At 50.2% G+C, this 123,264-nt stretch overlaps 3 protein-coding genes across 3 annotated transcripts; 1 reads left to right on the top strand and 2 right to left on the bottom strand.

The window, feature by feature from the left end:
* Positions 1–2,791: 2,791 nt before the first annotated feature.
* EPG5 (ectopic P-granules 5 autophagy tethering factor) lies at positions 2,792–95,632 on the top strand. Its single transcript, XM_055126474.1, has 44 exons — positions 2,792–2,920; positions 14,170–15,114; positions 16,703–16,946; positions 18,116–18,252; positions 19,601–19,708; positions 21,118–21,191; positions 23,299–23,404; positions 24,962–25,076; positions 25,492–25,642; positions 27,408–27,566; positions 28,480–28,637; positions 29,113–29,267; positions 31,236–31,376; positions 32,374–32,538; positions 33,218–33,337; positions 35,296–35,555; positions 38,073–38,213; positions 39,292–39,436; positions 39,772–39,969; positions 40,340–40,450; positions 41,914–42,036; positions 43,137–43,303; positions 44,299–44,520; positions 46,706–46,829; positions 47,975–48,119; positions 49,548–49,719; positions 51,657–51,819; positions 59,143–59,285; positions 62,254–62,410; positions 65,622–65,816; positions 67,592–67,805; positions 69,765–69,913; positions 71,142–71,343; positions 71,984–72,056; positions 72,723–72,826; positions 74,950–75,125; positions 77,758–77,943; positions 78,412–78,621; positions 80,609–80,753; positions 87,052–87,294; positions 88,786–89,002; positions 89,476–89,691; positions 91,664–91,778; positions 93,840–95,632. The coding sequence occupies exons 1-44, from the start codon at positions 2,858–2,860 to the stop codon at positions 94,020–94,022; spliced, it is 7,740 nt and encodes a 2,579-aa protein (XP_054982449.1). The 5' UTR covers positions 2,792–2,857; the 3' UTR covers positions 94,023–95,632.
* On the bottom strand, positions 34,006–34,417 carry LOC129402045 (40S ribosomal protein S24-like). Its single transcript, XM_055126475.1, has one exon. The coding sequence runs from the start codon at positions 34,408–34,410 to the stop codon at positions 34,012–34,014; it is 399 nt and encodes a 132-aa protein (XP_054982450.1). The 5' UTR covers positions 34,411–34,417; the 3' UTR covers positions 34,006–34,011.
* Positions 95,633–103,152: 7,520 nt separating the features above from the next.
* Positions 103,153–114,047, bottom strand: SIGLEC15 (sialic acid binding Ig like lectin 15). Its single transcript, XM_004606139.2, has 6 exons — positions 113,993–114,047; positions 108,855–108,914; positions 107,853–108,251; positions 105,986–106,366; positions 105,049–105,079; positions 103,153–103,228 (listed from the first exon to the last, which is right to left on the bottom strand). The coding sequence occupies exons 1-6, from the start codon at positions 114,045–114,047 to the stop codon at positions 103,153–103,155; spliced, it is 1,002 nt and encodes a 333-aa protein (XP_004606196.2).
* Between the last annotated feature and the right edge of the window lie 9,217 nt (positions 114,048–123,264).

The raw sequence follows: 123,264 nt of genomic DNA, 5'->3' as shown, positions 1-123,264 counted from the left end.
CCACTCTGGCTCTCTAACCACTTCCCCCCCACCCCCCAACCCCCAATTCCTTTTCTCTCCTCTCTGCTACCCCAGGGGGGTTAGGAACTTCTATCTGACCAGGAGAGATAGTTCAAAGGGCTGAAACACACCCTGGGGAATGACCCTTGACCATTGCCTGAGACCTCTTTTCTTTCTAACAAGCCCCTAGAACAAAACTCTCTAGGGCTCATTAAAAGTTCCACAGCTTTCACCAAAACCATGTTATGACAGGCACTGCTCCAGACAATGGCAATGGCTGCATTAGGAATTGCAACTATTTAAAATTTGGGAATGCCACCTAAAAGGTGAGTTATGGGGGCCAGAGAAATAATACAGTGAGTAGGACTCTTGCTTTGAATGTGACTGACCTGTATTTGATCCCTGAAACCCCAGAAGGTCCTCCCAGTCCATCAAGAGTGATCCCTGAGCACAGAGCTAGGAATAAGCCCTGCATACAGCTGGGTGTGACCTCCAAAATGGAAACAAAATGTGAAGTATGAGCTCTCTTCTCTATGTCCTGTATGTTCTGTTTACAGTTGAGGTGATTTTTCCCCCCTCTCTCATAAGATTTAAATTAATTTCAGTGCTGGGAAGAGAGCTCAAAGGATAGAGTTCACGCTCTGCTCAAAGGAGCTTGGATTCAATCCCTCCCACCTCAACCATCTTACTCCTCTGTCAGGTAGCACATCTATTTCACCCTACTTGGCTACTTATTGACTTACACACTTAAAAAACTTCAGTTTTTGGGCTATAACTAGCTGTGCTCAGGACTTACTCATGGTTTTGTGCTCAGATATCACCTCTGGTGGTGCTAGGGGACCATATGGGGTGCCAGGGATTGAACCCAGGTTGACTGTACACAAAGCAAGTACCTTACATGCTGTACTATCTCTCCTGTTCCTTTCTGATTTTTTGTTTGTTTTTTTGAGCTACTCCAAGCGGTGCTCAGGGGCTACTCCAGACATGCACTCAGGACTAACGTGGTGTTGGGGGGAGAACCTGGGCCCCTGAATACAAAGCACGTGCTCAGCTCGTTGAGCTATTTCTCTGGCCCCTCAACTATTTAGCAAACTTTTACTATGTGCTGGCCAGTATTCTAGCGTCCCTGGGATGCCTCAGGGAATGAAACAAAGACCCTTTTCGGCAGGTGAGAAAGTACAAGGGCTGGTGCACGTATCTTGCATGCACCTAACTTTGGTTCCATCCCTGGCTCCACATGACACCCCACCCCCCACAAGCACCTCCTGTTTGACCTGTACCACAGTGTCCTTGCTTGAAACACCACATTCCTGGGCCTTTACATTGAATCGTTGGTCTGGTTGGCTGAGAATCACGGGGCTCCCTAAGAACTGCTTGGGAGAACCCCACTGCTCCCTGCCGACCAACAAAACCAAGGACCTCTGTCCTTGCAGATCTTTTACCGAGGGAGAAAGATCTGGACAGACGAAAGAACACAATCTTGCATCTGAAACTTCATCGTAACTAAACTTTCAACTTTTAAGAACTTACTGGGCTGCAGAAAGGACAGTTTAAAGAACAGAAGTTCATGGTTTACATGTGGGAACCCTAGATTTGATTGCAGCACTACTGGTTCCTCTCTCCCTGCCAAATGCCAGTGGGTATGGCCCCCAAACAAAATACATAAAAACTATTTACTGAGTGGTAAGAACCAGGTTCTAGGTAGGTAAGACCCCCCAAGGATTGGACAAAGATATCTTTCTTTCTCTCCTCTTCATAGTTAAGCAAGGTTATGCTGACCAAAAGTCAATAAATTTTAGGGATTATGTAAAACCAACCCCAATTCTTGATAAACAACTTCTGCAATCCCATCCTCCTTCCCTTTCTTCTCCATCCACCCCGCCCCCTTCTTTTTGTCTCTAAAAAGTTCCATTCACAAAGACCCCAGTGAACACACAACATAGGATGTTTCTTGAAATTGTACTCCTTGATTTACAGATCCAGGACCCCTAATCAATGCTATTGTTTCACTTTAGGCGATTTGTGTTTTATCCGTGGACACAGCCTAGCCAGATGGACAGAAACAGAAGCAAGCAAATGAAAAAGGATTTTAGGAGCTATGAGTGCTTGAAGAGAAATTGTAGAGCTAGGAAAGCGATAAAGAACCACGTCGTTCACACCTTCAATTTCCAAATGAAACAAGGAATGTAAAAACAAAGCAGCAAACAAACTCCCCCTTCCCCCACCCCAAGACACTGAGGCGCCTTATCTGTTGCTGTTTTGGTTTTGCGCGTTTCAGCCGGGATTATGTAACGAGAAAGAGACTTTACTTTGCGGCTACCCGGCCGCTTTCATTCGTCCGTTTTCATCTTCGAGCATCTTCACCCTTTCTACAAAGGAGGAAACAAAAGTGCCCCTCTCGATAGACACTCTTTGAGCTCGGAGGAGACATTTAGGTTCCTTGGACGCGATTATCTAAGACTGACAAGCATCTCTCCCCCGACTCCTGGGAGCCAACGTGGGTTAAGGGTGCGAACGCACTCAAAAGGGGGAAGGGCCCAGACTGTGTGAGTCAGGAGAATGGGGAGCCAGGCGCAACCTGCTAACCCACAAATTCGCAGTCCGGGAGGACTCAGAGCCAGGCGGAGCTTGGAGCCCCGCGTCTGGGTCAAGGGGTGGAACCTGAACCGTATCAGCCAATGAAAAGGCCTGTTGCGGTAGTTTGTCCCCCACCGCGGCCCGTAGCAGCCGGGGAGGCCGCCCCTCGTCGGGGAGTGGTCAGATTCGCTCACGTGACAGCCGAGGCCGGAACTCGGCAGGCGCCGGGACGCGCAGGGTTTTGACAAAAACAAACGGCGACCGCGCCGTCGGCGGCTCTATGGCCGAGGCGGTGAGACCCCAGCGCCGGACCAAGGGCAAGGGCAGCCGGACCAAAGTCAAGGTGAGGATGTCTCCGGGCGCGCGGACCCCGCGACGGGCGCGCGCCCCCGGCTCCCTACGTCTCGTTCCCCGCTCTCGGCATCTCTGTCCCGTGACCCCAGCCCGGTGCCTCCGATCCCCCCTCACGCAGCCCGGGCCCGTTCGCGCAGCCGGCCCGGTTTTTTTTTTTTTTGTTTTGTTTTGTTTTGTCCCCCCTTCCCCCTTCTCCCTCTTTGGTTTCTCTTGCCGGCCGCGTTCTGGACTCTTCGGGGTCGCCGGTCACACTTGAGGGGAACCCCTCCTGCGCCCGGGAACCGTGTCGGGTTCATCTTGAGGGAGACCTGCGTGTGTGTGTGTGTGGAACTCGGGGGGAGCGGAGGGCAGAGCCCCTCCCCCAGCCCCTCTTCTTTCTTCCAGGCCCGCCTCTGAATTGGAATATAGGTTGAGAGGGGTGAAGCAAACCCCACCCCAGCGATAATGACTTGGGTTACTCTGGTCTCCGTACGAGAGACCCAGTGACATTGAGTAACTTGCTGAAATGCCAGTTTTTAGGCATTTTATCCCCTTTATACCAGCAGCTGTCGGAAAAAAAAAAAAGCTGACTAAAGGAGTTGGGAATGAGGGGGGAAGGGGTCATTTCTAGGAAATTTCCAGGGAAGGGGTAAATGAGTGCGTGGCTGTTACACAGTATTTCGTTGCTATTCTTTTTAAATTTTATTATATTGAATTTCCGTGAGATACAGTTACAAACTTTCATGTTTGAGTTACTATCATGATGATCAAACACCCACTCCACCAGTGCACATTCCCCACCACCAGTATCCCCAGTATACCAAACCCCCCTTTTAGTTACTGTTCTTTCCTTTAATAACAGTTAAAGGGATCTCGTATTCCAGGTAACAAGTGGAAAAAAATAAAGATTTTGTTTTCCTGGTTTAGCGTGGAAGATGCCCCTACATACACTTGTACAGGTACTCTTGATCCTTATAGGGGCCGGTGTTATTTCCTCCTTCCTCTTTTTTTGACTGTTTTTTTTATTTGTTTGTGTTTTGGGCCACACCCGGTGATATTTAGGGCTTACTCCTGGCTCTGCTCAGGGATCACTCCTAGCAGGGCTTAGGTAACCGTATGGGGTATCCGAGTGCTCTAGCCCCTACTTACAACTATTGGCTTGCCACAACTTCATCATCTGCTGTTGACAGATAACAGTTGATTAGCGTACCTTTGTATGTTAACTGCTTCATATCCTGAATTCTTAAGCTAGAGAAAATGGATTGTGGTGGACAGATCATAAGGATGAGAAAAATATTTTTATGGTACTGTACTATATTTATTGATATTGTAGTCTGTGTCATCCGTTTACAAGAAAATCCATGGATGGCTCCTCACAGTTCAGGATCAAATCCTTGTTGTTGGGGGGGTCAGCTGGAAATATCCCCTAGAAAAGGACAGCCTCTGTCTGGCTTACACCCCTCCTGTGAAGTAGAATTCTTCTTCTTTTTCTCTCTCTCTTTTTTTTTTTTTTGCTTTTTTGGGTCACACCCAGCAATGCACAGGGGTTACTCCTGGTACTCCTGGTTCATGCACTCAGGAATTACTCCTGGCGGTTCTCAGGGGATCATATTGGATGCTGGGAATCGAACCCGGGTCAGCTGCGTGCAAGGCAAACACCCTCCCTGAGGTGCTATTGCTGCAGCCCCTAGAATTCTTATTCTAATGACACATTTGGGGGTGTCAAGCTTTATTCCCTTCAGCTGGAACGTAAGACTGTAGGGCTAGGTCATTCACGGGACTCACAGTGCTGCCACTATTTATTTCTTATTATTCTGGTCATTTATGATGGGACATGAATGTTCAAAAATTAAACTTGTTGGGGTTTATACTATAGACAGAATGGATTTTCTCTGTTTCCTTTGTTGTTGTTGGTTTTGGTTTTTGGTTCTAAAGTTACATCCAATGATGCTCAGGGCTGATTTCTGGCTCTGCACTCAGGAATCACACCTAGTGATGCTTAGGGGACCATGTGGGTTGGTGGGGATCAAACCTGGATCAGCCTTTTGCAAGGCAAGAGCCTTACCCACTGTGCTGTCTTTCCAGCCCCCCCTGCTTTATTTCCTACGTATGATTTGGTTATTTTGTTTCTATACATTTTCTGAAGTGATATTTGTTTTATGTGAACAGATTCAGCGCTACCTTAGGATGACTGGACCTAGATCATTTTGGCTTGACTGAAGCAGAAATGTACTTTCAGGAGATAATGCGGTATGACAAGCACAGAAAATGCCCTGCCCTTTAAGTGGGTAGTGTCCCAAAGCAGATGTAGCTTAAAAAAAGGATACTAAAATGTGATTTTCTCTTGGGAACAAGGTTGAAATGGGAGCCTCAGGTTCAAAGACACTGTGCTTAATGAGCTGCTTTGACTCTATGCGGCTCTCTTTCATTATGATGCGTTTAAAAGAAGTCCGAGGGAGTGTACTGGGGCAGGGAGGGCACACTCTTTGGGGCACAAAGTCCTTTGCAACAACCATCAGGGAGGAGGGAACATTTTCCCCAAGCCTTCTTGTTTTTCAGGCTCCTTGGATAATTGTATTAGAGCAGGTAGATTAGTGGGAGATGAAACCCAATTTAATTCATTTCTCTGTATAGGGAGCCATGGGGGGGGGGCATGAGAAAGAAAAGGTAAAATGAGGTACATGAGCCATTCTGAGTTGAAGAGTGGAACAGGGTGGGCATGGAGCTTCACAGGAGGATGATTTACATGATTAATGGTTGGTTATTGGTTATTTTTAGTAATAGCACTCTCACCTGCTCCTCAGTTCTTGGCCAGTGATTTTCAACTGACTGAAAATCAGTTGAAAGATTTCACTGACATAAAAATGTTGAAAACAGGGGCAAAAGAGATAGTACAATAGATAGGGTGTTTGCATTGCTGTCAGCTGACCCTTGCTTGGTCCCTGGCTCCACGTACGTTTCCTGAGCATCACCAGATTGACCGCTGAGCAAGGAGCCAGGACTAAGACCTGAACACCACCGGGCGTGGCAACAACAACAAAGTGTTGGAAACCCCTGTTCTCCATAGTTACACTGTGGTAAAGTTTCCCCTGAGGCTGCCGAGCCTCCATTGCCTTCAGTTCAAAAGACTGTGATGTGCAAAAGTGGCATACTTTGGGGAGGACACACCAGAACCTCCTCACTATCTAATTTCAGTATTTTAATTATTATTATTATTTTTGGTCACACTGTGTGCTGCTTGGGGTGACATATGGTGCCTCCCATGTGCAATACATTTACTCAGCCAGGTGACTATTGCTCTAATTCCCAGATTTTTTTTTTTCTCTTTTTTTTGGGCTACATGTGGCAGTACTCAGGCAACTCCTGGCTCTGCAATCAGGAATCACTCCTGGAGGGCCAGAGATTGAACCCAGGTCAACTGTGTGCAAGGCAAGAACTTTACTTGCTGTCCTATCTTTCTGGCTCTCCCAGAAATTTTTTTCTTTTTTTTTTTTTTAAGAGAAAAAAGTTTGCATTGTGGAGTGGAGAGATAGTGCAGAGGTTAAGAGTTTGCCTTGCACATAGCCAACCCCAGTTTGATTCCCTAAGCACCACCAGGAGTGATTCATACATGAAATCAAGAGTAAAACCCTGAGCACCGTTGGGTGCAGCCTACCTCCTCCCCCCAAAAAAGCTTGCATTATATTGGGTTAGTAAAGGGCTACTTAGAGGAAGAAGAAAAGAGCTATTGGTCAGGCATGCTCAGAGGCCTTCAACTTGACTATAGTAGTTACATTATTTGCTGCAAGGAGCTGAACCTTTTTTTTGTGTGTGTGGGGAGGGGATGGCGGTGCTCATGGGTCTCTCTAGACAATGCTCAGAGGAACTTATATGTGCTTGAGATCCACCTGGCACTTTACTGGCTCTATAATCTTTTGGGTCCATAGAGACGAACCTTAATTCTTTAATCTCCAGGACATTTTGTTTTATTTCAATGAAAGGTGAAATTAAGTCCAGAGAAATTAAATGATAAGCTGAAAGTCATTTAGTTAGTGAGAGAATTCAGATTAAAGCTCCAGATTTCAGTTCTCAATTCAGTTCTCAATATATAAAATTTTTCTAAGATAGATTATTATATAGTACTTTATTTCTTTGTTAGTCCTCGGGGCCATACCCAGTGGTCCTGGGGTGCTCAAACATGGAAAGCATGTGTTCCACATTTGAGGCACTTTCTCGTCCCTAAACATAATAGTACTGTAGCACTGTCTTCCCATTGTTCATCGATTTGCTCAAGAAGGCACCAGTAACGTCTCCACTGTGAGACTTGTTGTTACTGTTTTTTGGCATATCGAATATGCCACAGGGAGCTTGCCAGGCTATCCCACCTGAATATAATATTTAAAAGAAATGGTCAGGGAGCCTAGAGATGGATGGCTGAGAGGGCTGGAGAATGTGATTTACGTGAGGGAGCCCTGGGATTGATCCCCACACTCTGGCACTTCCAGGTATGACCCAAAAGATCAATTCATCCAGGGATGTGATTCCACGGAAGAGCACTTGCCTTGCATGTGTCAGGTCTGGGGCTTCATTTCCCAGTGACACCAAAAAGAAATAAAACTTCAAACAACTGGTTAAGAAATGCTGTTATTTTGTTTAGAACGGGGTTTCTAACATTCAGAGTCGTGACTTTCAAACCTATCATCAAAAAATCACTTGCTCATTTTATTGGCATATCCTTGACTATTTTTCTACACAAATATAAATATATGCTAATCTTTTTTTTCTGCCTTAACTGCTGCAACTTAGGGAGGAGCCTTCATCCCAGAGGTATTTGTGGCCAAACCAGGAGCCTGTCTTGACACAGGCTTTTCCTCACCCTCCACGTCTGATCCGCCCCCAACTCTTCCCTGTTGAGTAGTCTGGCTTCTGTCTCCTTCCACCTGAGTACCATCGCCATCCTTATTGAAAGAGTTCTTGGGGTTCTGCGTAAAGAACTGTTTTTGTGAGCAGAAAGTGGGTCCTCTCCTCTTTGAGACCTTTCAGAGGTTTCCTGTTGGCTGGAGGCTGCAGTGCACAGCCCTTTTCTTGGCAATGGACTGACCCGGCTCCTCTCTCTCGCCTCAGATCTGCCCGTGTGGCTGTTTTGGTTTGCCTCCTTATCTGTCCTTTTCTGCTTCAGGGCCCCTGTCCCAGCTCCTCCTCCTGTCCTGACCTCCTGTGCTGTGGCCCTTCACCTACTGCTGCTCATTCAGGATGACTCTGAGTACACAGGTGTTCCTCGGGGAGGGAGGTTGTCTTCATCCTCATCATTTCCCGCCTTGCCACTTGGCTGTTTCCTTAGACTGGGAGGACCGTGTCTTGTTCCAGCATCAAAACGGCTTGGACAGTGCCTGTCGAATGAAATATTGAGTGTGGTATTGCAGGCCACGTCTAAGTTTTGTAAGCCCCCAAACAGATTCTAATAAATTTCCCTGATTCCGACCAGGAAACCAGGGGAAGAAGCTTTTGATCACAGCAAGTCAAGTCTGCTGTCAGTCTAGACAATGAACTCCTCTTTCGAAGCTGGGGTCTGGGCTGGCTCATGGAAGGCTGCATTAATGAGAGCTTTTATCCCACGGGATGTAACTTGCCAGCTATTTACAGAGCCATAAAGTGGTTCCAAGGCCCAGTTCAGGAAGTGAGTCGTGTCACGGGCTTGTGGATAGTCAGATGCTTTTGGTTTCCTGCAGCCGACCTACATTCCCTGGACTGCCTCTTGCTATAGATGACCTCACATTGTTACATTGTGGTTGTCACCTGATGCATAAGAGACAGTCCTAACAACATTTTCTTTTAGAGTCACCTACTAGAATATCCTCCACCCTACCAGGCTCTGGTTCCTTGATTATTGAAGGTCATGTCTGGGTGGAGAGCAGCAGATTGGGGTGTGGAGGGGTGTACTGGTGCTCCTCAGGGACCACAGGCTCTTTTATTCAGGGGCCACACCTGGTGGTGCTCCAGGGATTCATTTGAACCAGGTTTGCAGGATAGCCACATGCAAGACAAACACCTTACCCGTACTGTCTCTCCTCGTGAAAAGGGTCTTTCTGGTGAATGTTCCATTTGGAATGCCCACGGCTCCGTAGTAGCTAGAGCTACCTAACTGCTGAGGGCAGACAGAGGTGTGTTCCAGAGAGGCGATAAAAGAAACAGGAAAAAGGCCCTTTAAATCCCCTTCCCTTGCTCCTCACCCTAGATCAGAGGCTCCCAAAACAATGGGCCTGTCACCCCTTTTCATAAAGAGAGAAAGAAAAAAACCTGCACCTAGCACCCTCCAGGAAATGATCTTCCTTCAAGTAAACAAACGGAAAGCCTCCACTCAATTCTTCCAGCATTTGGAAGAGGTGGTATCACCTAATCCAAGAAAGCTTTATGGTGCTCACAAGTCAGAGGGTGCTTCCCCACGTTATCTAGCTACCCCATCCTTTTTGTCTCCTAAGATCCATTCGTTTGTTACACTAATTGGACATACACAATGTCCCAGAAACAAATAGGACTTGGCATAAATAGAAGGGGGAAAAAAAGTATTACTGGAGCTCACATCTAGAGAGAAAAGACAAAACAAAAAACTCATTCAAAAATGTCCTTGTTAGAACAGTTGGGGAGTATTGTGAGAGATGAAGAGTTATAGCAACTGTACAAGTATTATTATTATTATTATTATTATTTGTGTGTGTGTATGTGTGTGTGTGGGGGGAGGTTGTCCAGGGATGTGACGTTAATGGCCGCGCTGAGCCACATACTTGCTCCCAGTATTGCAAAGTTATATAGGTACTCACCATTTGAAACAGCTTACACAGATGGAGACTGTTGAACCAGGCAGGCATCCACTAATGGTTTCTCCTAATAAATAAGCAGCCCTTCTCTTACCTGGAGATTTCTAGGGCATTGAAGACAGCAGCAGTCCTGCGTCTCGTCAGCACAATGGTAGCTGGTAGGATGCTCAGGGAGAGAAGGGGAGATGAACTTTAAATATGAGTAAATTTTCTTAAAACATTGCGAAAGGTAAAAGGTGGCGTTTAGGTAGTGGTTACTGAATTAAATTAAATTGAATTAAATTAAAGCCCTTCAGGTTATGAAGGGCATTGGCCAGGGGCGTGTTGGAGATGTGTTGCTGGCCAGAGGGGATAGCTGGCCAGACACCTGGGGCAGAATCTGCCTGTGTCTGCCTGTCTAGCCCTGTCCTTTGAGGAAGCTGTATTGTTAGGGTCGTGTAGGAGCGGGTGAGTAATTGCAAACCAGAAGGTCAGGCGAGGTCAGATCAGCAGGCTGGTAGACCTTTATTATAAGGACTTTTACTCAGTGAAAGAGGGAGTCAGAGTTTCAAACAGAGAGTAATATGAGTGGGTTATGCCTTAAAGCTAGGCCTGTGTGCAGTTTAAGTCTGGGAAATCACAGGGTCTACTGGTGCTTGATAGGACAGGCATGATCTTCCTTGCTGGCTGCCCCACCCATCTCCCTGTATGGTATGGCCCGCGAGTGAAGTTACAGATATTGGGCCAGAGAGAGATGATTACCCCACCGCCAGTACCACTGGCAGTGATCCTGAGCACTGAGCTAGGAATAAGTCTGGAGCACAGGTGAGGCCCACCCCTTCAATCCCCGCACAGAAATATACCCATGACCCTGGGCAGAAGAAAGACTTCCCTTCCCTGCATGAAAGGATAATATAGGGCGGTTATGTGTAAGCCTTGAATTTGAGCACTGGCTCTGAGTGGTCCTCTGAGCACCCGTGGGTGTCACCCTGGTTCCTCTCTTTCCCTTCTTCCCTCCCCTCCCTCTGGGCCAGGCAGCAACAGGGCCCTCGAACTCCCCAGCACTGCTGGGTGTGGTTCCTTAGCGTTCTTTTTCTTGAAGGCCCGGTGTGCCAACTTTGCTAGACATAAAGGGGCAACTAAGAGCCTGTCCAGGAGACTGGTGCAGTGATCCACACATGAGGGCTACTGTGCCTTGGCCAGGCTGGTAGAGCGGGGGTGGTGGGAAGTGATTAGAGTCCGGGGAGCTGCTGGTGTGATTTGGATGTGAAGTGTGAGGGCCAGCAGTCACGGACCAGGGATGGCAGGGCCGCAGGTTTCCCAAGGACAGGTTGGGAGTTCAGGCGTGGACATTGGAGATTCAACCGGAAATGTTGCGTCTGGTGTCATGTACGAGTCTCGAGTTTGGAGAGGGTGTGAGGCTGAAGATGGAGTTGGGGGGGAGTCATCAGCACACAGTAGTTATTCAAAGCCAGGGACCTGCTTAGGTTTCTCTGGACATGAATGTCCTTTAAACCGGTGGTGTATTGTGGGGATGATTCAGCAACATTTACAAACATTGAATCACTGTGTTCTAGAGCTGGTACTGATATAGTGGTGCATATTACTCATAGCTCAAAAATTGTTGCCAGGAGTGGTACCCTTGGAGAGAAACAGGAAGGTATGCGAGGATTGGTCTGCGTGGTATGTGTGCTCTCAGGGCTTTAATCGGGTCTGGGTTTAGGTGTGAGCGAAGGACAGCAGAGAGATGAAACCTGTGAATTGCCGCTGAGGGGGAAGCCAGGTAAGCACAACACCAAAGTGGCAGCGACCAAGAGATGAGGGGCCGAGAGATAAAAAAGCTGGTAGGATGCTCTTCTTGCACTCGACCAACCCAGCACCCTGTATGGTCCCCCTCAGCATCACCCGGAGTGATCCCTGAGTGCAGGGCTAGTGGCGAGCCTGAGCCGCACCTGTGTGGCCCGAGTGTGCTGTGAACGGTGTGTACAGGTGGTGTATGCCTTGCCGTGAAGTCTTCCTCTTGTATTGCGTTCTTGGCTGCCCACGTCGGCCCAGTGGAATGGCCCTGAGAGGATGGTTGGACTCCTATCTGGGTCTTTTATTTACTGAGAGTCAGGCATTGTGCTGAGTGCTGAGGCTGATATTAATGGGAAACCTCGCCTGCCTTTAAAAATAATCCCTTAAGGAGTCAGAGAGGTAGTCCAAGGGTAAGGCACTTGCCTTGCATATGGCTTACCCGGGCTCAATCTTGTCCCCACAGTTGGTCCCCCAATCATGACATGAGTGGTCTCTTGAGCACAGAGTCAGGAGTAAGCCCTGAGCACTGCCAGGTGAAACCATACCCACAAAACGAGCGAGCAAGTAAATGAAAATAGAAACTTCCTTGTGTACTCATTTCTTTTTCTTTCTTTTTTGGCTTTTTGGGTCATACCCAGCGATGCTCAGGGTTTACTCCTGGCTTTGTGCTCAGGATTGCTCCTAGTGGTGCTTGGACGATATGGGATGCGGGGGATTGAACCCGGGTAGGTCACATGCAAGGCAAACACCGTCCCTGTTGTACTATCACTCTGACGCCTCCTTGTATAGTCTTGAAGAGGAAGTTGACTAGAATATATGCGGAAGGATCAGTGTGGTCATTGAGGATTTTGTTCTGGAACCCGATTATAACCAAGCCATCAAGGCCACCGAGGTTTACCTCCATCCCGAGGACAGGGCAGTGTTTCAGGGAGACCAGTCTTGTGATGGTATTTGGGACCACATGATAGTGGGGCGGAGACTGGAGACTCTGGGCCTACATACTTCCTACATTCCGGAAGTAAGGCAGAGAACTCCGCCCTGCCGCTGCCAGGGATTAGTGTGGGCCCAGGCCAGGCCTACCTTCCCTGGTGTGACTCCATTGTTTTTGTGTTATTGTTGGGTCAGACCCAGTAGTTCTCAGGGGGCCTTTTTGGGCTGCACCCTTTGGGGCTCCGGGCTTACACTGAAGGATCACTCCTGGCAGGGCTCATGAGATCCTGTAGGGTGCTAGGGATCAAACCTGGGTTGGCCACATGCATGTAAAGCAAGCTCCTTGACTGCTGTACTCATTCTGTGACCGCTCTGTGTAAACAATCACCCTCTCCTTTCACCTCCTTCCCTGGGGGCAACTTCAAGTTAAGCCTCACTTGTCCTCACTGGTCCTTACTGGCTGGAACTTCCTTCTTTTCTCCTAATTCAGGAGAAGTTTTGGTTCCTGGGGAAATGTGAGCCTGGGCAGTGGCTTCACCCTGGAGGTGCTAGGAAGGTCTTTGCAATCTTCCTTGATTGTCTCACTCCTCCTTTACCCCTTCTGTTGCTTCTCTTGCTGCTGCTATGGTTAAGCTCTTTCCTGGACATTAGCATGCTAGTTTGGGAGTAGCTGGACTAGTGTTTTAGTGGAGGGGGAAACTAGAAATTGCTAGGGCAGCTTACAGTGGATGTGCGTAGTATAGTGGCACATAGGGAGGGTAAAGCCTGCCCGAGGGCCAGGCTGCAGAGGAGGCTTGGTGGCCTGTGGCTTGGAGTTGGTGTGGCTGCTGAGCCTTTGATCTTATCGCCTGGCTTGTTGGTTCCAGCCCCCTGTGGTCTTCTAGTGAACATGTAAACACCCGCTCGAAGCACCCTCCTCCAGATTAAGGGAGTAAGTAAAAGTCATCTTCCATATTTCAGCCTCTACGTTCTTAAGTTCCATTTACTTCTCTGCCAACTCACTAATTTTTCGACCCAGGGCCTCCAGCATGCAGGGAACGTTCTCTTGCCACTGCCCTCTGGCCACGTGGTCTTCTTACGGTGATTTTAAAGTGTTTCATGTTGTAGTGACCATTATTAATCAGAATTCTTCCGTAAGGAAGACTGGGCTTCTTTCTGACTTTTATTCATTCCTTTGGCTCTTTATCCAGTTGTGTTACCATGGGCAATTATTTGATTCTGTGGACTATCATGGAATGCTATAGTAACCTTATTGCTCAAGCGATTTGAACTTTTTCTGCCCGATCTTTGTGTTTGTGACAATGAAGACCAACCTGTTGGACCTGAGCTCCTTGGACACATCTGCCTTCTTTGGAATGGAGGATGCCCTAATTAATGCCTTCTCTATTCCTGAATCAGCCCTTTGCTGTTACTGGGATATCCGTGTCCGTTGAGGTCAAATAAGTGAGTCCTTTTAGGTAGAAAATTTAGATTCCTTTTATTAAATGAAAAGAATTTAGGGGTTGGAGAGAGTATAGGCATTAATATGCCTGCCCTGCACACACGGCTGATCCTGGTTCTATCCCTGGCATCACATACGCTTTTCCGAACCCCTCCAAGAGTGATCCCTGAGCACAGAGCCAGAGCCAGGAGTAAGTCCTGAGCACCACTAGGTGTGGTCTCAAAACAAAACAAATCTCAGAGTTTTAGCTACAGTTTAATAATTTCTCATCTCCAACGCATCGGTTACATTATTGTTCTCTATACATCTTATTTTCAGGAAAAGAAGAAATGTGAAACTCTTCAGAGAGAAGAGTCTGATGACGTGGCCCTTCCCTCAGCCCCTGGGGAGCGGCAGAGCCCAGCTCCAGTGTGGGAATGCACGGGCGCCCCTCTGCAGGCTGTGCCTGATTCCCTGCTCCAGCCTGATGCCCAGGCACAGGGCGAGCTTGCTTTGGTCGATGTGCCACTCACCTCCCTGACCCTCAGCGATGAAGGGTCCCTAGTATGTACAAGGGACACCCCACAGAAAGAGGAGGAGGCCAGAGGCTTTGTTGGGGACGATGCAGCCCAGCCACAGGTCAGTTCCGGACTCGCTGTTGGAACCCAAGGAGAGACCCTCAAGGACTTCAGTGCGATGGAGAAAGAGAGCTTGGCGCAGAGTGGGCTTCCTGGAGGCCCCGTACTGTCTGGTCTTCCATCTGCTCAGCAGGAGGTGGAAAAGGTACAAGGCAGAGAAACTCTGCCCCGGGGAGAAGAGAAAGCGGGCCCGAGTCTTCCTTCAGAGGTGCCGTGCCATGTGGGCCTGCAGAGCTCTTTCGAAGCCAAAGATGTTTTCCGGACCCCTAAGGTGAAAACTCTGTACCCCCCACTGCCTGTCGGAGTAGCAGAGGTGCCAGCCTTGGTGGTGGCGGGGAAGCCCTCGCTTCGTCACGAGCGACTCTACCCGGAGCTCCCGGAGGAGCCAGACCTTGTCCCGTTTACCAAAGAGCAGCTGAAAATCTTCGAGCCTGGCTCGTGGCTGGAGAACGTGGAGGCCTACGTGGAGGAGTTCGACGGCCTGGCCCACCAGGACCGGCACGAGTTTTACGAGCTGCTGTTGAACTACTCGCGCTGTCGGAAGCAGCTTCTCCTGGCGGAAACGGAGCTGCTCACGCTCACCGCTGACTGCCAGAGTGCCCGGAGCCGGCTGTGGCACTTCAAGGAGGAGCAAGTGTCTGTGCAGGTATTTTTTTTTTCTTTTTTTTTTTTGGGTCTCACCCAGCGATGCACAGGAGTTACTCCTGGCTTTGCACTCAGGAGTTACTCCTGGCGGTGCTCAGGGGACCATATGGGATGCTGGGGATCGAACCCGGGTCGGCCGCGTGCAAGGCAAACGCCCTACCCGCTGTGCTATCGCTCCAGCCCCTGTGCAGGTATTTTGACTCATGGCCCCAAATGCCGTCCGGATCCCGGGGGAGTGGGGTGGGGAGAGTGTGTGTGTGTGTGTGTGTGTGTGTGTGTGTGTGTGTGTGTGTGTGTGTGTGTGTGTGTGTGTGTGTGTGTGTGTGTGTGTGTGTGTGTGTGTGTGTGTGTGTGTGTGTGTGTGTCTGGATCTGGGTGGGGTGGGCAGTGTGTGTGTGTGTGTGTGTGTGTGTGTGTGTGTGTGTCCGGGTGTCCGATCCCGGTGTGTGTGTGCGGAAACGGAGCTGCTCACGCTCACCGCTGACTGCCAGAGTGCCCGGAGCCGGCTGTGGCACTTTAAGGAGGAACAAGTGTCTGTGCAGGTATTTTGACTCATGGCCCCAAAATGTCCTCCGGATCTCTCGGGGTCTGTCTAGGAGTTACTATGTGCACGGGGCCACCCCAGTTGGAGGGTGGCCGCTGGGTACAGTCCTGCCTGGGCCAGTGGAGGAGCGGCTGCTCCTGAGTTCTCGAGGATGCTGTGGGGTTGTGTCAGTTCAGCATCGCCACGTCTCACAGTTCTCCAAGAGAAGGTAAAAGGGTCGATTTCATGTATTTCTTTTGTACGTGTGGCACCCTGGTTTGTAATGTTGGCAGGTGAGCTCTGACACTCAGGTGCACTGGGTAGAGCCTGGAGACCGTGTCTCCAGGTCTCATTCAGCCATTGGATGACGGTTCGGTTTAGGACACAGGAGTGGTGAATAGGTGGGTGTGTCCGGAGTGGCTGATGCAATTCTAGGGGAGGCCATTCGAGGGGACCTTGAGAGTGAAGAGGGAGGCCATGGGGAAGCCACGTCACCATGGCTTGGGGGAGCTTGTGAGGAGGGCAAGACCAGCTCTGACGAGTTAGACGTTGGGGTCACCATCGGGAGAAATTCACGGGGAGGCCCGCACTTCTCTTGATGGGAAGGAATCTGGGGGACGGGGAACAGTTGGCAGTATTAGAGGGTAGAAGAAAAACACAGAAAAGCACAGACGGAGGTGTCAGTGTGGGAAAGGAGAGGGGTGTCATCAGGAATGCTGAGCATGGGTACAAAGAGAAGTCATAGTCCTTGGAAGCTGGGGCCCCGGGTCATGGACGGCACCCGAGAGTGGAAGGTCAGATCATGGTTCCGAGAGTCTTATGGAAAAGAAGTGTTTCCTCACACCTTTCCTCGACTCCTCGCGGTGTCTCTTCACCTGTGCTGCGTTTGTGAATGGCGTTGGACTCCTCAGCGCTGACTGGCTCGCTCACTCACTTTATTGATCTTGTAGTGGTGTCTTTCCACCGTAGTTTATGAGTGCTTAGAAGATGGTACATTCGGCCGGCCTAATTAGTTTGGGTTCAAAGAGGAAGTGATTTCACCTTCGACTCCTCTGTCCCCCTCCAGGGCATCTGTGCGGATCAAGTGAAAGTTTCGGGCTACCATCGCTACCAGAGAGTGGAGATGAATGAGAGCGCGCTGGCGGAGCTGCGGAGGCTGTTTGATGCCAAGTCGGAGCACCTGCACCAGACGCTGGCCCTGCACTCCTACACTTCCGTGCTCTCGAGGCTGCAGGTGGAATCCTACGTCTACTCGCTGCTCAGTAGTCCGCCTGTCCTGCGGGCTCTAGCTGTGCACCAGCAAGGCCAAGGTGTGTGAGTAACGGAGGCGCCTGTCTCTCTGAGTCAGCAGGGGGGCGCAGTCCAGCTGGTGTGCCTCAGTGTGCTCGTTGGTGTTACAGGGGATTGCTTCTGTTTGTTGTCTTGCCCTGCTCCCCATTCAGAGCTGCATCTCCCTGCCCCAGGGCTTCTGTCGGAAGCCCTAAAGCGGACTCTATCACTAACATCCCTTACAGCCTTACAGCCCTGATTTACTTGCTTGACTCCAGTCTCTCTCTCTCTTTTTTTTTTTTGCTTTTTGGGTCACACCCAGCGATGCTCAGGGGTTACTCCTGGCTTTGCACTCAGGAATTACTCCTGGCGGTGCTTGGGGGACCATATGGGATGCCGGGGATCGAACCCATGTCGGCCGAGTGCAAGGCAAACACCTTACCCGCTGTGCTATCGCTCCGGCCCCAGTCTCTTTTTTAAATCCCCAAACTTGTGACCAAAGGACTTTTTCATCCTCTATCTCTTGCACTTGACTTTAGCTTGTCCAGCTATTTAATTTTATTAGACTTTTATCAGAGGTTCTGTGTGGTATTCCAATTTTTTTCATTTTATTTTGTGTCAGCCTTTATTGTGTGATATATTAAATATCATCTATGATATTTAAGTCATGGTTTTTATTTCTGGGAGAGAGAATAATAAAATTATTATTATTATTATTATTACCACCATATTAAAAAATTCTTCAAGATTTGGGGCTAGGCTGAACGACTGAGTTTTGAAGTAAAAATAAATTAATTTTCTCTTGCTTTGAAATACTTTGCAAAGTTAAAAAGCACTTTCTTGATTTACATATTTAGTCAAAATTCATATTTTAATTATTGACTTTTTGTTTGGCGGGTCATGCCTGGCAGTGCTCAGGGCTTACTCCTGGCCCTGTGCTTAGTCAGACATCATGCATTGTGGAGCTTGGAGCACCATCTCTGATGCCAGGGACTCAGGTTGGGCATGTGAAAGAAAAGATATCTCCCTACCATACTTTCTCTCTTTGACCTTGATATACAGGTGTTTTGGTGCACCATTTTTCTTTAGAATTTTATCTGAATTAAATATTTGAAAGAGATTTTATTGTTGTTTTTAAGTGGAGCCACTAAAATTTCTCCCCTAAAACACCATTTTTATGTGACTTGCTTAATTTTGTCTTTCTCTCTAGCTTCCAAGCAGACGGAAAGCATTCCCTCTGATCTTTATCAGTTAAAGGAGTGCATCAGTGTCTTATTCATGTTCACCAGGAGAGTTAATGAAGATGCTCAGTTCCATGAGGATATTCTTCTCTGGCTGCAGAAACTGGTAAGGGAACAGGAGTGGGTACTATAGTCTTCCTTGCGTCTCCTGAATACAGGAGTCTTACCACTTGTTTTCTTTTCTTTTCTTTTTTTTTTTTTTGCTTTTTTGGGTCATACCTGGCAATGCACAGGGGTTACTCCTGGCTCTGCACTCAGGAATTGCCCCTGGTGGTGCTCAGGGGACCATATGGGATGCTGGAAATCGAACCTGGGTTGGCCGCGTGCAAGGCAAATGCCTTACCCTCTGTGCTATTGCTCCAGCCCCGCCACTTGTTTTCTTAGAATTTTTCTTTGGCAGTTTCTTCATCTGATTCATTTAATGATTTCTTTTGTAACATTTGCTTACATCATAACATACAGAATTAAGTTACACTGACCACAGTTATGCCCAGAGTGTTTTTCTCTTCGCTAGACCATAGGCTGAATGGTCTCAGCCTGACAGCTTAAGAAGAAGGAATTGAAATGTGGAAAGTGTTCTAAATTTAAGACTGTGTATTCAGACTACATATATATATATGCATGTATATATATTTGTATTCAGACTATATATATTGCAACCTAGCTAAATATTCTCATGGTTTTTTTTCCTTGTTTTTGTTCTGAGACCACACTTGGTGGTTGCTCTGGGGTCATTCCTGTTGAGGGGGGTGGTGTGTGTGTGTGTGTGTGTGTGTGTGTGTGTGTGTGTGTGTGTGTGTGTATGTATATATGTGTGTTTTTTTTTTGTGTGTGTGTGTATGGGTGGGGGAGTGTGTGTGTGTGTGTGTGTGTGTGTATGGATGGGGGAGTCATCCCAACATCTTTCTGACTTTTTTAAAGCCAGAAAGAAAGATGCTAGGATTTGGGAAAAGATGTTATGCATATACCAGTGTGTGGGGGACAGTATTTGTTCATTGTTTATATTCGCTTTTATTTTGGGGGGGTCAGTCTCAGGCTTGAGTCCGGGTTTCACACAGGCAAGGTGGGGACTGAACTGCTGAGCCTTGTCCCTGACTACATTTCTCAGGGGGCTGTGCTCTCAGGGGGCTGTGTTTTGGATTCATATGAGGGTTCTTGATTATGCCTTAGGCTCCACAGATACTTCATTGGATCTGAGCAGCCGTGGCAAACTGAGAATAGACTAGACTCCAGCGGTCCAAATACGTGATATCTGACTTGCCTGATAATATGTTAGGTTTGCAGAGAAATGGCATAGTAGATGCAGGCCTCTGTAATGGATACTGTCTTTATTTACAGTAAACTCACACCTGATTACTTTTTGCGAAGATGCTTTGTATCTAAACATCAGCTAAGTGACTTCTTTCCATGTGTTCTTCTTTTTATATGGTGAAATGCGTGGCCCTTGCCGCCAGGTGTCAGTGTTACAGAAAGTCGGCTCTCCCGGAGACCACCTCTTCCTTCTGAACCATATTCTTCGATGCCCGGCTGGTGTCAGCAAATGGGCTGTCCCTTTCATCCAGGTATGACGAGGGAGAGTCCCGCTGATATTGACGAGTGTAGGGGGGAGATTTTGATAAACACTTTCTCCTGAAGAAACCACCTTTTTTTGGGAGTTGGGGAGGGGGTTGCAGTAGGAGGAGGGCTGTTTTGAAAATGTTGATATCTAAAGTTTATCCAGATATAGACTTTGGGGTTTTTAATGCCTGAGCTTCATAGGCCCCTTACTTTGTCACTGTCGTCCCGTTGCTCATTGATTTGCTCAAGCGGGCACCAGTAACATCTCCATTCGTCCCTGTCGCGTGCTAGTGTAGCCAATGGCATCTGCTTGCTCCAGGAACATGAAGAGCATTAGCAGCCTCTGCTACTCATCCTTCCCAATGCTGCCTTATTGGGGGCTTTTTTTAGGGTCAGGGCACTGAGGCTCATTATTGTTACTGTTTTTGGCATATCGAATACACCATGGGCAGCTTGCCAGGCTCTGCCATTTGGGTGTAATTTCCAGGAGATTCTGCCCCTTACACTTGATGCAATTAAGATGCAGTTGTAAGAGTACAGTTGTTAATCTGGCTTTTGTGGAGTCAACAGAATTTAATTGTATATCATCTTTCTCTTGGAAGACTTGCTTGGAGTTTTTCCTAAGCCCCAGCACAGCTTCCTAAACTGACGCACCACAACACTGTAATGGCACAGGCAGTCTAGAAACCGTCAGAGGGCCACGTCTCTGATAATGGGATCATGTCATCTGTTATAGGTTGTGTGGTATAGAGGCTTGTTTCTTAAACATGGGATCGCGATCCCATCTGGGGTTGCATTAAGGGGAACTTGGAAGAATTGGCAACAGTAACAGTTTTCTGAACGTGCAGCGTCCAAAAATAAATTTAAAATAAAATGCATCATGAACCTGAGACGTTTTGGGGGTTATTCAACTGTACTGTATTTCTCTGACCAAAAGGTGTCACGGGTGGAGAAAGTTTTAGGGGCCCTGGCTTGGAGCCTGTCTCCTGCTCTTGGTGTGGTGTCACTGCTCATGGCCACCACACAGATGCAAGGAGCCAGTGTCAGCCCAGGGAACCTTCTCCACATTGCCCTTGCCTTGGTATTTCCCGTGGGGAGAGTTTTGACTCTTTTTTTGGTAGGAGAAGTTTGGTTTTTTTTTTTCAATTTAGTTTATCTATGGATTAAAAGAGCAATATTTCCCCTTCGCCCCATATTGTTACAGTTAACTGACTGCTCAGCTGCCTCTAATTCTGAGCACAGTGGGATCAGTCCGTGGTGGCCCATGCCCGAGCTGTGAGCCACTTTTGTGGATTAGGTGCCACTTCTTGCTCCGCTCTCAGAACGGCGCCCCATTTCTGAGTGGCGGGGAACTGAGATGTGGCTTCCCGGGTTGTTGGTTGGCTACAGCAAGCTTTTCCTTTTCTGATTTCAGATCAAAGTGTTGAATAGCCCATCTGGGGTGTTTCATTTTATGCAGTCCCTTGCCCTGCTAATGTCTCCTGTCAAGTAAGTGTGGAAGAGTTTTGCAAAGTAGACATAAAGATGCTTCTAACACATGATTGGCTTCCTGAACTCCCCAGTGTTCTGGACTTGCTTCAGGGATTGTCAGCATTTCACACTCCATTGTTTCTTTGTTTTGTTTTGGGCCCCACCTAACGGTGCTCAGGATTTACTCCTGGCTCTGCGCTCAGAGATCACGTCTGGAGGGGTTCAGGGGACCATATGGAGTGCTGGGAACTGAACCTGGTCTGCCTTGTGTAAGGCAAGCACCCTACCTGCCATACTAGCTCTCTGGCCCCAGCATTCCGTCGTTCAACACGGCATATTTTATTGGGCTTTCTTCCCTCTGCCCCCAAGTGACCCTGTGAAGTTCTGACACCTTAAGCAATTATCCCCTTTTTAGTGGGGTTGCATCTTCTCCTATATGTGCCCTTGTGAATGGTGCCGTGGGGAGGCAGATGATCCTCTGTTCCATAGAAGGAAGAGATTTTCTTAGCAGTGGAGGTAGGAGCATCTTGAACATTTAAGGTTTAAAGGACTCACTTGTGCAGCTGTGTCTGCTGCTATAGAATGAAGAGACACTAGAGTAGAGTGGAATCATCAGGCAGGGTCCCAGTGCTGAGCTGGCCTTGAAGAATGGAACCGATTTCAGTAGGAGACAAAAAGGGTGAGCCCCCTGTGGGAGAAGAGTGATGCTCCAAAGTAAAGGCCAAGACAGTCAAGACGAGAGGGTTTGGCCTGAGTGAGGCCGTAGTGTGATATTGACACTGAGACAGAAATCAGCAGGATGCTGTGGTTTTTAGCAACAGTGGGTTTTTAAATGAGGCTCAGAGTTGTATTTGAGGATGCTGAGGAAAATGAACGGCGTTGGCAGCCCTCAGCTCTCTGGGCTATGTCCCTCACGCCACTTCAGGAGGGCACGTCCTGCACCCAGGAGAGAGGCAGAGGCTTGCATCTGAGTTACCTTGATGACAATGTCCCGGCCACATACTCTTGGACCTGAAAGCCTGCTGTGAGCCTGGAATGGGGGCATGGGATAGGAACAGAAAGGGGGCCCTTAAAGGTTCCTTCCTGGGTAGGGTAAAACGGCTGGCTGGGACAGGCATTGTGGGAAAGTTTAGAGTTTGGCATCTTCAACTCTGGGTCCTCACCCCACGTGGGGTCATGGAACTGAATGTGGTCACAAAAAGAAATGTGTGATTTATCAGTGAATGGTTTTTATACCTATTTTGTATACCGAGGGTCCCGTAAAAATTTCTTGGGCAAAACGGGGTTATGAGTGGAAAAAGTTTGAAAGGCTCTAGATTTGACATAAATTCTGATTCACAGTGGCTGAGAGGATGTGGGTAGCCCCAAGAGATAGGATAAAATGAGAGCTGTTCAGTAAGGAGACAATTTGAGGGTCTTATAGGCACATGGTGAGTCTAGACAGGTGATCGAGGCCAGTGGGCAGCATGCCCCTTAGGACTGGAACTTCTTAGGCTGGCCGGTAGCACCAGAGCTGCAGAGCCTGAAGTGGTGGGAGAGTTCTGGTGGAAGGAAGGCATGGGCCCATTCTCAGGATCAGACCGGAAAGGAAGGGGCAGAGCACTGTGCCTTGGGTTGGGGTCTAACAGCACAACCTCTTCAGACCCAGCCAGACCCAGTGGGACTGCTCCTCTGTGTGGCAGACAGGATCTGAGTTAAAAATGTTTCACACTTAGATTTCTTCATTTTTTGCCCCCAGTTGGCCTCTGTGTTCTCTGCCTGGTTTTTGAGTTAGCGTATGGACTGTGGTGGTTCAGCAAGCAGTACTCCATAGTCTTTGGAGTGACAAGCGACAAGCTTGGAGTGATAGCGGTCACTGCTTTTGAGGCCCCACTGTGTGCCCAGAATCTGCACCCATAATTGGTGCCTTCCTGCAGTGACTCGTTATGTTCCTGCACTTAACGAGTGGCCCTGGGCTCGGCACCCGAACGTGGGAGCTATGTGGTCTCTCTGAGTTCGGGAGCCCATACTTGTTCCTTGTGGACAGACGTCAGGTTGGGGTTTGGCTCAGAAGCGGCCTGGGTGGAGACCCTGGGGCCCCTGTTGCCTCTCAGTGCCCGTGTGACTGGTTCCCTTTGTCCTTCAGAAACCGAGCGGAGTTCCTGTGCCACATGAGACCCTGCGACGGGAAGCCATCATCCTCGGGGCCTGCCTCTGGGACCTGGACGCTCGTCGATGAGGGAGGAGAAGAGGTAACTTGTGCTGTCAGAGTTGTTTTCTCGAATTGTTTCTGAGCTCTTGGTTTGGGTCGGGTGTCGTTGGAGCACTTATTGTATCTGTGTGTGTGTGAGAGAGACACAGACAGCAGTGCTCAGGGGCTCAGTGCTGGGAATTGTTCCTGGTGGTCCATTTAGTGTTGGGAGCCAGCCCCAAGCCTCCCGTGTGTGCCAAGTGGGAATTCCAGTCCTTTGCTCTGTCTCCCTAGCGCACTTTTCACATCTTACCTTGTTGGGTTTCCCAACAGCCCCAGGAGGCAAGTGCCTTTATGATCCTCATTTTAGAGGTAAAGCATGAGGCACAAATTTGTCCTGGTCCTGCAGCGATTTAGTATTAGAGGGATTGGAGGGGGATTGGGGCTCCCCCCAGGATGCTGTGCTTGGGCTGGTAGCCAGGCAATTAGGGGGCACTTTCTGTTTGTTGGCTTGAAGGTGTTAGATTTCCAGAGGGTGCTTTCTAGTTTTCTGTGTGCAAAGTGGGAAGGGCCGATACCTTTGGGCTCTTGGTTCTAGTGCGTTAACTCTTCTGGCTGCCTCTCAAAGACCTTCCTGTTCAGCCAGGGAGTTTGGAGCCTGGGGCAGTGCTCAGAGGAGCACGTGGTCCTAGGATCCAGTGTGGGGCTCCAGCTGGGAGCCATCTCTTGCCTTGAGGATTTTCATTCAGTGACATTCCTGGGTTTGAGAGCTTACCTGTAGCTGTCTTCGTTATTAAGAACTAGAACCTACCAAGGTTTTGCCTTAATTCTCAGAATTTTTTTACCCAGATTAAAAAAAAATGTAGTCACTGTAAAATATACAGTTTCAAAGTTATTCATGACTGGGTTTCAGTCATACAATGTTCCAGCACCCATCCCTTCACCAGTGTAAGTTTCCACCACCAATGTCTCTAGTATCCCTCCCAACACACACTTCCTCTCAGCCTATGGCAGACACTTTTTTTTTTCCTTCTTTTTCTTTCAGTTCTCTCTCTGTCCCCATTTTGTGCACTTGGTTTGCAGTGTTAGTGAAAGGTTATCATGTATATCACTTTAGATTTTCTTTTTTGAAAGGTTGAAGGTGGTTCTCTTTGGCAAGAATACAAAGGTTGAAGGTGGTTCTCTTTGGCAAGAATACAAAGGTTGAAGGTGGTTCTCTTTGGCAAGAATACAAGGATCAGAATTTATTTATTTATTTATTTATTTATTTATTTATTTATTTATTTATTTCCTTTTTGAGTCACACCCGGCGATGCTCAAGGGTTACTCCTGGCTCTGCATTCAGGAATTACTCCTGGCGGTGCTCTGGGGACCATATGGGATGCTGGGAATTGAACCGGTGTCAACTGTGCATAAGGCAAACGCCCCACTTGCTGTGCTATCATTCCAGCCCCCAGAATTCAGTTTCTTAAGACACTTGGTGGTCCTGGAGGAGAAGCCCTTGAAGATGCGTGACAGTACCACAGAGGCACCAGTGAGGCCTGTGATGTTGTGACTCCAAAACTGTCACATCACGGTAAACCATCATCTGACTGTGTTTTTGCATCTTTTCCCTTAGGATGAAGACCCTGAAGCCAGTTGGATCCTCCTGAATGAGGATGACCTCGTTACCCTCTTGTCCCAGTTCCCATTCCAAGAACTCTTCCAGCATCTTCTTGGGTTTGAAGCCAAAGGTAACTCATTTTTATGGTGGAAGGCGCTAGTGTCCACTTCTCTATAAGGTCTTGCAGCTCCAGCCATGTTCAGCTACCCTCATGCCCACACGACAGCTGCTGCCTCACCTCACTGATGTTTCCTTCCTTTCTGCTTCACTGACTGACATTTCCTGTTTAGTGCGTAAAGGCACTAAAAGACAAGCTCACTTATGTGACTGTGCTTGAATAAATTGTAATTTTGTGCTGACTTTCATGCACATTGTCATAGGAACTAGAGTTATGGGGTGGTTGTTTCTCTATTTCTTCATCTTGAGTCGATTTCCTCCCTGGAGTCTGTCTCTTGCTCTCACCCATCAGGATTTTTCCCATAATAATCTCATCCTTTTGTGTTTTTTTTTTTCTCTTTTTCTTTTTTTCTTGGATTCACGTCTAGGTGATTATTTACCTGAGACGACAAGACCTCAGGAGATGATGAAAATGTTTGCCTTTGCCAACTCGTTAGTGGAACTTCTGGCTGTGGGCTTGGAAACCTTTAATAGAGCTCGCTACCGACAGTTTGTGAAGCGCATCGGGTATATGATCAGGTAATGCTGCTGGTGTACGCCTTTTTCTCTGTGCTGTGGTCAGACACTCTTGCCACATAATGGATGTGACAGGCATTTTGGTATTGACCTCAGGTCTTATTTTTCATAAAAGTGAGACATTTCTTCCCCCCTACTATCTGCCAGGTAGGGATTTTATGAGCTCTTCCAGCCAGGGTATTTAGGTAATTATCTCACCACTCTTTACGTGGGTTATTCGGTAACTGAACTTAGAGCCAGGATCCTCAAAGCCACACCTGCTTTGAATCTGACCTGAGAAAAGGGGGTTATGGAAATGTGGCTCTTTCCCCTTCTCTCTCTGAGCTTCTGCCTGGGATTTGTCACAGAAACTGGCAGTAGCTCTTTTGCCTCCTCTTTTGCTTTTGCTCTTATTTGTTCTTTATTTTCTGGTTTTGGGGCCATCCCTGGCAGTGCTCAGGAGTGACCCTTGGTGGTGTTCAAGGGACCTTATGTGGTGTTGGAGACTCAACTAGGGTTACAGCTACTCTAGCCACGTGCAAGGCCAGTGCCTCACCTGCTGCTCTTACCTGCTATACTCTCTGCCCTGCTCCCCTGCCTCTCTCTCTCTCTCCCTCTCTCTCTCTGTTTCTGTCTCTCTCTCTCTTCCCCCCCTCCCCCCACCTTCACTTCAGTTTTGCTGAGTTTTGTTTTTTTGTTTGTGTGTGTGATTTTTGATTGTGACTCAGGGTTTACTCCTGACTCTGAGCTCAGGGATCACTCCAGACACTCAGAGAACCTCCTGTGGGGCCAGAGATTGAACCTGACTCAGCTGCTTGTAAGGCAAGCGCCTCAGCCCTGGACTCTCTCTGACCCGCATTCTTCTCTCTTTATCAAATAAACATGATCATAGTTCTGAGACCTTAATTCTCTCAGATGCTGTGTATCCAGCTGCCACTTCTCTATCTCCTCCTCAGGAGTTTTAAATCTCTCTTGCCGTCTCCCACCTGTGCCCTCTGCGTTTCTGCATTTCCCTGCATTGCCATTGTGTTCTCAGGCCATGGCCCCTTGTCTCCCCTTGACATTTCTCTTTGGCAGCCCTCATCTAGTCTGACCACCAGCTCTGTCATCCCTCCTTTCAAAATAGCTTCTCTCATCAAACCAAAGAAGCTCTGGCTTCTGAAGACATTTGCTGTGTGTCACTAAGACAGGCGAGTCCATTGCTGTGACACTGTGTCCTCCATTTGAGACTCACTGTGGAAGCTCGTCTTAGTCGCCTCTCACCTACTGCCTGCCTCTTTGGTGGTACCTATGTGTGCCTGTGTCCTGTCCCTCCTGCACGGTCTCACGCAGCTGGTGTCCCTCTCAGCTGGGAGTTGGCTCTGGCCACTCCTCTGTCCAGGACACTGTGTTCTGTCACTCTAGGTGAAAACAGGGATCCTTCTGGAGGGGCCGCAGGCATCTCCTCTGGGAGGCCTTGCTTGCACATGACCAGTCCTCTGCTTCCTCCCCACCCACCTGGGACGTACCAGTGAAGTGCTCCCCTCTCCTGCTGCTGCTGTGTATTTCTCCAGGTCCCTTCACCCCGGGACAGGCTGCATTGTAACTGAATTTGCATCTTGTCCAGTATAATGGAGGTTCCAGGAGGGGAGAGTTGACTCCCAATCCTGCTGGATTCCCTTCCCACCCCGGGCGGGAGGAGGTGCTCCGTAAGCACATGCTGAGTGGATGCTCATGCGTCAGATGCGCTGCAAAGGTGCTGGGATGCAGTGCAGGGACGAAAAGTCCTCTTGCCTTTCCTTATGCCCAGGATGACCCTCGGCTATGTGAGTGACCATTGGGCACAGTATGCGAGCCGCAGCCACAGCCTGGGATCGGCTGCACAACCCCCCTTCTCCATGGCCAAACTGCAGCTGGAGTTTGATGAGCTATTCCTGAGAGCTGTCCTGCACGTGCTGAAAGCCAAACGGTAAGCGGGGCGGCGCTCCCGGGGCAGCAGCGTCCCAGCTGATGGGGACAGCCCGTGTGGGAAGGCACTGACCACCGAGATGCTCGGGCTCATCTTCCCGGCCCGGGCGCATGCGTGGCCTTTTCTTCTCTGGGGACAGAAATGACCTCCCTTTGTTTGTCTTTGAGTCTTTAATAACCCACTTCTGATGCCTCCTTTTTGCTACCCCTGAACTTTCCATGGAAGGGCACAGAAATGACAGGACCCAGTGCACATGACTGTTGGTTGAACGGTCTGCCCGTGAGGCTCGTGAGCCCTGGCCCTGGCTCCACGCTCTAACTGCCGTGTGCCGCTCACAGTCTGTGCTGCTGCCCAGTCTAGAGTGTGCTGAGCTGCGTGTCCGCTCTACCTCCCCTGGCCGGCCGGTGGAGCACAGCTGGCCGTGCCTACAGGTCACTGGCAGTACTGGGTTCAAACGTGAGCCGCCCATGTGTGAAGCATCTGCTCTGTCCTTGAACCTATTTTCCTGAGCCAATACTATTATTGTTGTGTTTGTGAAGGTTTTTCTCTCTTTCTTTTTTTTTTTAATTGGTGGTCTTTCCAGATAACACAAGCTTCTGTGCCTCAGACTTTTTCTTGAATTGTTTTTTTTAATTGAGATAAAATTCTCTTAAAATGTTAAGAAACGTTTGATTGATTGATTTTGAGAAGCCTGTTTGGGTATCGGGTAACAAGTACAAGAGTCAAGGTTATACACTGGTTTATTATAGAAAGATGATTTACTCTCAGATCGCTGTGGCAAGTTGGTGTAGACAAGTGACTTTTCCCAGCAAGATTAAAAAGCAGCTGTCCTAGTGGGAAGCAAGCTGTTACTTCTCCTGTTTGGGCAGGAGGCCTGTCTGCTTCCTCACCCTGTTCTCTTTACGACTTGCAGACTTGGCATCTGGCTGTTCATGTCTGAAATGCCCTTCGGGACGCTGTCGGGGCAGATGCTCTGGAAGCTCTTCTACCTCATGCACCAGGTGGAGAGCGGGAACCTGGAGCGGCTCAGCGCCACTCTGCAGCCTGCCGAGTGCAAGAAGCACCTGCAAGGTACATTACACACAGAATTGAAATTTTGCTTCACTCATCTTTCTTGTGCCCATAGAAATAGCATGATAGCACTCTTGTCCCTTGTCCCGTTGTTCATTGATTCGCTCGAGTGGGCACCAGTAATGTCTCCATTGTGAGAGACTTGTTACTGTTTTTGGCATATCGAATACGCCATGGGTAGCTTGCCAGGCTATGCCGTGTGGGCAGGATACTCTTGGTAGCTTCCCAGACTCTCCGAGAGGGACAGAGGAATCGAACCTGGGTCAGCTGTGTGCAAGACAAACGAACGCCCTACCCCCTGTGCTATCGCTCCAGTCCGCCCATAGAAATATGTTCTGAAATAAAGAAAGACCATTTTTGTTTTTGAATATTTCTCTGTGTCTTCTCATTCTCAGTCATCTTTGTCTCAGGAAGATCATTCAAGTGATGATTATCTACACTTCTCTCTTTCAATTTTTTTTACTTGACTTTGCAGACCCAGAACATTTCGTGAACTTTGAGAAGTGTCTGTCATCCATGAATAGCTCAGAAGAGATTTGCCTTCTCACGACTTTTGCTCAGATGGCTCAGGCCAAAAGAACCAATGTGGATGAAGACTTCATCAAAATCATCGTTCTGGAGATATATGAGGTGAGGGCATTAAACTGACAATCTGCTAAGAATGCTTTCTTTTATATTGTCCATTTACCATTTGGGAGGGATTTTTTTTTTTTAAATATGACCATCTTGTATTGTTTGCATCGTTGTGGGGAGATAAGAGCGTCTAAAGCACATGGTTTGATTATAAAGAACATTGAATCTTGACTTTATGTCCATCCCATTTACCCTGCATCTCTTCCTGTAATAATCTAGCCCTTCACCAAAACTCCTCTTTTGTCATGACCTGTGCCCCCAGCCCCAGGCCCCCTCCTCTGACACTGCCTGTTTCCAAGTCATTTTAACTGAGTTGGAAAGACTGCTGAAGCTCAAGTTGTACCTGGGCTGCTTTTATGTTCATAATCTGCCCATCTCATGTCAGAACAGATACTGTGTGCTATTGTGGGCTTGAGTTGCATTATAACATGACAGGTTGGGGCGGGGGTGAAACACTTAAAAAAAGAAAAACAAACTTTTTTCACCTTGAGGTCCAGTTAAAGACTTACAACTTTTCATGCTTGTATTTCAGTCTTACAATGCTCGAGTACCCATCCCTCCACCACCAATGATCCCAGTATCTCTCCCACCTCCCTATCCTACCCCCTCCACCCCACCCTGCATCTGTGGCAGGGCATTCCCTTTTGCTCTCTCTCTCCTTTTGGGTGTTGTGGTTTGCAATAGAGATATTGAGTGGCCATCATGTTTGATCCCATAGTCCCACTTTCAGTGTGCATCTCCCATCCCCAGTGGGTCCTCGAACCATACTGTACCTGGTGTTCCCTTTTCTATTTGAGCTGCCTAAAAAAAAACTTTTAATTGCACTGTCCTGACTCTCCAGTAGCTCTAGTTTGAGAATAACAGAATTGGATCATCTAAAGTTTCTTTTTCAGGAGCAAATACTCTTTTTTTTTGTTTGTTTGTTTTTTTCTGGACCCTATCCATTGGATGCTCAGGGCTTCCTCTGGGCTCTGTGCTCAGGTATCTCTCCTGGGGTGCTTGGAGGGACCATATGTAGTGCTGTGGATAAGCCAGTGGTCCACTGAGTGTGAGGCAAGTGCTTTCAGACCTCAGGGTCACATATTCTATTGAGGACGTCCTCTGCTTGTACTTAGTACTGTGTGTGAGGTTGAGGTCTAAGGAATGTGGAATACCAGCTATACTCATGAGGGGAGATGTAATATTTTTTACATATATTAAATAGCATTCTCAGGAATCACCACTAGGGTAATATTTATACTCTTGGACATTTTGAATGTTTTTTACCAGTGCTTAAAGTCAAAATTACATTACTATTACATGTGTGAAAGTGATTATTTGGTTTTAAGCCACACCTGTGAGTGCTCCCAGGCTGTTCTCAGTGTGGTTCCCGGCAGTGTTGGGGGCTTGAGACCTTGTGCTGGGGTCAAACCCACCCTCTCACCCCTCTCACAGACAAAGCACATGTCCTGCTCTTTGGGTATCCCCCATCCCTGAAGCATATTTCTCCTGATCCTGGTACACACATCTTGATGGTCTGTTTCATTCCATTATTTTCCCATTCCATTCAAGTGTTTTCCATATGATGTTGGCCATTGGAACCGTGGATGTAACCTTCCACTTGAAGGGCATCGTTCAAGAAGTGTTGGTTGAGGAGTGTGTCTTGGTGGTCGAGCGCTTGCGTTACTGGTGTGAGGCCTGGTTCCTTCCTCCACTCTGCTGGGATTAAAGCACGAGGCCGTTGCTGCCGCCTGCCTTCCCCTCGGTGTTCCTGATGCCAGCAGGCACCAGTTGCCCTTACCCTTCCATCCTCTCTTTTGCCTTGCAGCCTCAGGGCAGACAGTTTGCTCTCGGAAGCTGACATGGTGTGAACCAAGGCTCACTGTGAGGCTGCCTGCTGTACTTGAGAAGCCCTGATAAAGCAGGGTGATGCTTTCTGGCCGGGCTTGGTATTTAATGGGATATCTCTCCACTTCCTGTTTTCAGGTCTCTTACGTCACACTCTCCACCCGAGAGACATTTTCGAAGGTTGGTCGAGAGCTGTTAGGGGCCATTACGGCCGTTCATCCTGAGATCATTTCTGTCCTTCTGGATAGAGTTCAAGACACCATTGACCAGGTTGGAATGGTAAGACCTTTGACTTGGTTTGTTTTTCATGCTTTTTTATAAGCCTTTCAGTCTGGAGGTCACTGAACAGATGAAGAGTCGGCTGTGGGCAGTGAAGAACAGGACCTGTGTCCTGTCCCTGCTCAGTCCCTCCTAGGGCCTGGGCTTAGATATTTTAGATACAAACTTGTATTTGTTTGTTTGGGTCTTGTGTTTTTGATTTTGGGCCTCAGCTGTGCTCAGAGCTTACTCCTGACTCTGTGCCCAGGGTTCACTTCTGATCAGGCTCCAAGGTTACCTGTGAGGTCCTGGGGATTGAGTAGGGGTTGGCTGCATGCAAAGGAAAGTGCCTTCCTTGTTGTGCTGTTTCTCTGGACCCCAGACAGATTTTTCTGGACCCCAAACAGATTTTCTTTCATTTCTTCCTCCTTCAGTATCGAGGCTGTATTTTTGCTATACCCTTCATAGTTTTTATTTCACATTTTTTTCCCACATTTTATGATTTTGTTCACTTTTTGTGTTTATCCTTGGAGGAGTGAGCTCTGATTAAGAGAGGAGGCTCTGTTGATATAGCCGAAAGCAGAATAAAAAATCCCTAGCTTTAGTTATTGAGCAAGGTCATGGTTTTTTCTGTCATTTATCATGATCATTTTGGTATATGTGAGTGTTTTGGGGGGTTTGGCTTTGTCTTTGGACATTGCAGGTTGTTGGATTTGGTTCACTAAAATTTTGTTGAGGAGGCCAGAGAGACAGTCCTATCTCTGTAGTAAGGTAGGGTCAAGGACTTGTTTTTGCATGCAGCTACCTCCAGTTTGGTCCCTGGCACTACATGTGGTCCCTTCAGGAGTAAGTCCTGAGCATTGCCAGGTGTGGCTCAAAAACAAAAATAAAAGCAGACCAAAAAAAAGGCTTGTTCTTACTTTTGGGGAAAAAATTTTGAATGTATTTTGATAACATAGTGTTACAGTAATGTCCACTTAGTTTTTATTGTAATTGGTTTCATTTTCTTTTTTGTAAGGTTTCTTTATATTTGTTCAAAGAACTGCCTCTGTATCTTTGGCGACCTTCTCCTTCTGAGATAGCTGTGATTCGGAATTGGCTATTGAATTATAACCTGACGACAGTGAAGAATAAATTGGCCTGTGTCATCCTAGAAGGACTGAATTGGGGATTTGGTGAACAGGTATGTGTTCAAAACCAGTCCCTAGAGATGGGAGATGCAATCCCAGTCAGGTTCCAAGAAACATTTTCTGCAAATATTAACCTTTCCAAGAGGCCTTTGCATTAGAGTTTAGCATCTTCTCTTTCATTCTGTTTCACACTGTGAACGTCCTCAGAATGAAGGTAGATTTTTCCCAGTTGAAAATCCTTTCTTTTTCCTTTAAGCCATTTGAATCCTTATTTTCTCTTTAGTTCTGTTTGTGGGGAGGCTGGGGAGATGGGATGGTTTGATTTGGGTTTGGTTTAGTTTCGGCCACATCTGGCTCTGTGCTCAGGGATCATTCCTGGTGGGACTTGGAAGACCACATAGAGTGGAACCCGCGTTAGCAAATTACAAGGCAAGCGCCTTACTGCTGTGCTATCTCTCCAGCCCCTAGCACTGGTTCTTTACCGCACTTCCTCCTAGTTTACGCTCCTTCTGAGTTCTCTTCCTCTTGCATTTTTGCCTTGCACATCATCACGCTGTTTGTCTCCCAAGACAGTTTGTTAAGGACCTGAGCCCCAAACCACCCTGTGGGTAGATTGGAAGGAAGCTTAGAATCCTTGCCCAAGCTCCTTTTTCCTGTATGCATGATCTTTTGATTCAGAGGTGCTTAAGAGGAACCCCGAGGACTCATTTGTGGTGCCTTTTCTTTTGGAAGGACACCCTTCACCTGGGCCAGGCCGTCCATGCTGAGGTGGCTTTATTGGTCCTGGAGGCGCACCAGAAGTTCCTGGCCCAGAAGCCGTATGCTGGGTTGCTCTCTGAGAGCATGAAGCAGGTACTGCCTTGGCGGGGGTGTGGGGTGTGTGTGGGGGGGACATTCTGAGCGTGTGCAGGGGGCTGGGGGGGGGTAGTGCTGAGCCTGACATTTCCTTGGAGTGTTCCGGGCTGTTTCAGAGACTGAATGTGAGCTTGATAGTTGCATAAAGAGCTTTTCAAAAAAAGGCAGCTTTCCTCAGATCATCTTACTGTTATGGAATCTGCATTAAACCACAGTGCTGGTATGTCCTTATACTTGGTTCAGGAGAACCAGCTGTGACCGTTTCTATTACTTTGCAACAGTCGAATTGCTGGTCACTTGAAATTCACGATGTTTGGAGGGTTGACCCCACCCGAGATTGGCAAATACTGTACCTGAGCCCCCATATCCCCCCTCCCCCCGATGGTTCAGCTGCTCCACCACCTTTCTCTGTATCCTCCATTGCACTGCTGGGCCGACCCAGGTCACATTCACAAAGTGACCAGTGAGTAAGCAGAAATGACGAGGTATGCATGGGACACAGCTTTGATTGTGTGCTGCAGACATGGAATTCCAGCACGTAGATTTATTCCCCCCCCTTTTTAACTTAAATTTTATTTTTGTTTTATTTTTTTATTTTTATTTTTTAAGTTTTAATTAAAATTTATTAATCCTCGTGAAAAAATCTGCACAATCACCAGTCTGCAGAATCTTTACTCCTTATTTTTGCCGGCGCCAACGTTGGCCTTGGCGGTCCCCCTGACTTTCTTCATCCTGTTCTTGCGTTCCTTTCTCTGTTTGCGTGAGGTCTTTTTCTTCTCATACAGGCCGTGTCTTGCCAGTCTGTGTTTGGGCTCGTTTTTCTTTGCGTGGTCCAGAGAATCGTAAATCATCCCAAAGCCGGTTGTCTTGCCGCCGCCAAAATGGGTTCTGAATCCAAACACGAAAATGACATCTGGAGTGGTCTTGTACATCTTGGCAAGCTTCTCTCGAATCTCCGTCTTGGGGACCGTGGCCTTCCCAGGGTGAAGGACGTCGATGACCATCTGCTTCCGCTGGAGCAGGCGGTTGGTCATGAACTTCCGGGTCCGGATGGTGACCGTGTCGTTCATGGCGGCGGCGCCTTATTTTTGTTTTAAATTCAATTTTATATTTGTAAGATTATTCATAATACTTTATTACATTCAGATTCCAACATCAATCCTACCACCATTAAACTTCCCACCACCGTTACTTTGATTTTTTCCAACCACCACCAATATCTGCCTCAATAATGGCCCTAAATAATTTATTTTGTACTGCTTGTTATGAATAATTCTCTAAAAATGATCAAAAAAAGTTTCCTTAGAAGAAAGTGTATGAAGATTTCTGTATCTCACCCTGGAGCCATTGAGCCCTTGTGTAAGAGATTACTAACATGTTGTTACAGGTTGAGCGTTGTGTGCCAATATTTTTTTAATTGAGATTGGTTGCCTTCTGCTTTATATCATATTCAGTATGTGCTACCGACATATTAGTGATACAGAGTATGAGATACTGAGCGGCCACAAATGTGGCTGCATGCTCTAGGAATTCTAAAATTTTAAATAAGGTGACACAATTAGAGTTAAATTTTTAACTGAATAGTGACTTTGGGGTCTCAGGCATCTCTGCGGCTTGTTGATCTCTACCGAGATTTGTGAGCCTCTCGATCATGGCTGGCTAATGAGCTTATTTGGTGCCAGAGGTAGTTTGTGGGCCTGACTGCCATACTCCCAGAAGAACAGGGGGATGGAGGGAGGCAGGTTTCTCATCCCTGATCTGTGAGAGATTTTGGTCACAAAACCCACAAACCTGAGTTTTTCAACAGATTCATTCCTGGATGAGGTTCGTCTGAACCTGTGGAGATTGGCCACTTGCACGTAGTTTGTGCCTTTCCTCTGAGGCCATTGTGTTTACCCTCCTGGATTTAATGTGTTGGTGTGATTAATGTGCATTCAAATAAATACTCGTTCCAGGTTTCCTATTTGGCCAGTATTGTTCGATACGGAGAGACCCCTGAGACCTCATTTAACCAGTGGGCCTGGAACTTGATCTTGAGGTTAAAGCTGCACAGAAATGATTATGGAGCACAGCAGAATGCCCCAGCAGTCCCTCTCGCCAGCGCAGTGCCGGACATGACAGAGTCGCCCACGTTCCACCCGCTCCTGAAGGCTGTGAAGGCGGGCATGCCCATTGGCTGTTACTTGGCCTTAGCTATGACATCCGTGGGCCACAGGTACGGTATTTGGGCTGGACCTCCAGGCCTGCTGAACTGGGAGTCACTGGCTCCAGTATCTCATCTCTCACCACAAGGTCAGGGACCACCAGCCATCCTAGGGATGATAACTCTGGCCAAATAATAACCTTGGTGAAAGCTGCCAAGGGGGAACGTTGTCCAAATTCAGATAAGATAGGTTCGTACCTGAAATCACCTGCCATGTGATGAAGAGTTTTTCTCTCAGACTAGAAATGTTTGCAGGTGGGCTTTATTCCTCCCGGTAAAGGTCCATACAAACGACAGGTTGTGGGGCTGGAGCCATAATACTGCAGTTAGGCCATTTGCCTTGCACGCAGACGATCCGAGTTTGATCTGCAGCATTCCATACGGTCCTCCAAGCACTACCACAAGTGATTCCTGAGCACAGATTCAGGAATAACCCCTGATCATTGCTGGGTGTGACTGCCCCCCAAAATAAATAACTGGCCACCTTTCATTTCCTCTGAAGTGGTGGTGGCCCATCTCAGACTCCCCTCGAAAGGACTGTCCCTGTGTGGGGAGGAAAATGCCTGCTCAGCTCTCAGGCTTTGCTGGTAGCAGGCCTCACCCACGCTGTCTGTCTGCCTGTCTTCCATGGGAGCATCTGTCAGACGTTATCGGAGTTGCCTGAGATGTAACCTCAGGGGTCTCCTGTGAGTTCAGGATGGAAGATGGGCCACAGGCTTGCTGAACCATGTCAGTGGTTGGCTTCTCTCTCGCCTTGCCCCTGAGCTCTCTGAATGTCGCCTCTCTGTATTTCCAGAATTCGGCTTAATAGGAATTGAAGGACTATGGGAAGGAGCAGCAGGTCTGAGGAGGTGGGGATGGGAAGTGATATGGACACAGTCCTGCCTAAAGCTGTGCTGGTAAACGGGGGTGACCATGTAGCTCAGCAGGGCCAACTGTGTTTGAATTTTTTATTCTGGGCCACACCTGGAGATGCTCAGGGATTACTCCTGGCTCTCTGCTCAAGGTCATTTCTGGTGGTACTCAACGGACTGTATGTGGTGCAGGGGATTGAACCCACATTGGCTATGTGCAAGGCAAACAGCTTACTCTTATAACTGTCTCGCCAGCTCCTTAAACATATTTTTTTGGGGAAAAATTTTTTTGTTTTCTTTTTCTTGATTTTGATAGTATCGGTTTACACTTGTGGATTTAGCTGCTGGTCTGCAAAAACCTCCTTCAAGTTCATGAATAAATTACTGGTTTTTAACACATTACACTTGGGTATATTCTTCACTTTATAATATTAGTTTTAAATATGAATGTATAGGGCTGGAGGTAAGTAAAGGGATTAAGGCTTTTGCCTTATACTAGGCTGATGTGGTTTGATTCCTTCACATCGTTCCCTGAGTACCAGCGGAAGTGATCCCTGAGCACAGAGCTGGGATTAAGCCCTGAGAACTACTAGGTGTGCCCCTCCACAAAGAAGACAAAATATAAGTGAAATGAAAACAAATATACGGGCTACCATTCTAAATTTTAATGTTTTAAAATTTCTGTAAAATACATCTCTTATTTTCATCAGTCCACAGGTTTAAAGGATTGAAAACCTCTGGTTTAGATCCTATTTTATTCTTCAGGAGTGATTTTTCATGCCTCTTGAAAAATTGCCATACATGCCCACAACTGAAATGCAGTGCTCCCCCCATCTCCCGGCCCCACCCCAACCCCATTGCCAGGCCTTCCCTTTGTGCACCCTCTGCCCCCTGGGAACCACAGTTCTGGGGACTGAAGTCAAGGGGTAATGTAGATTGCTTTTGTCTGTTCTTAAAACAAGTTGGTTTCAGGTGAAGTTTATCCATTATCAGCAGATTGGTGTTTCCTTGAGAGAGAATGTGTGTGTGTGTGGGGGGGAGGGGGGGCGGTGGTGTTGGGTGATGAGAGGACAGAGGTAGCAAAGAGCTTGGCTTACACCCAGCTAACCCTGGTTTGAGCCCTGCCACCTATGGTGAAGTTTATCCACTAGCAGCAGATTGGTGTTCCCTTAAGTTTTATAAAAAATGTGTGTGTGGTGGAGGTCAGGGAGGATGAGAGGACAGAGATAGCACAGAGCTTGCCTTATACCCAGCTAATCCAGGTTTGAGCCCTGCCCCCTGCCACCATGTATGGTCTCCCAAGCACTGCCGGGAGTGGCCCCAGAGTGCTGCTTGGTGTGGGCCAATAAAAGCTTAAGGGCCACAGATGGGGGAGCCAGGGCTCTGGCAGGCAGGAGAGGCAGGCCTGTTGCATGCACATTTCCCAACCTGAGCGCTAGTGCCGACCCTTTCGGGTCAGTGGGGTGAATTTGCACACACCACCCCGCCTTCCTCATTCCTAGAATGAAGGTGTTGGTGGGCTCATCCTGCCAGAATCCTCAGCCGAGTGCTGCAGGGTGAAGCGTGGCCCCGGCGCTGGGGGGCGGAGATGATGCGGGCAGGAGGGGGTGGGCAGCTGGTGGGGGGCTCTGTGTGAAGCAGCTCTCTGGGCCCTCTCGGCCTTTCGTTTCCGCAGCATTGAGAAGTTCTGTGCTGACGGCATCTCCCTGCTGGGTGTGCTGGTCCATTCCCGGCATCTGAGAACCGTGGTCCACGTCCTGGACAAGATCCTGCCGCTGTTCTACCCATGCCAGTGTTACCTTCTGAAGAACGAGCAGTGAGTAGGGCTGGGCCCCGCGGGTGTGGGCAGCTGTCTTCGGTTTCTCCAGAGGGCCCTCTGGTGAGAGGGTAGGATACTTCCTTCCTGCGGGTCTTTGTGAGGTGGAAGCCTTCCAGCCACCTTGCTCGGATGCAGGTGGGTGAACTCAGCTGCTGATCCTGAGTATTTTCCCAGGAAAGGCATTTCCCCTCCTCATTTGGTTTGGGACCGTGCCGCTTGGGAGCACCTGGTGGAAGAGCACCTGGTGCCTGGCCAGGACTGTGAAGCGGACAGTGACCAGCACAGAGCTTTGCCTGGCCCTTGTCCCCGCAGCCCAGCATGTGACTTTGGAGGCCCCATGGCATAGTGTGTTGGGCAGAGTCGCACATAGGTCAGATGCACTGGATGAGCCCTACTGCTGGCAGGTGGGCGTGAGTGAAGACCTGGCGATGCCATGAGAACACGAGGGGAGGTGGACAGTTGGAGGCGCAGAGGCCTTGAGAGAGGAGAGAGCCCCATAGTACCCAGGAAAGCGAGGGTGCATAAGTGACAGGTGGTGGTGGGGACCCCCAGTCTAAATGGGACACCTCACACGAGATTGCCAGGTGACGTGAGAAATCTCTCTAGCTCACGTGAGTGGGGCGAGGGTTGCTTTGGGTCTTTTCTGCATTGCTCTTTCATCTGCGTGTCTTTGTCTTGGGTCTGCTCATGAAGCTTCTTGCACATGAATGGAATTCCTTTCATCCCATGTTAAGTTGCAAAACTCACCTCTCTGGAGATTCCCAAGTTGTGACTAGAATCCACAAGTAAAGTGTGGGTCAGGAAACACTGGGGCCAGCAATACCACAGGGGGCAGGGCGCTCCTCTTGCACACAGCTGACCCGGGTTTGATCCCCAGCACCCCATTTCTTCCCGGGAACCACCGGGAGTAATTCCTGAGTGCAGAGCTAGGAGTAACCTGAGCATCGCCGGGTGTGGCCCCAACACTTCCCCCTTCCCAAAAGATAACAGAACAAAACAAGGGGCCAAACTCTTCTGCCAGCCTTGGCCTTGGGCTTCTGTCGAAGGTGAAGTGTGCTGTGTCCCTGCCCGGCAGGTTCCTGGCCCATCTCCTCCTGTTCCTCCACCTGGACAGCGGCGTCCCTCAGGGTGTCACACAGCAGGTCACCCACAAGGTGGCGCAGCAGCTGACAGGAGCCAGCCACGGGGAGAACGTGAAGCTTCTCAACAGCGTGATCCAGGTCAGGGCCCCTGCACCCCTCACTGCACCCGTGCCCCTTCTTGCAGCCCACAGACATGGGGCCAGGTCCCTGTCTGGGTGTCGGTCATTTGTATGCACTTGGCAGAGGGTTCTCGTCGGGGACACCTGCAGCTGGGGGCTCTGCAGTCAAGAGCGGTGTCTTGGTCTGTGGGTGTTTTAAAGATGAGGGGCTGGGGCCGGAGAGGGAGCACAGAGGGTTGAGCCCAGGCTTTGCATGTGAGAGGCCCGTGTGGTCCTCCCACCCCTCCAGCACCAGTGGGGCAGAGGAACGCTGATGATTTCCGCTGTTGCATCCTCTCCCCTCCGGCTTTGCAGGCCCACATAGCGGTCAGCACTCAGCCCAACCAAGTGGGCCCCATTGCCGTCTTGGAGTTCTGGGTTCAGGCCCTCATATGCCACCATCTCTGGTATCGGGAGCAGCCCATCCTCTTTCTCATGGACCAGCTGTGTAAAACAGCCTTTCAGCTGACGCAGGAAGACTGTGTGCAGAAGTTGCTCTACCAGCAGCATAAGGTGAGCCTGTTAGAGGACATCTCTCACCATCGCCGGCCAGGTGGCAGCCTTCTAACCGCCTGACCGTACCCACCCCGCCCCTACACGTGCTTACTTTTCAGTGGCAGCTCTGCTAACTGCCTGTTAAAAAAGCCCAGCCTTACTAACGCCCTGTGTCCACTGACATAGTCCAGAGCACAGATCCACGCCGAGGTGGACCCCCACACCCTGAGCCCCAGCCAGGTAGCCGAGTTGGCTCCATTGTGTCTGGCCGGGTGGGCCAATGACAGCCTTTCTTCCCTGCTAGTCAGGGGATGCCGACGGTCTTGGAATGGTCACGCACGGGGGTTTCTTGGGCCCTCACGCTGTCGCCCCTCTTTTCTTGATGCAGAACGCTCTGGGCTACCACTGCGACCGCAGTCTCCTCTCCTCGCTGGTGAGCTGGATTGTGGCGGGCAACATCACGCCTTCCTTCGTGGAGGGCGTGGCCACGTCCTCCCAGGTAAGAGATGTTACTCGGTGCCCCTCCACCCCCCATCACTCGGACCTTCTCACCCAGCGTGCCGGGTGGACGGGCACTGCTGGTCTGGACCTTGTCATTGTCCCCTGTCGAGGCTCTTCCTGTGTCTTGAGAGAGTTCGAGGGAGGGCCTGTCGGGGGTGGACTTAAGAGCAGCGCTAGAGCTGGAGCGGGGCTCCAGACTTGTCCCTCTGTTTGCTCGTGCCGTGCACTGGAGTGCTGGCATGGGAAGCGCTGAAACAGTGTCAGGCAAGTAGTGGGGTTCTCTAGCGCCCTGTCAGCATCAGTGCCATCAGCTACTTCTTCCTCATCAGACCATGTCAGATCCTGTCTGCTTTTTACGTCCTTCAGCCTCCTCTCGCACTCTCACCTCTTGCTGCTTCCTCTTGCAGGCCAGCTGGGGGCGCTGCTGTTACCCGCACATATTCCCATCCCCACTACTCCTCGTACCTGCACACATTCCCACATCTGATGCTGTTAACACACACATTCTCCCATATCCACTGCTATTACTCGTAAACGCTCCCATGCCTGCGACTGTTACCCACATCTGCTCCTGTGCCTGCTGCTGGTACCCGCACGTGCTTCCATCTGTTGCTGTTATTCGCCCACGCTACTAGTGACTTCCTTGTGTGGCCTTTGCCCAGCCATCTTTCATACCAGGCATGCGCTTTCCTCAGTGTCTGCAGATCCCTCTGAGGCCCAGGTTTCCACACTCTGGGAGGAGAGCGTACCTAGTCTGATAGGATTTAGGAGTTTATGTTGTGGTTTTGGGAACACTTGAATTTTATTCCAGGAATTGGGTCCTAGTTCAGTGAAGGACTTGAGTTTGATCCCTGTCACCACCTGGTCCCCTGAGCACTGGGGTATGACTTGGGGCCCCAGCACTGCTGGCACAGAGCATCACCATGCCGCCAAGCATTCCCACTGAACCATCTGGCCTGATTGGCAGAGTCTTCTCTGGAATGACCCTGGTTCCCCTGAGACTGTTTACCTCCTCCCCGTAGTTAGTTCCTATAAGTTATGGTAACGGCATTCTCAGACCCCTGTTGGCCTGCCAGATTCCACTGAGGGAGTCTTCTCCTCCTGATTGGGGGCTGCCTGTGCCCCCTGCCCAGTGCTCACCACAGCTCCCTCACAGCTTGGTTGCGCTTCTCTGTTCTCGACTCCTTGCTCAGTGGGAAACTTGAGGGCAGAGCCCTTGCCTGGCTCTTGGGCCAGCAGATCCTGCCCCGTAACTTCTGTTCATGAGCAAACCCCCTGTCGGAGGACTGTCTCTTCTCCCAGCCATCTCTTCACCTGTGGGGAGGGGATGGCTGGGCTCCCATGAGAACCCCAGATCGTGCTCCCTGAGAGCAGCAAGGAAGCTGCTTCTGGGTGGGCTTGCAGACCCTGGCCCGTCTGCGCCTGCTGCTTACCCGTTGTCTCGCCCTACTGTCACTGTAGGTCTGGTTTGCGTGGACTGTCCTGAACATGGAGTCCATCTTTGAAGAAGATTCTCAGCTCCGAAGAGTTGTGGAAGGGGAGTTGGTCATCAACCCGGCTTTCACCCCGGACCAGGCTCTGAAGGTGCCCATGGCTCTCCCATGTCAGAGAGGGGCGGGTGGTTCTGTGCCAATGGCCTCCCTGTCTCGGTGGTTGCCTATACTGAGGACTTGGGGAAGTACCATGAGTGGCGGCCTTAAGGGGTGGGACCCTCCCACTGGGCACTGCGCATGTGCGGGCGATGGCCTTTATTCCACAGCAGCGTGAGAATCCCTGGGAGAGTTTGATGCTACTCAGATTCCTGGACCCAAGCTTCCGAGGGCCCGAGTTTCCGAGTTTGGAATGGGATGAGGACTTTGTTCTCACACACCACCCTAACCCCTCTGCTCACTAGCATGTGTGGGAAAGGTGGGGAGGAGGCTTGGAAGAATGAAAGACCAGTTATTTTAGGGTCCCCTCTGTATGCTTTGCTTTGAGGGGTTCAGGGTCTGTCAAGGAATTTTTGTCATTCTTGAATGTTCTTTTATTGTATTTATTGTTTGGGGGACTAGATTCTTTTACAATCTGAATTTTCAGCTTGGGAGACAGTTGAAAGGGCTGGGGTGTGGGGTGTAGGGCCAGGTTTGTACTCTGACACCGCATGTTCTCTCAGGCATTGCCTGATGTGACCCCTGGGTGTCAACACTGGGAATAGCCCCTGAACACTGCTGGGTGTGGCCCCCTAACAAAACACCCGCAATTTCAAGAGATTCATAAAGTTGGACAGAAAACTCCTCTTTTGTCCTTTTGCTTGCATCTTCTCCCTTGCTCTTTGGCATCGGCATGCAAAGGCCCGTAAAGAAACGGGAGACGAGGTGATGCCTTGGGTCTGACTCAGGTCTGCGGCAGTGCGTGTTTGCTTACCATAGCTTTATTTTACGCACCATGATTTACTAAACTGCCAGTGAGAGGGGTTTATGAAACACTCTCCACCCTCCACCAGAGTGCCCCCTGCACCCAGCATCCGTCCACATCTCTCACTTGATAAGCTCAGGTCTCAGTTCTCAGACCAGTTCTCAGGCTCCGCGGCCTTTGGCTGTTGGTTACTGTCCTGCTCAGAAGCATGAGCTGGCCCTTGAGAGCTGTTTCAGGAAACTTGGTTTTCACTGGGTGCATGGTTGCTCAGGGCCCCTCCTCTCTTGCAGAAAGCCCAGGCCCAGCTGAAGCTCCCCATCGTCCCTTCCCTCCAGCGGCTGCTGATTTACCGCTGGGCCCACCAGGCCCTCATCACGCCTTCTGACCACCCTCTCCTGCCGCTCATTTGGCAGAAGTTCTTCCTCCTGTACCTTCACCGCCCGGGACCGCAGTACGGGTACGCACTCCATCTTGGTGTTGTCTTCATCTGCCGCTGTGCCTCCTTCCTGCTTAAGCGCTCCTGCGCTGCCCTGTTCTCACATGGTGGGTCGGGGAGAACTGTTTTGCATGGACGAACTTGAGCTTATTTTGTTTTGGGGCCACACTTTGCGGTGCTCAGGGGCCACTCCAGTGGGTTGATGGGGGGTCACCCCAGCAGTGCTTGGGGTACCATGTGACGCTGGGGCTTAAGCCTGGGCCGTCTCCATGCAGAGCTTCTGGTTTCCCTACCTGGAGTAGTCTTCGCGGTCCCCAGACGAGAGCTCTGTGGAGTTTAGGGGATGCTTCAGCTATTTTACCATCCCCCACACCCAATGCTGTGACTGGAGTACCCCAGCACCAGGTCCAGGTTAGCCGAGAACCTCTGGAGATGCACTCGGTCACTCACTGCCCCAAACCAAGGCTTGTGTTTCTGCCATGGGGCTCATGTGAGGGAAGTGGCACGTTTGGTGCCCTGGGACTGGTTTGAAGGTGTCTAACCTTTCCCCTCTCAGTGAAGGAACTCTGGCTTGCTGGGTCTTGCTCACTTTTCCCAGGTCTTTTCTAGCCCCAAGTCCCTTCTGAGCCCCCTCCCTCACTCCTTCTTTGACAGTGCCGTCATTTCCCAGATGGCCAGTTCTTCAGGAGCAGAGACTAGCTTAAGTACATTCTCTGCTTGGGACATTCTTTTAAAACTATTTCCAGAGATGGGGGGTGGGGAGGGTGGCGGGCTGGCGCTCAGTTTTGTGTGAGGCGGTCGATCCCCAGCACCTCCTCACTACTCCCCCTCCAACAACAACAAAAATAATACAAAGGAAAACTGCTTTCATCTCATTAGAGCCTTGTTGTAATGGTGGAAATAGTGCTTATTCAAGGAGGTGAATCCATGGACTTGTTGACAGAGGACAGTTTTCTGTCCCTTAGAAAGAGCATCGCATGCTGGTCTGATTGTGACCTCTGTGTGTGTTTTTCCAGGCTGCCCATTGATGGCTGCATTGGAAGAAGGTTCTTTCAAAGCCCAGCTCATGTTAATTTGCTGAAAGAAATGAAGAGGCGCCTGACCGAGGTGGCCGACTTCCACCACGCAGCGAGCAAGGCCCTCCGAGTTCCAGCAGAGGGCAGCGAAGGACTGCCGGCCGGTCAGCCTGCCACCCCGGGCCACCTGACGTCCCCGGCCTTGCACACGGAGCTTGTGAGGTGACGCAAGGGCATGTTGAATAGCATATTTTTTGGTCCCTGCCATTTTGGCATGGCGTGGATGCCCGCGTGTGTCACACACTGCTGGGCTGGGGAGTGCCGTTGGCTTTTTGTCGTGTTTCTCTCTCATGCTCTCATGAGAAGTGAGGTAACAGCTTGGATTACTTACCTTTGTCAAGTGCTTGGGGTTGAGGGAAAGATCTTATAAGCTGGTGCCCCCTTTTATTTCTTAATTTAGATCAGAAACATTCCCAATGGGCAGGAGCATTTCTTTGCATGCCAAAGGCCCAGGTTTGCTTGCTGGCACCACGTCTCCCCTGACTGCCAGGTTTGACCCCCAAGAAATCCTGATGCAAGGAGCCCCCTGCATCACCGAGTGTTGCCCCCAAACCAGCCCACCAACTTGCCAAATAAACAAAAGCATATGACTGGCTTTTGCTGGATTTGGGGAGGGGGACAGTGAGGGGGTGGTCTCCTAAGTGGGAATCAGACTGAGAGTCCTGTGCCCAGGCCTGGTGAGATGTGCCACTGCTCTGGCTCCTTGGCGCTGAGGGCCACGGGGGCCACATGTGGCAGTGATGGAGTGTGGGTTTGAACTCGGGGCTTGTGTATATAAGCCACGTGCACCCCTGACCACTCAGGCACCTCCCCAGCCCTAGCAAGGATTCTTAAGTGGTGTTCATAGACCTTCCAGAGGGTTCTGGTAAACTCCTCAACCTTCTAAAACCAGATACAACATGGGAGCTCCTGAAGGCTCAGAGCCCTGAAATCACTGGCCCTTTCCTCTCTCTCCTTCCGCCATTCCCTTTTTCCCAATAAACAGGTGTGAGGCAGATACTTGTCCTGTCAGCTCTGCCTGATACCCGGGGCTCTAAGGGCCCAGGACTGAGGCTCCAGGCTGACTCTGCCAGGCCTTCGGGGCTAATCTCTCAGCCTCCAGAAGGATTGCTGTCCTTATCTCGCCAGCTTGAAGGAAAACTTATTTTTAACCAGGCTTAACTAGCGGAAAGGTTTTATCTTTGGGCCTTTTTGGTCAGCCAAGGAAGTCTTTGATGTTCCCCTCTGCCTCTCTCCCCACCCTCTGCCTCCGGTAGAACTGAGGTAGAAACTGGAGGCGCTCAACTCTTGGCATTTTCTCTCAGAGCCCTGCTCCCGTCTCCTCCTTCACAAGCTCTCTTAGAGTAAAGGCAGGAATTTTCCACCACTTTGAACATGGCCCAGCCACGCTACCTCTTGACCTGGGGCCCACAGGTTGCTGCTTTGCATTTCAGTGGGTTCAGCCACTGTGGGCTGAGTTCCTTGAAATGGCAAAACCAAAGAGGCACCATTCAATTATTATCAAAAGATTTTACTGGAAAATCGAGACTTTTTTTCAGATTGGCCTTGTTCTGTCCCTTCGAAATGAGAACAGGGTGCAGAATTTTCTTTTAGTCCTTGAGGTGGGAGATCAATATTGATTGCAAGCCAGCAGGTGTTCTCAATGTCTAAATAAAATTGCTTGAAGAATTATTTTTTCTTCAAAGAAAAATATGTTCATTAGAATGTTTTAAACTCCTCCAAGCACCAGATCCTTGGTCCGTGTTAAAAGTCATCCCCTTTAGTGGTTTTGTTTTGTTCTGGGACCACACTTGGTGGTAATCGGGGGCTGCTCACAGCTCTGTGCTTGTTGGTGGGATTGGGGGGTGTCTCAGGGGACCATGTGGTGCTTGGAATTCGAGCCTGGGTCTCCTGTGCTCCAGCCTGTTGTGCTCTCTCTGGCCTGGCTGGTTGTATTTTTCTGTAGAGTGTGTTTAAAAGTAGAATTCACAGAGCTCTTTCTTCACGTCTGTGGTTTGACCAGTTCTCTTTCTCCCTGCTGGATCCCAAGCTTCCTGGGAACTGGTGGTGATTTGGGACATTTTCTGTATTATGTACTTTTTGTTTTGTTTGGGGGCCACACCTGGCAGTGCACAGGGACTCTTCCTAGCTCTGTGCTCAGGAGCAACCCTTGGTGATGCTGGGGAGACCATCCATGTTGTTGGGGTCGGCAGGATGCAAGGCAGACCTTACCTTCAGGGCTCTCTCTCTCTCTAGCCCCAGACTTTGTATTTTCGTTACTTGCATGAGGTGGTACCATTGTACCATGTTAAGAAACTTCATTTATCTGCACATCTTTTTATACATGATATAATTTTTTCCCTTTTAGACTCTTCAATGTGTATACATTATGGCTAGAAGATGAAACTTTTCAGAAAGGAGACACCTACATCCCTTCTCTGCCAAAGCATTATGACGTCCACAGGCTCGCCAAAGTGATGCAGAATCAGCAGGTGAAGTGTGGACATGTCTCCTCTCTCCTATCCTTCCTCTCATGCATGTTTATTGAATTCTTTCATGCCTTTCTCAGGTCTTCGGTGCCTGTACTGCCCCGCAAGAGCGTACTGTCAGGCAGGAAAGCGGTGCTCCCAGCTGGTGATGCAGAATAGGGGTGAGGGTGCTTGCACGCAGTAGCAATGCAGAGGGACCTGACTGAGGAAGGGCTGAGGGTGGATGGTTGGTCAGGGTGCCGGGAAGGACATGGGGTGGGGGGAATGCCAGGGCCGATGCTAGGAACTCGGACAGAGTGCTATGTGTGCTAAGCTCCACGTAAGCTAGTTGGGCATATTTGGAAAGATGTGGGTTGGGAGATGCCCTCCCAGGAGGGCAGATGTCACAAGAGAGGTGGATAACAGTGAATGGTGTCTCTAAACACTTTTCCAGAGAAGTTCAATTTGGGCTGGGACATAGTATAGAGGGAATACTTTTTTGGTCTAATCCTCGGAACTTCCCCAAAACTCCTTTTTTGCATTTGTTTCCAACGCTGTTTAGGGAACTGTTGAAAGAGCAGGTATCCTGAAACAAATGGATGAACTGAACATATTAAGGAATCAGCAGGATTTTTATACCTGATTTAGTTAGATACATAGTATCCTTTTTATTCCATCTGCATCAGTGTTAGATACATTGTAAGATTGATACAATGATGAAATTACTGGACCTGCCTGCATGCCTGTGAGACTTATAGTTGGAGTTACTGTGTGAGAAAAGACAGGGATGCTAGAGGCCTTCCTGAAGGGCTCCGGGAAGAACTCACAGCTAATCCAGAGCAGTTTTCTCAGCATTTATTATTTGATTTTTAAAAATTTCTTTCTTTAACCTATGCCTCATATTATGTTGGAAGTACTAGGCCAGTCCGTCATTTGCAAGTAGACCTTTAGTGGGGAAGGGATTTTTCTGACCCGAAGTCCAGTTTTCTGATTGTGGCACACCAAGTTCCCATTAGGACTTTTGGAGCCGCTGTCGGCCTTCACCCTGATGTGGGAGGTCTGAGCAAGCTGCCTCGTGCTGATGCTCCGGGTTTTCTGTGTCGCCATGTCTGTGCCTTCCCTTCAGCTGCCAGTCATCTGGGGAACTTAAAGTCTGTGGCTCCTTTCAGGATCTGTGGCTGGAGTATGTGAACATGGAGCGCATTGCCTATGAGTTTGAAGAATCAGTCAGACTGTGGACACAGGTGAAGTTTGAATCCCATTCTGCACCCTGCAGCTTGTCTGTGCAGCTGGACTTCACCGACCCTCTGCTGGGTGAGTCTCGGACATTAGCCCCTTTGAATGGGTGAGCAAAGGAACCAGAGCCTTTGAGTTCAGCTCTGCACGGTGTGTCCTCCAGGGAAGGGTGGCTTTTCCAGGGACTCACCGTGGACCCGGCTGTCCTGCAGGGTCAGTTATACTGTGAGAGAGCGGTGCTGCTCTGGCCCAGTACTCGGTGGTGCTCAGGGAACCCTGTGGTGCCACATGTCCGTGCCCCTTAACCCCTCCTTTGGTATCTCTCTGGCTCCAAGCCTAAATTTTTAAATAACAAGTTTCTGTGCTTTCACAGAGGCTGCAGATTAGATGAGGATTTTTATCGATTTAACTGGTGATTGTGATTGTAGGAAAAATTGTTCGTAGAACAGTGTGTTACCAACTTAAGTTTTTCTTAAACTTGGTTTCTTGGCTTTAACATTTTTGTTAGTTCTGGTCTGGAGTGGTAATCCTAGTTCAGTAGACTGAATTAGAAGTTTTCCATTAATAGTTAAAAGATTTTTTTTCTTTAATGTTATGTAAGGTTTGAAAAACAGCCCCCAAATTTTCCTTGGGAGTCATGTTGTAAAATACTTGCTTGAAAGAAACTTGAAAATAGCCAGGAATTTTATCCATGATAAATGCCCAACTCGGTGATATTCTGTGCTGGGCTCTAATTCCAATGGAAAAATCCTGGGTTTAAGGGACAGTCCTCTCGTGCTTGACCTGTTCAGAATGTTCAATTCCTCTGCTTATGGTCTGAACAATACAGGTTTTCTTATGCCAAGTAAAGTCATGGCTATGAAATTTTCTTTTATTTTTCTTATCAAGAATAAAACTTGAATACTACATGTGGGAAGGAATCTGCAGCTTGTGTTGGTTCCGTCAGTACTTGTTGACTTAGTGACCTCAAAGTCCCTGGAGTTTTCGTGACCTTCGTTACCTTCCTCTTGAATTTAGCTCTGTCATAGAACCGGGTTTCTCTTGAATCGTACCAGACTCCTCACCTCTCAGTTTCTCCTAGAATAGCCCATAAGACTCACAGTAGGGGCCGGAGCGACAGTACAGCAGGGAGGGTGCTTGTCTTGCATGTGGCTAACCTGGTTTCGAGCCCCAGCACCCCAGGTGGTCCCCTGAGTCCTACCAGGTATGATCCCTGAGCATTGCCAGATGTGGTCCCCCAAAAACAGAACAAAACAATATGGTAGCACAAGAGAACAGGTTTGTTCATTTAGGCCTCTGGTGGACTATGGCAGGAGTTTTTAGCCACTATCCTGCAGATGGGTGCTGGTCCTCTACTGTGCAAAGACTGACAGGCACCGGCATGAGAAATGATTTTGCAGCTCCCATATTTCCTAGGAGAATGATGAGCCAGGGCTTTGCCCGCTCGGTGTGTTCTGAGCCACCGATGGCCATAAATCAAACCTGTTTTGCTTCATCTTCTTTCAGCCAAGGAGAGGGTTCTGAGTAATTTGCGGAAGCATGAGGCACCCCATCCTCCCCTGGCCCTGCACCCAGCCAGGCCTCCGGTGCCCGTGATCGTCCCTGCCGTGCTCCTGAGTCAGAAGGACACCACCCAGCTGGTGCGCACGGACCTGAATGTGCTGCAGCAGCAGGCCAGGTGAGAGGGGCCGCCACGCCACTGCCCCGACAGCCAGTGATTTAGTGCCGAGCCACCCGCCTCTTCCCTGCGGGACTGCTAGGACCAGACTGGCCCGATGGTTACTCAGGTTAACCAAGTCCCGACATGTCTGTGAACTTCACCTTGAACTAATGCGGGGCTTTCCAGGGCTGTAAACTTGACAGGCTCCCCGTGGGGCCATTTGCCTGTGAGCTTCTCCTGAGGAGGCTTATGATGCTGGGAGGGAGGTGGAGATGGGGTAGTCAGTGAGATTCACCTCCTTTTGTCCCTGCTTTGTTGTTGAACTCACTCTGATCCTTTCGCCCCCGACAAAAGCACTTGTTCTACATTCAGGAAAGTCAATGTGTGGTCTGAGTTCTCGGCAGCAGCTACTGAGGCAGTGTCAGTGAAAGCATTTGATTCCAGCTGGTGCTCCTGGGAGGAGCTCGTGGAGTGAGTCTCTGAAGTCAGAGAGCATGAGCCCAGCGGGGTTCAGTCTCTCATTGGTTTTTCACTCCTCAGCTGGTTTTGGTCCAGATGTTTATTTGGCCTGTGCTGACTGCACATTAGTGTAATCACAACTGCCATCAGAGCTGTCTTAACAAATGCCACTAACACTGTACTGGCTCCCTTGTCCACCCACAGGTAGCTGCCTTTTTTTAATTATTTATTTTTTTGCTTTTTGGGTCACACTTGGCGATACACAGGAGTCACTCCTGGCTCTGCACTCAGGAATTACCCCTGTCAGTGCTCAGGGGACTATATGTGATGCTGGGAATCGAACCTGGGTCAGCCGCATGCAAGGCAAATGCCCTGCCTGCTGTGCTATCACTCCAGCCTCTCGTCTTTGTTATTTTTATCACATTTATAAGGTAGCTCTTTCTACCACTCACCATGGGGTTGTATTTGATGAACCCCATCCTAATTTGAGAATGCATCTAGCACAGTTAACTAAAACCAATGCTTGGCCTAGCTGGACATGTTAAATGTGCTCAGTGCACTTCGCTCATCCTAAAGTTAAAAAATCTTGGGCTGATCATCGTTAAACAGGGAACTTTCTGTTCCAAAGAAATCACTAGAGTTCTCCTGGGGAATGAAGAAGATTGACATGCTGCCTGTGTTCTCTTTGGATCCCGTGGCTTCCTTCACAAAACCCTGTGCTGCGGACTACCTTCTGGGTATCATGTTCCCTTCCCCCTTGCTCAGAGGAAAGGTGTCTGCCTGTAGAATTTGTCACAGGTGCATCTCTGGACACACGCATAGCTCTATTGAAGAGTCTTATGCAGGTGCCTTGCTGGCACCTCTGCCTGGCAGGAGGCCTTCTTGTCCTCATCACTGTCAATGTTGTCCACAAGCTTTTGACCGGCCTTGGTGTAGCAGACCAAGTTTTGCACTGGAAGGACTTTCAGAAGCTGCAGTCCTGGCTGTAGATTCCTGACGACTCCTTATCTCAGACCCCAACAAGCACCCACTCCAGTGGAGAATGGTCTCCTTGATGAATCAACCAGTGGCTGGAAGCTGTTCTTGCCCTCAGTGTTTTGGGGCTCTGTCCATCCTGCCCCTGACCAAGAAGGTGGGCTGGGCTGGACGTGAAAGTTATCGTCATGTCAGTGGAAAAGAGAAAAATGACTGTTGCTGACCAGCAGGGCAACCCTAGTGGAAGATTAGGTCATAAGGATCCGTCTACACAACGCTCTGCTCTGGCAGAGACACTCAGTGGGGCTGTTTCCAGCTGAAGGGCTCCCTCACTTTCCCTTTTCCATCTCTGGTTGCACTGACAGCCCAGGGATCTGGGCCATGGTCTTTGGATACTGGGGAACCCTTTGTGTCTTGCCATGCTCTGATGCAGACTGCTGGGGGGGGGGGGTGTGGTGACAGGTAGTCGTTGTTACTTACGAACCAAAGACCTCTTTTGACCTCTTGGTGATATTTTTCAGAACTGCCGCTCTTTGGGAATCTCAGCAGGTTGCCCTGGACAGCGAGCTGCTGGACACGATGCCCAAACAGTATGTCAACCGAGAAGAGCAGGTCACGCTGCACCTGGAGTGTCGAGGCAGCGGTGGGAAGAAGTGCCAGGGAGCGGCAGCTGTCACAGTCCAGGTAAGGGGACTCGCTGTTGGGACCTCAGTAGAAGCTAGTAGTGGCCTGTTGTGGGGAAGGACTGAAAGGCATGTCCAGCGCCTCCTCTGCCGCTCAGTGTTGGCTGTGTGGGGGAGTGAATTCACACAAACTGAGTTAGGCGTTCTCTGTAAGTGCTACACAGAGATAGAAATTCAGAGAAAAGCAGAATCTTTGAGAATGTTCTGTGAAGGGTTTGCTCTGACACTTAGGAGATTTGATGGCGAGAATTCTCATTCAGTTAGAGGGAATGAGGGAATGGGTTCACCATGCAAGTCCTCAAGAGGTCAGTGGTAGAGAAGCCCATATCCGGGTTTCAGTGCTCTCTTGCTTTATTCATTAGGAATTGAAACTTATTCCTTCCCCCACTTCCTTCCAACACTGCTGGGTGTGGCTCTGGTGACCCCTGTAAAAGAAATAGATGCTTCTTTCCTCAGTCTGGTCTCGGTGGTCAGTGCTAATGCTGGCAGGGCTGGAATATCTGTGGGAGGAGCCGTCAATCAGAATCCCTGCTGTTTGCTCTGAGTGGAGGGGCCACTCGAAGACACAGCTGGGAGGTCAGGTGGGAAGCAGGTGTCCTGGGTGGGCCTTCCCAGCAGGCGGGAGGCAGCCTGACGTGACCCCTTCTTAAGACAGTGTGTGGCTCTGTGGGAGTCTAAGGACGTCAGCACGGAGCATAGCCTGAGCCAGTGTGTCCTCACACAGCCCCTCTGCAGAGAACTACTCTCCTTAAACGGTAGCTCCTCTGATGCGCCTCCTCTGAAGCTGGGTGGAACCGGCTTCCCTTACGGTTGAGGAAAGTAGGGACAGAGGCATAGATCCTGCATCCCGGCTGACAGAGCCAGCGCCTGGCACAGCCAGGGGAGGCTCAGCTCTGGCCAGACCTGCTAGCTCATTCCTCCCTGCGCCTCCTCTTTCTGCAGGGCTGTGGCTCTGGTGGTTTTCCCTGCCAGGGTCAGGCACCCCTGGTGTCTGCGTTTCCCTGAACAGAGCTTCTCACTTTGTTTCCTTTTTGAAATTGGAGGAATATTTCAGCTCTTCAGAATTTTCTTTTTATGATAATCTTCAGTATAACTGTCCTTCATCATTGCTCTTAGGAGATTATTTTCTCTAAATGTCTTTTCTGAAATAACTCTTCACTACTGTACTTTTCATTACTTCAGAATGTATTTCTGATAAAATGGCATTGTTTGGGGCTGGGGAGACAGCTCTGGGGCCCAAGTGCGTGTTTTGTGTACAGGAGGCTCCAGTTTGATCCCTAGTCCCACAAGCACACATTTCAAATCATGGTCCCCCAAGAACTCCTTGGAGTGGCCCTCCAAGCACAGGGCCGGGAACAGTCCCCAAGCATTGCTGGGTGTGGCCCCCAAACTCTAAAATAAAAGAGGTATTTGAATTTTTTGCTTTTTGGGTCACGTCTGGTGATGCACAGGGGTTACTCCTGGTTCTGCACTCAGGAACCACTCCTGGCGGTGCTCAGGGGACCAAATGGGATGCTGGGAATCGAACCTGGGTTGGCCACATGCAAGGCAAACGCCCTACCTGCTATGCTATCACTCCAGTCCCAAAAGAGGTATTTTTATATGTGAGATTCTTAACATCTCAGACCAGGGGCTTCAATAAGCTGATTTTCTCTGTCTTTTTTTGTTTCTTCCCCCCCCCCATCCATTTAGTAAGATCAATATAGGGGTATTTAAGAAAGATCATTTGATGATGTAAAAAAATCTGGAAGAAAAGTTTACCAACGGAAAGGATAGAGTTTGAGTTGGTATGAAAGAGCTGAAATGTCTTCAGCAGTAAAAAAAAGGAATGCCTACCTAATCTCTCTCTCTATATATATATTTTTTTAGTATGATATGTTTTACATTTTGAGATCACATGTCTTTGCTAGGTTGTTAATTTGTATAGGGAAGGGAGTTCTCCTAAAATGGCATTGTTCTAAGTGACTAATGAGATTATTACAAAGCAGTGTTCCCAGTGTGGCCTAATATCTTGCCCTGGGAAGAGTTATAAATATTTCTTGCCCCACCATAGGCAGATCTCTTCTCTTGACCTCCTCTTAGTTCCCAGGGCCTTGCAGTGGAAAAACCCCAACTGACTTGGGAGTTGGCTTCAAGGCCATTGTGACTTGTCTATTACAGAAAATAGACAAGAAAAAGGCATCATAGTCTCGTTTTGCCTGGAGCTCTGAATCAAAATTTCCTTATAAACTTTAGCTTGGTGAATTTGAATTAAAAAATGGACTCCTTTCTAAAATGCCCTTGAAGTTATTGGAGGGATTTCAGAAAGATGGCTTAATATGAAGGATTACAGTGAATATGGCTTAGGTTTTGTTGTAAAGACAATACAAAACATGCTTGCTCTTCATTGATAGATGTGAAAAAATGTAGCACTGTCGTCCCGTTCCAAGTGCTTCATTGATTGCTTGGAAAAAATAAGGAAGAGGAGAGAAGGAAGTTTCAGTGATAAATTATTTAATTTCATTTATTTTGGGCTTTTTGGGCTCATCTGGCTGTGCTCAGGAGTTACTGGCTCTGTGCTCGGGGACCACTCCTGGTGGACTTGAGGGACAGTATGGGGTGCTGGGGATTGAACCTGGGTCAGCCACATGCAAGACAAATGCCCTACCTGCTGTACTATCTCTCTGGTCCCCATAGTAATAAATAATTTTAATGCATAGTTATATTCTGTGGGCTAGAGCGATAGTACAGCAGGTAGGGCATTTGCCTTGCATGTGGCTGACCCGGGTTTGATTACTTCGCCCCTCTCGGAGAGCCTGGCAAGCTACCGAGAGTGTTCTGCCTGCACAACAGAGCCTGGCAAGCTACCCGTGGCATATTCGATATGCCAAAAAATAAAAAACCAGTAACAACAAGTCTCACAATGGAGATGTTACTGGGCCCGCTCGAGCAAATCGATGAGACGGGACGACAGTGCTACAGTGCTACAGTTATATTTTGTGTCTATTACCTCATTAGAAAGATTTGTTTTAAGGATATTTTGCTTTCCTGCTGGCCTTACTCATCTCCTTTGCCTTTGGTTCTGTTTAGAAGGTCCAAAGGCTTGGATGCCCCCTGATGAGTCCTGGAAGTGTCAGTTTTAGCAGTAATAACTGTTTCAGTCATAGTAGTGTCTGATGAGCACGCAAGGGGAATTAGAATGTGAAGACAGTGAACCCTCTTCTAGTCTTGAGACTTGGATAGGATTTCAGTTGCTAAGCAAGGCTGCACTTACTGGGTTGTATTTATTGGTTGATACTTCCAGGAACTGAAGACAAAATTACTTTGTCTTTATGTAACTTGCCAAAAGCCAGTTAGAGGAAAGTCGAAACTTTAGCGACCCTGGCATTTGGGTGTTTTCTGTCCAAGTCCATTAGATTTGCTCTGGTGGAGATTGCTAAGCTCTGCGTCAACTTTGCTTAGGGATAGCTTTGCTTTGGGGAGGGGTAGTATTAAGTCACGAGTAGGCTAGGTGAGTTCTGATTATTTGTGACTCATCGCAGAACTGTCCCTGGGAAAGAGTAGGCCTGCAGAGGCTGGGCTGTGAGATTTTCACGCATGAAATTGTCACCCCTAGCTGCCTTTGTCCATGGATCGACTCAGGACTGTACCCAGCAGTTTTGGTCCTAACATTTGATGATATTTGAGAGTCGTATGTGGTCCGTCATCACCTTGTCGTGAATCATTGGTCCAGCTCCCTCCTGGGATCCTTCCTCATCAGTTCAACCCTTCGCTTGCTGCTTGTGCTGGCTTCTGCTCCCAAGTCATGCCTTCATGTGACATCAGCTGCTCTTGCCTCCTCTCTCTGCTGGTGACTGCTCCTGGCCTGGTGCCCAGGGGACTGTGCAGTGCTCGAGATTGAGCCCAGGCTTCCCACATGCAGTCAGTGCCTGTGCCCCAGCCCTCTGAGCCATCTCCTGTCCCTTGTGGTGGAGCCTGGTTCTTAGTTGGCGGTATGCAGTGGGATTTAGTGAGTCACCGAAGAGAGGGAAATCCTCAGACCCTCTGTAGGTCATGACCCCCACAAGGTTCACCCATATATGCTAGGACTCCTTTTTCTCTAGTTCAGAATTTTTCGATTGGCACCTGCTTACTTAAGTCCATGAATACTCCATAGATGGCTTGAGGTCCACATGTCTTCTGCACCTCTCTCTTCCTATAATGCCATTCACCCATGTCACGTCTCCCACCCTGCCACTGCCCACCTGGTTACTATCCAGGTCACATTAGCTCTGCCTCTGAAATGACTCAGTTTAGCCCCTTTGTCTTTGTGTATGTTGCCTGTGCCCTGTGGTCAGCTCGTTCTCCTCTGACCTGGGCTACCTGTCCATAGTCTGTCACCCCGGCTGGTCCATTTTTGTCTGTCTACATTTTTTCATACGTCTGACCGGCCACACCTCCAGGCTTTTATGCATGGGAATAGAGTTCTCTGGGTCCTCGCTCCTCTCCTCTTCACTCCCCCTGCCCCATGCCCAAACTTCCTGAAGTCTGTGCTGTTATTCAGTCTCACCCATGTCTCAGCTCCTCTCAGCCTTTGCCGCTTCATTTCAAAGACCATTCCTGGAGGACTCTCAGGAGATGGTCCAGGCTTGCAACAATGCCATCCTAGTCTCTAGTCTTCCTACCAGACAACGCTCGGGCCTGAGCCCCCACCCCTATTCCTCAGGGTGCCCAATGGGGCACATAGTCAAGGCCCTAGGGCACCCCGTTCTGCCAGCACACTCAGCATGGCCCCAATACTCAGTGTGCAGTGGACAGTTTTTACAGACTCTACATTTAGATTCTTTATGTGCTGACGAGCTTCAGGAGCTTTGTAGGTAATATTTGGCTGTGAACATCTTCATATTTTTCACGTAAAATCGTGACTTCCATACCATGTGCAGCTTCATTTGCCTTTTTAACTTGAAAACAAACATCTCCTTGGCGCTTGCTCATGGCAAGTGGTGATGCTGGACACCCCCACTCTACTCCCCAGCCCCGTTCAAGAGGATCTTTCAGGAATAGCTTGGGCACGCTCACGTCCCAGCAGGGTGCAGTTGGGTTTCTCTTGGTGTGCATGATCTTCACAGAATAAGAAGAGGACCTGAGTGTGGAGAGATGGGGTAACCTTCTTCTCTGGTGATTAGAAAGTTCATGGGCTTCAACACCCAAAAGGAAAGAGAGATATCAAATTGGAATGCCCCGCTACAGAGGTGGGGTGGGGTAGGGGGATGGGATTGGGGGGGGTGGGAGGGATATTGGGTTCATGGGTGGTGGAAAATGGACACTGGTGGAGGGATGGGCTCTTAAACATTGCATGAGGGAAAGACAAGCATGAAAATGTGCGGATCTGTAACTATACACTCACTGTGACTCACTAATTAAAAAATAAATAAATTTTTTAAAAAATTTAAAAAAACAGAAAGTTCGTGGGCTTGTAACTGAACCAGCTTCATGGTAGAGTTTTATACATATGCATAATTTTCAGTGCCTCATTTATCACAGTTTCAAATTATATCACACAAGAAATTCATGGCCTAGAAGAAATCTGAGGGGAAGGAAGATTCTGGAAATTTCCAGCCATATACAAATATTTCAGCTGTGTCTAGCTCACTTGGGGTTTGCAAATATCCAGCCTGTTTTCTGGGCAGGGGACGTGCTGTGTCAGTGGCCACCTCCTCACAGGAGCCTGTGATAGCTCAGTGCTGTTCCCTGAGGAAATGGGCTGATTTATAATGGGTTCCTTTTGTTGTACTTCAGCCTTGCAGGGCACGTTTGCTTGCTCTGAGATTGATTTATCATCATGTGAAAAAATGTGTTCATTCCTAGAAATGAAAGATGGAAAAGGCCCACCAGGGGCCTCTCATGATTGTCGGAACTTGCCCACGGATGTGCTTTGTCCCTTTACAGTGACTCAAGTGGCGGGCGCCCTCCCATGCAGCTTTGTTCTATTGTCTGCCACTTCTTGTCATTGTGACCCTGTCTCATTCAGACTCTCGCACCCAGAGTGAGGAGGAAGAGAAAAGTTTTAATGTGCCGGACAGGCTCTGAACAAAAATAAGTAGACTAGGGAATGAAAAGGGATTCAGGGTTGCTTTTGGTGAGACTGTCTAAACTTTCCTAGACAGGTGGTTTTCTTTTATTCCTTATTATCAGTGATCGCTATGGTCGGGTGACAGGGTTATATTTGTTTATTGGTCATACCTGGTGGTGCTCAGTGCTTATTCCTGGCTCAGTGCTCAGCAATTACTACTGGTGGGGATTATAGGGATGCCATACTCCTGGTGGAACTCGGACTGGCTGTGTGTAAGACAAACACCCTACCACTGTACTATTGCTCTCGCCCCACGGCAGTTTTAAAGTTCCTGTGACATTATGGTTTTAATCTGGTCTCTGGATTTCCCAGGAGGGTGAAATTCTCTTTTTCTCCTTTGCTCATTTTGCTTCCTCCTGGCTCTCTTCTTTCCCCCTTCCTGATTTTCTTTTTTCTCTCTATTCGATTGAATTCTCTCTCTCCCAACCACCTGACCCCAAAGACCATGGTTAGTGGGTGACCTGCCAGTCCCCAAAGCTGGCTGCACATCCTGCAAACAGATTTTGGGCAGCTGAACAGTGGGGTGTCCTGTCCTCTGAAAGACTGAAATGTGACATTGGTGTGAATTCATTATGCGGAGCAAGGGGAGTAGTTTAGTTTTTGAATCTTTCATTTCTCCACTAGTGAAAATCAAAGTGGTTCTTCACATTCTATGTTCTTGAATAGTAACTATTGTGCCTTTTGATTCCTGCTTTAAAAAGCTTTTTCTCCACGAAACCAAGTAGCTTTGTAAAGATTTTTAACAGGACACCGGTGAGTTTCATAACAGAAAAGTCATGGCTATAAACCATGGGTGACCAGAATACTGTCTGAGGGGTGTGGGTAAGGCATATTCACGGGACCAGGAGGTGACCCCCATGATGGGCACCATAGCCACAGGCAACTACGTGTATGGATTAAGTTCTTCTGTCCCTTACAGCAGGATAGCTGTGACCATCGGTGGAAGCGTGGGTGGGGGCCAGTGTGTCAGAAAGAGACTGTAGCTCCTTATACTCACCTGTGTGGGTCAGAAAGCTGTTTGAGGGGAACATAGGATTTAAGAATCCTGCCTTCTCTGCCATCTGGTTTCTTTAACATTCTTGGCTGTGTTGGCAAAATCTATCTTGTGCTCTAGCCTGTTTTTTATTTATTATTTTAATTTTGGTTTTGGGGCCACATCTGCCATGCTCAGGGTTAAAATCTGTTCTATGTACATAAAGGGGGAAATTTGTTGACTGCTTTCTCTTTTGTTAGTTTGAAGGTATGTATAAGAATGAAGCCGTAAGCCAGCAACTTCATGTTTTGCGAAAAGAAGTGAAGCAGTTACAAGCTGAAGCTGCCAAGCCACCATCTCTCAATGTTGTGGAAGCTGCTGTGCATGCAGAGAACTTGATCACGTAAGTATCACTTAAGTGTTAGAGGACCCTGCTCATCCTGACTGTTGGTCAAGGGTCCTCCGGTTCCCTCCCCCTGGAGTATGGGGGAGTCTGCCACTGAGCCTATGGGTCTAGTCTGGCATTGGTATAACTAAAGTTTTATTGGATCACAGCCATGCCCTTTGACTTACTGCCCCAGAATACTTCAGTGCTGCAGTGGCAGAACCGTTGTGGAAGTAAGAATTTATGGTCCCCAACACATAGAATACTCGCTCTCTGGCTCTTTACATAATGCATTTTTGACTCCTCAATCACCGGATGATGCATGCCATTGAAATTCAGTCATGGAGGGATTTTGTGTTAAAGTATTGATCGCAGTGCTGTTTACCAGGGAAGTTGTCGTTGTCAGCTTCGATTAATGACTGGAATTCTCAGCAGAATGCCTCACTCGAGTTCAGGTACTCGGCTTGCAGGGACCACTTGTTCTTGACCCTTGTGGCTTCCTCTGGCAGCTTTTGGCTCACTGTCTTATTTTCCAAAGCCACCAGTCTTGACCTGGGTCAGCGATCAGTAGGTCCAGTCTTGTACTTTAAGGTGGCTCCTCTGCTGAGGCCAGTAGCAGATTCCCCCTGTACCTTAGGGCAGTGGTTTGCAGGCACTTTGAGTCCTTTAGTGGGTTGGATTGGGGAACCAGATCTGGAGGGAGAGCAGTGGAGGTAAGCCAAAAAAGTCTGACAATTAAGAGAGAGAGTTTTGTTCTAGAGTCTTACTCTCTGCACGAATCTTTCTCCTCATCCAAAGTTAGAGTTTGACATTTTAAAGTGTAGAGAAATGTGTTCTTATTTTTAAAAATATGTACAAGAGGGCAGGAGGCACAGAGGTTGAGGCGCTATGACCAATCCTTTTCAATCCCTGGCACTGCATATGGTCCCCAGCTACCACCCAGGGTCACTCAGCACAGAGCAAGAAGGGCCCCTGAGCACAGCCACGTGTGGCCCCATCACCCCCCCACCCAATAAAATTCAGGTGTGTATAATTATGACATGAAACTAAGGTACAAAGTATGAATTGCATATAAAATAAGAACATTTTAATAAGGAGAAGAGTGTGAAATTAGTTTCTGTTAGACTGTGATTCTTTCTGGACGACATGCTGTAGATGAAAAATTGTTGGTTCAGGTTGGAAGATTATATCCCATGAAACATTTCTTTTGTAACATTTGTTACTCCTGGCTCTCCACTCAGTGATCACTCCTGGCAGGGCTCAGGGGACCATATGGGATGCCGGAGATCGAACCCACACCTTACCCTTTGTGCTATTGCTCCAGCTATTATGAAATATTTCTAATGTGACCAGTGTAGGGGACCCTGAGTGTAAAAAATACGAAGGTGCGCTCGTGCAAGAGGGCGTGATGTGTGTGTTGTTTGCGGGCTCTCAGGGAGGCGCTCTCTCGCTCGCTCTCTCTCTCTCTCTCTCTCTCTCTCTCTCTCTCTCTCTCTTTCTCTCTCTCTCTCTTCTCTACTCTCTCCTCTCTCCTCTCTCTCCTCTCTCCCCTCTCTTCCCTCTCTCCCCTCGAGTTCGGTACTCTCGAGCTGCTATGTATGGATCGAATGGGGATGGCTCCTCCTTTATGCTCCGCTTCTGTGTGTGCTGCTGTGCTCTCTTCTGTCTCTCTGTCTCTGTCTTTGTAGTCTCTCTTCTGGTCTCTACCTACCTCTCTCTGTCTCTGTTGTCTCTCCTCTGATTTCTTCTGATCCCTCTTCTTCTCTTGTCTCTCTCTGGAGCCTTTCTGCTTCAATCTTTGGATTCCCACTCGCGCTCATTTCTGACTCTGACTCTCTCTCTGATTCTCACTTGCTTTGTGCTCTTTCTTTCCCCTGCTTCTGGCTCTGATGACTCCCTGATTCTCTTTCACCTTGTGCTCTTCTGTGTATTTTCTCTGCTTCCATGTCTTCTCTCCACTTTTGTGCTCTGCTTCTGTGTCTTCTCTCTGCTTCTGTGTCTTCTCTCTGCTTTTGTGTCTTCTCTCCTTCCCTGTGTCTTCTTTCCACTTCTGTGTCTTCTCTCCCCCTCTGTGTCTTCTCTCCACTTCTGTGTCTTCTCCCCTGCTTCTGTGTCTTCTCCCGCTTCTGTGTCTTCTCCCCACTTCTGTCACAGTCATAGTTTATATAGCAGTCACATAGGGTCGTGGTTCAACAAAGGTGGGTTGAACATTAACAAATCAACAAAGAGGGTTAAGACCACTCCTCCAGGAGATTAACAAAATTAACAAAAAGAGATTACTCCAGATTACTAGGAGATCTGTTTAAGGGTGGGATCCCATCCAGGGTGTGTCACTTCCTTCTTTCCTCAGCTAGTAATGCACTTAATATTTACTTCTAATATCTCTAACAGTGTCATTCTGTATGAGCACAGTAAGAGATACATCAAACTTAAAGTTTGGTTCTTCCTGAGGACATTCACTATATACTCCAGACCATAGTCTTCAGGCCAGGTTAGTCTTCCTAACCCCAGCAGGGTCCTAGTCTCGTTGTTTACATTTGAATCATGACAGCATTTGTCTATGACCATGTTCTGAACTTAGTTGAGTATTGTGGTGCTTTGGCCTGGCCCATTTCGATGCCAGGGTAGCTCACAGCTTGCCCTGGGTCCATTTCATCCCTTGTCAGGACCCTGTTTTTGGGGTACTAGGAACTAAGGGCAACTGAGTCGAGAAAGCAGATGCCCAGGATTAAATATTATTGGAGTCAGTCACCTCCTAAGTTACAAAGCATAATATTAACTGTCTTCCTGTGTCCATACAGAAAGGACATTACTTTACAGTAAACTAAGTTCCCTGCGGCAAGGCTGAAAGGACAAACCCAATGTTATCCTACACCCGAGGACTGTTTGGAATGAACATTGCCTCGTAGGAATGAACCATGAGAGTCTTGGAGAAATCTCTCTGTGCTCTGAGGCGGCTGATGGTTTTACCTCTGTTTCCCCACAGGGCTCTTGTGAATGCCTACAAGCTGCAGCCCAGCCCCGGCATCCAGAAGGTGGGCATCAGCCTCTTCTTCACTGTCGTGAATTACGTTGGCGAGGAGACCCAGCGGCACCCCCCCACCAGGCAGTTCTTTACGTCCTGCATTGAGATCTTGGGCCAGGTGAGCCGAGGCCTGTTTTGGGCCCTTTTCTCTAGGGGTCCAGGCAGTGCCCTCAGTCGAGACTGCCATGGCTGATGTCAGATTTCTGGTGGAAGTTCAGCGCTTGACCTATAGCTGCAGCCCTTAGAATTGTTGGCTCCTCAAAATGGTGGTGAGAGCACTTAGTAGAGGACTTTGCTTCTCATACAGGAGCTGCAAAATTATTCCTACTGGGAAATCTCTGGATGTTAATAGTCGCACTACCAAAGCTCGTTATTAATTGTGAGATTCTTCCTGGTTCATTGCTTTTATCCCCCGAGTGACTCCTGTCACTGAGACCATTTCCACGTGAACGGAAACTGACTGGGAAGGTGACCCAGCCATTGAGCTTTGCATGCTTGACGCCTCGGGTTGGGCCCTGGCACCTCAGAGGGAAAGAAAGAAAAAGATGAAGGTGCAGACTCTGAGCCTCAGAGCGTCCGTGCGGTCGGGGAAAGACATTTGGTGAGTGCTTGGGCTGTGCCCCCGTGGCCTCTGCTCCTGGCTCTCGGCCACCAGTTCTTCATCTGACCTGCTGGTAAATAAACAGGACGTTCCACAAGAGGGGAAAACCACATGTTGAAAAATTTTGTTCACTCCCATTAACTGTCGCCTCTTACCTATCTACAAAAGGAGGTGAGGAGGTAAGGCTGAGGAGGAGACAGTAAAATAGATTTTTTTGTTGGGGCCCATACCTAACTGTTTAGGGTTTACTCCTTGCTCTGTGCTTGGGGATCTCTCACGGTGAGCCTCAGGGAGGGCCCTATCTGGTGCTGGGGCGAGAACCTGGGTTGGTCGCATGCTGCTTACCCACTATAATATCGCTCTGGCTCCCTAAAAATTTTAAAAGTTTTTTAATCACTTGTAAAATTGAGTGCTTATTATAAATAATATACCACAGAATGTGTAAAGAAGGCTGTTGTGTCTGGAGTGATAGTACAGCAGGTAGGGCATTTGCCTTGCATGCCTTCTACTTGGGTTCAATCCCCTGAATCTCATATGGTCCCCCGAGCACTGCCAGGAGTAACCCCTGAGCGTTGCCAGGTGAAATCCTCACCTATAAAAGCCCGAAAAAAAAAAAAAAACTCTCATAGCAATGAGCATCTGGACATGGTTGTTTCTTGGCAGCATCATTGCAGTTTATCTCGCTGATGTGTGTTCTAGTACATGTTTGTGTGTATATATAGATGATACCTCATTCCTGCAAGTTAGGTGCATAAATAATAAGAGAAAATACACACTTAAACCCAGGAGCAGGCCATTGTGTTGCCTGCTATTTTTCATTCTAACTTATCTCCTAGATATTATTCCATGTTAATAAAGGTGTCCTTTGTATAATCTTTTCAGTTAGCGTACTGTAGAGCAAAAGCATGTGAGTCCATGTACTACTGTCTTGCATCACGATGCATGAAGGCAGTGTCTTGGGGGTGGTGGTTTAGGTAGTTTGTGTGACAATGCCGAGGCTGAGTGAGATACCTATTCTCACACGTCTTGGTCAGCTCACTGGGCTGTTTTCCTGACAGTCCTTCCTGAGAACCATGCTCGCTGTCTCAGATTACTGTCAGGTCTGTGCACCCACAGTGCCCTCTGGAAGACTGTTCCTGTGCACAGAGCCACGGCAGGGCTAACTTGGAATTTAAAATGTGTTATGATTTTTCTACTTTGTCACTCTTTACTTTATTTAAATTTGCCTTATAGAGGGCAAATTTTTGTAGTGGTGCCAATCCAGGCTCATCCTGTGTAAATGCTAGCTTTAAATATATATATATATATTTTTTTATATATTATATATTATATATATATTTTATATATATATAAATTTTATTGAATCACCGTGAGATAGTTAGAAGCTTTCATGTTTGGGTTACAATCTCACAGTGATCAATCACCCATCCCTCCACCAGTGCACATTCCCCACCACTGATATCCCAGGTATACCCCCCCCTTTCTCACCCTCCCCCTGCCTCCATGGCAGACAGTATTCCCCATACTCTCTCTCTACTTTTGGGCATTATGGCTTTCAGCACAGACACTGAGAGGTCATCATGTTTGGTCCATTATCTACTTTCGGCATGCATCTCCCATTCCGACTGATTCCTCCAGCCATCATTTTCGAAAAATATATATGTATTTTTAAATCTATCATTCTTGCCCTTGATCATCTGTATCTGTAGCCACGCTTAAAGAAGCCTTCCTGACTTAGAGATTATTTAAATATTTACTATATTCTAGTGCTTTTAAACATTGGAACCAGGTGAAACAAGGTGATATTATCCTGATTGTATATTAATTATGCAAGGTTGCCTTCTAAATGTATTAAAGTAGCACATCTCCACAAAATCTTTAACATAGTTTTGTCTCCACCTCCTCCTCCTGCTCCTGCTTATAATTTCCTTTTCTTGATTCTTCTTCCCACAACTGGAGGTTCTTAGGGCTCACTTCCGACTTGTTGCTCATGGCTCTTGGCAGGGCTCCTGGGATCAGATGTACTGGGGGTGGAACCCGGGTCAGTGATGTGCAGGCAGGCATCTTACCCGTTGTACTCTCTCTCCAGCCCAAGCTTTGTTTTCTTTGGAGAATACAGTACCACTTTGGGTACTTAGTAATTACAGGAGGTACACTGCACATTTCTGTATTCAGATTATTTTAGAATTTCAATTTTAAATCATCACAAATTAATAAAAAAAATTAATTTTGGGAATGTGGCTCAGTGATAGAGCCTTGCATCTGTGAGATCCTTGGCACCACAAATTAATTTTTTTTCTCATATGCTTTACTCAGAATTGCCTATGTTTTGGATATTGCTTTGTCCAAATAATAGATTGCCTGTAAGTTTGTTGTTGTTGTTGTTGTTTTGGGGCTACAGCCCCAGTGCTCAGGGTTTACTCCTGGCTTTGTACTCAGGAATCACTCCTGGCAGCCACAGGGGATGATATGGGATACCAGCATCAAACCTGGGCACCTGCCCGCTGTATTACTTCTCCAGCTCTGGTCTATAAGTTAACATCACTTTATGTCTCTCTTGTTTCGCTTCTTTTGGCTATTTGATATTTTTCATTTAGAGAAAACCGTTCAATTTGGCTGATCTCATACCCCTTTACACCCAATCAATCAGTGTCTGTGAAAGGACCTTAAATCAGTGTCTGTGAAAGGAGACTTGCCGGTGATATCTTCCTGTCTCACTTCTTGCCAGGTGTTCATCAGTGGCACGAAGTCCGAGTGTCAGAAGGTGCTCCAGACCATCCTGAAGAACAGAAGGCTCTGCTCTCTGCTCTCCCCATTCTTCACTCCCAACGCTGCCCCTGCCCAGTTCATCCAGCTCTACGAGAAGGTTGTGGCGTTTCTAAGCGAGGACAATAGCGATGTGATTTTCATGCTGCTGACCAAGGTGAGAGGGCTGACGTCCTGCTGTTCGCCCTGGCACGGAGAGCGAGCATTACTTCTCAGTCCTTAGAACCAAACGGTGATCCAGGGTCTGTTTCTGGGGGCACCATTGGCTGCCAGACCCTGCCCCCACCTTTGATCTGAGTGTCAGGCAGCTTAGTCCTCCGGCCTTACCATGCAGAGTGAAAGGACGTGGCTCCTTTTGAAAACTTTGTAGTATAGGTTTTTTTTTTTTTTTTTTAAAAAAAGATAATAGAATGAGTACATTCTTCTTTTGCATGTAGACTGAATTCATGTTTGATGAATGCCCAAATTGTGTTTGATGAATGGGTTGCAATATGTCAAAGCCTCTCATGTTTAGGATAAGCCATATCAAAGCAAATTGCCTTTGTTCTACCTCAGAGTTGAATATTAACTCGACCAAAGCAATGAATTTACTTAACCACTTGGGAATTTCAAAGCCGTAGCTCTTTTACCTTCCATTGTTTTTCTCTGACATCTATAAATCATAAGCCTGGGCATATTTTAGGGCTTTGAATCTGATCTCAGTCTATCCTGGGTAAGAACATTTTGTGTTGGTCTCAGCCTGCTGATACCAGAATGGGATCTTGCTATGATTGCAAGAACTTTAGCTGTAGCCATCAGTTAACTAAAGAACTAAGAGTAACCTGAAAATAAAAAGGGGGGGTATTGTAAAGCTTAGAAATTATACCACGTAGCTGGGCTACAGTGAGGTTGTGGGGAGAGAGAGAGAGAGTGTGTTAGTTTTTGAGACCTCAACACTCCTAGCTTTTATTGATGCTAGGGTCTATGGGTCTAGGGAATCTTCTTTTTATTAATGAATTCAAATCATACAAGCAGGGATTTAAACAGAGGGAGAGAGACAAAGAAGGAAAAAGGAGAGAGACGGGCTAGTTCCAGCTGAGCAGTTATTAAATGAAGCAGGACCTTTGAGAGGAGAGGAAGGGCTGTGTGGGGCAGGGCCTGGCGTTTACCTCACCCTGTGGCCAGCCTGTGTCCGAGTTCCCTGTGCACTCTGTGGAGGATGCCTTGGTGTCAAGTTTGAGTGGGATACTTGCATTACCCAAGGAAGCCAACTCAGGGAGCTTTTGCATTGCTGTTTTATAATTTGTAGTGCTGTGCTTTATAGTCACAGTGCTGTGCTTTATAGTTTACAGTGGTGTGCTTTATAGTTAGCAGTGCTATGTTTTATACTTTGCAGTGCTGTGCTTTGTAGTTCACAGTGCTGTGCTTTATAGTTGGGCATTCTGGATGCTGATTGCAACTGTGTCTCCTTCATTTTTTATTTCCGACCACACCTGGTGGTGCTTGTGGTTTTACTCCTTGCTCAGTGTGAGGAGGACCTCGTGGCAGGGATGCATTGCAGGCCTTCCCTGCCCTCAGCCCTCTGAGCTGATCCCTGGGTGGCCCAGCACTGCTGTTTTCCTAACCTAGATGATCTGGCTAGAGGCACAGAAATGGGCCTATCCGGTGGAGGCAGCTCTGCAGATCAGTGCTTGGTGGTGGTGCTGTGAGCGGGAAAGAACAGCTGTCTGGCATCAGTCCTTGTCTCCGGGAAAGGCTGAGGACAGCCATGCCTGCACCCCAGAGAGAGATGTGGTGGGAGGCACCGACCCACCGTGAGCGAAGCACCGCAGCTCTTACATTTCGATCTCAAATGCCATGGAAACTTGGGCTTTTTGTTGAGGCGGGAGGTGCCCCTGGGAGGCACAGCCTGCCGTTCCCCGTGTAGTGAGACTGCGTCTGCTTCCTTTTCAGTTCGATCTCAAGCAATGGCTGCACAGTGTGAAGCCTCCGCTGTCGGATCGCACCAGGCTCCTGGAGTCCATTCACCTGGCCCTGACTGCCTGGGGCCTCGAACCTGAGGATGACATTCTGATGCCCTTTAACCTCTTCTGCAAACACTGGACTTACCTCCTCCTTTACCAGTTCCCTGACCAGTACAGCGACATCCTCCGACTACTGATGCAAAGTTAGTGTCTTTTCCCTCGTGACTCTCCCATCACTCTGCAGGTTCCAGATGACAAGCTGCCCTTCTCCAGATGTCATCCCGACACGTACACGTGATTTCAGGCTGCAGGAGTTTAGCCTCACAGATCTTCGTCCCGAGTGCTCAATGAGTAATCTGCTTAAACGATCGCTTTGTACACAATCACTATCACTTACTGCCCTGGATGTTAGGTGGGCCCTGATCGGCCGAGGAGGTGTTAGTCTCTGGAGCTAGAGTCCACACAGCTCCTCATCGCCTTCCCTCTGCCGCGTGGGAGCCGGGGCAGGAGAAGGGCCCTCACTCTGCAGATGGCAGGTTTGCCCAGGGAGGGAACTGCCCCTTGGTGATGTTTCATATGCCAGGTGGCATCTCTGTACTGCCAACTAGTGGGTACATTTTGGGTCCCCCCCCCACTAATATTTGACTTCAGGTTTGCAAAGGCATCTTATCTCTGTGTAGTGATAGCCCTGTATTTCTGTATGCCAAGGGAAAGAGCACTGCCCACCCCCCCACCTACCCATCCTCTCCCCCGCCATTGCAGCATTCCGTGGGAGGCTTAGAGATTACAGGAGGATTAAAGACTGTGGACTTTCTTATTTTATTTAATTTTTTTTTCTTTTGGGACTTATTTTCACTAGGCAGGCATTTTATCACAATTTGATAAATGAGATCATATTTACTTCTCCCCCGGTACCTCCGTCAAGCTTCATACTATTTATTGATGTAATGGAAAACTAAACTCCACTTGGTGCCAGATCTTGAGTCACTTAGTAGGAGACATTTAGGGAATAAGCGAATGATCGGGTGCTTGCACCTTCTGCCCAGTGCCGACCTTTCTGGCAATTGCGTGAGTTGTGGAACTTGGGTACTCCATTCATTTTTGTTCTCAAATTCTCACATTTGAGCACGGGGCTCCTTGGAGCTTTGTCGGAGCCTGGCGCCTTTCTGTATGGGCAGTTGTCGCCCCACACAGAGTGGCAGTGTCCTCCTGCCCAGGAAAAGTCATTCAGTTCAAGGCTTCCTGGTAATCCACCTGTGTCCAAGGCCATGCCCCCCTCCTCTTGGTCTCCCTGCTCTGCCCTTATGGGCACTGTTGGGTTCTAGGGCCCCACCTTTGCTCCTCTGTTCCTTGTTTGTCCAGTCACCCTACATGAACCCATCATTTTCATGGGCTTCACGACTGCTCCAGGTCAACACTACTTGCTCCCCTCAACCCCCTCACCCCTGATTTATAGCTCAGTTCCAGGCTTCTGCCCTGAATCCAGGTCCTGGGGGCCCTGAGCCCTTAGTCCCTCACCCTCAGGAAAGGACAGCTGCCCTCATTGCCCTTCCCCTCAGCCTTGGTTCCCGGCGTTGACCTCACATGCCTCTGATATTCCTGTCCTTGGTCACTGGGAGCGAAGTTCCAGCAGTGAGGGGTAGGCGGAAGGGGGCCTCGACCCTGCTGTGGGTGCTGCCTGCCGTCTCCCCGGGCCTGCTCTTGACCTCTTCTTCAGTCTTTTGGCTAGGACTGCCTGTTAGAGTCTGGGAGTGGACTCCCTCCCCTCTCCCATCTCAGGCCACGTGGCTCTGCTCGTGCCCAGTAGCGCTGGCAGCAAGAGTCAGAGGCAGTGTCCAGGTTCTCCTTTATGGACTTGGTTTCCGGCACTTGGTCCTTTGGAAGGTGCGTGTGTTCTTGGACTCAAGACGAGACTTTGCAAGAGTCTGACTTGGGGGCTGGAGCAATAGCACAGCAGGTAGGGCGTTTGCCTTGCACCTGGTGGATCTGGGTTCCCAGCATCCTATATGGTCCCCCGAGCACCGCCAGGAGTAATTCCTGAGTGCAGAGCCAGGAGTAACCCCTGTGCATCGCCGGGTGTGACCCCAAAAGCAAACAAAACAAAACAAAACAAACAAACCCCCAAGGGTCTGACTTGCCATCTTCTGTCCCTTGTCCCTCAGGTTCCGCTGAGCAGCTGCTGAGCCCGGAGTGCTGGAAAGCCACGCTGAGAGCCCTGGGCTGCTGTACCCCGGACTGCCACCAGGGGGCAGCTGCCGCAGAGAGCTCCATGCACCCAAGTTTCCCGAATGCTCTCTTGTCAGACAAGCAGGTGAATGGTTTGGGGTTCTGGTTTGATTTTCCTGTGCACGCACCCCTTACCTCCACCCATAACCCGTTTCCTTTAGCCTGCCCCCTCCTTTCCCCTATCCCCCCTGCCCTCCCTTTCCATAGCCCTTCCTCCCTTTTTTCTTCCTTTCTTTCTCTTTCTGTTTTTGGGTCACACCTGGCAGTGCTCAGGGCTTACTCCTGGCTCTGCAGCCAGGAATCACTCCTCGTAGGGCTCAGCGGATCATATGGGGTGCTAGGGATTGGACCCAGGTTGTCTGCATGCAAGGCAGGCACCCTGCCCACTCTGTAATCACTCCAGCCCCTCTTACTTTGGTTTTTAAAAAATTGAATCACCGTGGGGCTGGAGTGATAACACAGTGGGTAGGGCGTTCGCCTTGCACGCGGCCGACCCAGGTTCAAATCCCAGCATCCCATATGGTCTCCTGAGCACCGCCAGAGGTGATTCCTGCGTGCATGAGCCAGGAGTGACCCCTGTGCATTGCTAGGTGTGACCCAAAAAGCAAAAAAAAAAAAAAAAAAAATTGAATCACCGTGAATCAGAGTTACAAAGGTATTGGTGATTGAGTTTCAGGTGTGTTTGCCGTTGTCCACTCCCCTCCACCAGTGTCCTCTGTGGCAGGCACGTTTCCCCTCCCCCATTGTCCTGTGTTCCCTTCCCTAACTTGTCCTCCGCCCCTGCCCCAGCAGCTTCCCACGAAGCCCAGGTCTCCCGCTGCTCTTCCTTTCTGATGCCTTCGCGGCCCCTCCATTTCTTAAACAGTTGGAATACCTTCACAGTTTCTGTTTTAAAAAACGCTTTTTTTGTGTGCACTGTGCTTTGCTTCCTGCCAGCCCCCTCAGCCCAGATCATCTGTCTCTCACCCCTCAGAGCCTCATTCTTGCCCACCCCAAGCAGCAGAGGCCCAGCGCCTGCCGCACCTTCCCTCCCGCCTGGCTGTGTCTCTCTGCTTCGCACCCTGGCGCCCTGGTCGGGTTCCCATGTCGAGCCCACAGAGCGCTGCTGCTGGTGGGATATGGAAGGGCCCCCCACGAGCTGGCCTGTGAAAGACAGCTCTGCCACTTTTGAAACTTGGTGGGAAGCTGCTGGTTCACTGTTGGGATGCCAGATACCTTCACGTCTCTAGTGGGAGCCCCCCCTCACCGTCAGTGTCAGCATTTGCACACAGTGGGTGTTCCCTGAGCAGCCCCTGACTGCCCCTTCTCCCCAGGTGATAGAGACTATACAGTGGCTCTCAGACTTTTTCTATAAGCTCCGGTTATCCACACTGGACTTCAAAAGCTTCGGCTTATTTTCCAAATGGAGCCCGTATATGGCTGACGTGAAGACGCTCCTGGGCTACCTGGTGAAAAGGCTGCTTGACTCAGAAATGGCCGGCTTGGCCCAGGACCCGTCTGCCGACAGCAAAGCAGGTAGAGCGCGAGGTGTGCGGATGAATGTGGTGCCCACAGGCTCCCACTCGGGGGGCCTTGAATGGACATGGTGGATTTGGTGGATTTTAAAATCTCGCAGATGGAACTGTGGCTGAGGTAGCCGGGGGGGGGGGGGGGGGCGGGGGATGTACGGGACAGCATGAGCCCATGTGTCATCCTGGTATTACTGACATGGAGGACACTTGCTCTAGCTTGTCTCTGCCCCTCCTTTGTAGGGTGGGTACAGAGAGAGAGCGGCTTCCACTGCCAGAGCTTTCTTCTTCATGTTCACCTTGCTTAAGGAGGAATTCTGAATATTTAAGCATTTATCTTCTTTTTTTTGTTTTAAATGGATGTTATGGGGTGGCATATAGCACTTACCTCACAAGCATGAAGCCGTGGTTCAGTTCCCAGCAGCGCGCACACACACTGGCTCACAATAGACAATAGAAATACTTCAGATCCAATGGATCTGTTGCAGGAAGTAAAAGCATGAGCCTGTTGTCCTCACTCAGTGTGCTGCTCGGGCATCCACACGGGCCTCTGGGTTTGCAGGTGACAAGGTTCCCATTTGGGGTCATCAGTGATGCTGGTGAAGGCTGAGCTGGTTTCTGTCTCTTAAGCTGTCGCTTTGTTTCAGTGCTAAGGTTCCTGCATTCGGTGATCATCCAGCTTTTTAAGCCATGGATCCTGGTTTTGGAGGACAATGATAGGTAAATACTCCCCCCGCCCCCAGCAATTGAGATTCCACGGATATCTATAAAGTTCGGATGGTGTTTGAATACACATGGTGCATTCCCAGATCTAAGTTTTAGTCTAGAGCCATCCTTGTGTAGAAGATCTTTCTTTTTAACAGAGTTTCTGTTTGTGGAGATATTAGAGTGCATAATTGAAGCGATTATGCTTTTATTTTGAAGCAAAACTGGGCACTCATTTCCAGTTTTCCACAAAATTGAATTAGTCATGGGACTTAATATCAGAGACACAATTGTTGCTCTCCTGAATTTGTTCTTGATAATACTGTAAAACACAAAGCTACTTTGATGTTATCTAATACCTTAGTTACTTTGGGGCAACTAACCTGGTTTTTCACATTACTGGGTGGGAGTTGCTTTTTAAAATGGATTGTAATTAAAAGAAAGCATTAGCTCCTGAGAGTTACGAATCTGTCCTCTCTCTGTCACTCCCCAACACATTCAGGCAGAAGGTGGGGGTGTGTGTGGAGTTTGTGAAGGATATCGGGTAGAGACTGCAGTGAGAGGTGTTTCCCGGGGAGAAGTTCCTCAGCTGCAAAGGGGCAGGGGGAAACGTGACTTGCTGAGTCCACTTCGGGGAGGCCCTGGAGGAATCAGTCTGACCTTCTCTCCTCTTCCTTGAAGCAGCCAGCGGCTCTACCCCTGGCTGGAGAGCGATGCCGTAGTAGCCGCAGGCCTTGTGCAGCTGCTGGCCGACTGTGTGGATGCCTTGCACCAGGGCTTCAAAGGTAAGGCGGCCTCGGTCTTAACTGTTCTGGGTCTCCACTGATCCCCGAAGTCCCGCAGCTCCCCGGGCCTCTGCTTGCATTTTACTGAGAGCTCCCAGGGTCACTGGGTGGGTGGTGCCTCCCTCCTGCACCTTGGGCTCATTCCTGTCTCCGGTTGTTTGTGCTTCTGTTCTTGCTTCCTATTTAATCACTCTCTCCAGCCTCATGGAACCAGCTTCCAAAAATTAACTCATCGAAATGTCCATTTCGATTTCTGGGAGTGAAATTGGTTTTCCAGAGCTGCTCTGATCTTTATTTGCGGGCCACATCTGGCAGTGCTTGGGGTTCCACTCCTGGTTGTGCTCAAGGGCCAGGGACCGGACTCGGGCCTTCTACACGCAAAGCCTGCATTCCACTTTGACCTGCCTCCCAGCCCCTCTCATCATTCTTGTAACGTCCTGTTTCTCTCTCTGGTTTGCTTTGATTTCTGGAGATGGTGTAACCCATTTCATGACCCCCTCTCCCGCGCCCCCGCCCCCGCCCCCTGTAGCTGGCATTCCTGTCTGGGCTGGGGACTCATGCAGCCTGGTACTTAGAGGTGGTGTCCGTGTGTCCATGTCCGTGTGTCTGTGTCCGTGTCCGTGTGTGTGTGTGTGTGTGTGTGTGTGTGTGTCCATGCTTGGACCTGTCCAGAAGACCCGGATAAGTGAGTGTGTCCAGCGAAGAGCCATGTGCTTGCTGGACTCTGGACTCTTGGCTTCCTCCCACATCCCCGCTGTGTGAGATCAAGCTCCATGCTTGCTCACAGCCAGGCCCGGCCGCCCGGGAGGCCTCTCCTCTGCAGACTTGGTCCGACTAAGGCAGTCCAGGGTCCTTTCCCCCCATCTCTACCCTTTGGTAAAGGAAGTTTGGCACTTCTCCTGCAACACAGGACTCAGCACTTGCTGCCCCCAGCCTCCAAAGCGCTGATGTCCTGGTCTCCTGTTGCCCAGGTGCTCGGGTTTTCTTCTCTGTCCGTCCCAAGCCTGGTGTTATCCCACACTAGTCTAGTGTGTCTCGGAGGTCACCTCCATGTCAGCCTGGTGCCAGTACAGCTGCCCCACGTCCTGATTTAGGCAGGTGCTGCCCTTTCCCCACTTGTTAGACGCTCGGTGAGGGCTGTGACTGCCTCCAGTTCCCAGGAGCAGCACTGGGGTGTGCTCTGGGCCTGGTGCTCTCAGGCCGTGCTTGGAGTCAGCTGCCCTGTCTGGTTGCTGCTCATGCTTTGTGTGTTTCCCTGGGGAAAACCAGGGAAATCTATGAGACTTGAAGTGAACGCTGCCCTGATGCTGCCCTTAGCTCTTGTGGACAGTAAGGGAAGGACATGTGGGAAGGCGACGCCGAAGGATTCCGGGAGAGAGAGCAAGTCTAGGTGGAATTAGGAAATGTCACTTCAGTCTAGTTGGGCTGTGCACGGGGCTAAATTTACTCCCCGGAGAATCTTCTCTGAATTTTTCTGCATACCTCCAGAGTGTCAGAGGAACACTTCTGTCATGAGCATGTGGAGGACCATGGGCTATCAGGATGCAGAAGTTGGGTGGGTTTGTGGGAACCCCTTTGAGTATAAAAGCTATTTTGAAGAAAAACTGAGCACCCCTGGCTCACTCCCACTCACCAGTTAGCCCAGTGATTTAGCATAATATCGTAGTCCTTCTCCTTGTGCTCAGGGGCTTACTCATGGCTTTGTGCTCAGGACACCATCTATGATGCTAGGCATCAACTTTGGGTCGTGGGTCGACCTCGTGTATGACAAGCACCTAGCCCCCTATTACTGTTATCATACCTGATGATGTGCAGGGGTTACTCCTGACTTTGCACTCAGGAATTATTCCTGGTGGTCCTCAGGGGACCACATGGGATGCTGGGAATCGAACCCAGGTTGGCCGCGTGCAAGGCAAATGCCCTACCTGCTCCAGCCCTCCTCTATTATTAGGCTGCCATCCTTTTATGTTTCTGGCACACGAACCCCCTTTGAAACTGGGTCAGTATTGAGAAACAGACTTTAGCCCCTGAATGCAAGTTGGCTATTCCGTGTTAGTTTTATTTCTGTTTCTTCATGGGTGAACCAAAAAAAGTTCTTGCCTTGCTTTTCTTTGCTGTTTCAGACAAGCTGCTGCCAGGGGATGAAGGTGTTCTCCGGCTTCACCTGCTGCATTACTGCGAGGCGTGTACCGCGCCCCAGATGCCAGAGTTCACACTCTATGCCTTCCACAGCGCGTACCGCAAGCTCCCATGGCGGGACCTGCACCCGGACCCCCTGCTCATGGAGGCCTTCTTCAAAGTATGCCCCCCACGCTCCATCCCCATGTGCTGCCAGGCCATGGCCTCTTGCTGTGGTTCTTGGCCCGGGCTCGGGGCACACTGTGTGGCCCCATTGGATTGCGGCCATGTCCACATTCTGTGCGGCCCCGCTGGACCCCACAGAATGCACTTGACTGCATTTGCAGACTGGGAATCCATCACAGAACCGTCTTTCGAACCCAGAGAAGAGTTCTGTGTGTAAAATGGCAGGGAGCCCTAGTCAGCAGCAAGATCGGGGGATCAGCTCCTTGTTAGTGGCTCTAGTGGGCTCAGTCTTGGTGTTTCTGTAAACGCATTTTTTTTTTTTTGTGGCTCACTGTTGTGTGAACTCCCTACTGTTAAGTATTCTATTAAAGTAAAATGCAAATTGGCCAGAGCTTGAGCCATGTGCTGCTTTAAGTGGTTAGGCAGGGAAATAATTAGACTGTTGAAGACTGGAGTACAGGGGAACAACCCATGAGGCATCATAATTCTATAAAGACTGGAAATGAGCTGGAAAGGGGCAGGGTCGTGTGTCTTTGCAGTGGCAGCAGTTAGGATGTGGAGCGCGTGCATGCCAGTCTAGCAGCTTTGAGCTAGTCAGGGTTGTGCTGTGATTTGAAAGCCCGTGCGAGAGCGAGCTCTGAGCACAGAGCCCCGTGTCACCCTCTACCACTGCCCCAAACTAATGAACCTCCTGGGCATCTTGCCTTTGTGGTTATTTCCCATTTGGGCCCAGAGCCATCTGTTCATCTGTGTCTACTCTTCGTGCCACTTCTGTCACTGAGACTCTGTAGGTGCCTTTTTTCCCAGGGACCCCCAGTCCCTTGGACCCTGAGGGAAGGCTTGGCTGTCCGAGCTGAATTCTGAGCAAGCCAAGGACTCCTGTCTTAGGTGCTTAGATACAAAGGACTTTCTAGTAGGGACAGTGCCAGACAGGCCCTACGTAGGACTTTGTCACCGTAGTGAATGTGGAAGAGAGGTGAGTCTGCAGAGCCGGACTGCAGTATCCATGTAAGCAGGAGACGTGGCTGTGAGGGTGCCTGGCTGACCAGCGGTAGATGAAGCTGGCTGGTCCACGAGCCTTTTACCTCTGTCTCTTGTCATCATGAGGCAGGTGTTCTCATGGGGCCAAGGTCCGAAGGAAGATAAAGAGGCATTTTCTAAAAGGGGCGCAAGCAGGTCATTGGCGTCCTACAGATGTCATGGTGTTAGGACACGAAGCAACATCAGATTCTGTTGATGGTGGTTTTCAAACAGAGTAGAGCCTTTTACTTTTGATGATTTTACTTTTCCTGAAGTGTAGGTAGTTTCATTTAGGAGCTTTGAGAGGGAGAGAGTTCTTATAAAGAAGTAGCATGTTGAGTGGGGGCGTGTGGATGACCCCAGAAAGAAAAATTCTAAGGAGTAAAGCGTTCTCATTTTTTTTCTCTTTATGAAGGGGACTACCAAGAAGTGGGAGTGCTGGGACCTGTCTAGACCAGAGAGCTTATGGCGGGGATCTGCTCAGGCTAGCAGGGCTAGACGTCACCAGGCCATCCCCCATGGTGCCACGGTCAAATACTCATAGAGTGTTTTGGTTTGGGGGCCACACTTTGTGATGATCGGGCATTACTCCTGTCTCTGCACTCTGGAATTACTCCTGGCAGTGCTTGGAGGACCGTATGGGATGCCGGGGATTGAACCTGGGTCAGTCGTGTGCAAGACAGAAACCTTCCTCACTGTCCTGTTCCTCTAGCCCTGTTGTTTTAGCCCAGTATCTGGAGGTCACACACTGGGTCTCAGGAGCCCTAGGGCTCACACACTGCTTGTGGTACGAGGGATCACACTCAGCAATGTGGAGCCATGAAGGGGATAACTGTCAGCCTCAAACCTGCAAGGACGGCAGGTGCTCTGCCCACTGAGCCACACCTTGGACCCTTAGAAATGTTTCCATAGCAGCATTCTTCTCAGGGCTGGAGTGATAGCACAGTGGGTAGGGCGATTGCCCTGCATGCGGCCGACCCAGGTTCGATTCCCAGCATCCCATAGGGTCTCCCAAGCACTGCTAGGAATGATTCCTGAGTGTAAACCAGGAGTAACCCTTGAGCATCATCGGGTGTGACCCAAAAAGAAAAAAACAAAAACAAAAACAAACCAGCATTCTTCTCAAAAACCGTGTGAAGTGACATTCTCCCAAAGTGGGGCCACAGGCTGGCTGTGTCTGCCCCACATGGGAACTTGTTACAAGGGCAGGTTTCATGGGGAATGAAAGGTTCCACAGTGGGGCCACTTAGTCTGTGTCCAGAGGGGTCACTCTGTACCACTGGAAGTGACCCCAGAGCACAGAGCCAGGAGTAGACCCCACCAGCAGCACCAAGTATGACTCAGGCACTGCCCTCCTGCCCCAAATAAACAATTGGCTGGTGGATTCAGTAATGAACCAGCCAGCTGGGAAATGCACCCACACTTGAGCAGGGGACAATGACTACAGATGCTCCGTCTTAGATGGCAAGGGTCGAGGGGTATGGGAGCTGTTTAGAGTCTGGGGGAGGGGCTGTTGTTTCTTAACAGTTTATTGAGCATTGATCCCATGGCCTTCTCCAGGCACACAGACAGCTCCCATAAAAGCTCTGGTATGTCCTTCCTTCCAGGTGGAACGGGGCAGCCCCAAGAGCTGCTTCCTGTTTCTGGGCTCCGTCCTGTGTGAAGTCAACTGGGTCAGCGTGCTGTCCAACGCCTGGGGCCCCAGGCCCCACCCCGAGACCCGGAACATGGTCGTCTGTCTCCTTTTCATGATGATTCTCTTGGCCAAGGAAGATGAACTAGTTGAGCAGACGGTAAGTTGGGGGCCCATGCCTGACTTGGGAGCAGTCCCTGCTCTGCAGAAATAACCCTTTTTCCAGGGTTTCCCTACTGCCCCTCTCAGGAAGGAAGAGATTCTTGGCATCTGGGCAGTGTCTTTGCATCATGTGCCCACTTTCCTCAGATAATGGATAAGCTCATTCAGGGTAATGAAGGAAGGCTTCGGTGCTCAAAATCAGTCTTATTTAATATCTTGTAAATTGCTGGTTCTGCTACCAGACCAGAAAGTTCCTTTGAAAATTGAGTTCTGAGTAGTCAGAGTCTTACTCTTAATGTGTGTCTGCCCAATGGATTTTGGTTCTTTGTTCATACTCAGCCTTTTTTTCAACATTCTAATTGTCCCATGCTTCTCTTTGGCCATCTTTATGGTCACTCCACAGAGAAGAGTGATTTCTGGGAAGGTGGCACCTCTGGATCTGAAGGAATATATGTTTCATTTTCAGGATTCACCTCTCCTTAGTCTCCTTGGTCAGACAAGCTCTCTTTCGTGGCATCTTGTGGACATGGTGTCGTACCAGAGCGTCCTGGGTTATTTCAGCAGCCACTACCAGCCATCCATCATCCTGGCAAAGGAGTCTTCTGCAGAATTCGTCATGAAGCTCCTGAAAGCGTCTGCAGGCCTTTCTGTCCCCACTGATGGCCAAAAGCATATCGTAAGTCCATTGGTGCTTCAAAAGGGAGTGTGATTTGGGTGTGGCTCATAGGTGGAGCACTTGCCTTCCCTGCAGAATACCTGGGTCCAATCTCTGACACTGCAATAAAAAAGCAAAAGAAAGAAAATGAGTCAGCCCTTTTGAACTTGAGAGACGTCTCAGAGGGCGGGAGCACATGCTTTGCGTGCAGGTGCCTGGGATAAAAAGTGTTCTTTGAGGCTCGGGGTCTAATCAGTGCTGCCAAGTACAGTATTTTTCTTTCCTTTTTAACTTTGTCTGTTTCTTTTGTTTTGTTTGGGGACCAGAAATGCGCATGGGTTACTCTTTGCTCTACACTCAGGAATTATTCTTGGTAGTACTGGGGAGACCATATGGAATGCCAGTAATTGAACCCAGGTATGCCATGTGCAGTGCAAATGCCCTCCCTGTGGGACTATTTCCTCCCTCCCAAGTACAGTATTTTTGATTTGTTTCCCTTTGCAGTGACGACATGTGGTTGAGGTGCTCCCACATTTGGCATTGCATGCAGTTTCCAACACAGAGTTTGCAGAGGGTCCCACACCGCAGTTGTGCTCACACACACATGGTGGGGTGTACAAAGGGCACACACACTTATTTGTGTTAGTGCTGGGGAACCAAACTGGCAGTGCCTATGCTGGTGTCAGGGAACCAGCTCTCGCCCTTGCATCTGTGTGGTGGGTATTCTACACCTGTTTCCCTGGGCTCCCGAGAGCCCTGAAACAGCCCAGTATGGTGACAGTTGGGAGATGTGTGGCATGTGGACTCAGATTTTGGCCTCTTGGGTCCTTTGGTTTTGTTTTTCTCTTTGGGTAACTGTCCATGGTGCACGCTGACAGAATCTCCAGAGGATTGACAGCAGGGAGTGGGCAGAGTGATCCTGAAGGCCACCAGCAGCAAATATTAGGGGAGTTCAGAGCATGAGTCTGAGGTCCGACAAGGTCCCTGTGCTGACCTTGGTTTTCTCCACTTGTGGAAGTGAGTGAAGTTAGTATTGATATAATAAGCCTGACATAATTGGAAAAGTTCTTTTTCTTTATTTTTTTAAAGCCCCGAATAAAACTTAAACTCCTGATTTTCAAAGTTGTTCACAATGCAGTTGTTTCATTGTCCATCACCAGTCCCACACCAATGTTCCTTTCCTTCCACCAGTATCCTCAGTTTCTCAAGTGCACAAAATAATCTATGTTGTAAATATAAAGTGCACATATACAGCATGTATCTTTTAATGGTGTTGCTAAAGTCCTGGCCTGAGCATTTACTGAGCTGCCAGGTGCAAGTTGGGCCTTCTATGTTACTGTTTTCAGTCACTGAGCTCAGTAGGAAACTACTCAATTTTCCCATCTAATTGTCTTCTCCTGGGCTGTTAGCTCTGTAGAGTTTGGAGATGTTGAATGGCTACATATGTGGCCTCATGCTTCAGGAGCTTTGGAGCTGGGACCATCAGCTGCCGACATCTCTGTGGCTTCTCCAGTCCTGAAGCTGGGCCGAGTCTCTGACAGTGGCGGGAGCTAGATGTGGTTGGGTGGAGCGCTGGGCCTTTGGCAGGGCAGGGACTCAGTTTGCCCCCATTCCCTACTAAAGTTCAAGAGGTCTGGACCTTGTGATAGCTGGGCCTCTCCAGAGTAACTCGGCTGCTTGGTAGCTCTCTGAGATGGGTCGTGAAGCTGGGCTGGTTCTCTGGCAGCGTGGGAAGAGTTGTCAGCCAGTAAACAGAGTATACCTAATGTTATTAATTTAGGGTAAAGGGAAGAGTGTGGTACTAAAGCTTGGGGGGGGGGGGAATATGGGTTTAGGGTGAGTGTTGCCATGTATGCCTGGATATGCCTCTCTGAGACCAAGGCTTTTGCCTCACTGGCCCCTGCTCGATTCTTCTGCCAGGGCAGGCAGCTCAGTGCCATGCTCTAGGGACATCACAGGTCCCCTTCATTTGAAGTCATCTCAGTGACTTTTTTTTTCTCATTGTCAGGATGCAGTTCCAAAATGCCAGGCCTTCATTCACCAGATGGTGCAGTTCCTGAGCTCCCTGGAACAGAGTGGGAAGATCACCTTAGCAGTCCTGGAGCAGGAGATGGCTAAGCTCCTTGACGATATCATTGTCTTTGACCCGCCTGGTAAGCGGCCGCCGGGAAGGGATGGATTCGCTGGTGCACGAATTCCTGCCCTGTATGGGGCAGCGTAGCTGCAGGTGAAGGTCAGGACCCTGTGCCAGGGGCAGAGGGTGAAGAGGATACAGATGGTAGGCCTGGAGGGTCAGAGTGCTTCAAGGTGGACAGGACTGGGTGTGCTGATTGGGCACTGACAGGGTAGGGCACTGCCCTGAGAGCCGTGTCCCCAATGTTCTGGCTTTAAACAGGGCAGGGGGCGCTTTGGGGTCATCCAGAGGCTTGTCCAGAAAGTTGGCCTGGAGAATGTAGGCTCCTGGCAGACCAGTGGCCTGGACCTCTTCTTCTGCTGAAGACTGTGGACTCAGAGGGTTGTCAGGAACCGAAGACTGGGCTGTGCAGTGAGGTGGCATACAAGCTCGACAGAGAGTAGGTTCGAGAGAGAGGAGGAGCCACCGGGTGCTCGCACACTGAAGCCAGTTGGCCAGGACCGCTTTGCCAGACCCTCGATGGGAAGTGGGGGGACACGAGCCAGGAAGCTGCCTAAGAGGGGCAGCTGGAGGCCATCCCAGGCAGGGCCAGACTAAGGAGGAGTGGGAGAGGAGACGCCCCTGTGTGTGGGCTGGTGCTGCGTCAGGTGTCCAGGCGGTAGGGGAGAGATGTCTCTTTAAACACCTGTAAGTCCACGCTGAGCCCTGCATGAGTTGCGGACTCTCACTACCGTTAGTGTTGGTTCTTGTTTTTTATCCCTCTACCTGGGACTTCTGTCAGAGTTGCTGTGGGCTGCCAGAGCTGCCAGCCCCAAGCCCCCTTTGGGCAAACCCACCCTCAGCTTACAGCAAAGGATAAATCAAGTTCTGCAAGGTGGCAGGAAGGGACCTCCAGCAGCTCAGCAGAAAGGGTCAGCAGAGTCACGTAAAGACTTGGGGCATTTGACCAACGCCTGTTTGATTTTATGTTTGGTCTGTTTTTGTTATTTTCCCCCTCTTTTCTTTTCTATTTTTCCTTTCCAGTTCTTATTTTCACACTGGGAGGTAGCATAGAGCTTAGGGCTGGTGTGTGACCCAGCTGGATTCCCAGGCTGCACTGGGCACAGCCTGCAGGACTGAGCTTGCTGGTGTGGCCCAGTGAAGGCCCCTGGTCCCTGGCACCACAGAGCCCGTGCAGCACCCTAGTGCTGGACCCTAGCACAAACGCCCTCCTAGCTGGATGCCCTCAGGAGCCGGCTCCTGGCCACCACCCTGGGAAATCCCTCTGCCCGCTTCCCCTACCTGCCCCCTCCCAAAGATAGTGGAAAAATTTGGAATAATTACTAAGAAAACACAAAACAGTACTTTTAGGCTTTTATTTCTTTACAAACAGTGTTTTTTTAGTATATGATTAAGAGGGCTGGAGCGATAGCACAGCGGGTAGGGCGTTTGCCTTGCACTTGGCTGACCCGGTTTCGATTCCCAGCATCCCATATGGTCCCCTGAGCACTGCTAGGGGTAACTCCTGAGAGCAGAGCCAGGAGTGACCCCTGTGCATCGCTGGGTGTGACCCAAAAAGCAAAAAAAAAAAAAAGTATATGATTAAGAGAGGTTTGAAAATATCTGAAATGTGTCAAGAATTGAACAAATATACAGACTCGAGAATTAAATTCTAGAAAAAAAATACTCAAAGTATATTTATAATTAAGCTAATTAAATCAAGTAGGTTTATTTAAATAATTAAATATCAAGTAAATTTGATCTGCCTTTAAAGAGAAAAACTAGTAAGCTTGAAAATGGATGGGCCAGTTGTGAGGATGCAGTGTGGAGAAGTAGGGAATACACAGTGAGGTCAGGGACGGGGAGGAGTACTGAGGGCTGAGATGATCCAGCTGAGAAGACCCATTGTCTCTTCAGAATCCCCGAGGCAGATGAAATTCAGAAGTGAGGGGTTTGGAGCGGGGGAAGCAGTAGCTGAAGAGTCTGCAAAGCGGAGAATTTTCTAGGCCTTTTAAAGGCAGTAATTGTTAGGTTCAGTACATCCAGCCCATCCTGAGTTAGTCCCTGTATTTGCAGTCGAAAACTGCAGTGACCCAGGTGGGTTAAAGCACTCATGCCCAGGAAGCAGAGACAGCTTCGTTCCTCAGCACAGCATTCATACTGCTCTGCATCCTCTTGGTAGCAATAAAGGAAGTTGTAAAACAGGGCAACAGCAGCTTCATTGTGCTGTGAGGAAGTGACTTATAACCTGGAATTGTAAACTAAGAAACTTTGAAGGATGTGGATGAAATAAAGGGATTTTCATGAAAAACTCACCATGGCTCTTTGAAAATCACAAAAAGGCAATAATGAGGCAGGTTTTTTTTTTTTTGTCTTTCTTTTTTACTTTTAGGCGGAAGTAGAGATCACAGGTTAAAGCTGTAATTGTAAGAAAGAAAAATAAACAGAAAAAGTGGTAAAACAGAGGTAAAATTTAAAAAATGCCCATGTAAAACTTTTTGGGGTTTGCAAAGCAAAAGCTCAAATAACAAGAGCTTAAGTATACCAGAGCTAGAAAGGAAGGTGAATAAAAGCATTATAAAGTTTTGTGTTGGGGTTATTTTTTATTTTGGGGTCTACCCGGTGTTGCCCAGGGCTCTGTAATCAGGAGTCATGCCTGGCAGTACTCGGGACCATAGAGGGTACTGGAGATTGAACTGGAATTTGCCACATGCAAGACAAGTACTTTAACGCTTGTATTCTATTTCTCATCCCTAAAACTTTAGTATTCTCACTGTCACTGTCACTGTCATCCTGTCGCTCATCGATTTGTTTGAGCAGGCACCAGTAACATCTCTCATTGTGAGACTTATTGTTACTGTTTTCGGCATATCCAGTATGCCACGGGTAGCTTGCCTGCTCTGCCGTTGGGGCACGATACTCTCGGTAGCTTGTTGGGCTCTCCGAGAGGGGCAGAGGAATCGAACATGGATCAGTGTCGTGAAAGGCGAACGCCCTAACGTGCTATCGCTCCAGCCCTTTAGTATTATCAGGGTGAAGAAATCAAGTATATATTGTGAGAAAGTATGCTTATAAAAACTATTTGAGAATAGGAATGTAGCTCAGTGGAAATACCTGCTTTACATGTTAAGGTTTGATCCTGGCAAAATATATACATACACATACACACAGAGAAAAATTCATTAAAATGGAAATAAAATGCATGAGGAGAGAGAGATTGAAAGGAATGGCCGAGAAAAGATAAGTCTCATGGAGAGGGTAAACTAAATATAACCAAACTAAGATGACATGTCAGTAAATATAAGTGATTGAGCCTTCAGGGTACTACTGTCAGGTGGGATTAATATCAAGAAACATCTGGCTTTGGGCCAGGGATGTGGCTTAGCAGTAGAGCATTTCCGAGGATTTTGTCCCCTGTACTGCAAAAAAACAGAAAGGACAAAACAAAGTAACATCCCATTTAAGCTGCTTGTAAAGAATACTTATAACACACAGGTTGAGGAAAATATCCGTGGGTTATATCATGTAAGAATCAGAACAGGAAGTGGCATGGTAGGACTGTGGGACAGTAATCATGTTAGGGACAGATTGTTTATAGTTTGTTTTCCTGTACTGACATTGCATGACCAAAAAAGTCGTAATAGGTATTAATAGCGATAGCCATTGGAAATTTTAAAAAGTTGAAAAGATAATATTTCTAAACTTACTCAAACCCAGCAACAAAGCAAATACATGTGGAATGGTTAGGAGACGTATGCCTAACCTCACTAACCATGTCCTAATCTGGCTTGAAGCGCCTCACAACTAATCCCAAAACACTGGCATCAAACAGACTACATATTCTAGCCACAGTGCAATGAATTTAGAAATCAGTAACAGAATATTAGCATGGAGGGAGTTATACATTGGAAATTAAGAAATAAATGTTTTAAGTAATGTCCAGATGAACAAATAGACGCCCAGAGGAACAATCGTAATAGAAATTTAAAATTTTGAGAATTGGATGTTAAAAAAAGGAAGTACCAAAACTTGCAGCTTAGATGGGACTTAACTTCCTGTCAGTTGATACTCCAATACAAATGTTCTACGGTGAAAATCAAATCAACTCAGCGTAGTTCATAGAAATTATAATAAAGCACAGCCAAGACTTTATAAGGAGGGAAATAACAAGGGAAAGATCATTGGGTAAAAATTAAGGATGAAGTAGAGTGAGTCGTAAATATACATGAAATCATGGGGCTGGAGCACAGCGGGTAGGGCGTTTGCCTTGCACGTGGCCAACCCGGGTTCGATTCCCAGCATCCCATATGGTCCCCCGAGCACTGCTAGGAGTAATTCCTGAGTGCAGAGCCAGGAGTAACCCCTGTGCACCTCTGGGTGTGATCCAAAAAGCAAAAAATAAAAATAAAAATAAATATACATGAAATCTGATAATTTCAGAGTGCAGTACTCAGAGTAATACTGGCAGCAGCAGTAGGGAGAGTGAAAGATGTCTTCCAAACCTCTGTGTTGTCTGAAAACCAACTAACATCAGTTGTAGAAAGAATAAGAAGTCATGGTATAATTTATCAGGAATGTAATGAGTACATGCCTTCCCAACTAGAAGGAAGAGGTTGTAGTCTGGAGGGAACAAATAGCATATAGTAAGAGTAGATTATATTCAATATAAATGAACAAACTCATCACATTGGTTAAAATAAGCCAAAAAAAAAAAAATCTAGTAGAACAAAAGAATGAACAACCCTTAAAAAACACAAAAGTTAAATTAAGTTAAAATTTGGTGAAAAAGATTATTTACACAGTATACATTTGAGAAAGTGCTAAGCCGTGCTACTAGTCATGACAGTGCAAATTAAGGTCTTTATGTCATATTACATATCTACCACAATAGCTTCGATTTTAAAAGATCTTAATGTCAAGTTTTGCTAAGGAATTACATCAATGTAATGCTTATATCTGGCCAAGCACAGAGTTAGTTGGCACAGCTGTTTTTAAAGTTGGCATCATCTACTAATTTTCATATAGAATAAAAATTTTGGGGGCCATACCCAGTAGCACTCAGGGATCACTCATAGAGGTGCTTGGGAAAACATGGGATGCAGTGGTCGCAGAGGGTTTGGCCACGTGCAAGGGAAGCACTTTGCCTCATGAACCATCTCTCTGGCCCCAAATCCTGACTTTTACCAAAAAAAAAAAAAAGCACTCCAAGAAAACAGTGACACTTGTCTTCTGCTACGGAAAACGTGAATGGTGCCATAGCTGTAGCTGTTCATCTCTCCACACTGGAGATGGGTGGTACTAGGGGGGTCCCTAGGACTATTACATTGGTACCGGGTATCACACTCCCGGTCCAACACGTGAACACTGCCTTTGAGCTGTCTCTCTGGCCCCTGGAGAGGAAGTCTATAGAAGGGGCATGGGGAAGAGTATTTACACACATGTACTGCTGTTACAACTCAGGTTTTATTTTCTGGAGTATGTCACATCAGGGTAGGGTGATTTCACCCGGACCAGTGAGTGAATTGGAGTGATGGGTACGCTGAAGGAGACCCCTCCCCCATTGATAGAAATGCTGGAACCTGGTGCAGAGCGCACATCCACAGAGTGCATCTGGCAGAGGAGGGCTCAGACTGGCTGGCAAAACTTAGGCCTGCATGAGTTGCTTCTTGCACGCTGTGAAGCGCTCACTCCCTTGGGATGGAGAGGGGCTCACTCTCAGTAAAGTAACTCTTTTGAGGGGCTCGCTCTCAGTAAAGGGCTTGTTTGCAGGTCTCCTGAAAAACTGACTTACTCCTTTTGTGTGTCTTCTGTTCTCTTTTTGGCCTCTTCATTTTTGAGAAGGATTCATTGATATTGTGAGCACCCATTTTTCTCATTCAAAAACTAAGACTTGAGTGTCTCTCTGAAAAACCTTTCAAAGGATCCTTCTTTCCTTCTCTGGTGAAGTCAAAACCTTTATTCCTTGAACATCCTCATGGAGCATTGGCGGCTGTGGCGGGTGGAGGAGGTGCTGTTCCAGTCACTTCAGCAGTGACAGCTGTCATCCCAGCCGCTGGCTTGCCCTGCGCACGGTTTCTTAAGTCTGGCAACAGTTGGCACCAGCTGGACACAGCGATTGTGACTCAGCTGCACTCTGTCTGAGGATGTTGGGGGTCAGTTCAGGACCACGCCCTAACCTGAGAAACAGAGTACCTCCTGAGCCTTTCTTCTGGGCCCTGCGACCAGGGCACACTTGAACTGTAGGGTCTGCCTGAGCAGCATTTAAGGCCGCCTGGATTGAGTTGAGGGTGTGCATGTCAGCCCGGGACACCTGGCTGAGTGTCTATGTTTCCCCCCAGACATGGACAGCCAGACCCGCCACATGGCCCTGAGCGGCCTCTTCATGGAAGTGCTCATGATGCTGAACCACGCCACTCTCCCGACGGCCGAGTTCCTGCGGGGCAGCGTCCGGACATGGATCGGGCAGAAGGTGCACGGGCTGGTGGTGCTGCCTCTGCTCACCGCAGCCTGCCAGAGCCTGGCTTCCGTCCGCCACATGGCCGAGACCACGGAAGCCTGCATCACGGCCTACTTCAGGGAAGGTGAGGGCCCATCAGCACAGGCTCCTGCTGGGCCCGCCCTTTGCAGGGTAGACGAAGCTTTCGGAGGAGAGGCCTTCCAAGGAGGCCTTTGCCGCTGTGTTTCTGTACGTGCTGTCTCAGCTCCCTGGTGCGTTTATCCTTTTCCTGGAGACCTGCGGTCAGTCGGCGTGAGAGCCGGCTCACACTGAGAACAGCTCTCGTCTGTCCATGTGACCGTGCTTCCAGGGGGCGCTCCTCACACTCCTTCCTCTGGTTATGTGGAAGGAGCCCTTTGTGACTCAGCATGCAGCCCACAGGGCCCGTCAGCAGTGCTGCGTGGCAGAATCGATAGAAGACCCGCTGTTCAGTTTCCCTGTTTATGTCACTTGTAAAGATGCATTTTCACAGATGTCTTTTCTTTTTTTCTTTTTTTTTTTTTTTTGCTCTTTGGGTCACACCCGGCAATGCACAGGGGTTACTCCCGGCTTTACACTCAGGAATCACCCTTGGCGGTGCTCAGGAGACCATATGGGATGCTGGGAATCGAACCCGGGTCGGCCTCGTGCAGGGCAAACGCCCTACCCGCTGTGCTATCACTCCAGCCCCACACAGATGTCTTTTCATTGTTTATTACATTCCCATCCCCTCAGCTTGCCTCCTTCGACCTTTTTTTTTTTTTTTTTTTTAAATTTTCCTTGTCACACCCAAAAATCACACCCACTGGGTTGCTGTCCGCCAGCTGTCTTGCTGGTGGGCTTGTGCTGGGCCATGTGGGATGGTGCTAAGGATTGAACTCATAAGGCAGGTGCCGCTGGCCCAGCCCCTAACCCTTTGTCACACTTCTTAAACTGCCACTCAGAGGTTATCCCACCACCTCCACACACCTTCCTGTTGTCTGTCAGGTTTCCTGCCTCTACACTCTGGGACTCGGGAAACCATCTGGTCTGGTTAGGAACGATTGTGCAGAACTGTTCTGAGTTCTGGTGCCCAGGCACACAGCACAGAACACACAGTGGCGAAGAAGAAGGGAATCGAGCAAGAATGCTGGGAAATGCCCTTACCCACCCCTGTCCAGCCCCAAGTAGCCCAGGTCCCCAGGGGATCAGGGGAGGTGTTGATCCCCTCAGCACCTCCAAGATCACCACCTCAGTTGGGCGCATCATCAAAATGGTTTGTTTGGTTTTAACTTATGAAGCACTTTCAAGGATTTTCGTCAAGATATGCCTCAAATTAAGCTTTGCTCAGTAGGCATACAGATAGCTAGAGTAGTTTAACTTCCCTTGGGAAAGCCTACATATTCCTGACATGCCTAAGTGTGATATGAATGAAGGTAAGACTCAGAAGTGGCTGGTCAGGCAGGGTGGTCACCTGGTCTTTCAGGCTCATCTTCGGAGGCGCAGGTGAGGTGACTTAAGGAGGGCCGGCCTACATTAAGCTCACGAGGAGGTGAGGGTGGTCACCTGCTGGGCTGCGATCCTGACGCTACTGTTCCCTGCCCTGCTCCGTCTGCAGACTTGCTCCATCAGAGCCCAGGCTGGGGCCCCATCCTGGTGTCACTTCAGGTGCCCGAGCTCACCATAGAGGAGTTCCTGCAGGAGTGCCTGAACCTGGGCAGCTACCTCACGCTCTACGTCTACTTGCTTCAGCGTTTGAACAGCGAGCAGACGCTGAGGAACGAGATGAAAGTGCTGCTCCTCCTAAGCAAGTGGCTGGAGCAGGTGTACCCGAGGTAGGTTGGTCTCTGGCTGTGCCTGCACGCCCTCCCTGCCCTCAGAGGACCGGAGGCTTCCCAGAAGTGCCCAGAGTCAGGGGCTGCCCAAGCAAGGACCAGCTGAGGCAAGTGCTGGGGTACAGGGCCATTGTGTAGGAAGATTCTAACTTGCACGAGCTTTGCTGAGCAGGTTTTTACTTCTTAAAGCAGACTTTTGGGAGCACCAGTCTCGGCTTCCTCCCTGTTGAGGGCCCCTGTGTCTGCCTGTTGGGGATTACGGGAAAGAGCAGAAAGCGCCTTGGATAGAGGCATAGAGCTCAGGAAGTGACAGCCTCACGGTCCCCTGGTGACTGATACTCTGGCGCATTCGCCTGAGCCCTGAGAGTACTGTACGTCCCCTAAATGAAAATACCACTGTAGACTTGTCGGGTTAAGTGGGAGCGTCCCCAAACCTACTGCTGTGACTTCCTCTTCCTCTTGGCCCCGCCCAGCTCCACAGAGGAAGAGGCCAAGCTGTTCTTGTGGTGGCACCAAGTCCTGCAGCTGTCCCTGGTCCAGGTGGAGCAGAGCGACACGGTTCTGACTGCGTCTGTCATTCGGATTCTGCTCCTGCTACAGAGCCGGCAGAGCCTGGTGGCGGAGGAGAGGCTCAGCTCTGGGCTCCTGGGCGCGATTGGCCTGGGCCGCAAGTCGCCTCTGTCTAATAGGTAGGGAAGCACCTGCCACTCCTTCCAGCTCGGACCCCCCGGGGGGATGCTCGGGTCGATTCTTAGGAGCTAGGACCCCACCCACGCCCAGACAGCAAGGGAAAAAACAGAGGTGGGTTATAGTGACATAGTTTTTAAAAACGTGTTCATTTATTTCTCATTAAAATAACTACATGTTGTGGAGGCCAGGGGGAGTGTGAGAGAGGTAAGGTCCTTGCTTTGCATGGGGCAGTGGCCATGACCCTGCTTTGAGTCCCCAGCACTGTATGTGGTTCCCAGAGCATCAAGCTACTTGAATACTACTGAGTGGGGTCCCTTCTCTCTAACTTAAAAAAAAATTTTTTTTTTTTTTTTTAGGTTGAGATGTTTTTAGTGTATCTTGAATAGAGTGTCTTGTGCTAAATAGACACTCTGGGTTTCTTTTGGACTCTGAGCCAGTGGTGTGCAGTGGGAGGTTGAGTATAGGCAGATGAGCACTGTACTGTGCTCGTACAGTACAGTGGCACAGGTCCTAGCCAGGGAGGGGGAACTCGGCCTACCAGAACTGTGAAGCCAAGATGAGTGAAAGTCAACAGATGAGAAGAGTTGATAATGAGAAACCAGTCTAGGTTCGCCTTGCTGAGAAATTCCAGGGCATGAAAGAATTTGCCCCAAGGCTCCCATTTTATCGCCTGGTACTTACTTGTGTCATGGTTTTCTTTTCAAGCTTGTTTCTTGTCTTGTTGAAATGACCGTTCTCATGCAATTTGATTTTGATTTTGGCATTGTTCTGGAACATCCCAGCCTGTCGTTGCACCTTTGGAACCACCAGGTTCTTGCCAGTCAACACCATTATTATTATTATTATCATTATTATTATTATTATTAGAGTGGGGTTTGGGCCACACCTGGCTATGCTCAGGGATCTAACCTGGGGAGGGGCGCCCCCTATCCTTTCACACACAGCCCTTGGAGCTATTTCTCTAGCTTTTAACAACTTTTTCCCCATTTGGCAGGGCGGTGTGATTTTGGTTCACTTAAAGTATGAGCAAGTACATATAACATAAGACTCATCTCGATAAGGCTTTCAGCATGCAGTCAGCAGTATATATACACAGGGGGTCCCAGCAGGCCTCAGTGCCGAGCCCAGAGCATTTTCATCACCCGAAGGATGTTTTTGGCCCCATAAGCAGTGCCACTCAGTCTCGCCTGCTTGCCTGCGTCTCTGACAGCCACTCCTCAGCTTTCCCTCTTAACAATACCCTGTTCCGGACATTTGTCTAAATGGAATCATAAAATATATGGCCTTTCATTACTGTCAAGTTCCAGGACTCATCCATATTTTAGCTTGCATCAATACTCCATTCTTTTTTATGACCGACTCATATACCATTGTTGAGTAGGCCTCATTAATGGACCTCTCAGACATCTGGAAATCTTCCTTCTCCTGTCTCCTGTGATTAGGCCTGCTGTGAAATTCATCCATCAGTTTTTGCTAGAAAACATTCTCAGTACTTTGTAGTCTGTGCCCAGGAGCCGAGTTCTAGGTCAGAGGGTTGACTTGAACTGTCAAACTGTGTTTTGTAATGCTTGTAGCATTTTTCACATTCTTGCCAGCTGTGCCCGAGACTTCTGATTTTTCCAGATATTTGCTAAGAGGTGTTTTTTGTTGTTGGAGGGTGGGGGGTTGGTGTCAGATGGGTCATGCTTTTTGTCACGCTACATAGTGTTAGGGATCAGATCTGGGGAAATGCCAGCACATACTTCAGCCCTTTGAGCATCTCCCCAGCTCCTTTCCAGTACTTCCATTCATGAGTTTGGCTGACATTTGCACTGGGGGGTGATGATAGAAGGCCGGGATATATTCTCGGTTGTATTTAAGTTTTTTTCTGGAAAGGACTGATAGCAGTGGGTCTGTTGGTGGGTCTGCTTTCACGGGCTGCCTCACCTCAGTTGCTGACTCTCAGCCCTTTGCTTGGTCTCCCTCACTCAGGTTCCGCGTGGTTGCCCGAGGCATGGCCGCCTTCCTCTGCGTTCAGGTGCCTGCCGAGGATCAGATCCGCCTGAAGCCTGGCACTGAATTGCACCTGACGCCGAAAGCTCAGCAGGTCAGTCAAAAGCTTGACATGGGTCTGAGGAGTAGACGTGTCTGCCCTGGCCTTCCCTGGCGCGGAGGGAGCTGGAAGCTTAGTCGTTCCCGAGGGCCACGGTGGTTTCTGGGCACACACAAGAGCGTGCTCCGGTGTGCCCTCCTCGTGGGAACCCGGTTACCTGGGGTCCTGGCCTTGCATTCTAGACAGTTTGAAGCAAGGCCATGGGCAAGCCGGGCTGGGAGAGAGTTTGGCCCCAGGAACAAGGCTGCCGTGGGCCAGGAGCTGGCACTGACGAGGCCCCAGCCGAGTGCCGTGGAGGCTAGTTGAGCTGTTGCTCATCGCCAAGGAAATGGCTCCCAGGGGGAAGGACTCACACGGACCCCTTGCCAGCCCCCACCTCTGGGCCTGGAAAGCACAGAAGACACGTAGCGCGGGCCTGGGCCTGTAGCTCTGCGTTGGTCAGGCTGACTGGGTGCGGAGCTTCCATGTGAGATGAGGGCTAGGACCCTCGAGCGCTCAGCACACTGGGCACTGCTCTGAGTTTAACTGGGCTTGAGCGAGTCTCCCGGCTTCCTTCTCGGACCCCCACAGGTACCCTGTGGCACAGCAGCTTCTGTTTTCCCGGTTTTGTGGGTGAGGAAAAGGACTCCGAGAGACTTGAGTCATTGGTCCCGAATGGCAGCTGGGCCGAGCGAGGGGGCACTCACCGGGCCCGTGGCCTCAGCCCTCTGCAGTTCTCTCTCGGGTGTCAAGCGCTCAGACCCCCGTCGCTGCTCTTCTTCAAGGTCTGTGGCGCTGGGCATGAGAGAGCAGGCAGCGAGGCCTCTGTCTGCAGGCCCGTCCAGTCCCGCTGCTTGTCTTGTCTGCTGGGACCGCCACTGCTGGAGGAACTGTCCCAAGGGGGTGGACTAGCCCCCTGGGGGTGATAGGGGAGTCTGTGTCCAGGTCATCTGCTGTCCTGAGTCCCCGTGTCCCCGTTGCCCAAGTTCCTTTAGACCTACCGTGGTAGCTCCCATGCCGGCCCATCTGTGCTCGTCTTTCCAGAGGTTACTCCCACCATGCACCACCTCAGCACTGGATTTTAGCAAAGACGGGGAGAGGGAGATGGGGGGTGCTAGTTAATGGGGGTGCCTCTTTCTGCTCCTGCCCTTAGAGGGAACTCTGTCCACACTGGTTAACTCAGCACAGAATCCTGTTGTTTGATTGGCACCCTAAGAGTGCTTGCTGTCCTCAGCCTCCCGAGACTTTAGTTGTAAGCCTCCAGCTCAGTTTCTATCCGTAAGATCATGACCTTTACTGGGCCAACCAGATGCCTTCTTTCACCCTCTAGCCCAGCAGCCTCCCTAAGGGAGAGGAAAGGGGAACCCCGTGGGAGTAGGAGGGGCCCTGCTGATGAGGGGAAGCATCCCGAATCCTGGGGGCAAGTGACCTGGTGGTTGCAAACCCATTCACCCCACCCTCAGGGGCCTGTGTTTCCCTCGTGTCCGTATTCTTCGTAGTTCAGTCTTTTTCTCTTCTCGTCTGGTGGTAAAGGGAGATACAAGTTCCTTTTCATCATCCTGAGGGGAGCCAGGAGACATTTTCTTTGTGATTTGCATGTTGTGGTCTGGCAGAAGTTGGAGGAACGGGATCTGAGCTTGGTGCTTGGGGGGCTGCTAAGCCCTTTGCTTTGCCCTCAGTAGCCCCTCAACACTTTGTTGGGACAGCACTGGCCAGGCATGGCGGGGCGCTATCCTGTGACCTGGAGCACACCTGGCTTCTCTCAGGCAGCATGCCCGGGGCTGTCCACCTGGAGTCCTGGGCACGGGAGCAGGGGAGGGGGAGGGGACCAGGCAATGCCTGGTGCCACCTAGGCTCTCCAAGGGGAGGCTGGGGAACACATCTGGGTGCCCAGATGAGGAAATGTCAGATGCTTGACGTGTGGTCCCCCCTAGTGGCTAACCAGTTCTGCCTTTGGGACTCTAAGTCCAGCTCAGAGGGCTTCCCGAAGGCCCATGGTTATGCCAGTGGCTGACACTGGAAGGCTACAAGCTTGGTATCTGCAGTATTAACCCTCTCGTCTCCCGTGTCTTGTAGGCCCTGAATGCACTTGAGTCCCTGCCATTGAGTAAGCAGTACATGGAGTACCAGGAGCAGATCTCCCAGGCCGCTCACTTCATCCGGCAGCCTGGCCACTGCCTCCAGGACGGAAAGAGCTTCCTGGCTCTCCTGGTGAACTGTCTCTACCCGGAAGTGCACTATCTGGACAACATCCGGTAGCCCCCAAGACTGTCTCCATTTACATGCCCCTCAGAGGACCTGGGAAGCCCTGGGTCTCTCTGCTGTGCATGGATGCCTGGATCTGTGCCAGGGGCTGCAAGCTGCTCTGTCCCCTGAGCTGGGGCATGCAGCCCCCACTGGGTACCGCTGCTCACAGTGAAGCCTGGCTCACGTGCAGGGCACCCCAGGGAGGCTGGCTTGTGCAGCTCCACCTGCGGCCCCCTATTTCACCTTATACTCAGGACTCCTTGCACCAGACCTCACTGCTCGGGGAATTCCATAGAATCCTCACCCGGGACCCCCGACTGATGCTCCATCAGAGTCAGAGATGCTTTGGCAGGCTCTGCATCTCTCACGCGGGGGGAACTGCATGGGCTCTCTTAACGGGAGATCAGAATGCAGGGTCCTGGTCAGTCATCTGAGACATGGCCCCCTGGATCTTGATGCTTAGGGCTGGGCAGAGGGAAGGACCCATCCATGTCCACTAGCGCGCCTCCTGGCACCATTGTCACCCGCCTCCTGAGGGCACCCTGTGGTGTTCTGAGCTCACTGCAAAGCCTTCCTGTGGGAGGGTGAAGGAGAAGAGACAGGGAGGTTCCCTGCCCAGAGCCAGCGTCCACCATCGAAGGCGACGCTAAGGTAACTTCAGACAACTCAACTCTTGGTGAGTCCAGGCTGCAGTACTGTGGTTGCTGCAGCCGCCAGGCAGACGATAGGAGCTTGATTCTGGCTCCTTCTTAACTCTTCACTCCACAGTGTAGCCTGGAGGGAGTTAGCAAACCTGCCGAAATCTGCTCCACGGCGTGTGGAGCAGGGCAAGAGACTTGGCAGAGATGTGGCCTCTTACCAGGAGCCCCGCACCTTCTGGGACCCACAGTCCCACTTTTATCCTTCGTCCTGCACTTGGCCTGCTCTTTCCTTAGGGGGAAACTAAGGAATTTGTTTGACTCCGGTCATTATATTTGTCATTCGGTGGGCTCAGCATGGATTTCGTTTCTCTAGCAGGCCTAGTGCTCTGCTGTCGATGAGTTCATTGACCCACACGATCTGAGTGCTTTTGGGAGACGGGGCTCTACCATGCTTCAGAGTATGTCTCTCTTCCTTCCTGAGTGCTGCTTCCAATGTTTGGAAGCCTGTAGAAGCTGCTGCCTTTTTTTTTTTTAAATACTTCCTGAGTTGGATGAGAAGATTCTGCCTCGTTGACATGCTGAGATGAAGGTCATCTCTGTCCCTTAGCCTCCAGCTCTCCTTGCTGGCCGTGGCCATCCCGGAGAGGAGGCACTTGGCTCAGAGCCTCTCCAGGGGTGTTTCCTCCTCTCTGAGCAGCCGTCTGCCCCCCTGCAGTGTGGAGGGAACCCTCTGAAGCTGCGGACAGCTTGCTGTGCTGGTTCAGCATCAAAGAATTCCCGTCAGGGAGTATTCTGTGTGCTGCATCCTTTGAGGAGGATGCAACGATCAGTACCCTAGAATGTGAACATTTTGAGTGACAGTATATCCACTTTAAAGAAAAATTATGCGGAATCTGTTCATTTTTGAAGGTTTATAATATTTATAATGTATTTGGTCTGTAAGGATGATTAAAAAAAAATAAAATCAATCTTTGGTTGTAGCCTCTAAGAACCTATTTTTTAGGGCTCTCTTTCCCTGTGTCTGTTCATATGCTCATGAGGTGATTTCAGTGGGTGAAGCTGATAGATTTTCATGGCCGATGTCATCTCATGTGTCTGAACTGTAACTGGATTATCGGTCAGTAAAAGTGCTTCCTTTCTACTCCGTCTTTCACTGTTTGACTGTGGGAAGGTTTCCCCACCGAGTGAACATCAAGTCCCAGCATTGACCCTGTGTGGCTGGGAGGCCAGGAGAGCATGTCCACCTACGGGCCTGTCAGCAGGAAGCCAGGAGAGCGTGTCCACACACCTGCCATCAGCAGGAGGCCGGGAGGCCCAGAGAACGTGTCCATGCGAGGTGAGGAGAGTGTAAACACGCGCGTGCCCGTCAGTAGGCGCCCACCCTTCCCTCTCCTGAGGGAGCTGGTGGCTTCCCCGCAGGCACTGAGGGGGTGCTTGTGGGCTCCCCAGGAATGCTCTTGGTTTGTGCCCTTTCTTCGCCCGTTTGGGTTGGATTAAACCCCACTGGCCTGACTAACAGTGGGGGTGGGGTGCGGCCTGTCGGGGTGCTGTTTGAGGTCTGTTTCCTCCGATGGGCTCTGGGCTAGAAAGCGCTGGGAAGAATCTGAGCTCTCGTGGTGGCATCATTGCCCCCTCCCAAGGAAGTGGCCTGTGCTCCTTCCCAGGACCAGGGTCCAAGATCATTCAGGGTGCTGTAGGGACCCCTGGATCAAGCAGGGCCAGATTGGGAGGTACAGGGGCTGCTGCCACAGACTTTGCTCATGCTGGCCAGAGAAGGGAAGTGGCCATCAGCTGATGGACAGTGCTTGCTCGGCGGCTCTACCTGGATCCCTCACACACTGAATCCCCCTGCACCCCACCTTCTGCTGGTCGGATTTGGCAGGCACAGCTGTCAGGGTCCTGCAGGTGGGTCTGCTCGGTGCCCTGCCAGGACTCGGAGCTCCCAGGAGCCTGAGGCGAGGCTCCATCCTAGCTCTCATCAGTTGCTTGGTATAGTCACGCCTGCACCCTCCCTCTGCCCTTCCCCGGCCCTTGTGCTGAGTTTCAGTTGGTTGAGTTTAGGAGAGTCTCATACAAGAAATTGACCCTCTTCCCCCCCACCCCCTAATCCAGTGCTCGTTCAACCATGTGTCACCCCCTTCATCACTGTCCATGCTGCCCAGCACAGCCCAGCTGCCGCCTTGAGGTGTGAAAGCATCTCTGCTGCCCAGGGGAGTTGGAATTTTAAAATAAATTATGCTTGTAGCAAGCAAATACTGGAGAACTGTGACTTTGAAAGTCCTTGGGGACATCATGGACTCATTTAGTCCCACCCTTTACTGGCTTGGGTCTGCAGTCTGACCTTCCCCTTTGCCCCCTCCCTGGATGGGCAGTTCTGGCCTCAGAAGACTCGCTCACTAGCCCTTACCTGATGACTGAGCAAGAGGACCAAGACCATGAAGAACGTTTATTCAGGTTCAGGCAACAACTGCAGGAACTTCGTGCAAGGGAAGAGGTGGGCCGCAGACGGTGTGGGATGCTGGCTGAAGGCTCTGCACGTGCTGAGGCTGTCCTGGGAGAGGGGATTGGCTCATAGGCCACGTAAAAGCCGCGGAGGGGCCCTTTGGTGGTGGCGGCGCTCTGCAGGCTGTGCTCTGACCCACGAAGCTACCAATGGGCATCTTCCCCGTGTTCTCGTGGCTTTCCTGTTCAGAGGGGCCCACTTTCCTGTCTGCCCCTGCCTGCCCGCCTCTGTCCTTGCCCCCACGCCTGACCCTACCACTGCCCCAGTGGACCTTTTCCGGCCAAATGCCCAGTGTCTTCTCCCTCCTCTTGCCCCACCACACCTACCATGGGGGAGGTGCCCGTGTTATTCGAAGACTGCAGGACACGGGGCACCAGGCCCAGACCAAGTTGGCACTCAGCTGCAGGTGGCCAGAGATGATGTGTCCTCACCCCAGACCTCAGCCTGTTCCTGGCCAGGGACTTGGTCGCTAGTGTGGACTGAGCACCGACAGTCCCGTGGACACTCGGTGGTACTGGCCCTCACGTTCAGCCAGCCGCCTGCAGACATGAACTGCACATGAGCGTTGCCCACCAGGCTCCCCTCCCCGTGTATGCGGATCCCATGAAAGTCTCTGAGGAGGGAGTCATCAGTCATTTTCCTGCTTTCACTCATTTCCTACTCACCTAACTGGGCCTTTATTAAGCAAAATGGATAGTGTGGTGCTGGAAGTAAGCAGGTTGGTTTAAACAAAAGCATCTGTGTGAGCCTCCGGTGAGTGGAGCAAACCCCCCCCCCCCCCCCGTGCTGGCAGCTTTGTTCTGGTGTATGAGGGTCCTCCTGCATTATAGGGGTCTCTTAGGAACTGGGACCTAAGTTCCTTTTAGGCTGGACCCAGTCCTGGTTCCTCATGGCAAAAATCTGAAAGAAAACAAAACTACTCTCTATATTTTAGGATAATGACTGACATAGGCAGGTAGACACTGACATAGGCAGGTAGACAGGGAAAGTTAGGCAATGAAATGAAAGTTAGGTCAACAAAATTTTGGGAAGGAAACAAAATCTGGTAAGAGCAGACCCTGAGGAAATTTGACCCCTTGCCAGGAAGGAAATTCTCAGTACCCTCAGACACCTCTGTATGTGTATGTGTGTGTGTGTGTGTGTGTGTGTGTGTGTGTGTGAGTGAACTGGTTAATTTTTTATTTTTTTATTTTTTATTTGAATCACCATGAAACAAGCTGCAAAGCTTTTAGGTTTAAGTCTCAGTCATACAGTGATCAAACACCCATCCCTTCACCAGTGCACATGTTCTACCACCAAGAACCCCAGTATACCCCCCATCCCACCCCCCACCCTGCCTGTATGGCTGATGATTTTCACATCTGTATCTCTTAATCCGATTAACTTTAGTGATTCAGCCCAGTGAAGACTCCAGAACTTTTCGAACCAAGAACTAAGATAACCTGAGAAGGGCCTATAAAACCCAGTCCAGAAGCCTGTTCAAGGCTCTCGCCACCCTTGGAGAAGCTGTGTTATTCTCTCTCACTCACTCACTCACTCACTCTCCCTCCACATCCTCAAAAGCCCCCCAAATAAAATCGGTTTTACTTCACTGCTTGTCTACTCCTGAAGCTCTTTTCTGTGAGACGAGGCAAGAACCCCAAAAACCTTGGATAAGGCCTGGGACGGGTTTCTCCTTTCCTGCAAAGAGCAAATTTGTGCTCCAGCCTAAGTCCGTGGCTCCCTGAGAAATCAGGTGGTGGGGATCAACTCCCGTGCCTGGCGGACCAAGAGGACTTCAAGTGTGGCCCGACGGCCACCTTGTGGGGCAGGTGGGGCTCAGGCCCATGCTGAGCAGGGGCTGGTCACAGACTTTACCAATCCTAGTCTTCCCAGTGGGTCCCAGGTGGCAGAGGCGAGTGGGAGAAGGTGACTGTCTTCCTCCTGACTCACGTGAGCCATCTGTGGGGTCCACTGACATCAGTATCACTAAAAAATATTCTTGAACATAACTTGTCTTTTTCTTCATAGTATTTTTGATTTTGGATCACAGCCAGTGACCTCAGGGGACCTTAGGCGGTGCTGGGGATTGAACTCGGTTTGGTTTTGTACAAGCAACCACCCTAGCTGCTGTTATTATCTCTCCAGTCCCAGTATTTCTGTTTTTCATTTAACTTTTTGGATGTGTTATAAGAAAAAACTTTTTTTTTTAAACATACCCATGACATCTGCCACTCAGCCTCAGAATTGGCCTTTTTTATCTTCCAGTGGCAAGAAGTACTATTTATCACTCAAGTGGCAAGAAGTACTAGGGAAGTGTCAGCTCCTTTGCCTCCCCCAACGTCTATTGCAACTTTCCAAGCCACTTTATTTGGGTGACTAAATGTGCACTAGTTACTTCCTACTCATTGTTCAGCATTGTACACGCGAGTACAAATGATGCGTTTCTACAGAATGAGAAACAGGAAGAAAAGAGCATTAGTTAAGTAAACTTGTACAAAGAAATGAGGTTCCTGTTTAATTTACACGTGGCAGACACATCCCGTTTTTGGCAAGTTGCCTGCTGGGCCCTTTCATGCAGAAGTCACGGTAAGGAAAATGTAAAACTAGAAAGGTCACTGTGGGCAGGCTGTTCTCTGACAGTTCTGTGCAGGAGGCCTCTGGTTTCCAAGAGAAGTGAAACTGGCAGGAGTGTGGGGCAGGTGGGGGCGGGGGAGGTAAAGAACTGGCACAGATGGGCCTGAGAAATAGAGTTAAGGCTTTGCATGCGGGCGAGCCCACCTCAAACCCTGGCGCCCCATATGGTCCTTTGAGCATTGTGCAGAGCCAGAATAAAGACCCCAGCACTACCAGGGCTGGCCCAACTGTCCCCCCAAACTGGCATACATAGTTCCTAGTGACCTTGGAAGCTCAGGAGGACCCCCAAAGGTCTGTAATGAGGCTGAAACCATGGTGGGATAAGAGGGGTACATGATGCCTCAGTCTCCCACTGTCTGTGTGTGGGGCTGGATGGGAAAGAGGGATACAGCAAGCCAAGTGGGTGCAGGGTCTTCTTTGGAAGCCCCCTGCAGTGGTGGGGGCCAGGGAGGGCCAGGGACTTTGTCATCACCCACGAACCTTGCCTGGTTTATGGGCCATGGTGGGTGAGGGGCTGACATCAGTTGGGGATCCCTCTTGCCGCCCCCTACCCCCACCCCCAGACCAGGCTCCTAAAGGTGGTGTGTGTCTCCCTGCCCCGTCTGGGTTTGGCCACCCTATCCAACCTGCACGGCAGAGCCTGGCAAACTCCCCGTGGTGTATTCGATATGCCAAAACCAGTAACAATGATGGGTCTCATTCCCCTGACCCGAGAAAGAGCCTCCAATGTGGCACTGTTGGGAAGGACAAGTTGAGAGGCTGCTAAAATCTCAGGGCGAGGACGAATGGAGATGTTACTAGCGCCCACTCGAGCGAATCGATGAACAATGGGATGACAGTGATACAGTGATCCAACCTGAACTGCAGGTTGGAAAGTGGCTTGGAAGCCCCTTGTCCCCCTCACAGAAACACACCCCACGACATGCTGCCGGAATGTGGCTCTTGGAGGGTGAAGACTCAAGATCTGCCTCCACGATGGCCTTCTGCACCTTCCTGTCCTGCTTGGGCTTCCTTTACTGCCTGAAAGTATGTGGGCGGGGGGGTAGCCCCGCAGCCCTGGTCTGGAAGTCTGGGTGACCTGCTCTATCACTGGGCCTTCCTCCATCTTTTTGATGAGTCTCCAACCCTTTTCCCTTCTCCTCTTCCCCTACTCGCACCCCCTGCTCCTCCTCCTGCTCCGGGGCTTTCCTGGGGACCCTCAGCAGTATCCAGCAACCAGGACTCGGGCCCAGACTCCAGGGGATGAATGTCGAAGGCCACCCCAGGGGGCCCCTCCTCCTGGAAGCCTTCTTGGAGTGAGTCGGCCTCTCTTGCTTCAGCACCCACAAACCGTCCTGTGCCGCCTTCATGGAAGTCATCATATTCCTGCATTCCTGTCTCCCTCAGAGGGGCTGCTCTGCCCGCACTGGGTGAGAGCAGAGGTTCCGGACTCACCCACCTTACCTTGCCCCTTTGCAGGGGTTGGGGAGGGGGAGAAGAGGGGAATTTACTCAGCAGCCCCTGGAATTTTTTTTTTTTCACAAAAACACTTTTATTTGAGGGGCATAGTCTGCCCTGAGAAGCTTCCAATCCCCACACCCGCTGACAGCCGGAGGGTGGATGGGGGGTGTGGGGGTCGCAAAACACACCACTCTCTTCACTGTGTAGATTCAACTGAAGTCTGAAAAGGGTTTTCCATGAGTCCTTGGCCAGACAAGAGGCTTCGAGTCCACTGACCCTGTTCTCTGATCTTCCCTCCAGCAGCTGGCGTGAGGAGAGGGATGCAAGAGACTAAGCTACTGTCTCGAACAAACAGAAAGTGTCCCCCATGGGATTACCCCAAGTCCCCCCACGCCCCCAGAAGCAGGAATCACCCACTTTGGAAAAGACTGTTCTAGTACTTTCTTGCCCCTCCGAACCAGCTGCCCACAGGACGAGGGGTGGTGCGTTGATGGGGAGGTGGGTCCCCCCGGAGTGCTCAGGCTCCCCGGAGCAGAGCCAGCACTGCCTGTGGCCAGCCTGGAACTCGGGGGGGGGGGAGCAGCCCTGTCCCGCAGAAACCCCACCTGACTGACCACTTCCTCTCCCTGTCCCCGCGCTCCTGCCTCAGTTCCCGGCACAAAGCATGCGAGACACAACTGCCATTGCCCCTTCTCATTGCTGTGAAGGCCAAGACCGTCCCAGACACGGTGCTCTGTGTCCACCACGACTTCCCTGGTGAGCCAGGACTCACTCCAAACACCCTCAAGCGTCCCTCTCTAGAAGGGCAAAGACCAGCCCGTCTGGCCCTGTAACCACGCACACATACCACCCTCTTGTCCCGACCCTCCTCACCCACTGCCCCACGTCCTAACTCGGGATGTGGCCTCCACCATCAGGCCGTCTCCCTGCGTGGAGCCTCAGACACCACTCCAGTGCCCGGGAAAGTTCTGGAGGGAAGGGAACATGTCCCCACAAGTGTCTAGTGCTTGCTCTGTGGCGTCTCCATGCACATCTCCCCTTCTCCCAAGCACATGGACTCTGGCTCACTCAGCGGGGTGAGTGAGGAAGGCTGCACCCCAGCAGGCCAGCCTGGCGGGACTCAGGCCAGAGGGGCGAAAGGCTGGTACCCGTGACCCTCTTCATTCCGGAAGGAAGATGGGTGGTGTTGGGGGTGGGGGTTGATCAGAGCCAGGGCTGTTTTAGCCTCCTAGCTTTCCAGGCCTGAGGACAGACGTTTCTAGGAACAATCATTTGAGATGATGGCTGTTGCCTTTTCCCAGGAGTCCTGAGGTGGTACCGAGCAGCCCATGAGGAGAGAGGGGCTCAGAGAGTGGACAGCACTCGGGGCGGGGGCCTCTCCCCACTGCTGAGCGGCCAGCATTCAGTGTGCTGGGGAACACAGGTTTGCCGGCTCCAGCCAGGGGTGTGCTGTCTGGAACCTTCTCTCGGCCAGGCTGGGGGTCCACTGCCCAGGCACTCTCTGTGCCCCCCCCCCCCCACATGCACAGACAGTTCTGTGCTTCCCAGAAGCCTGTCGCGTCCAGGATGCCTTGTTCCTGAGGGAAGAGCAATTCATCCTCCGGCAGCAGCGGGCCCTGGCCACTCAGCCAGCGGGTCACAGTCCAGCCTGCTTTACCCTGGTGGGCTGGGTACGAAAGGACATATTCTGGAAGTTCCCTGCTAGAACTCACATGCACACACAACACACACATCCCACACAGATGCTTCCAAAGTGCTGACCCCAGTGACATAACCATCACAAGGGCTCTGGTCAGAGGTCCGTGGAGGAGTCCCCGAGCCTCCGAGACATAATGCCCTGGATGTGTGCCCTGCAGGCGGCTGCCTGGGTCCGTCCCTGCTGGGCCTGGCCTTGGCCCAGGTTCCTCCTGGGCCACATGCGCTGCCGGCTTCCATAGGCCCCTTACGGTGAACACGCCAGGGGCCTCTGGGCGCTCATGTGGCTCAAATTCTCGTAGCTGGACTCCTGTGCCTGGGGCCTGTGGGGAGGGGAAACGTCAGATGAGCCTCCAGGAGAGAGGGGTCTGTCTCTGTGGCCCAAACCACAGCCCAGGAATGAATTGGAAGGAGACGGACAGACAGATGAGGGGGGTGGGGGGCGGTGCCAGGTGGGTTGGGCGGGTGCCTGGCTCCCACAGGGCCTCCAGATGCAATGAAGGGACAGCAGAGCCCTGACGGGGTGGGGAAAGGGTGCCCCTTGGGTGACAGCACCCCAGGGAGATCTGTCCCTGGTCCCGACTAACACCATATGGTCTCCCGAGCACTGCCAGGTGTAGCCCTTGAAGGGGAGCACCACTTGGGAGCACCCCAAATATAAAAATCGCCCCTGACTTCCAAACCTTGAGCCCCAGGCCTGCCTGGAGCACCGACTGCTTTCCCTCTGGGGCCTCGCAAGGTGCCTCTGGACCTCTGTGTGCTGGTCTCCACCTGCCACCCTGCATCTCCATCTCAGGGCTCGGGGGTGAACTCCAGGCTCCGGCCTCCTGGTTGTCTCTGGACCTCAGGCTGCCCACCCCCCGCCCTGGCCGCCTACCTTCACCCCATCCCCCTGCCTGGCTGCAGCCTTGCTCAGCCGCCTGCTGCGTGTCTCTGGGACCCCCGCTGGCAGCCTCTGCTCACCCCGCTGGAGGACGCCCAGAGAGGCCAAGGAAAGGGCACCCCACCCGCTGCCACCACAGCCCTTTTGACTCCAGTCCCAGCTTCTCCTGTCCGAGTGCCTGGGTGGGGGCTTGTCGCCTCCTTCACTGGCCTCCTTTGGAACCAAAGGACATCTTGCTTGCGTGCTTACCCGTCCCCCATTAGAGCGGGGCCCTGAGGCCGGCCTTCTCCTGCATCCCCCTGCAGTGCCAGCTCGCTGCAGAGATTCCACCCGCACGTGGTCACCGGCAGCTTTGGGATTGAAGTGCCTTGGGGGCTTGCCCGTGGGCAGAGAAGGCGGGGCACAGGCAGCTGAGAATGTGGAGGCTTCCCAGCAGGCGGCTGGAGGCTGCCCCTGGCTCAGTGGTCTTTGCTGTCCTCAGGCACAGGTCCCCACTTAGGGGATGCTGGGCTTACCTGGAAGCTCTGGAAGAGAGTGACCCTAGGACAACCCACCCACTGCCCCAGACAGACCCCTGCCTCCCCTCGCCCCCCCCCCCAACCTCTCTTTCATTTTGTTTTGGTTTGGGGACTGCCCCAGTGGTGCTCAGCATCACTCCTGCAGTGCACAGGGATCCACGCAGGGCTGGGGATCAACCCCAGGGGTCCCGCAGGCCAGGCTTGTGCTCTATCTCCTTGGGCGACCCCGGCCCCCAGGGGGGCTCTGCTTTGCATCTTGTGGGACACAAGCCTTCTCTTGGACAGACAGTGAGAGGCTGGGACAGGGCACTCCCCTCAGCACCTGGACCCCGAGGATGGACCCCTGCAAAGCCCTCAGCAGCACCTGACGGCAGGGGGGCCTGCCGGCTAGAGACAACTAGGATGCCCCCAAGAGGAAGCCCAGCCTCCGAGAATCACATCAAGGGAGCAGACAAGAGGAAAACGGCCCCTCAAGCACCAGGGACCCTGGGCAGCTGTGCCTGGCGCCTTCCCAGCTGAGACCCAGTGAAAGGGGGAGCATGAAGGGAGGCGGGGAGAGGGGCAGGGGCGGGGCTCAGTGCGCTCAGAGGGTCTTTGGGAAGCTCCAGAGAGGGCCGAGACCCGGAACCTGGGGCCCTACCCCCACCTTCGGCCAGGCTCATCCCCTGCCACTGACCCCCAGGAGCCTGAGTCCCTTGGTCAGCAGGGGTTAGGGCAGGGTGGGGCAGGATGGTCCACTTACCTTGGGATGGGGTCCTGGGGGCCTTGGTGCTCTGTGTGTGAGAGAGAGGGGGACCATGAACCTAACATGACCCCACAGGCTGCAGGCCGTCCCCCGCCCCCGCTGTGGGAAGACTTGGGAGTGGTGCGATTTCCACGGAGGGCAACCCCTCTCCCAGAGGTGGCCCATAGACGTGAAGAGGGGTGGGGGGGTCCCATTCTCCCTGGGGACCCAATGCTGTCCCCCAATGCGAGGACCAGCACGCTTAGCCAGCATTTCTCAGAGGGCAGCTGCAACTTCTTAGCTCATCCCACGCACTTAAGGGCGGGGCCCCGGGCCTGGAGGCAGGAGGAACTTCTCTCTGCAGAAGAGGGAACAGTTCCTGTGCAGCTCAGCCAGGGCTGTGTGCAGAGCAAGCACCTCCGATCACCCCATCTTCTCACCTTCTCTTAGGACAGCCTTGCTCCCCTAGGGCATGCGTGCCCAGGTCTGGATTAAACCCCCGCCCCCACCCCGCCCCGGGTCTGTAGACCACCTTCCCTCGGCCCTTTTCCTAGACCTCCCAGAGCCAGCTGGCACTCCTGCAACCCCTCAGCCCCGGGGCAATGCCTCTCACGCCCGCTCACCCTCACTGCAGGTGGCACAACCTGCACACCCCTCCCTGCTTGTCACATCACCTGCTCACCCTCACTGCACCTGGCACCACCTGCTCACCCCTCACTGCTGTCACTCTATTGTCACCTCCCAAAGACAGAAAACGAACTCATGCATCCCTACAACACACCGCGGGGCCCCAAGATGTCCCAATATTCGGGTGCTATTTGGTAAAGCCTGCTGTACCCCGGGCCCTGTAGCAGAATCACTGCCTGTCCCAGGGGGATCTGCTTTCTGGGTCTCTATCCCTGCACCCCCTTCTCTCCCCAGAAGCTTCCTCTCTGCTCTGTTCCCGCGCACCCACCTGGGCGGCTCCTGACGGCGCGGGCGGCCAGGAGGCCGAGCAGCAGCAGCACTTTGAGGCCCAGAGCGCCCAGCAGCAGCGCCATCAGCGGGACCCCCGAGGCGCCGCGGAAGCGGAACAGGTAGACGCTGGCCTCGGCGTGGCCCAGGCTGTTGGAGGCCGTGCACGTGTAGCGGCCGTCCTCGGCCAGCGCCGGCAGCTCCGCGGTCACCTGGTGGCCGTGCCCGGGGCCCGACGCCTGCAGGACGGCGGCCGAGCTGTTGCCGAGCGCCGGGCCCGACCAGACGAGCGTCGGCGTCGGTTCCCCCTCGGCTGTGCAGAGCGCGCGGAAGGCGTGCTCCGGACCGGGCAGCACAGACACGTTGACGATCCGCGGGGCGGCTGCGGCATGCAGAAAGGCGACAGCAGTTAGGGTGCACGGGGTGGCGAACGAGGGCGAGGGGGACCCTCCTACAGAAGTTCAGGGGCTGGGGGGATCCTCCCATCCCCCAGGGGTGCGGGCGCTGAGCTGCGGGATCCCAATCCAGGTATGCCTTGGACAAGCTATTTCCGCCCTGTGCCTCAGTTTCTCCAAGTGTAAAACGGGGACGCTGACCTTATTGGGAAGTTGTGGCCGTGTGTGTATTTGGGGCAGGGGGGAGTGGGGACAGCTGGTCATAGCAAGAACTCACTAAATTGTGGTTATTTTTAGGTTTTGGGGGTTCATACTCAGCTATAGGGTTTATTCCTGGCTCTGTGTTCAGGGGACCATATGCGGCCCCAGGGATTGAACCCCGCTTAGCAGCGTGCAAGGAAAGTACCCTCCCGGCTGTACTACCTCCCCGGCCCCAGTGGTGGTTGTTACTGCTGTAACTCAGGGTTCAGGGCTGCCTGCTGGTGCGATTTCCATGGCAATCCCACTCCCAGACACCCTCACCCAGGTCTAAACTTGAGGCCCATTCACTGAGTCCAGGGGAGTGTGGCAGGGCAGAGGGGCACAGACACTGGACACAGGATGGGTTGCCGCAAGAGGTGGGTCCGGGATGCGCTCGGCAGCGCCCCCTGGAGATGGGTGCCGCAGGTGCCAAGAGAAAGGATGCTATGGCAGTTTATTCCCAGGTGCCCCCAGCTTGATAAGCGCCCCCTCCCATATCTTGGGCTGGGCCCCCAGCATCTTCATCTTGACACCCCCAGGTCTAACAGTGCTTGATGGGCTTCCTGTGCATGCCCAGAGCATACACTCCATTGAGGGGAATATATTTTTGTTTTTTTTGGTAACCCCAGAGGTGCTCAGGGCTTACTCCTAGCTCTGCGCTCAGGGATGATTCCTGGTGGGCTCCGGAGAATATATAGGGTGCCTGCTAGGGAGAGATCGAATTCTGGTCGGCCGTGTGCAAGGCAAGCACCTCACTGTCTCTCCTGAAGAAAATCTGCCATGTTTAGGATGACTCACTCCTAAAGAGCTCTTGGGGCCATTCATATTTTTGGGGGTGTGGGCTTCATTACAATGTCTATTTCACACTTCACCCAGTGCTTCCTCAGACAGGAAGTCTCTGGTGTTTCTTTGGGTGGGGGAGAGCAAACTCAGCCCTTTGAGATTCTCTGGCACCCAGGATTCAGCATTTGGGACTAGTTCCCAGGGGGAACCTTCAGGGTTGAGACCCACCTGCCTCAGGAGGCCACAGAAGGGAGGCTGGAGGAGACCCATGACCTTGCATCCCACTAGTCCTTAGCCCTTAGCCTGCAGCCTTAAGCAGCACAGGCCCTTAGCCCCTTAGCTCCGCATCCCCTTAGCCCCTTAGCCCCGCATCCCCTTAGCTCCTTCGCCCTTAGCTCCTTAGCTCCGCATCCCCTTAGCTCTCAGCCCTTAGCCCTTAGCCCCGCACACCCGCTCCGCGCTCACCGGTCACGCGGAGCCGCACGCCGTGGCGACTCTCGTAGCGGTCGTGGACGTCGCCCGCGAACTCGACGCGGCAGAAGTAGCGGCCGTCGTCGGCCAGGCCGAGGCGCTCGACGCGCAGCGAGAGGTCGTTGCGGCGCGGGTTGCCCAGCAGGTGGAAGCGGCCGTGCAGGCTGAGCGCCGTGCTGCAGAGCTCGCTGCCCCGCGCCGCCGCGCACCGGAACACCTGCGGGCCGGCGTAGGGCTCGCCCGCGCGCCAGATGACCGTGAGCGGCCCATCGTAGTGGCGGTGCGGGTGCGTGAAGGTGCAGGGCAGCACGGCCGCCTCGCCCGCCGCCGCGCTCACCTCGGCCGGCACCTGCATGGACCAGCGCTGCGCCGGCGCACCTGCGGGCGGCGGGCGTGCATCAGCTCCCAGGGGTGGGTGTGTGGGGGGGAAGGGCGGGGCGCATCTCCGCTGACCCCCCGAGGACCCCACCAGCCCCTGGAGATCTGGGAACCCAGGACTTCAATCTGAAGACCCATCCCCTAACTCCAGACGCATCTCTGGAGGAATGGACTTCAGGACATCCCCTCCCCGCATCCCTCCCCCCTTTGCCTGGCGGCCCCACCTCATCTGTAGGCCCAGGGGGTCTCTTTTACCCACCAAACCCTGCAGGAAAAAAAATCCTGCGACCCCGTGGTCACAGCTGAGATCTCAGCGCCCGCCTCTCTCCCCACCAATAACAATATCGGGTAGGGCTTTTGCCTTGCATACGGCTGACCTGGGTCGATTCCTCTGCCCCTCTCGGAGAGCCCAGCAAGCTACCGAGAGTATCCCGCCCGGGGCAGAGCCTGGCAAGCTACCGTGGCATATTCGATATGCCAAAAACAGTAACAAGTCTCACAATGGAGACGTTGATGCCCGCTCGAGCAAATCAATGAACAATGGGAGGACAGTGCTACAGTGCACCTATTTAAAAAGCAAAAACAAAACCAAAAAAACCTTACTGTAAGCCTCAGTGTTGAACAGGTCCCCTGTGGTATTTCTCTTTGTTCTCACAAGTGATCCTAGGGGTAAGCATAATGATTCCAGGTTACATGTGATGTGAATTAACTTAGCCCCAGAGTTGAGTAACTGCCCCAGGTCACACAGCTAGGGACAGACCAAGTCACTTTCCAAACCCAGGGCTGCGGAGTCCGCGGAAAATGCTCTAATACACACCTGTGTGCACAGGGGGGACAGGTCTTGGGAGGAAAAGGGATGCTCTGAAGCTGTATATTGAGGTGGCAGTAAGATTCTTCTTGACTCTAGGTCAAAGTGGAGTTCCCCAGAGGCCGGGACCCACACAGGCTGTTACAGGTGGCTACAGGTTGGACACCAAGGTTGGCAGCCACAAGTTGGTCCATGCCAATGCCTCTGGGCACTGTTCTCCCCTGGTGTGAAGCTCGGGAGTGTTGCCGAGCCACAGCCTGGACACTCAGCTCTGCCTGCAGCCAGGAGGACACAGGCGGCCCTGCTGTGTGTTTGTGCACATGTGCTGCTCTGGAGAGGGGTGTTAATCCTGGTCCTTGCATGCTGAAGCTCAGGTGACACCTTCTGCATGCCAGAGGACAGGACTTGACCGTGTCCCCCAGGGAGAATCCTTAGATGACATTGCAGCCCTTGTATTTCCAAGGGCTTAGCAGATGACACGTTCTTCCACAGGTGCCGAGCTACAGGAGCCACAGGGAAAATGGGGCCAAGGACAAATGAGAAAGGAAAGGCAGTGTCACAAGGCAGGAGGTGGGAGAAATCCAGCCGGGCTGGTTCCCATGGCCTCTGCTCTTGGGGTGCTGACCTCCAGGGAGTCCTTCCTATTGAGGGAAATCTCCAGGTCAGGACCTCCCTTCTGCACAGAACCAACTAGAACATTAGCATCAACCACGAGGGCCACCCTCGCTCTTGGAACCTGTTACCCTCTCCCCATGAGGGTCCTTTAGGAAGCCCACTGAGGCCACCAGGGATCCATGGAGTCTTTTCCTCTCTGGGGGCCATCCCAGTTACTCTCCATCCTCTCTCCCCATCCCCCTGGGGCAGGGGAACCCAGAGTGTATGGACCCATAGACCAGGTGTGTGGGCAGTGGTACCACCTATAAAAGCGAATTTTAAAAATCTAGTAAAATCATAGCTACCTTCCCCAAACCTGATTTTTTTTTTTTGAGAGAGAGCCCAATCTGTTTTTAACTCAAATGTCTATTCTTCTGGACAAATGAAGTGAATGTTTTTGTACCCAAACAGAGAATTCAACATTCATTCTTGGTTAGATCTGATTTGCTTAGTTGTTAACACTCAGAGGGTCTAGTTCTGAACTTGAGAAATGCTTTCTGGAACATCTGCAGGTTTGGTCAGTCCTGGTTGAAGAGGGTACCTCTTTACTTCTTGATGCTCCAGCTGCTGCCTCAGTTTTCCTGCACTTCTCACAATATCCAACTCAATCCTCCCCAGAACTCAGACAGGCTGCACGGATTTCCCGGGGAAGGATTTCTACTTTGCTCTCATCAGTGAGAAAACAATGGTTGGGCCTCTCCTCACTCGAAGCTGGGCGCCAGGATATGAGCTGGGGTGACACAGGCCAAAGACTAACTTAGCAGCCACCTGGAGCTCAGAGGGCAGACTATGCAGGAATTACACTCCAGCCTGACAGGGGCTGCAAGGAGAGGGATGCAAACAATGTCCTCTCTGTCTGAACGTGGCTCCTAGCACAGGACACTCACACCTCCCTCCTAGACATCACCAGGTCTTCACTGTCCTACCACCTTCCGGGTCCCCATGCCCGGGTGTGGTGCCCCAGGACTGGCAGAGGTATTTCCACTGTGTGATCATGGCCTGTTAACTGTGTTTTGCCCAGGTACCCAGAAGCTGTGGGAGGGCAGAGATCACATGGGGACATTCTCATAGAGGTTGCAATGCACAGTGGGATAAAGGGGGGAGCAGGACACAGTGCTTTGGGGGTCTTCCTGGGAGACAGTTTCACTTCACTTCAGTTTTCAGCTCTCCTGACAGGTGCTATCATTATGCCCTTTCTAGGGGAGGGGGAACAGGGTCCCAGAGAGCCCAGGGGACTTGAAAAGGCCAACTGGCCCACCGGAAGCAGCATCCTAACCTCCTTGTACTTCAGTTCTTCACTTTGACCAGAACACCGAGTTGGTCACAGATGCCAGCCTTGTTTAGTAAGAGCCTGAAGTGGGGTTCAGACGGCAACACCGGCCCCTTCCCTGTGTGTTGTGCTGTATGCAGGCGTCTAGACTCAGAGCAGGCACACAGAGGGATCTTGGCTCCCATCACAGGGAGAGGGGTATTTCCTGTTGGAATGGTGTTCCAAGAGGCAAGCTCTGGCTCCCGCTCACACAGAGACCTTTGGATGAGTCTCCCAGGAGGCCTTGAAGGTGAAGGTGGGGAGGCCCAGCAGGAATTGCCCAGGGAGCAGCTGCATTTGCTTTGGCAGCTGTCCAAGCTCCTTGGAAGCTCCCTGGATTCTGGTGACATTTACCAAGGCCCTGAGCAGCCCTTCCATGTCTTTCAGCACCATCGGGGAGGTACTGGCTTCTGAGCTGGAACCCGGACCCTGAAAACAGGTCTGAGGAGGCCCACTCTTTCCCCAAGGTTCCAGACCCTCCCCTCATGGCTGGGCTGGTGAGGGAGCCTGGGAAGGGGTGAACACTCCAGCTTCAAGACGGAGGGACTTGGTGCCATTTTTCCTTTCCCTCCTGCTTCTTCCTTTTATCTTTTTTGAGATTCCAGGGAGCAAAACCCTCTTTTATGCACACAAGGCCTGCCTTGGATTTGGAACCTCAACCCCACCTCTGGGTGAGTCTTCCATAAATTCCTTCTTTCATGGTGAAGCATCTGGTGTGTGCCTGATGTTCTAGATTATACCATTCCCGGGTGATCTCTAGGCAAGTAATTCGGTGTCCCTTGACATTGTCAAACTGGGTCACAGGCCCTTTTGCTGATGAATGGGGACTGTGTGCCCTCTTCCCAGGGCTGAGTGGCAAAGTCATGTCTCTAGACTTCTTCTCTCTCCAGCCCACTGAGGGAGCAGGTCATTGGTGTGGTGGGTACCACAGAGCAATAGGGCTCTGAAGCTGACTGGGGGTGTCAAGTCCTTGATACACTGACATTAAACATTTGCAGGCTGATCCTCTTAGACCACATGGAAGACACAGCCAGCTTTTTGCCCGAACTCAGGGAAGCTGGTGGTTCTCCATCCTCTCATTAGGGATTTATCAGGGTCTAAACTATGCCAGATGAGGTGTGGGCTGGGGTGAGGTTCCAATGGTCAAGTGGCCTTCCTCAGAGTCCTTACAGTCAGGCTTTTGTTCAGTGACTGTTTATTTTTCATTTCTGCACAGTACTAACCTGTTTGTTCAATTAACTTGCCAGCCGAGGAACACTGGAGGCCCTCACAAAAGGTGTGAGGGATTCTTGGAAGATGATCGCTGAAGCTGAGTGACCTAACGGAAGCTGGGCCTCAGGAAAGGTTCTGCCATCCTGTTTCTGACAGGATTCTAGTCTCTCATCTATGTCACAGCCATACAGCATGGAGCTGGATGACATTATCGCGGACCCTCTGTGCCCAGCCCAACATCTAGAGAATGTTTTCCATTCGTTAGGCCCATTAAAAGCAGTGAGAAATGGCAAGTGACCTTCGGGGAGGGAGGAAATGCAAAATAATGGAAAGATGGCTCAGGACAGAGGGATCACAGTGGAGCTACAAAGGGGTGTCTTGAGAGGATCCCCAAGGCCTGAGGATGGGCAGCAGGTGCCAGAGGGTCACCAAAGTCAGGGGTCACCCTGAACGGGCTTAGGGCCATGAGAGGTGTGAACGCAGAGGAGGCCCAGGATCTGTCTGCGGCTCTTTCCCTGGCTACTCTGACCCTCACTTTGTCACTGAGACCCTCACTGAGGTAAATCCATCAGCCTCTGAGAAGACTGTCTCAAGCTGTTGATGGAGAAGAGTCCAAGACTTTTGTTTATGCCCCAAAACAGTATTGGGTAAAAGTAAGAACAAGGAGGTCACATGGCATTTTAGAAATTTGTCTTTCTCAAAGAATTCAGAAGTTTTGGGGTCCAGTTGTTCTTCGGTGTCCAGCCAGAACTGCCACCTGCGCGGGACGTCCATGCTCTTCCCTCCCTCCCATATCCCAAAGACATGTACAGGAGGGTCATGGTGTGACTCGGCTGTCCCCTTCTCAGAGAGTATGTGTGGCCCCTAGCACCACCCATCTGTGCAGCTCTTATCTCTCGGGGCTCTGTGCCTTGGAGGTCCTCAAAGGCCCTGACCCTTAGGAAGAGCACCAATAACTACCCATATTACACCAGTTCGGACTCTGCTCAGATGCCCAGAGGGAGGGAGGGAGGAAGCCTCAGGCAGGGACTTTATGGTGCCATGTTGGGAACTGAAGCCCCCCCCTAAGGCAGGTTGATAGCTGAGAGATCTGGGGTTGTCCCCAGTGGCCTGGGGTCTCAGTTGCTGAGTATTGGGCTGGGGACCCAGACACCAACAAGTAGCAGATTGCAATTGCCTGGGAAAGGGCTGCAAATACAGATGCCTGGGCCCATGCCTGGTGCTCTGGGGCTCTCCGAGGAGCTGCAGTTGGCGGGTGAGCCTGGCCTTGGCTTTGGGGTGCGAGGAGGGGGGCTGGCTGGGTGGACGGAAGCATCCTGACAAGTGGCATGTTGGCTGCTTGGGCCACATGGGCATGCAGCTCGCCGCGTGCCTGCTGTGGGTTCGGGCTACCCTCTGTCATGTGCTGTTGCACATGTGAACTTGCCCCACTCCCCAGACCTTCATGCTCTCCTCTCTTCTCCTTTTGGCTGTGTCCTCCAGACAAAGCCCTTGGACAGCAAAGCCCCACATCTGCTCAGGGCCTGGGCTGTCCACTTGCCACCCCCTCCCCCCCAGAGAAGCCCACTACCTCAGGATCCTCACAGCAATGGGGGAACAGACAGTGGGGACATGGAGGCTCAGGGAGCCCAGGGGCTGGCTGCCTCTGATGACTTAGACTCCTGGCGCTGGTGGTCTGGGCGCCCCAGTCACAGCCCTGCCTGGGCACACCCGCCCAGGCCTGTTGGAGGAGGGGAGAATCTGAGCGGGGAGACTCACCCTTCAGGAGGAGGCACACCAGGCAGGCCAGCAGCTGGATGCAGCCTTCGGTCATGTTGGGGCTGTCTGCACACCCCAGCAGTGCCCCCCCGCAGACACCGCTGGGGACCCTCCAGGGCATGGGTGTGGGGGACGGAGCGGGTATTGGGCCCAGGTCTGCACCCCTGCCTGACTCTGCAGGCACAGGAGGAACTGGGGAGAAGCCGTTGGGGCCCCTGATTTGATGAGACAAGACCCGTGGGATTTAGTCATGTGCAAAATCAAGGGGGAAGCACCAGGAGGATTTTCCAGAACAGCAAAGAGGGAAGTGGATGGAGGAAATGCAGGAACTTTCCTGGGGACACAGGGCCCTTTGGAAAAGCTGCTCTTATCTGCCCTCTCTGGTCTCTGCAGCCTTCCTTCCTTCCTTCCTTCCTTCCTTCCTTCCTTCCTTCCTTCCTTCCTTCCTTCCTTCCTTCCTTCCTTCCTTCCTTCCTTCCTTCCTTCCTTCCTTCCTTCCTTCCTTCCTTCCTTCCTTCCTTCCTTCCTTCCTTCTTTCCTCTCCTTTTTTTCATTCATTGCTGCTCCTTTCCCCTTCTCATTTGCTTGGTTTTCCTTCCTCCAGCCCTTCTTTCCTCCCCAGCTGCCCCGGAAGAGGTTTGGAAGGATGGACAGAGGGGAGGAGCCTGCCGGCACTACGACCTATTGGCCACAGCCGGGGATGTTTTCCACATTTCTTGGGGAAAGATGTGTCACTCTCCTGACCCACCCCCCCTCCAGAGGGGGCCTAGCATGGAGCTCGGAACTCCAGGATGGGAGGTGCTGGGGTGTTGCTGCTGTTAATGCCTGCAGTGAGCACTAAGACCCCTCAGATATGGTCCCACACCTGGCCCCTGCTCTGGGGAATGACTGGATGTGTGAGGCAGACATTCAGCTCCTGGGGGAAGAGGGAAGGACTCCTGGAAGCTTCCTTGGTGGCTTCTGCGGGGTCTGAGGGACAAAGATATTCAGGGGTGGAGAACCTTTCCTTCAGCTTCCATCTGCCAGGGGGTGTCTGGGCTGGATTTTGCTGCTCAGGCGCCCCTTACAGTGTGAAAAGGTGACTTGAGCAATGACACTCTTCCCAAGAAGGGGGAGCAATGCCAGGGTCCTGCCGGTCCTCTCCTCACCCCTGCACCTGGCTCAGTCCCACCCAAGCAGGAGCCCGCCATCCTGGCTCTCACGCCAGGCGCCTTCTCTTGGGAGGTTTAGCCATGTCTGTGGGGAGGAGGGTGGCAGAGACCTCAGACACCATCTGTGGCAGACCAGAGCTGGCTTCTTCGTGGGGCACTGGCTGCTCACGCTGCAGCTGTCCCCTACGCTAAAGCTCCTGTCAGGAGACCTGGCGGTTCCAGACTTTCAAACAGTTTCATAGGATTCCCAAGTGGTAGTCAGGGGCCCCTGAGACTCAAGGATGAGGCGCTGTTGGGACCCTGTGTGCTGATCATGGCCCAGGCTGCCCCTGCCATGCTCCTGGGCCTCTAGGACTCCACCTAGCTCTGTGCTCCGGAATCAGATGGTGCCAGGCATCAAAGTTGGGATGGGCACTAGGACATGTTCCTTAGCCCCTGTGCTGTCTCTTTGGACCCTACAGCACCTTTTATTTATTTTTTAAAACACATCAAGAGCCTGGAGGGATAACACAATGGGTCAGGCCCTTTCTTTGCATGGGCTGACCTGGGTACCATCCCTGGCAACCCATACGGTCCCCTGACTCCTGAATGCAGAGCCAAAAGTAACCCCTGAGCACCGCTGGGGGTGGGTTAAAAGCCAAAAACAAACCAACCAACAAAAAACCCACATTGACTCTGGTGCTGCAAGTGGTGTTAATGAAACCACATCCAAGTGTGAGTCACTAGTGGTATGTGCCAGCGTTGATGTGTTGAAGATGTAGCACATGTCATTTTGCATTTTTCCCTAGAGTGCGTGTGAGGCGCCAAGTGAAGTTGCCCAGCGGAATTCAGGTTATGCGTCTTTACTGCTAGCACTTGTGTTTTCATCAACTCATTCCCTGGAATGGGTTTTCTCAGTCATGGGGGAATGTATAATTTTTTATTTTAATTGCGATGCTCAGATAATGATCCTAAGAGATGACTAGTGGTTTACAGTTCTTAGAGTGCCAGTGGGAGGCCCTCTGTCCTGAAATTACTCATAAAGGCCAGGAGATTTTCACAAGCATATTCTAAAGTTTATGTGGATGGGGCCAGATAGAACAGCATGTAAAGCATTTGCTTTGCATGACATTCACCCGGGCTTGATTCTTGGCAGCATATAAGATACCCCTGAGCACTTCCAAGAGTGATACCTGAGTGAAGGAGTTACCTGAGCCAGGAGTAAGGCCTGAGCACCACTGGGTGTGACCTGAAACAACAATAAAGACTTTAGAAAAATAACCCCAACAATAAAATTTATATTGTCTGCTATGGCGGCAGGGGGAGGGTGGGAAAGGGGGGAGTATACCAGGGATATTGGTGGTGGGGAATGTGCACTGGTAGCGGGATGGGTGTTTGATCATTGTGTGATTGTAACCCAAACATGAAAGCTTATAACTATCTCACGGTGATTCAATAAAATTTTTTAAAAAATTTATATGGAAGGGCCGGAGCTATAGTACTTGGTAGGGCATTTGCCTTGCATGTGGCTAACCCAGATTTGATCCCCAGCATCCTGTATTGTCCCCAAAGTACTGCCAGTAGTAATTACAGAGTGCACAGCCAGAAGTAATCTCTGAACATCACCAGTGTGACCCAATAAGCCAAAAGATATTTTTATATTGAAAACAAAGGACACAGAGTGGCCTTTTTCAGTCCTTAAAAAACACCAAACAACTAACTGAGGAAGGATATTATTATCCTATTTAAAGCCCTACTACACAAAGTTGCAGAACCAGGTAATACAGCATTAGTTAAAAGACACCATAAAGATCAGTAAAATGCAGACTTTAAAAACCTCCCCACAAATCCAACTAACCAATCATACAAAGGTGCAAAAGCAATTCAACGGAGAGGCCAGTTATTTCAACGAATGGTGTGGGAGCATTTGCAGATCCATATACATAAACACATACAATAAAAATAAATTGAACTCATCATTCACACTTCCTACAGACATTAACAAAAATGTATTATAGACCTAAATGTAAAATAAAAAGTATTAAAACTTCTGGAAACCTATTATAGACCTAAATGTAAAATCACTTGTATCACTTGTCATTCCATGGTTCACTGATTTGTTCGAGCGGGCACCAGTAACGTCTCCAGTCGTTCCTGTCACGTGTTAGCGTAGCTGAATAGTATCTTCTCACTCCAGGAACACGAGGAGCCTCAAACCGTTCATTCAGGGTTTTGAATGATGGGTGGCCACTCGATCTTTTGACGTCCCGTGGAATCCAGTCCGTAATAGCTCTAGTTCAGCGGTCATTTCTAAATCGCATTACATGTCTGGCCCATCTGATTTTAGATGCCTTGGCAAGCAAGACAGTATCCCTGATTTTAAAAAGAAATTGTCCCTGATTCTTGACAGGGACAAATAAAATTTGTTGATGGAGGTCAGAACTCTGGGTTCCTTCTCTCACTTGAGTGAAATGTGATACTCCAAGTATAGCTCTTTTGATTCCTCTTTGGGATACCTGAATAACGTTCTCATCTGGTTTTCGTAGGGCCCAGGTCTCTGAGGTGTATGTTAGTCAGGAAGAATGGTGGAGTCAAAAAGATGTGCCCGAAGCTGGAGGTTCTTCATCCTCTTAACCACTTCTTCGACAATCTTGACCGAGTTCCAAATGTGATACTCCAAGTATAGCTCTTTTGATTCCTCTTTGGGATACCTGAATAACGTTCTCATCTGGTTTTCGTAGGGCCCAGGTCTCTGAGGTGTATGTTAGTCAGGAAGAATGGTGGAGTCAAAAAGATGTGCCCGAAGCTGGAGGTTCTTCATCCTCTTAACCACTTCTTCGACAATCTTGACCGAGTTCCGTGCTGCTCTCTTCCTCCTGTGCAGCTCAGGTGCCAGGTCTTTGTCATGTAGAGTTCTCAACCTAGGTACACATAACCGCTGCATTCGGAGATGTAAATTAAAAAGCATTAAAATTCTAGGAAATGTGTAAGAAAGAAATCTTTGTTATCTTGAATTAGGCAGAGTGGTGAGGTATGACCTCAAAAGGAAGATCTGCTCAAACAAGGATAAATCCAGAAAGGACAAATAACTCTCAGAGGCCAGTGATAAGAATAGGGTGGCCAGAGGTCAGAGATAAAGTACAGGGCTTTGGACCCTTGCCTGGCATATGGTCAACCTTGTCCAATCCTCGACACCATTTATACTTATAGTCCCTAGAGCACTGCCACATGTGATCCCTGAGCACAAAGCTGGGAATAGCACCTGTGTACCACTGGGTGTGACCAACCCCTACGCCACCACAACACACAACACACACACACAAGTCCACTTCTAGCTTCTTAGTCAAGTGAGATCAAAAATATGGTTTTGCAAGTGAGACATTTATGGCACTTGAGTCCCTGTTACTGAACCAGATGCCACAGCATGCTTCGCCCATGAAATAAACTGTACTCACAGTGCTCCTTGGAGGCACTGAGGCTCGCCCCTTGGGTCCACACATGGCACGGGGGAGTGACCTACACTTTACGTAGGGAAAGGCCTACTCTTCTGTGATCCGAGAGTCCTGATATAGGATTCTGTGCGCAGACTGCCCTAGTGCAGAATGTGTGTCGTTGCATTTTTTTTTCTTGCCGTGAGATGAGCTAGTGCAGTCTGTGATTCGTGCAACCATGTGGCTACCCTGTTAGAATGCCTGGAAGAAAGTGAGGAAGACTTGGAATATGAAACCAGAATTGTTTCTGGGGGATCTCGAGGGCCCCTCTCGGTTGCCCTGATACCCTTAATCAGGTTTAATCTGGTGGCAGTGAGCTGTGCAGCTGGCCTTGTCTGGGAAGCCGGAGTGTGGACCTCAGAGGGCGGTGCGCATAGCACGGCAGCTGTGGGAAGAAAGGCAGAAGGAGCCCGCAGGACCAAACACTGGACGGTAATGGGCTGGTAGGAATTTCCCATCCTTAGCACCTGTAACTTCCTGCCCAGCTATTTTTGGGCTTAGGTACTGACCTCAATCAGGGAGCTGGGCCAGGACAAGTGGCATTGGGGTGGGGGACAGGGGCCCAGGGAGACCTGATTAGCTCTCTGCCTAGAGACCTGCAGACACAGGGCACCGGGGCCTTGACACGGCTGCTGGGCACCAGCTCTCAATAGGGATTGGGGACCAAAGGCTCCGGGATTCTGAGTCATCCTGTCAGGAGAAGTGAGGCCACGTCCTCTGGCTGGTTTCGGACAAAGAAGGACGTCCTCGTCCTTCCTTCCCACGTCTTCTTTCCATTTCCTCTTTTCTGGGAAGCCCCGTTATTTTCAGCTCCTGTCTCATTTTCCCCGTACCCTCTAGATCCCAGAGGAAGATGCTGCCCCTGGCCAGGGCGCCATGACTGTTTCATGCTTACCACCAAGGGCATGGTAGCAGGTCCCTCCTTCTCCCTCACCACTGTGCATCGTCAGGCAACTGCCTCATTTAGAGGGGAAAGATGGGTGTTGTCTGCCTCCTGGGAGGATGGTGGAGTGAGCGTTATGAGGCTTAATGGCCAGTGCCTGCTCACAGAATGCAAAGACTCATGGGAAATTGCACAATTTAATCTATCTTTGCAGCTGCGTAACATCCCACTGTGTATATATACCACATCTTCATAATCCGTTCTTCTGTTGTAGAACACCAAGGTTGATTCCATTGTTTAGTTGTTGTATCAACTACTGAAGTGAATAACGGTGTACCTTTTCCTTTTTGAATGAATGTTTTTCTGTCCTGTTCTCCCTGATTCTTAATCTATGTATCAGAAACCAGAGAGACAACTCAACAAGGTGAACACTTTCTTTGCATGCAGGACGCTGGAATCAGATCCCAGGCACTCCATGGTCTTTGAGAACTTCTGGGTGTGACCCCTGAGGACCAAGCCTTTGGCAACCCCTGAGTACAGTCAGGTGCGATCCCAAAACAAGCAAAAAATTATCTACCAGATGATACAATTATTTCAAGGAAAAATATGAAATTTATCTATTATATTATATAAACTAATATATATATACAGATGATACAATTATTTCAAGGGAAAATATGAAATTTATCTTATATAAACTAATATATATATATATATTAGTTGTGTCAGAAATCAAACTTACACACGCAAGCCAAGTGCTTGGTCACTGAGTTCCACCCTTGGTCCAATTGGCAAACATTTAAAAATTAGTTTAAATCCTCACATTATCGAGAGAAATGGGCTGTATTACAGGTACATGTACCAACCAGTCATCTCATTGGAAGACACTTTGACATAATCAATCAAAATTGCAAATGTAGGTATGTTCTCACCCAGAAATTCTACTCCATATTTTATTCTCTAGATATTTCACCTAGGTTGGCAATAATATACTACTCGAATCTTCTTTGCAGCACTGTTTTGTTGTTTAAACAACCTATATGACCACTAGCAGAGGCTACTTTAGTATTTGAGGCATTCATACAATTGGGTGATTTGAGTCTAGTAAGGGCTGGAGTGATAACACAGCGGCTAGGGCATTTGCCTTGCACGTGGCCGAACCGGGTCCAATTCCTCCACCCCTCTTGGAGAGCCTGGCAAGCTACTGAGAGCATCTCGCCTGCACGACAGAGCCTGGCAAGCTACCTGTGGCGTATTTGAAATGCCAAAAACAGTAACAACAAGTCTCACGATGGAGACATTACTGGTGCCTACTCGAGCAAATTGATGAGCAACAGGATGACAGTGACAGTGACAGTGACAGTGAATCTATTAAACTGAGTAGCATAGACCTGTAGGTGTTGATATGTAAATAGACCTCATCTATGTGAAAGGGAAAAGGATCATGGTGTGTGTGCACCTGTAATAGTTTCTGGAAAGACTCACAAGAAAATGGGGCTGTAGAAAAAAATTTTCAGTTATCTCATCCTGACTGAGCAATCTCATCCTCCTGGCAATCTGAGGGAGTGGGCAACTTCCCACCCTACCAAGACCCCAGCAGCCGCACTCACCCCCCAACAGGTGCTGCCATGCCTCGACTGGACCGTCCAGTTAAAAATTCTGTGTTTTCTATAGTGACACCTCCAAACTCTATGATACATCCCAGTAGGTGCACACCAGATTAGATGGGAATGTAACATAGAAGTCAACCTATCTCAACTAACAAAAACATTAGCACAGAAGGCTTAACTTTGCAACAACAGCTTAGTAAACCCTCAGACAAGGACTTAATGTCCCTATGGTGGGATGCACAACAATTTTTACAAATTTTATTTTTCGGAAGTACTTTTTGATTATTCCATTAGCCATTTAGTGGTAGCAAGCAAAATGAAATCAATTATTGTGGGCCTGCCACAGGGACAGGCTTGAGAGGTGGGTGGGAAATTGGAGACAAAGGTGGAAGGAAGGTGACAGTGGTGGTGGGATTGGTGGTAGCATATTGAATGCCTGTAACGAATCATTGATCGACTTTGTAAACCACAGTGTTAAAATGAAGTGGGGGGGGGGAAAGAAACTTGGACTGGAGTCATAGTACACAAGTAGGGCACTTACCTTACACACAGCTGACCCAGGTTTGATTCACAGCACCCCATATGGACCCCTGAGCATCGCCAGCAGTGATCCCTGAGCATTGGGTGTGTCCCCCCTAAATAAAACAAGCAAAAGACTCAGAAAAAAACTATGACAGTGATTGATTCTGAGAATTTTGATGATTTTAATCTATGTCCATAAATGTGCTCCTCTTCCAAAAGGTGGAGCCTAATCCCTATTGACTCAGTTCTAATGCAGAGCAATCCTTTCTGTTGTAATCTGTTTTGGCAATCACTCACTCTCTCTCCCTTTTAATAGGGACACACCCAGAGGAGTTCAGGAGCCTGCAGGACCACCACATGCAGTCCCCAGGGGGGCCTTGTGCTGCAGGGACCTAACTTAGAACCTCACACATCCAAGGCATGTGCCCTACTACTTGAGTCATGCCCCCAGCTCACAATCCCTCTACCTTTATTGGTGTTTTATCAATTAACACTTAATACAAACATTCATATAGATACATCCTTTTATTATGTTTTTTTCTTTTGCTCCCTCTGAGTTTTTTCTTTTGTGCCATTTTTTCCTGTCTTAAGAAAATTAGCTCTTTTTTCTGGGGCTGGGGAGATCTTTTTTAGCAATGCTTAGTGAGTTGGGGTTCATTCCTGGCTGTACTTGGGCATCCTAGGCCAGGTGGCTCAAAGCTAGGCCTCCAGGGTTGCTGCTCACGTCCTATCTTTCTATTTTAAAACCTAAGAAAGAAGCATGAACATATGATAGAAAGCAGGATTTTAAGCTCTTTAGCTATTTACCAGATAGCAGACATTGCAGGAGCCTGCCAGGGCTATTCCAGGGGTTCTCAAAATCCTTCTGCGTCTCACCCAGTGGTGTTCAGAGGCCCTTGAGGTGATAGTATTCAATTCCAGCTATCTCCCCAGTCACTAAAATCAGCTATCTTAAAATAATTTTGTACAGATAGAAAAGTTGCAGAGATAGAATGGAGTTCCTCATCTCTCACCCAGTTTCCACTGATGTCAACATCTGACTTTATCAATGGTATATTTGTCAAAGTTGAAAAACCAGCATTGGTTTATTATCATTGATTAAGTGCCAAGCTTTACTTGGAATTCACTTGGTTCTGCAAAAATAGTCCTTTTCTACATCAGAAGCCAACCCATGATACCATTCTCCATTAAGTGTTTTCTAAAAGCTATTATTTGAATATATTTTAGAATCCTGTTTTAGTTAACATGTTGGTATTTTTGCTATATGTCATTGTTTTCCCCCCTTAAAGTAACTACTATGGAAACTGTAATCTATTTTTTTGACTTTTCACACATATCATAAATTTAGGTCTCTACAGTAGTGTTAATGTTTATGGTTTTGATGTACAGTTGTCACTTCACCAACACTAAAGTACTCAAAACCCTTTATTATTGCATTAAGTAACTCCCAGTCCACCTCCTCATACCTGCTCACCCACTCCCGTATTTGCCTGGTAATTTCAGTGTTGTAGTCCAGGGTCCAGGGATTTTTATCATTTACAATGACTATATCTTATTTCTCTGTATATCACAAATGAGTGATATCATACAATATTTATCTTCCTGATTTTTTTTGCTTACTGTGATACACTACAAT

This window comes from Sorex araneus, chromosome 2 (assembly GCF_027595985.1).
Source record: "Sorex araneus isolate mSorAra2 chromosome 2, mSorAra2.pri, whole genome shotgun sequence".
In the NCBI taxonomy this organism is placed as follows: Eukaryota; Metazoa; Chordata; class Mammalia; order Eulipotyphla; family Soricidae; genus Sorex; species Sorex araneus.
The sequence above is the reverse complement of the archived record's forward strand: the minus strand, read 5'-3'. Positions and strand labels throughout refer to the sequence as shown.

Coding starts and splice junctions, on each gene's coding strand:
- EPG5 (XM_055126474.1), top strand. CDS start 2,858: ATGGCCGAGGCGGTGAGACCCCAGCGCCGGACCAAGGGCAAGGGCAGC. Junction 49,720..51,656: donor GTGCTGCAGCAGCAGGCCAG/GTGAGAGGGGCC, acceptor GATATTTTTCAG/AACTGCCGCTCTTTGGGAAT. Junction 78,622..80,608: donor CTGATGGCCAAAAGCATATC/GTAAGTCCATTG, acceptor TCTCATTGTCAG/GATGCAGTTCCAAAATGCCA.
- LOC129402045 (XM_055126475.1), bottom strand. CDS start 34,410: ATGAACGACACGGTCACCATCCGGACCCGGAAGTTCATGACCAACCGC.
- SIGLEC15 (XM_004606139.2), bottom strand. CDS start 114,047: ATGACCGAAGGCTGCATCCAGCTGCTGGCCTGCCTGGTGTGCCTCCTC. Junction 105,080..105,985: donor CGCCGTCAGGAGCCGCCCAG/GTGGGTGCGCGG, acceptor TCTCACACACAG/AGCACCAAGGCCCCCAGGAC. Junction 103,229..105,048: donor CCCCAGGACCCCATCCCAAG/GTAAGTGGACCA, acceptor CCCTCCCCACAG/GCCCCAGGCACAGGAGTCCA.